The sequence below is a fragment of the Cyanistes caeruleus genome, chromosome 16, assembly GCF_971803275.1.
Source record: "Cyanistes caeruleus chromosome 16, bCyaCae1.hap1.1, whole genome shotgun sequence".
NCBI classification, from domain to species: Eukaryota; Metazoa; Chordata; class Aves; order Passeriformes; family Paridae; genus Cyanistes; species Cyanistes caeruleus.
The window spans coordinates 10,825,658-10,967,214 of record NC_141716.1 but is presented as its reverse complement, the minus strand read 5'-3'; the positions used below and the strand labels follow the sequence as shown (position 1 = coordinate 10,967,214).

At 48.8% G+C, this 141,557-nt stretch overlaps 4 protein-coding genes across 12 annotated transcripts; 1 reads left to right on the top strand and 3 right to left on the bottom strand.

Moving 5' to 3' along the window:
• Positions 1-90,844: 90,844 nt before the first annotated feature.
• Positions 90,845-108,096, bottom strand: MYBL2 (MYB proto-oncogene like 2). Of its 5 annotated transcripts, none has more exons than XM_086853159.1 (14): positions 107,873-108,096; positions 104,028-104,121; positions 102,902-102,973; positions 102,432-102,524; positions 100,644-100,864; positions 100,343-100,499; positions 99,336-99,602; positions 97,729-98,115; positions 96,139-96,278; positions 95,771-95,870; positions 95,071-95,184; positions 94,455-94,571; positions 94,155-94,301; positions 90,845-91,567 (listed from the first exon to the last, which is right to left on the bottom strand). In XM_086853159.1, exons 3-14 carry the CDS (start codon positions 102,956-102,958, stop codon positions 91,439-91,441), a joined length of 1,929 nt encoding a protein of 642 aa, XP_086709285.1. In that variant the 5' UTR covers positions 102,959-102,973; positions 104,028-104,121; positions 107,873-108,096; the 3' UTR covers positions 90,845-91,438. The 5 variants fall into 5 exon arrangements, with proteins under 5 accessions (XP_086709285.1, XP_086709284.1, XP_086709286.1 ...); XM_086853158.1 differs by lacking the exon at positions 107,873-108,096 and adding an exon at positions 105,799-105,877; XM_086853160.1 differs by lacking the exon at positions 107,873-108,096 and adding an exon at positions 105,799-105,850 and having other exon boundaries at positions 99,336-99,560.
• On the top strand, positions 105,880-107,719 carry LOC111922322 (uncharacterized). Of its 2 annotated transcripts, none has more exons than XM_023917868.2 (2): positions 105,880-105,984; positions 106,649-107,719. In XM_023917868.2, the coding sequence occupies exon 2, from the start codon at positions 106,688-106,690 to the stop codon at positions 107,438-107,440; it is 753 nt and encodes a 250-aa protein (XP_023773636.2). In that variant the 5' UTR covers positions 105,880-105,984; positions 106,649-106,687; the 3' UTR covers positions 107,441-107,719. The 2 variants fall into 2 exon arrangements, with proteins under 2 accessions (XP_023773636.2, XP_023773638.2); XM_023917870.2 differs by having other exon boundaries at positions 105,931-105,984; positions 106,671-107,719.
• Positions 108,097-110,097: 2,001 nt separating the features above from the next.
• Positions 110,098-119,149, bottom strand: IFT52 (intraflagellar transport 52). The gene is made up of 13 exons (XM_023939865.2): positions 118,814-119,149; positions 117,863-117,950; positions 117,468-117,597; positions 116,532-116,607; positions 116,375-116,446; positions 115,907-116,033; positions 115,241-115,327; positions 114,876-114,944; positions 113,999-114,153; positions 112,851-112,938; positions 111,602-111,710; positions 110,969-111,114; positions 110,098-110,411 (listed from the first exon to the last, which is right to left on the bottom strand). Exons 1-13 carry the CDS (start codon positions 118,930-118,932, stop codon positions 110,364-110,366), a joined length of 1,314 nt encoding a protein of 437 aa, XP_023795633.2. The 5' UTR covers positions 118,933-119,149; the 3' UTR covers positions 110,098-110,363.
• Positions 119,150-119,665: 516 nt separating this feature from the next.
• On the bottom strand, positions 119,666-138,405 carry SGK2 (serum/glucocorticoid regulated kinase 2). Of its 4 annotated transcripts, none has more exons than XM_023939933.2 (15): positions 137,992-138,405; positions 134,204-134,355; positions 129,094-129,163; positions 127,813-127,870; positions 127,323-127,372; positions 126,668-126,725; positions 126,009-126,092; positions 125,572-125,703; positions 124,649-124,761; positions 124,135-124,171; positions 123,470-123,556; positions 122,111-122,206; positions 121,684-121,839; positions 121,215-121,304; positions 119,666-121,012 (listed from the first exon to the last, which is right to left on the bottom strand). In XM_023939933.2, exons 2-15 carry the CDS (start codon positions 134,253-134,255, stop codon positions 120,857-120,859), a joined length of 1,239 nt encoding a protein of 412 aa, XP_023795701.2. In that variant the 5' UTR covers positions 134,256-134,355; positions 137,992-138,405; the 3' UTR covers positions 119,666-120,856. The 4 variants fall into 4 exon arrangements, with proteins under 4 accessions (XP_023795701.2, XP_023795698.2, XP_023795699.2 ...); XM_023939930.2 differs by having other exon boundaries at positions 136,597-138,079; XM_023939931.2 differs by lacking the exon at positions 137,992-138,405 and adding an exon at positions 134,476-134,585.
• Positions 138,406-141,557: the final 3,152 nt, after the last annotated feature.

The following is a 141,557-nucleotide window of genomic DNA, read 5'->3' as shown; positions in this document are numbered from 1 at the left end:
TGAAAATCCCTCAAGTTTTCTCGAGCTGCTGGTAATAAAAACAGTTTTGTAGTGCTAGATCTTAAATACAAGCAGATCACTTCCAGCTGCTCCTTATCTAATTTCTGTTGTCATCTGACACTGTTCATTTACAGTATATCAATCTAGCCTGGGAATATTTGAAATATTAATTAGGGAAAGGCTTCAGCTCGTTACCGGGGATGCATTTAGAAGGATGCACGCCTGCTTACAGGTATCCAAACTGCTGTGCAGCACAAATAATCACTGCTTCCTTCCTTGGGGAATGGCTCAGCAGAACCACTCAAACTGGCTGTAATTGAGCCAGCTCGGGTGCTGCCCTGGTTCTGTATTTCAGCCACGATAATGAGCTTTGGGGAGACATCAAATATATTGGGATCTTGTACAGCCCCACTTGGAGCTCTGCTGGTACAACCAGGCTGAACCACAGAGCAGCTTCCCTCGGTTTTATTCACAGCCTCATGGAATTATTTTGGCTGGAAAAGCCCTGTGAGACCATCAAATCCAACCAGTAACCCAGCAACACCGTGATCACCACTGAACCGTGTCCCCAAGTTGTTTGAACACTTCCAGGGATGGTGAATCCATCACCTCTCCGGGCAGCTGTTCTAGCATCAGACCACCAGTGAAGACATTTCTCCCAGTATCTAAACCAGTTTGAGTCCATCTGAGCCCCCTTGTGCTCAGCCCCCACATGGATAAGCTCAGAGATGTTTTTAAAACCCCCTTGAACCTGCTGTGGGGCAGAGGAGCATCTCCTGCCTGCCCCACCCCACTGGTGGGGTGCAGGAGGGTGCCAGGCCAGGCTGGGCTGCCTGGTGGGCTCTCCCCAGATTTCCAGCAGGTTTTCCAGCCAGTGCTGAGCTGCTCTGTGATTAGCAGAACATTAAATCCTGCTCACCACAGTCCCTGAGGGTGACCTTACCTTCTCTTTTGTCTCACTCCTTTTTGGCAAGGCTGGACCGTATAAAACAGAGGAGAAGAAGAGCACAAAGGACCATTCTCCACCTAAAAAAGGTGAGGCAGCAAGAACTGGACCTTTCTGGGAGCCTTCAAACACTTAATCAGACTTTACCCCAATGCCATTTCTTGCTGGAGCAGGGGGAAATAACAGCAGCCCCAGGCTGTTATCGATGCTAATTGATAATTATCAATATTATCACATAAATGGGAAAACAGGGGCTTGGCTTCTGCAAGGTACAGCTCATGTGGCTGTGCACAGAGCTACATCTCTCTCACACACCCTCCATGCCTCTTGGTTTGCAGTTTTGGGGAGGGATGTCATTTTCAGGGGGGGAAGAGGAGCCACAGAGACCAGTCTCACTCTGCTGCATCCCAGCTCTGCCCAAAATCACCCCAAAACCCAGTGAGACAAAGGATCCAGCCCCTCCTGCATCTTCCCTGGTGAGGCAGAATTGAGGAGCCAGTCAATGAACACACACAAAGATGAGCACAAGCACTAATACTGTCATTTCAATGCCTGGAAAACAGCCTAATTTCTGTGTACTCTGGCTGTCTGTTGCTGAGACGTGGAAGGAAGATGGGCCAGTGATTGACAAAGTGAGACATTAACGCCATCAAGCAGATGGAGAATGGCATAATTATGAAAATAATAACAGTGATTGGCCGAGTTACAACCAAAAAAAAATGTTGTAGGAATTATTTATGTTTAGAGTTGTTGAAGGCTAATTTATTCTAGTGTTGGGTAGCAAGAGGAAATGCAGAAATCACAACCCCTGAAATGCTCATAACAGGTGGTATGGCCCAGGAAAACAGCTCCCAGCTAAAGGGGTTTAATTGCATCTCCTGATGAATGAAATTAACCTTTATTTGGGGCTGATGTTGGGCACATCTCACCCAAAAGCATTTCTCAAAAGGCTCATGTTTCTGCCATCACAGTTAATGGTTTAAATGAGTTCACTGTGGTCTGGAGCAGCAGAGCTTGGAGCCACCAGGGTGTCAGATAAGAAGAATTAAGCTGTACCCACAGGACCAGCTCTGGAGCAATTAAAGTCCCTCATCAACAAACGATTTGCAGGGAGATGGGGAAAAACAGATAAAGGAGTTGGTTTTGAATAAAAAGAAAACACATGCTGCAATTCTGCTGCAAACACATGCTTCCATGCTTCAAGAGGGGCAAACCTGGCCATGTACCCGTGGTGGCCAGCCAGGAAACCTCTGACCTTCCTAAATAAAACATTCTCATCTAGGAAATTGAAATATGACTCTGAAGATTGCCGTGCTGCCAGGAACACTCACATTTTTCATACTTAACCCTAACTCTTTTCACCTCTCTGAAGTTTTTCATCAATTTCCCTGCCATGTTCACTATTTGTCAAAGCCAGTTGGCCCCAGCTCACCCACCCCACTCCTGGGAACAGTGGCATTACCTGTGCTGGTGGGATCACACCCAGGTGTGCACACCTGCCCTATCCACTCTTCCTGCTGGGGAGAGGGCATTTCCTCCTGTCCCTCTGGATGAAGGATATTTTGGGATTTAGCCACTCTTTTTCATCCACAGACCCCCTTCCCCTCTGGCAGCTCAGGCACTGCTTGGGGAACAGGAGAGTTACTGAGTGCTTAAATTCATTCTCATCCTGTGGGGAACCTCTGATTTATTTACTGCACCCCTCCAGCCCCCGTGCTGGATTATTCCTCACCTTTCCAGGGGTGTTCATCATTCTGCCTCGAGCATTAACCCCTTGCTCTCTGCAGAAAATTCTTCTTGCCCTTGTGGCCAGTGGGGAGCCCAGGGCAGAGGAGGAGAGCAGCTGGAAATCAAATCCACGAGGATGCTGCCCCAGCCTTGGCAGCCTCATTCCCCAGAGGGGAGATCACCACTTTGGCTACCAGAGAGGGGCACACAGCTTCCCCAGCAATGGACCAGCAGCACTTAACCTGTTTTTCTGTGCCCTGCCTCCCTGTTGATATAAACTGCTCACAAAGCAGCTCCTTTGCTGTTCAGTCTTTATTCCCTTCCTTGGCATCACCCTGCTCTTGCTGTGGGTGGTGTCATGGGAAGGAAGAGCGCAGAGTCAGGGACTACAGGATAAAATGAACAAGCTAAAATGGAGATTTTCTGTGTTTCCTGGGTTTGCCTCCTCCCAGCCTCAGCTGTCCCCACTCCCCTGCCAAGACAGGCTTCATTTCCCCCTAGGAACCAGAGTCCTGGACCAGAAACATGAAATCTGAGAAGACACTGAGTCACCCATGTGCTCCCAGCAGCCCCACATCTTTCTGCTCTCAGAACCTCTCAAATAATTGCCCCAGGCTCATCCTGCACCCCAGACATCGAGCCCTGCCTTCTCCCCCTGCCTCCAGCCCCGATCCCTCCCAGCAATGGGAGAGGGGAGCTGTTCTCCTCCAAGCTGAATTCAGTCACCAGAAGACACCTGAAATTCAGTATTTTGGGTCTTTGTGATGATTCAGATTCAGCCATGGTGGCAAAACTTTTTGAATCTGAGCAGATCCTGCTGTCAGCTGCCAGGGCAAGGGAAGCAGCAGCTCTGCTCACACAGCCACAGGGTGGGGAAGGGGAGAAGGGCAGGAAAAGTTAAGAGAAAAGTGGAAAACGCTGCTGTGAAATGTGCTTTTATAAGCACATTGATAAACCACCTTGATAAAGACTACCTGGAGCCTTGCTGAAGAAAAAACCTGCAGCACCTGACACAAAGCCAGGCCCAGGCTGCTGCACCTGAGCAGAACTGAGCAGTGACCACAGGATTTAGGCTCTGGTTGATTTAGGCTCTAGTTGAAGTCACACACAGTCACTTTATGTAGCAGCACTGGGGGTTATTTCAAATGCCAGATTCTGCCACCCAAAGGCTTTTGAGTCTGTTAAAAAAGAGGTGAGAAAGCCAAGCAAAATTCCTCTTTAGGGACACCCCACAGTGCCTGAAAAAATACAGAGCCTCTGTTAGTCCTGTACCTGCTCTGTGAGCAAGGAGGGAGCTGCAGCTATCCCTGGCTGTCCATCTGTGCCTTCCAGAAACATGGAATTCACCCAATACCCAATCACAGAGGAAACGTCCATTTTTTACTGATTTTTTCCTCAGTTAGGTTGTTGTGTTTTGTTCCGTTTTATTTAAGGCAGAAAAAAAAATATTAATTACATGCTGCCAAGATCTTTGGAGAAAAATTCAATATTATCTTTTACCACAAAAAAAAAAGAAATTAATCAAGGCTCCATTCCAAATCTAGCAGCAGTCCTGACTTTGACGTGCCGAGGAAAATAATAACTTTCAGCACATACTAATTGTCTTGTTAACATGGATTATGCAGCCAGCCAAATAAATGTCATTCACACTTTCATGTGGAAGAACATAAATCTAAAAATCAGAAATGCATAATATTTTTTAATCTTTTCCTTTCTTCCCATTCTGTGTTCATAGCCTAAATATATTTACAGTTTTAATCCGTGCAAACAAAGCAAGACTCTGCTGGAGACTTTTGAAACCTCCTGGGGTCCCAAGCTCAAGGTGATCAGGTTTGTAAAACAACAAGCTTGATTCCCATGTAGCCTTAAAACCAGTTTATACTTTCTTGGCACTGCAAATCGGTTTTGAAATGAGGGTAATTTACACTCAATTTAATTTACACTAAGTCCCCTTCTCATGCCAGCACAGCACAAACAGGACTGGGGCTGGCCTTTGTCGGGGAGGGAGTGAGCTGAATGCTTATTTTGTTTTCTTCAGGGGAGGGATGGCTCCAAAAAGAGGGAACAAGCCAAGCCCCTGGCCCTGGGCTGGCATGCTGGTGCTGCAGCAATGCTGTGCTTCTGTATTCTCCTGACTTTGCATGGCATATTCCTGATTTTCACCAGCCTTTTGTGGTGAAATGCCACCGCTACACTCAGGGATGAATGGTCCCAGCAAGGCTCCAAGTCTGGATTAATGACACCAAAACCAGTGCACCTCCTTCCCTCCCCACCCCTGCCACAGGCAGGAACACCTTCCACTGGGCCAGGCTGCTCAGGGCCCCATCCAGCCTGGCCCTGAGCACTGCCAGGGATAGATCCCTGTCTCTCTGCAGGAAACAGGCAGCTCTGAAGTCCTGCTGCACTTCCAGCAGTAAATCCAAGCCTGTTGTGAAAGGCACGATGCTGTAGCATCGCCCAGCTGAGGAGGCAGAGGGGAAGCAGCCTTGACAGAGCAATTCCAGCAAAGGCTTACGGACAGACACAATTAAAACAAGCACTATGGTTTCAATTAACTGCTCTCCCCAGCAGCACAGGCTTGGAAGGGACTTTTAATAGATCTCTTCCACCGCAGTGCACAAACTCTATTGCCATTGCTTCACCGATTATTGAAAGTTAGCAGAGTGCAGCAGCTCCCTCACAGCAGCTTCAATAGCGATTTGAGGATCTGTCTGTTATTAGCCAGCCCTGCCATGGACAGGGAGGCTGAGCAGGGAATGGAGTGTGACCATTTTTCAGGCAGTTTATCTACCCAGGCCCCGCTCTGCTGCCTTCGGGGGACGTGCTAGCCCTGCTCCTGCTGCCATTCCCTGCACGGGAGCAGCATCCCAGCATCATCCCAGCCTCATCCCAACCTCATCCCAGCATCATCCCAACCTCAATCCCAGCCTCATCCCAACCTCAATCCCAGCCTCAATCCCAGCCTCAATCCCAGCATCATCCCAGCCTCAATCCCAGCCTCAATCCCAGCCTCATCCCAACCTCAATCCCAGCCTCATCCCAGCCTCATCCCAACCTCAATCCCAGCCTCATCCCAACCTCAATCCCAGCCTCATCCCAACCTCAATCCCAGCCACAATCCCAGCCTCATCCCAACCTCAATCCCAGCCTCATCCCAACCTCAATCCCAGCCTCAATCCCAGCCTCAATCCCAGCATCATCCCAGCCTCAATCCCAACCTCAATCCCAGCCTCATCCCAACCTCAATCCCAGCCTCAATCCCAGCCTCAATCCCAACCTCAATCCCAGCCTCATCCCAACCTCAATCCCAGCCTCATCCCAGCCTCATCCCAACCTCAATACCAACCTCAATACCAACCTCAATCCGAGCCTCATCCAAGCCTTCATCCCAGCCTCATCCCAGCATCATCCCAGCCTCAATCCCAGCCTCAATCCCAGCCTCATCCCAGCTTCAATCCCAATCTTGTCCCAGCTTCATCCCAGCATCATCCCAGCCTCAACCCCAGCCTTCATCCCAGCATCATCCCAGCCTCAATCCCAGCCTTCATCCCAGCCTCATTCCAGCATCATCCCAGCCTCATCCCAGCATCATCCCAGCCTTCATCCCAGCCTCAATCCCAGCCTCCAAGGAATGTCTGGACCACGCTGTGTCTGTCTTGATGAAATCACAGGAGCGAACAATTCTCCCACCAGCTCAGGCTGATTGGGAGCGAGGCTCAGCATAATCTCTGATAGATTTCCTCCCCCACTCAGAGAGACATCCTGATGGGTTTAAATTTTCTTTTTTTAGCTTGCAAAACACTCCTCCAGGAGGGCAGGCTCCTGCCAGCCCCACCATGTGGCTTCTGCACGTGATCTGGCAGTGCAGGGAGGGCAGAGCAGATTTTTTTAGCCAGGTGTGAAGGTCAGCCACCTGCCTGCCTGGACATTTGGGAACAACATTAAATATAGCAGCCACTCTGGCAGCCTGCACCAGCCCCCAAAGAAATTCTGGCTGTAGCAGCCAGCAAAGCAAAGAGCATTAAGGAAAGCAGAGCTGCTCCTTCATTTCTTACCTTGAAACTCTCTGTAAGAAGCAAAAGTTGTTTTTAATAGAAATTATTAACCTTTAGACCAACTGACTTATAGGTGTCAGAGGTTCTCTAATTCTACAGTTTTAAAACCAATCCTGCCAGACTTTCTAAAATCCTATTATAAAAATAGACAGTACCACTCGAGTTTTCCATTGCAAATGGCAGCTACAGCTTTTTCATTTCCCTTCCCCCTGGCTGCTTATTGACTACAAGAAAATAAAGTAACCCATGTGTCATGGGGTAGCTTTACCTTTAAGACAGCTTGGAGGGAGAGGAAGTTGAAGCTGCTGGTGGCTGATAGGAGTTTTTCCCTCCTGACCAATTATCGGTCATTTTCAAGAATTGACAGCAGATCTGACCATTAAAAAGTGAATTCAACTTGTAAACACCCCCTTAAGAAGTACAGACAGAATTCTCTTGCTCTTTTTGGTTTCCGGCTTCGGACAAGGTAGCAGGCTCTGTCTTGGCCTCCTCCCCCCCTCTCCAGGCCTACAAGGCCGCGGGGTGGAGGGGGGGGGAGGGAGAAGAGAAGCAGCGCTGGCCAGCCGAGCTTGGTTTTCAGTTTTTGCTGCTAGACTGAAACTTAACACCATGAACTCTTGCAGTTTTCCTAAAGCTTTTAATTCTTTTACTACCTGGATAAACATACAGATTACTCCTTTTCTCAGAAAGACAGAGAGAGAGAGACAATCAACATAGAGGAGACATCACAGAACCACCAAAAACAGTGAAGAAAAGAGTTAAGTTTAAATAAGAAAGAGAGAATAAGGAGATGCTTTACAGCTGAAATATCTTTCTGTTAAAGCTATGGAGATGGACAATAATAGTATAAAAAGACTCCTTTAATTCATGATAAGAGTATTAGGAGGAGTGAGATATTCAAAGTGTAACTTTTGAGCAGAAGAGAGACAGAGAGAGTGCTTGTGATACTGTGAGTTGCTGGAATTGAGTTGAGTGAAGATTTTGAAGCTTTGAGGGCAAAGAGAAAACTGTTTTCCAGGAAGGCTCACAGAGACAAATGAAGAAGACTTCTGCCTTTGAATAACTTATCCTTAAAATAAGATTCCTAAACTCTGTGACCCATACACACCTTGGAGATGTGAAATGGGAGGAGAAGATCTAATGACAGATTTCCGGGCAGCTGGCATTAGAGAAATAGAAAACTATGATGAAAAATAGTTTTCTCGTGAGAAACTCCGTAAGCTAACAGAAAGAGACTTCTGTTTCTCTACAAAGACTGATGAAAGACTGTAGCAAGAATTAAGACTGTTTTTAACCACCAAAGTCCTAAAGTTATTTGTCTCTATGTTGTCATGTGTACAGAGAAATAGTTAAGATGTAGAAGATAAGGAGGTTTTCTGAAAGTTTATTCTGGTATTCTCATTCTTGTAGTTTGTTAATAAACTGTCTTTATTCCTTTAAGTCTTAAGCCTGTTTTGCTCTTGTTTTAATCCATATCTCACAACAAAAAAATAAGTAGTTTTTTAGTTACTGGTTTAAAACCACGACATTTAATTGGTGCATTGGCCGGGAAAACGAAAATTAGCAAATCTAAACTAGTATATTAATAGTGTTACTGTGAGATAAAAGATTAAGTAAGAGCAAAGCATGATTGTCTTAAGTTTATATAGCAGTGATAGTAAAATCTAGGAGTGGAAAGTAGTAAATATTTGTTTCTTCTTTTCTGTCAATTTATTAGTTTTTAAGTTGTATATTGAATATAATTGATAATTTTTGAGTAGGTGTTTACAAGTTGAAGGGGTGGAATGTCATGGGGTAGCTTTACCTTTAAGACAGCTTGGAGGGAGAGGAAGTTGAAGCTGCTGGTGGCTGATAGGAGTTTTTCCCTCCTGACCAATTATCGGTCATTTTCAAGAATTGACAGCAGATCTGACCATTAAAAAGTGAATTCAACTTGTAAACACCCCCTTAAGAAGTACAGACAGAATTCTCTTGCTCTTTTTGGTTTCCGGCTTCGGACAAGGTAGCAGGCTCTGTCTTGGCCTCCTCCCCCCCTCTCCAGGCCTACAAGGCCGCGGGGTGGAGGGGGGGGGAGGGAGAAGAGAAGCAGCGCTGGCCAGCCGAGCTTGGTTTTCAGTTTTTGCTGCTAGACTGAAACTTAACACCATGAACTCTTGCAGTTTTCCTAAAGCTTTTAATTCTTTTACTACCTGGATAAACATACAGATTACTCCTTTTCTCAGAAAGACAGAGAGAGAGAGACAATCAACATAGAGGAGACATCACAGAACCACCAAAAACAGTGAAGAAAAGAGTTAAGTTTAAATAAGAAAGAGAGAATAAGGAGATGCTTTACAGCTGAAATATCTTTCTGTTAAAGCTATGGAGATGGACAATAATAGTATAAAAAGACTCCTTTAATTCATGATAAGAGTATTAGGAGGAGTGAGATATTCAAAGTGTAACTTTTGAGCAGAAGAGAGACAGAGAGAGTGCTTGTGATACTGTGAGTTGCTGGAATTGAGTTGAGTGAAGATTTTGAAGCTTTGAGGGCAAAGAGAAAACTGTTTTCCAGGAAGGCTCACAGAGACAAATGAAGAAGACTTCTGCCTTTGAATAACTTATCCTTAAAATAAGATTCCTAAACTCTGTGACCCATACACACCTTGGAGATGTGAAATGGGAGGAGAAGATCTAATGACAGATTTCCGGGCAGCTGGCATTAGAGAAATAGAAAACTATGATGAAAAATAGTTTTCTCGTGAGAAACTCCGTAAGCTAACAGAAAGAGACTTCTGTTTCTCTACAAAGACTGATGAAAGACTGTAGCAAGAATTAAGACTGTTTTTAACCACCAAAGTCCTAAAGTTATTTGTCTCTATGTTGTCATGTGTACAGAGAAATAGTTAAGATGTAGAAGATAAGGAGGTTTTCTGAAAGTTTATTCTGGTATTCTCATTCTTGTAGTTTGTTAATAAACTGTCTTTATTCCTTTAAGTCTTAAGCCTGTTTTGCTCTTGTTTTAATCCATATCTCACAACAAAAAAATAAGTAGTTTTTTAGTTACTGGTTTAAAACCACGACACCATGACAGAGGCTGAGTTGTGAATCAGGATGCTCAGAGACCACAGACTTCCCATGCCCTTGTGTCTCTACTTCTGCACTTGTAAAAAAGGTGATGCAGATACCCACCAGCTTTCTACAAAGGTACCCTTGAATTACAGAACTTCAGTGCCCTTGAACTGTAGGACTGTGAGTAATTTTCTCCTAGAACTGGTTGCTCCCATTATTTCCTTAAAGTGGTCTTGTTCCTTCTCAATTCTTCTTCCTACAAATGTCCACTCCAATTCAGATTGCCTCCAGTGGTCTCCAAGGCCTTAAACATGGGGCACCAGGGACATCAAACCCTGCAGCTCCCCTCCTTTCTTTTACCTGGAAAACAGAGGCTCACACACCTAAGTTCCTGTGCAGCCAGGAGAATTTTCAGCTCCTGCTTTCTAATGGAGAACACGTGAGCAGATATTTTTACATGCCCAAAATGGAGTTCATGCTGTAGTTTTCCCTCTACTAGGCCCATGGAAGAGTCTCTCTTTTACCTGGCCAGCTATTTTTACAGAGCTTTTCAGTAACTTATTACCTTTTAAAGCTCTTGTCTGTTAAATTGAATTGAAATTGGCCAATTCTTCAAACTTTAACAAGAGCAGTCTGACAGGTGGGCTCCAGGCATTTGATATTCCCACAGCCCTTGTTCTCTCCAGAAAAGAAGCTCACAAAACCCAACAAAAAAACCTCCCTGCTGCCAGCCAGCCTGACAAGGATGGTGCCTGTGGGAGTCATAACCCCCAAGCCAGGATGCCCTGGACTGTGGGGAAATGTCCAGGGTTAGGGTTAGAAAAGTTTCTCTTTGGATAAAGGAAGGTGACACTAAGGCAAATCAAATGTCATTAAATCACACCTCCCCTCTCTTAAAACATCCCAGTGTAGGTTCACAAAGTCACTGAGAGATTTTTGATGAGTTTTGATTCCTTCCCTCCAAAATCTCCATTTGTGGTCAGGGGAAATTCCTACACAAATCCCATTTTGCCCTGCATAATTCAAGGTTCCTTTTCTGAGCAGGGTCAGCATGCCCCCAGGCTGTCAGCACCCCTTGGTTCCCCACCAACACCCTGCTCCTCTTGCTTCTCTTTTATCTCAAAAATGGTAAGGAGTTTTCTCCCCATCTTGGTCTGGATCAATCTCTCTCATTTTTCTCCAGGGGTTTTCAAATATTGGACAACACAAGACAAAAATTCTGTCTCCCTTTTTTTTTTCTTTCCAGCTTTGAAGACATAATTTCACCCAGATGGCTGCAGTGAGCATGCTGCAATAACCAGAAGCTTTTCTAGAAGGGCAAATCAGTGGTGGTACCAACGGGGAGCGATGCTGGTTTATAACATCAGATGAAAGGAGGAAAAGAGCTCACAGAAAAATGCTGTTTGTCATTGGCCTTGATGGTGGTACATCCAATTCCACTGTTCTCATTTCAGATCCAGGGGACACAGCTCAGAGGAGTCCCACAGCTGCCATAAACATGTGTGAGGCAGGGACCCAGCCAGCAGGAATTTGAGTTTGTCTGTGCCCTATTCCACAGGACAGGGCACAAAGTCTGGCCTGTCTCCCCCAGACCCTTTTGGGCTCCTCGGAGAAATCTCAAGGCTTTTGATAGTCCAGGGAGATGCACACAGAGCTGGCAGGTCAAGGGGAGGGAGAAGCATCATTTGCTCAGAAAACTGAGTCAGCACATCAAATCCTGTCTGGAGCCAAAGGAAATCTGACCTAAAGGCTCTAAGTCTGTTCTGAATCCTACTGAGTCACTGATCTATGAATTTATTTTTTTTTTTTTTTGCTATGTTAAACTCAGTCAGGGCCTGTCTGGCAAGGAGCTGGTGCAGCAGAGAGGCCAGGCATGCACTGGGGACCCTCCAGAGACCCACTGCCTCCATTCTGAACTCCCTCAGTGATTATTCCTCCTCTTCCTACTCCATTGCTCTCCCACCTGCCAATATTATCAATTATCATTTCTAACTGCCATTCCCATTGATTTTGCTGGCCTCTCCCCCCGTTCCAGCCTTGCTGTCAGCCTGTAAGAGCTGGGTTTGCCAGGGGGGTTCCCTTGTGTGCCCACAGAGCTCTTGGTCACAGGGGTGTCCAGGGCCACGCTCTGCACACCACTGACCTCACCCTGATTCTTTATCAGCACCTCTCCCCCACCACTCCCCTTCCTCACAGAGCTCCTGGGAAGCCCAAGACAGGGATTTGGATGCTGAATCCGGCCCTGCTTTGGGAAGCCCTTGCTGCTGTTGGCACATAACAGAGCGATTTGTGGGTTGCATAATATTGATTTATTTCTTTTTTGCCAATTACTGTGATACATTTGCAAAGCCTTCTTTCCAATTTTCAGCCAGCTGTACAGGTGAATGAAAATATACACCAACTACATCATTTGCAATATTTTCCTGCCAGTCATCATCCAACGTATTCAGAGATGAATTCTCTTTTTCCTAGGCCAGCTTTAAGTCAGATTTAGTGACTGAAAACAATATTAGCCTTGTTGACTTCTTTTATCAGAATCCTTGTTGCTGGTGGGGAGACACATGCCAGGCTTTCCTGAATAGTGAGACTGATTACACTTTAAAATCACAAGAATCCAGGGGAGAGCAGGGCAGGGGCAGTGGCAGCAATTTCTGTCGCTAGTTTGGGCAGCAGCAAGGTCCAAGCCCTTTCCCCTGCTCCTGAGTTTGAGTCTGAATTTGAAATTCACCACTAATAGAGAGAAGCCAGGTTCTGATAACAACTCTCCTCTCCCACCACAGCCTCCAACTACCCCGTTGTGCCTTCAGACCACGAAAGAAATCCCAGTTAAAATCCTTCTCCTGGCTACTGCACACTGTTTCCCAATTTGTGATTTTGCAGGGCTTTCCCTGCTTTTAAATTTATAAAAATCCTTTTAAAAGCCCACAAACCCCAGGAATTTACATTCCCAGACTGTCCTCAGCACCAGTGACTGATTTACCCCATCCCAGGGGGTGCAGCCACTCCATAAACACACTCAGGATGAGAATTTGGGTGTCCTCATTCATGACCACCAGCCCTAGACCATCCTCTTTTCCTCCTTGATAAGCAAGACCAGCTGGCTCTGCTCTCCCAAGGAAATTCTTTCCTGCCCAGCAGTCACAGCTGAGGTTCTGCTCCACAAGTCACAGCCACATCACATTTTTGTGTCTCCAGCACGTGCCAGTTCTGTTTTCTGTGCACTGCACCCTTCTGGGCAGTGCAGATGCAAATCAACACATATCCAGCTCTGAAGAAAAGAAACAAATTTACATTTGACTCCTAACCAGTAACTTTTCCATTTAATTTCCCAGCTCCTTATAATCACTCTCTACACCCATTTTACACTGCATTCAATCCCATCACATCTATCAATCTGCCAAGCCCAAAACATGACAGTAACACTTTCCTGTGTGCTCTCAGACGTGGTCTGTAATTGCAAACTGCAGCAGACATCACTCACCTGACCCATGCTCCCTCTTCCTTGAGAACCTCCCCATCCAGACATGCTTGCTGTGTGAATTTCCCCCTGGGAGAAGCTCCCCTTGGGCAGGTAAAGCTGTCACATGAATCCTCACATGAAGGTAAACTGGAAAAGGAGAGAATTCCCCACTTTTAAATACAGGGAGCTGCCAAGAGGAGAAGCCTTATCTCCAGCTGTACCCCTGATTCCCCAGTGCATACCTGGCCTGGTGCTGCCTCTTCACTCCTGAACCACAAACCTTTTGGTAGAACCGTGATTTGACAGGTGAGGCAGCAGATCCACATCCCTGTGAAGACCAAGGCAGCTCACTTTTACCCCAACCTGCTTCAGGTTGTTCCAGATGCCAACTAGGGGTTAGGAAAACCTCTGCTTTGTTTTCTCCAAGATCCTGCAGTGCCTCAGATATCTCAGGTCTTCTGTTTTGACCCAAACACAATTTTTTTTGCAGCAGGTGCACAGCCTGTGATCTCCCCAAGGAGGTACTTGGTGCTCTCAGTGCTCGTTCAGTGCTCAAGACAGTAAAGAACAATTGTCAGGGTTGTTGAGTCAGACCAGAAGTATTGTCTTGGACAATTCCCTGGGAGAAATAGGGAATCCAGACATGATTCATATCTGAATCTCAGCTTTATGGAAACCACCTTCAGCCAGCAAATGCCTGGAGTGCCCACCACACTGAGCTCTTGAGGCCAGGTTTAGATGGATATCAAGAATAAATTCTTCCCTATGAGGGTGGGCAGGCCCTGGCACAGGGTGCCCAGAGATGCTGTGGCTGCCCCTGGAAGTGCCCAAGGCCAGGTTGGATGGGGCTTGGAGCAGCCTGGGACAGTGGAAGGTGTCCTTGCCATGGCAGGAGATGGAATCAGATGAGCTTTAAGGTCTCTCCCAGCCCAAAGCAGTCTGGGGCTCTGTGATTCCTGAGGGATGGCTTTTCTTGGTGCTGTGCTGAACCTCCTGTCAGTTTTGCCCCCCTGAGAAGCACCTGCCACAGCCTGTTGGGGCAGGAGAGTCGTCTCTCATTGCCCTTCTAAAGCATTTGGAGAGAAATCACCCACTCTACAGCTCTGAGACTCTCAGGTCCTGCCCTGCCCTCCTGGCACCAGCGTGTTCAGCACTGACACAGAGCAGATCTGGCTCTGCAGAGCACAGCAGCCTGCTGCCAGCAACAGGGTGTTGTGCTGCACACCAGTAATGAGAAAACTGGGAATAGTGTGGAAGAGAAGAGATTATTAGATAATAAATTATCAATGCACCAAAAACTGCTCTGTACATATTTTTCCTCCCTTACAGCTTCCCTAATATCCTGGGAAAGTGACAATTACACAATTTAAGGAGGTTAACTTTATTAAATCCCGTTTTTTATTGCTTTGCTTTTAATAGATGGTTGAGATAAAGCATCTGATTAGAAGAAGGTCACAAAATAAAATATTTAATACTCATGGAAAGAACAATTCATCCTCCCCTCTGCATGCAGCAGCAGCACAGAGACAGAGGGTCCTGGTGGCAGCTCTCTGCAGAGGCTGCTCTGCAGAGACCACAAGTGAGGGACTAGAAAAGGCCAAAGATTTTCAAAACTAGGGTGGGAATGTGGGGTAAGACTCACTTTTGCCGATATCAAATAATGGATACCAAGAGGTGCACTTTCCACAGGTTACCCTCACTCCTGGGCTCTGACTTAAACATTACAGGCTGGAAAACATCCTCCTGTTCATCGGGAAAATCACATCCCTCCTGCTGGATGGGTGCTGCAGCCTGTGCCACTCCAGCCACGAGCACCACTCCAATCCTGCAGGGAGCACCACAGCAGCAAAACCGAAGCAGCCCCTCTGCAGCCCCCAGGAACCTGCTGCACGTGTAAAGCCCTGCCTAAAGTCTGATTTTCCACAGAGAAACTATCCCAAACTCAGCTCACTGCTCACCTCCTTTAAGCACTGATGGCAGACGAGGGGCTGAGGCTGGCTTGAGCCGCCAGGTGCTCAGGGCAGGACCCTGGAGGTCACTGGCCACACACCCCCTTGCTCCACACATCACCTGGAGCTGTGCTCAACATCCCTCTGTGGAACTGATTCTCCACTCACCTTGGCACCTACACACTCCCCTGGCTCTTCCAAGCCAGGATTTCCTTGGGCAGAGCAAGCCCAAGAAGCCTGAGAGTGAAGATGGATGGTGGCTGATGTGTGCTGCTATCAGACAGAGTGTTCTTGCATGTCCAGGGGTAAGAGGCCAGTGCCCTGCACGGTGCCACTGTCGAGCCACGAGGATTAATAATAATAATGGTTTCCCAGTGCTCCTGTGTGGCAGAGAGAAACTCTTTCCCATATACAACTTGCAGTGGGCTGTGAAGCAAGGAAAACAAAGTATATGGGTTGCTAACTACACTGCAGGTGAGAAATAATAGCTGCCAGCTCTCAAAGCCACTGTCTAATTACTCCTTATTAACAGCCCTACAAGCTCAGCACATACTTTTACTGTCCAAAGCCAAAAAAAAATGAAAATAAATTTTAAAATCTGCATGCCAGGGTTCATTAGAAGTTAGGTCAAGGCTTGGCCTAAAATCCAGGTAGGCACTTACCTTTCTCATGTGCAGCATCCAACCCCTTGGATGGCCAGGAGCACAGCCAGCATTCCCAACTGCCAGAGTGATGCACAGAGTGATTTTCTGAGGGTTTGAACTCAACATTTTCAAACCTTGCACTGCTGTTTCCTGTTCCTGGGGAAAGGGCTGTGGCTGCCCCTGTGTGTGTTACTGGGAGCACTGGGTGATCAACCAGTTAGAGCCAAAAGCTCTGCTGATTCACACAGCAAATGACTGAGAGGAAATAAAGTTTCTTTTTTAGCAATGGACTCTGCATGGCTCAGCTTGATAAAATCAGCAGGCTGGAGATGGATGATGCTGGGAATCACTTCTGAGCTACAAATGTACCACAATGACAGAAATTAATAGAGTCCTCAGACTAGAAACACCAGGGCATGTGTTTTAATTTAGAAGGACTGAAGGTAAAAAATCATCTCACTGTCACATTTCCAGGTCAGCATTTGACTTATTAACTTCAGCTTTGGGCACAGGTAAAGGAGCTAAGCCATGCTCCATGCAGCTGCCAGAGCTGCACAGGGGCTGTTTGGTTTTTAACATGTTCATTGCAACCCCACTGCTCATGTTTCTGGAAGGGGCATCACAAAAACTAACTTCACTTAAAAATCAGGCTTAATCTCTTTAAGTTTTGTTGAAGACACTTTCCCAGGGCCTTAGGCAAAAATCAGTCTTAAAAGCACTGAGAAGCTGTACTGTGGTAGTTAGATAATTTATTATTCCATAACTCTGGGTGCTAATCTAATTAGAGATTGTATCTAGGATTCGCTTCAACATCTATTTATTTTTCTATTTTTACTTGAAAACATTCACAAAGAAATTAGGTTGTAAGTGGGGAGATGGGGCATATGCTGCATCAATCCTGCTGGGCTCCCAGATTTAACCTGAACTCCACATTTCATGACCAAGAAACAACAGAAACAAGACCCAGATTAACAAATCACTGGGAGAACTTTGGAAATTTTAGCAAAAAACTTCCCACCTAGAGGAGAAAACCCAGAGAAAATATATCCAAACCCAAATTTGTCCTTCCCAGCCAATTCCAGCATCCCAGCCTTCTGTTCTCCTAGCCAGCAGGGGAGTGCATCAGGTTTGACAGGTCATTTGCCCTGGCTGGTGGCATGGGGACCCTGCTGTCCCCCAGGGCTGCAGGAATCCATCACTGCAGCTTTTGGAAATGGTGCCTTGCCTGCTCCTCACCCTGGGGTGATCCTACAGACAAGACATGATTTATTTCTTTAAAATAACTAGAGGCGCCTCTCAGAGCCTGTAATAAATACCTGAGGTGCAATAAAGTGCAAATAGAAAGGGAGAAAAATAAATAAATAAAAAAAGAAATAATCTCATGGCATATATTAATATAGAATTGTTAGGGCAGCGTGGGTATAAACCAAGCCCCCTCATTTGCTCCATGGAGAGACCATAAACATTTCTATTCTTTGTCTGCAAGCAGAAATAACAGCTTCTTTTGGAAAGATTTTGTACAAATTTTTTGGAGCATCGGCCTTTTCTATGAGAACGTCTGAGACTGAGCTGGAAGTTCTGATAAAATTATAATTCCAGCTTCTTCTGCCCTATATTTTCCAAGAGAAAAGTTCCAATGTAATGTAAAAATACTCAATGACTTCAGCATCAGCACATGTGAAGGAAAGCCAGACTCCTTTTGTGGCCATGCAGCCCTGAAAGCCTTCAAACCATTGCCACATTTTTAAGAAAAATAAGTTTAAAAAAGACTCTAAGAGGAGAACAGCTGTTTCACTGACCACCAGATCCCTCAGTGCATTCATTGCTTCCCCTCTTGGAAAGGAATTGCATGCTTAGCAAGCCTCCAGTGCATTTCTCCTGCAGGCCTTGGAAGGAGTTTTTGGGTTCTTGGGAGAAGGAGACAATAAACCTTTTCCTTCACCCACTTTCCTCTTCACTCTGCCAGGAGAGTCATTAAGGGTGGCAAAAAAATTCTGACTTTTACAGAGAGTCCAGAGGAGGTCCCAGGATGATCAGAGGGATGGAGCAGCTCTGCTGGGAGGAAAGGCTGGCAGAGCTGGGATTGCTCACCTGGACAAGAAAAGGCTTCAGGGTGACCTAAATGTGGCTTTCCTGTACCTGAAGGAGCAACAAGAAAGATGGAGAGAAACTATTTACAAGGGTCTGGAGTGACAGGACAAGGGGGAATGGCTTCAAATTGACAGAGGGAAGGGTGAGATTGGGTATTAGGAAGGAATTCTTCCCTGTAGGGTGGGCAGGCCCTGGCACAGGGTGCCCAGAGCAGCTGTGGCTGCCCCTGGATCCCTGGAAGTGTCCAAGGCCAGGCTGGACAGGGCTGGGAGCAGCCTGGGACAGTGGAAGGTGTCCCTGCCCATGGAATGAGATGAGCTTTAAAGTCCCTTCCAACCCAAACTATTTGTGATTTTGTGGTTCTAATTGCACGGCATGCTCCTCATGGGACAGTGGGAGCATGATGGTCATACACAAACCCCTGAAGCCTTGAATCCCTGGGTTTCCTCTCACTCAGCATCCTGAGCAAGGAAGAATCAGGCTCTGCAAGGAGGTGGTGGCAGCACTTTCCAGGAAGGAAACTTGCACCTCCTTGGATAGCCATTGCAAATTCTCCCTCGTGCCTTTGCTCCTCCTGCAGAGCACAGCCCGAGGAAGATCTGCTGCCTCCCAGAGTTTGCCTGTCTCTCCATGGACACCCCTTTCCCCATGCAGGACACATCCCATTCTCTGCATTAGCTGTCAGCACGGTGCTGTCTGCCTGAGTAACCATGAAAAATGGAGCAGAAACTCATTTGCTGTGTGCAAGGGCCTTTGGCCTCCCTCTCCCACTGCTGAATTTCAGATTCCTGGGACCTGCTGGAACATCTCTGGGGTTCCAGAGCCCAGGAGCTCTGGCTTATGGCAGCTATGAGCCCCCTGGATTGTGTAAAACTATACCCACAGTACTTACAAGCTGGCATAAATTAGAAACTGAGAGCAGAAATCTTTAAGAAAAGTCCCTGGCTGTTTTCCCACCATCTCTGACCACGTGCACTATTTACCTCTTGCTGGGCACGGCTATAAATGCACTCCTGGCCTCTTACATGTTTCTTTTTAAAGGAATAGCTAAATCTGCACTTTCACAGGCCAGAAGTGTCACTTTCCATGAGCACATTTAGGTGCATTTCATAACTATTGATGCACATCTGTGCACTTTAAATTAAACGTGGGTTTAACTGGGACTTTGCAACCAGATTTCTTCAGCAAAGCTTCAGCTATAGATAGGACAGACCCAGGCAAGAGTGGCAGCCTGGGCTGTTAACAGGACTGAAACAATAAGAAATTCTCTGAAAACCTGCTGTGAGAGTTCAGCTGACTTATAACTAATCACTGCATTTCACTTTGCCATGGGAGTCACATTAATTATCACAAAATCAGAAAGGGCTTTATGCACCTCTCCTCTGAGTCACCAGGAAAAAAAAAATTAAACTTATTATCTTCTATATTCTTCACTGGCTTTCTCCAAAATCTCATAACAGCCAGAAATCCAGATCAAAAAATATGACACTTTCCAATTTCCCTTGATTTAATTTCCTCCAGCTGACTAATTTAATCGCAATATTTGCCTGGTACCTTGAGTTCTGCTTTCTCACTCTCTTCCCATTGCTGAGAGCTGTTCTCCAGTCCTGCTCCCTAAGCTTAAATGTACACAGATGTTTCCCAATTTGTATTTGTTAGAGATTAATTACCATCATTCCCCAGTGCATCATTCCACGGGGATCAGATATGGCATTTGCCATCAGAGATGGAACACACACACACACACACACACATATCATGTGGTTATCTGAGAGCCTGTGCAATCAGGTATCCTAAAAAAGGATAAATTGGTTAAAGTCAGATTAAAAGTGAAGTCTGGATTATTTTATTTTTTTTCAGTCTTCCATGTGATATGAGCCTGGAAGATGGAGTTGGCAAGCAAAACTACTGGAGCATAATTAGAATTCAGCTTCAACACCAAGAACACAAACCACTTCAAGATGAGGCAGTATTTTAAATGTCCACAGATTAAAAAGCTTTGAATGGATTTCAGACATTAACTTTTCCCTTTTTTTATACTTTTGGGTTTAGAAATTATTTTCAAAAACTAGTTGCAGCAGTGAAACTATAACTCCAAATCAAGTCAAAGTAGGCAAGGGAGATATGTTTTATTTCTTGTATCCATTCCTCTCTCTGCTGTTGTTTGAGCTCCTCTCACCAAGCCAAAGGCCTCAGGATGGGAGCTGCCCTGGGAATCTCAGCAGCACATCACCCTGTGCCCTGCTGCAGCCCTCCACCTCCCTGCAGAGGCAACCCCAGCAAAGCCCTTTCCTTCCCTGAGCTTTATTTATAGCAAGTTTTTTGGGATGAAAGTTGCAGATCTTAGTAATTTTCAAGCTGGAGGTGAGTTCTCCTGTGTGCCAAGCTCTCTATACATGCATGTATTTCATATTCCAGGACTTTACAGCAGACTTTCAAAGGTAAGAATCACGGATCTTAAATATCTTTGGAGATTTATAGCAAAAAATAACAACCTTTAGATACAGGAAGCTCTCCTGACAAGCAGCAGTCACCAAAGATCCTGCAGTAATTTTCTCAAGGCAAAAGGATTTAATGTCTTTACTCACAGGAATGGCAATGGAGAAGGAAAGGGATAAAGTGCAAATCTGGGAAAGGGATAAAGTGCAAATCTGCCTCCCAGCATTTCAGTGTCCCCCAGCCACATCTCAAACGTGCCCAAGAACGCTTTGTTCAGCAAATTGCAGCCCTGCCCTGCAGCCATTCAGGCACAGAGAGCCCTGACTGGTGCTGCTGCAGGGCACTCAGGGCTTCTCCTGTGACCTGTCAGAGGAGATCCTACTCCAGCTGTGCAATAACATCTGTAAATTCTAACGGTGCTGCCACACAGGAGCCAGCTGAGAGCCCTCTGACGCCAGGATTTGCCCCAAGTGCAGACCACCCCTCTATTCCAGAGCCCCAGCCCCATCCAAAGCACAGTGCACTGAGGACTTGGCATTTTCTTGGGGGCAAAAACCTGGGCTGAAGGAACACCCGACCAGGATGAGGGTGGCATGGCTGAGGGTGACATCTCTCAGCGTGTCCTGTGTGCTGGCAGGGGAGGCCTCGTGCCACCAAGTCCATCAGTATTTAATAGAAGGGGTCTGTCCATCCAAGGTGAGAGCAGAGAGCAGGGGAGGAAATGTTTCATGGGGCAAATGAATGGAGAATTCCGTGCTATTCACCCAATTCCGGACAGGATACCCCTGTGCCAAGGAAATTAGGATTGTTCAGTTATCCCAATTGGCTTCTGAGTGCGGGCAAGTTGGAAATTACATATAATTACATTCATTATTATTTTGCTTACAGAGCCAGCCAATCTGTCAGCTTAGACTGAGCCCTGCAGAGACCTCGCAGTGCTCAGACCCAAACCTTTCCAAGGCTGCAGAGCCTGAGCAGGGCACACGTCTGGCAGCCTGATGCTGGCTTTAGCAGCGAGCTCATGCACCAGCCCTCGCTGTGTCTCTGTTCTCATGCAGCCCCTCCACGGCTCCCTACGTGCCCAGCTTCAAAAGCTGCAGATTTTTGGCCCTGGTTGTGCCCCCAGGAGCAGCACAGCAGCCCTGGCAGGATCCAGAGCCAGGGATCCTGAGCTCTCAGCTGCAGCCACAGGGTCAGCACAGCAGCTCTGACTCTGCCACGAGGGCTTTTCAGAATAAACAATCCCTGTGATGGAATCCAGGCAAGGGATGGAAGGTTTTAGGATGCAGAAATGAGCCTTTTCTTCCCAGCTGCAGCACTTTCACTCTTGGTAGACACTTGGAGATGGACTGGTCACAGAATCTTGGCCTTTTCTTTGCCCTGAATGGAAATGTAAAATTTTTTATTAGAATTTTTTTCCTTTGTTAAATTATTAAATATATTTCTAAAGAGAAGAAAAATTATCTCATCAACTGCTGTTTATCTCCAGTTTTGGTTTCTGATTTCTCCTCCCTCTGCCTTTTCTGTATTTTGAATTAAAACGTTATTTCAAACTAAAAATATCAAAACCTGTCATTTGAATCCCATCAATTTCCAAAATGCTGCCTTTTTTTCCTCCTGAAAACTTAAAGTGTCAGAACAATACCAGTTCTGTATGCTGCACCTGCAAAAACACAGTATCTTCAAATATCCATTTTCCAACATTAATCTTTAGGAAAGAAACCCTCGGATGAGATCCAGACACAGGGACCAGGCTGGGGCAGGGACAGGACAGGGTCCAGTGGGTTTCTACAAAAGAAAAGATCTGCAAGTGATGTAAAGGATTGGTTTGTGGCCCTTCTCTTTTTAGCCAGTTTTGTTGGAATACATGATAAGGTACTGATTGGTTATTTGATCATCATCCTTGGTCATGGAATGCTTTGGGTAGGAAGAAACCCTAAAACTCATCCAGTTCCAACTCCCTGCCATGGGCAGGGACACCTCCACTCGACCAGGCTGCTCAGAGTACCAGAAAAGCTCCTACATAAGGAAAACCCTTCCTGCAAGGAATGATTAACAGCAAGAGGTATTTTCCAACATGATCCAAGGTTTAGCAGCCGTGTAGGGGTCGATTATGCATCTCAGACAGGGGGCAAGAACATATTGTTTGTTTAGTTTTTATTTCCAAATGTCCTTCAGTTCAAACAATTCACTTGCTTTGACACTTGAAATTATTTGAAAAATGCTCCTTCCTGTCAATCACCAGTCAGAAATTCTGAAATGACATGCTCTTCTCTCAAACTTTCCATTAAGGAATTATTTTCAGAATTGAGAAATTTTAGTTTCAGTTCTGTTGTTCATCTTTGATGGTTTTGGGGTTTTTTTTCCAGTTTATGATAATTCTATTATAACTTATAACATATTACTGTGACTGACAAGTTCTACCATGATGGAATGCATGAATCAAAACACTCCTCATTTTTTATTTAAAAAATATCAGGGACAACAGACACCAAATACTTGTTCTGTAGAACTAAATATCTCCTGTTTGTTCCAATGAAGTGAGTTAAAGCAAGTCGACATACAGATCAAAGTGTTGCCTACCTGAAAACTGTCAAACCATTTCATTGTAAACTAGGTGGGAAGTACCTTGAAACACAGGAAAAAAAACAAAACTCTGATGTTCCATTCAGCAACCCAAATCCCAGCCATCCCTAATGCAGGCAAGAAAAACATCAGTGTGATTTGCTTCGCAGGTTGTCATAGTGCACCATCATCACTTAAATCTGTTCATCCCTGTGTGTCTGTGTCACAAAAAAATGGTAAAACGAGATGATAAAAGTAAATTTAAAGTGTCATTGTAACAAAGTGAAAATTCTCCTGGTCTATTTTAAAGGCAAGGAAATTTATGATAATTGAGAATGACATTTGCTGTCCTGGCTCTGTCCCCCAGGCACTGTGGATGGTGGGATAACCCAGGACACCCATCCCAGGTGCTGGAGCCTCTCAGGGCACAGCAGAGCTGTTGAGGCACACCAGGGAATTTCTACCCATTCCAGCATAAAATCTTCTCACCTTCAGACCTACCTGACTTTGAATATTCAAAAAAAAAAAAAAAAAACCCCTCATATATATTTCCATATACTAAATAAACTGTGGAAAATCATTTAGTGATGCTGGACCGCAGACAGGTCAGGAACTGATTCATAAGGCTAAGGACTGTGTGAATGAGAAGGAAATACATCTGGGAAATAAAATGAAAAATATATTAAGTTCTGTATTGCTGTAGAACTTGTAAGGAACCTAAGTTATAACACCGAAACACAAAAAATTAAGTCAAATTAATAATAATTTTATGACCAGGAGAAGAGCTCTTCCATCATTCAGCAGAGCTGTCACTGCAGAGGATAATGCTTCCCAGTAAAAATGATGGATTCATCTGGAGAGATATTTCAGTGGTTACTTCTTACAAAAAGAATTCAGATTGCAAGGGGAAAGCAATAGTCCAGAAGATATTTATATAAATTACATGTTTTCAAATCAGCTGGGGCTGCTGAGATTCACTGCCAGGTACTTGGAAGTGGTGGAGACAATCCGAGGGCTGTTAGCACTTACTTTTGAAAACTCAGGGACTGTGATGAGTCCCAGAAGAGCAGAGAACAGCAAACATAGCAGGGAATTACAGGCCAGGCAGCTTAACTTCAATTCCCAGGAAAAAATGCTGCAACAAATCATCAAACAAACACTTTCTAAGCACCAAAAAGATAACAAGGCAGTGAGGGACAGCCAACATGGATTTGTCAAGAACAAATATCAAGCCAATCTCATATTTTTCCCTGACAGGGCAGCAGGACTCGGGGAGAGGCAGTCACTGCTGTTTACAAGGGCCACGGCAAGGCCTTTGGCATCATTTTACATGGCACTGCTTTAAGCAAGGCACAGAATTGTGATTAGGTGACACTGTCAAGCTGTACGGGGTGGAAATCAGGCTCAGAGGCAGCTCTGCCCGGTGTGTGGTCACACTGCAGCAGGGGATCAGTGTGTGCTGTGTGAGGGCTCATCCCAGGCCGCAGGGAGCACCACCTGGCCCGGGGAAAATGCTGGGAAAAATAAGGATGGGCTGGGAAACTGTAAGGAAAGACAAAGGAGCTGGGATTCAGCTTAAAGAAGAGAAGTTGCAGAGGTAAATTGGGGTAAATCCTCATGCTGGGAGTGTTACAGCCACAAACAGGGAGATGGACAGATCATCCTCCACTCCTGCTAAGGGCAAAGCCAGGGTGAAGATGTTTAAATTGCAGCAATGCACACTGAGGGCCAGAGCAAAAGGAAACTTTTGAGTTTGAGGGGTATCAGAGCTCCAGAAGTGTCTGTCCAAGAAAGCACAACATCCATCACTGAGGTTCTGGGGAAAGGTCAGGCAAACAGACAAGGGGGGTGATACTGGGTAAAAGATTTCCTCAGCAGGGCAAGCAGAGGGGCAGGCACTGATCTCTGCACTCTGGTTACCAGGGATAGGAATACATGTCCCTGGATAGGAACAGGGTATGGAATACCATACCCTAGGAATGGCTGGAGCTGTGCAGGCCAGTCTGGATGTCAGGGCAAGGTTCTTCCCCAGAGGTGCTGGCACTGCCCAGGCTCCCCAGGGAATGGGCACGGCCCCGAGGCTGCCAGAGCTCCAGGAGCGTTTGGACAGCGCTGCCAGGGATGCCCAGGGTGGGGTTGTTGGGGGGTCTGGGCAGGGCCAGGGCTGGGCTGGGGGATCCTGGGGGTCCCTCCCAGCTCAGGATGTTCTAGGATCCTATAAAAATGCCTCCCCTCCTGAATTTGTCTCCTCTGCACCCAGCACTGCCTGCTCAGAAAAGTGTTCCCCACACACTGCACATCAGGAGGATGCTCCTTGTCCTATTTTTCTATTATTCTTTATCAGTTTTTATTTCTCTTCAAGGGAAAAGAACCATCTTGTGGAGAAGCCCCACACTCATCACCATTAGTGACCCTGTGAACAGGATGATTAATTCTTTGTTGTGTGCTCTGCTGTGTGGAGAGATCCATCCTGGTGTACAATGAAGATGGTACTAAACAGAAAGTAAAATACGCTCCCATAACAGCCACAACAATGAGTCCATTTACAGAAAAAACAGCACACTGGTGTTTTCCAGCAACAGCAACCTTCCTCCCAAAAAAATCTTTGGGCCAATAATGAGGCATTTGTCATTTCATGCAGAGTCCAAGCTGCCAGCTCTCCCTTCACATTGATTTCTCTAAAATATCAGCTGCAGCTCTTGCCTTCAGAGGAGCAGGAGGGGTGCTGATACAGCAGAGGAGCCAGGAGCACTCACACAGCTGGCTTAGACAGGGGACCAGGAGCCACCCCTGGTAGGAAATAAAAGGAGCAGAGAAAGGGAAGAAAATTGGGATCCCCCTGCTCATCTGGACAACAGCAGCATCAACCCAGACCCAAACAAAATTCTGCAGTTTCTTAAATGGCACAGCGCTGTAAATCTCAGGATCAGAGATACAAACCCAGCACCCACTTGTGCCAGGCCAGGAATAAATTCACCCCCTGAGAAAGTATTAATCAGCTGGCCAAGTACCCTGAGTGCTGGACTGAGACACAGCCTCTGAAAGCAGCACGTCCAGGAACAGCACACCAAACTAAAGTGAATTAATGCCCTGCTTTTTTTTCTTTCCTCCCTGCTCAGTCTGTTCATTTTTACAAACAAAGTGTAATTCCCAGCATGGAACATTTTCCTGCATTCTGGGACTTCATGATGCATCTCTTTCTCACTCCACATCAACTCCATTTCCTTAAAATAAGCTTTTCCCTCAGCCAGGACTCCTAGAGAGATGCCGGTAAGAAAGAGACAATGCTACCTATTCATTTCACTCCTTTTGTCCCAAAACAAAGACACGACGACAGCAGTAGGGCAAAGTATGGAACAAACAACAACAAAAAAATGGATCTATTTATTTCAGCCCTGTGTATGTGTGCAAAAAATGCTGGGGCTTTGTCAAGCCTTTACCTTCTGCTGATATATCCATCCCCCAGGGAGCTGCATTCCCTGAGAAATGTGGGCTATGCCTTTACACTGGCCAAGAACCCCCAATTTCTGATTTTTGATGATTCTGAACTCCCTCCATTCATGACCTTGGGACAGATATTGCCCTGAAAACGAAATTTCAGCAGAGCAACTGCTAATACAATTATATACCCCTGCAGCTGGGCAGGGGTTCGGGGATGCTGACAGGGTGGCTGATAGCAGATCCATGGTTTTAGCCCTTATCTCTTACCTTCTCCTATTTATTTTATACTTCTCTTCCCAACCTGTCCATCCACCAGAGCTCCCCCCAGCTTTGCACTCAGTGAATCACTAATTCCAGGCTCCTGCCGGTTGATTTCCTCCTCCCATCCTAAAACCACTCTGGTTTCTGTTCTCACCCTGTCAGCAACCCCAAACCCCTGCCCTGAGCTCCCTGCAGGGCTGCCCAGCATCCCCCTGCAGAGATAAGGCTGCAGTCTGGCTCTGGGAACTCAAACCAGGTGTAAGATGCCTGGAAATCAAAGCAGGGAGGAATTGAGATGGGCAGAGGTGTGAATGGCTCAGTCTGGAGCCAGGCAGAGGAGACCCGAGCCCAGAGGAAGGGATTACAGTGGATTTATCTCCGCTCCCCCACAGCCCACCGAGCTCCTCTTAGAGAGATTGCCTTACAGCTTATGCTGGGAAGAATTTAGACTCCTGTTGCTTGCATTGCATATTAATAATTTAAATAGATAGGACAGTATATCAGATATATTTAAAAATCTTGCCACACTTTTTACGGTATTTTAAAATTGATGGCCTCTGGTTTAAATGCAAGGACTCTGAAATAGAGTTAATACCTACAATGCTTTACCATTACATCCATTTTTAATTATCAGGAACACCAGGCAAAGTTTACAGTATATTTAACAGAGTTTTATGTTTTGTCACAGGTACCTAAATTATTGATGTGCCACACACTTTATTAAGCATAGCATTTCATGAGAATAATAGTTTAGGGATATAATTCTACTAGAGGTAAATTGTTAAGGCAGAGGGAGGAGCCTCCAGAAGCAATTTCTGAAGAGGGAGAGAGGAGGGTGAGAGCAAGATCAGTTCTGCAGTTCTCTTGGTGTTTTGGGGAGTGAAGACCAAAATATCCCAGCTCCTTTTCTGGGGGAAGTAAGGGAGATGGGAAGGCAGACATCATCCTGGTTTTCACCTTGCTACTGAAGAGATGCCTCCAAAAGGGCTGTCAGTGCTTCCCCTAATTGAGAAAGGGATTGAGGGAGGGATTTCCCAGCTTCAGGAGCTCCCCTGGAGCAGGCAGAGCTCCACACCCTGGGGACCATTGCCAAGACTGACACAGCCCCTCTCAGCCTCCAGCAGGACTGGTCACTGCAAATTTAGACTCAGGAAGCCTCAGATGGTGCCAAGAGCCAGAAACAGCAGAAGAATCAGTGAGAGTACCCCCAAAGGAGCTGCACAAATAGTGCTAGACCAGCTCTCAGCTCTGTACCTACACAGAAACTTCTGGCCAGACAGCACCTGAAGGTCACAGAGGACACAAGGAAGGGGAAAAACCAAAACCAGGCAGAGTTAATGAGGCTCAAACCCAGCTGGACAGCCCTGTCTCAGTGACTCAGGGTCATTTTGGTACAATATCCTTGACAAAAGCCACAAGAGGCACCAAGGCCACTCTTCCACACTGCCTTTCCCCCCTTGTTCTTTTTTATTACCAAATAGACTGGCTCTGCTGGCCACAGTTATTTTTCCTCCACAACTGAAGTTTGACGAAGCTGCCCTGGGGAGTTATTTTGGAAGCAGCTGCAATGTTTATGATCAGTGTGGGCAGGTTTTTATTCCTTTAACAGCCATCTATCACGGCCCATTTGATTAGTTGCTATTTCTCACTGTTTGTCCTCACAAAGGCTGGAAACTTCTCTGTCCTGGAATGGGAAAAAAGGTGTCAGTTCCATCTCTGGATAGCAGGGAGCACAGCAGCTCCATCCTGCACCAGGACTGCTGCAGTCAGTGTATTTGTACCAATATTGGGGAAATCTTTTCATTCCCTCCCCATCAGGGTTGGGTTGATTTACATCAAAGTGTTTCAAATCAGCAAAACTCACTGGTCTCAGTCGCATTTCTGTTTGTGGATGCTGAGCAGAAAGTTTCAAACCATTAAAACATGAACTGCAATTAAATTTAGCCTTTACTTTCAATTCACAAGCTCATCTGTATGCATTTAGGCAGCTACAGATACCTGCATTCATTCACAGCCTGGGTTTTCCAATTTTTTGCCATGTTTAACAATGTTAAGTGATCCCTTTACTATTTGCTAAATGATAGTTTATTTTCCACTTGTGTCAAACTGTACTTGGACAACTGGAACTGAATAAAAATGCACAAATCAGCATTTCAAACAGCTTTCTACCAATTACAAGCTCTTCATGTGTGCTAGGAAACAAAAATATTTTTTATTAAAACATGCTTTGCATTTCAATCTGATTTACAACACAAAAGAAGACCTACATGTGATCAATAAAATTGAATTGTTTATTTCCAGTATCTGGGGCCAAAACCTTGGAGATGTGAGAGGTGATTGAATGAAAATCATGTGCAAGAAGATAATATCTGAGACAGCAGAAAGAAAACCATTTTCCTAAACTGCTTTTGGGTTTTGTTCTCACCAAATCTGAATTAATTAATTTTTGAGCTTTATTACTGGATGAAATTGCTTTAAACAAAGTATTCTTTCTGCAATTCCTGAAAACACCAGCTTTTAAAGTGGAGGCAGCCCTTCATCAAGGTCAATGCAAATGCTTAGGCAGGTTCCATCCATCCCTTCAGTGGGTTGAAGAATCAGAAAACTTCAGCAGCAAGCGTCTTGCTTTAGCATTTTCATTTATTGTAAGTCTTTTATATACATTAAATTAAGATCTTAATATAGATGGTGAGAATTTCATACTTAATTTTCAAGTTTAAAATACCTAATTACTTTCAAGTCATCATTTTTTAGCAGCCACACCTCCAATAAAGAGTTCTTCGCAGGCAGAACATAAATCAGCTCCCAGGACAAGAAAATTAACTCCCACAGGTGGGCACAGGGAATGTTCATCCACCACATCAGCCAAAAGAGGTGCAAAAGCTCCTGAAGATTTAACATGTGAGAACTAAAGGTTAAACACTGCCCTGGTCTCTGCACACTTTTGTTTTTCTGCATCCCAGTGGATCCCTGGCAGTGCCCAAGGCCAGGCTGGATGGGGTTTGGAGCGCCCTGGGGCAGTGGAAGCTGTCCCTGAGCATGGCAGGGGTGGAACTAGATGAGCTTTAAGGTTCCTTTCCACCCAAACCATTCTGGATGGATACTGAGGAGCAGGCAGCCCCTAGCCCTCATCCAGCAGCCAGTTTGATCCAGCTTTTTGAACTTTAAAGGTGACAAAAACTCTCATCTCCTTCCGAGCTACAGGTGGATGTCAGAAAAACTTCACTGTGTTGTTTCTTTAAGCAAAAGTGTTGAATTCTGATTGCCTTTTTACCAGATCACTGTGATCTACCAGAACAATACTTTTCACCCACATAAAAGGTATTTGAACTGCTGCAAAAATTAGGAAACAAGTTCCATTGGAGGCAGAGCCTTCCTTCAGGCTGTGTTCCAGAAGTCACTGAAAGTCTGTGCACAGCACTGGAGATGTGAAGGGTGACTTCAGGAATCAATGCTGATATTGGCTCCAAAGAGAAGACGGAGCTGACGGGGCAGCAAATTGATTTGGACATGAGTAATTACTTAAGTTATTAGTGTCCTTGTCTGTACCACCACCTAAAGCAGAGATGACAGGGAGCTCAGGAGGAGCAGGACTGCCACAGCATCACATCCTGGCACCACCTGACCGCCAAAGGACCCTTCCAACTTCAATTTTGTGATGATCCTGCTTGTGCACATCCCTCCTTGCAAGTGAACCTGGTACCTGGGTTGTGTGGAGGAGCAACTCCTTGCAAAGGGAAAATGGGATATGGTGAGAAAAGCATGTGAGATATGAGACGCAGAATGGGGGGGACAGACTTTGAGAGCCACAGTATGAGCAGGGAGATGAAGGCAATGGGTACAAAATGCACAGGTGCAGCCTCCCCTGCTCTTTTTGTATGATTATAGGAAGCCCATGGACACCAAAACCCCACTATTCTGCAGTTTGGGCAGTCTCCTGTGGGGCTGCACCCCTGCTAATGCCACATAGCTTGGGAGCCAGAGTTGCCCAGGCATAGAATTAATTGGTGATGAGTTTAATGTCCCCTCCACACGTTTATCCAGCCCCTGTGGCAGCAAGAGGAATCCTTTGGGCTTTGTGCCCAAAGCTCCACCAGCACAGCCTGCACGCTGTGCTCTCACCAGAGCTCAGGAGTGCTCAGCTCCCTCCTGCAGACTGGGTTCCACTGGATTTGGGGACACTGAGGTGCTGCTGAGGTGGCCACACTCCAGACACATCACAGACAGCACAGAGCATCCATCCCCAGCTCCACCTCGAAGGAATATTACATGGTGCAGGGAGAATGAGATCATCCAAATGTATCCATGCAGACAGAAAAGAAACAACAGAAAACCAACCCAAAACACCGAGTATCTCTTCAAAACATTGGCCAGGAGGCATTTGGTGGGAAATGTAGGCCAGCTCCCACATGGGGGGCATGCATTTTTCATGACCATCCCCATCCTTAATATTTCTAACCTTCAAACATAAGTAAAGAGGGGTTTCCCCTCCTTCCTCCCACCAGCTGCAGCTTGGCCCTGCTGTAGACAGGAGCAGCTCACGGTGGGTGGAGAAGGAAAGGAGCCACCAAGGAGTCCCTCGCTCTCTTAAAAGCCCAGCTTGATCCTAGGAAAAAAAAGCAGGAAGAATCTGAGTCTTCCTTGAAGTGGAAAAACAGAAATAATACACCCCATGAAGTAATAAAACACTGTTTAGAAAGGAACAAGTGAGCAACAAGAGGACAAATTTATCTTAAAAGATGCTTTCTTATTTGAGCCCATCAAAAAGGGAACTCACCTCCTGCCCCAGCCTCAGAGCCCACCTGTCTTGGGTGGACAGTGCAGGAAGCATCAATAAGTGGGTGTTTCTGGCTGCTTGTTTCATCTCTATATTCACCACCCCCTTCTGTGCAGACTAGAAGGGAGATGTAATAAGCCTCAGGATAAAGAAATGCAAAAAAGGAACCCCCCAGTGCTGGTGGAAAACAGCAAAGTTTATTTTTTTACGAGGATTACACCAGAGGAGGAAACCAACCAGCAACAGCCTGTGAGCTAATCAGGGGAAGAGCCCCATCACACACACTCCTGTCTCTGCTGGCTGTGTTTCACAGCTGCTGACACCTCTCAGAGGTGCTGTTTCACACTCCTGTCACTTGCTCAGTCCCAGGGAGCATCGCTGGCACTGCTGCAGTCCCCTCCTGCAGCTGGAAGCCAGAGGTGCCCCTGCCAGCTGTGCCCAAGGGGTTTCCACGAGGGACTTCAGGCAGGTTCCCATCCTCAAAGCAAAAGAGCAGCTCATAAAAAACATGTGGGGTTTCTTCTCCCCTCCAAAGACTAAATAATGGATGGTGAAGCTCTTCCCATCTCTGAACTTGCCCACATCCACTGCCTTCAGAGCTTTGTGGGCTCTTCTGCACCAAAGTGAGAGCAATGATGGGTTTGTCTTTACAAACAAGCTGTGGGGCTGCTGGCAGATAAAACCAGCACTGAGAGATAAAAGAAGCAATGGGGTGGATTCCACTGATTGATGAATGGAAAAAAGATAGCTGCCTTTACAAACAAACTGTAGGTTTGCTGGTAAATGAGACTGGATATCAAAAGATGAAAGAAACAACGGGGAAAAACCATGAATTCCATAAGAATTAAAAATTAAGAGGGAGAGTTATACATTAGAGGGGAATGTTAAATATCAGGTGTTCCAGGAAGCCTGTACCTCTCAAGTACCTCAGCCAATGGGGAAAGAAAGGGACATGATGCTGGGGAATTGGGGTAAAAAGGAGGCTGCATCCTCCAAAACTTTGAGAGACCCCAGGAGAATGTCCCATGGCCTCTCCCTTTATTCAAATAAAGTAAAAAGACTCCTCTGTCTCCTTTTTGGACATAAACCTCTGGTGTTTGTGGATTAATCTTCCTGACCAAAGGATTCATCCTGGGGATGTGCAGTTAAGAGTCCCCCTGCAACCGAGGGCAATTTGAGTGCAAGAGAAAACATTTCTTTAAGGAAGCACTGATCTTTCTGAAGTTTGCAGGATAGCTCATCCCCATTTCTGGGGCAGGACAGGGAGGTCTCTGTGTCTGAGTGCCAAATGAAGGCTGTGATCACTGCCCTCCATAGAAACACCTCCCATTTACAAACCTTATTTTAACTGCATTTGAATTCCAGTCCAGCAGCCCCCAGGCACCTGAACACAAGGTTCTCCATGCAGAATCATTTCAGCATTCCTTCCCAGAGCTCGAACTCACAGATCTATTTCCCCACTCCCACACACTGCCCTGATGATGTGCAAGAGCAGCACACAACTCCCTTGGCACAAACAGGTATTTATGTTTGCCTCCTCCGTCTGGGCCACCTGCAAATACCCTGCACATGCCCAGGAGAGCTGCAGGAGTGTTTTGTTCTCTGCCCCTGGCCCTGTTCATGCAGCAAGGGGAATCACAGTGTAAAGCAGCCCTTCTGGGGTCTCTTAATAGAGGAAGGAATTTCCCCTCACATCAGCTTGATATCAAAGGTCAAAGGATAGCGCTGCCATGCCTGGGTTAAAGGGTTAAAGCCTCAAATCTGATGCTGAAGATCCTCTTGTGTGATGATCTGGGCTAAATTCTGACTCCATCACAGCCCATGGCTGGGGACAGCCCAGGCACAACTCATCCCAATCCCAGGGCAGGCACAGCTCCCCTCCCTCAGGGCTGGACACCAACAAAAGCTGCCAGGCAGGTGAGATTCCTGTTCTTCTGCAGGTGTTTTTCTTTTGTAAACCACAAAAACCAAGTGAGTGACAAGGAGTAGGTGATACAGAAAAGCTTAAAACAGTAACGCCAGCAAATGCTTTATATCAGCCAATATGCTGAGTGACAGCAGCCCTTTCACAGATCCTGATGTCTTAATTGCAGCTGCTCTGTGCCAGCAGCATTCAAACTTCCTCTCAGCCATGCCCAGGAGCCAGCATTGAGGCACCAAAGGAAATTTTCTGTGAAAAATCTACGAGAAACCACAGCAGGGTCAGGACAGACACAGGAACTGCAGCCCTGGAAGACAGAGCCAGAATTCCAAGTCCCTGAGCACTCTGCTCAGTGAAGCCTTCACCAGGCTACGGGGCATTATACAGGAAAAAATATGACTTTTATTTGCTGTATAAACAGGCTGCAGTTGTGTTCATTACCCGGGCTGGCATCTCTGTTCAGCCGTGGCACACTAAATGCAATAAAAGGGAAGGAGTTAAGCAGCATTTAGCCACACGTTGTTGGAAGCTTGTGCTGATGGGGGCTCACAGAGGCATTTCCCAGGATGGGAGCCAGAGCTCCCTGACAGCCCTCCCTGCAAATTGCTACTGCTTCTGCAAGGCTTTTCCTCCTTTCCCTTTGTTTCTGGAGCTGTGAACAAAAGCAGTGTGAATAACTACTCCCCACATCAGCAAACACGCCACAGAGCCAGTGCTGTCCACTGTTGTTTATGTTTTCTTATTTGCAGCTGGAAAATCATACAAGAATATCAGCTATTAGCAGTAGCCCTTTACAACATGCTGAACAAAGCTACAACATTTCAACATTTCCAGCAGCAGAGGAACGTGAGATTTTAAGAACCAACTGCCTAAATATCAGTAAAATAATGCCCAGAGGTGGGAGCTGTGGTGCAGCAGAGCTGGAGGGCCTGAGATATGGATGAATCTCAGCCACGATGGCAAAAAAGTATTTATAAAGTGGTGTTGGGGCATCCATGGTGAGTGACTGTGAACCCAGTGGGCCTCAGCACCTCTAACAGCAAGGCAAAAAATCTGGGCAGTGTGAGGCACTTCCAGCCTTTGCTGCTTTCCATCCCAGGTCGTATTAAGGCTGGGGAGCACTTTGGGCTGAGAGTGGTGGAGGTAGAAGCTGGACACTAACAGTGTGACAGCTATAGAGTGTTGCTGTGTCCTGCATTAATGACAGAGAGGGGGTTAGATGGGATTTTGGGAAGAAATTCTCCCCTGTGAGGGTGTGAGGCCCTGGCACAGGGTGCCCAGAGCAGCTGGGGCTGCCCCTGGATCCCTGGAAGTGTCCAAGGCCAGGGTGTCCAGCAGGACTTGAAAACAGAACAGAAAGACTTTCAAGTGCTTCTGCATCTTTCCTCTGTGGCCTGTGCTTGTTCTATCCTGCAGTTATTTTTAGTTATAATTTGGTCCAAAAATAATTCCCGAGACACTTCTCTGCTGCCCTCTGCCCCCATTGCCCAGCCTGAGCCTTGCTGGAGAGCAGCAGCAGCTGGTCCTGGAGCAGAGCTGCCTGGCTCTGCAGGGCCACACACCCATCACCCCCACTGGCCAGGCTCCTTTCAAACTCACTTATTCAAAGGAAATAATCCTCTGAGGCACAGAGACAGCGAGAGGATCCAGCAGCAAAAGGCTCAGGTTATTCCTCATTATTTCCTTTGTGGTTCAAGGATCTGCATATTTGTCAGAAGCTCTTTGATGTCCAGCCCACAGCCCAGAGCTGATCCCAGCTGGGATCCCCATGGCCAGCAGGGCTGGGGCAGTGTGCTGCTTCCAAGCCACCCTGGCAGATGGCTCCAGAGGAGAGCCCCTGTCAGGAAAATTAATCCACAAACACCAGAGGTTTATGTCCAAAAAGGAGACAGAGGAGTCCTTTTTACTTTATTTGAATAAAGGCAGAGGCCATGGGGCATTATCCTGGGGTCTCTCCAATTTTTGTAGGGCTCAGCCTCCCTTTTATCCCAATTTCCCGGCACTTGTCCCTTCTCTCTTTCCCCAGACTTCCTGGAACACCTGATACCTGGGACACCTCCTCCCAGTGCATAATCCCTTCTTAATTCTTAACTTTTGGGGAATTCATGTTGCTTCTTCAGTGCCTCTTTCATCCTTCAGTGGAATCCATCCCATTGTTTCTGTTATCCCTCAGTGATATTTTCATCTTATCAGCAGACCCACAGCTTGTTTGTAAAGACAAACCCATCATCCCTCCCACCACCAGGCAGTGGGGAAGGAGAACCTGCCATGCTTGGCTCAGCAGGGCAGCCAGCCCAGGAGGAACCTGCCCTGCCACGGGCATGGGGTGGCCAGGGCTCCTGCTGGCCTCTCACGGGCCCTGCCTGAGCCCAAAGAGAGAATTCACATTACAATTTGAAATATCCAGGTTTTTAGATTCAGGAGCACCCTCCACTGTTAGATTTAGGCTTCTCAGCTCTGAGGAAATAAGAATACTGTGGTGCTCCGTAATTTATCTTTTTTTTTAATATTAATTTCCCAGATTATTATGGAATCGGGGAGATTTGCTTTCAAATGCTAATTTTTTTTTCCTTTATTTTTCTGAAGGCACAATCCTCTGAGCTGGCTGGCTCTGACTGTTTGAAGGCTTTGTTTTAAAATTAAACTTCCCTTCACAGAAATTTCAACAGCCACAATATTTCCATGGCTTAGGTGAGCCAAAAGCAAAGACAACCTCAAAGACCTGTAGCAGCCCAGCTAAGCTGGACTTTGCTTTGTGCACCCAAAGAGGCAAGTAATAGCCTGGAACTAAAGTCAGAGAATGGAAAGCAGGATGTGTTGTGTCTGGCAGTGCTAAAAAATGCAAAGGCACCAGGAGGGCACCTCCTGCATAACTCATCTGCCTTCGAGCTGCAGCTCAGCAAGAGGAGCTGCACAGAGCTGGGGCCAGAAGTGAAGCCAGCTCACTGAAGCAGCCAAAAAAAAACAGCTTGGGCAAAAGAAAAAGAAAGTATTTGAGTAGACTCAAGTATCCCAGCATATTTTCCTATCTTATCCTGTAACTAAGGGATGATTTGGAAGGGTGACCAAGGTCCCTTCTACATGGCAGCTCTCCCAGCACACCATTCACACATCCAGCAATATTCTCAGGTTTCATTTTTCCCTCAGGCTGTTCAACCCCTTGCAGAGGCACCTGTAGGTTCTGGGATAACATCTGCTCTACCCAAAGGAAGATGGTGAAATTAAAATTGCAGCAGCTGCTCTAAAGAGGGGGTGGTCCATGGGTGGGAGCTGAGCCGTGGGGAGCTGGGCTTTGCCACAGGTTGTGTGTGTGTGTGTAACCTTCACCAAATCATTGCATTTTTCTTTATCCCATCCACTGTTTGTGAAGGGTAGATAATCACATTTACCTACCGTGGCTTTTGCGAGCTTGAAGACACAAAAGCAGTGAGGAAATCATGTTCAGGCATTCAGAGATAACCCAGAGACACAGATTCTACTAAACACTTTTTAAAAAGCCAAGCTGTGCTGAGACCTGTCATCAGCAAAAAGACTGGGCCCAGCAATGCCCAGCTCCCAGACAAACTCACAGGGACACTGCTTTGTGTTTAAGAGCATTTCTCAGGGAGCTTCCAAAAAACCCAGAGTGTTTGGAGTCGTTGTAGTGTTGATTATTCAAAGACACACAGACAACTTAAAGAACAAGGCCCATAAGCCACACTTCTGCCCTTTTCTTGCTACTCTTCATGAAATTAACTCCAAAATCCTCATCTCTGCTTGCCCTTGGCACAGTCCCTCTGGAAATATTTTACTGCCCAGCAAAGTGCAGCAAATCCCTTTTTCACTGGGTTTGCAGTCAGTGGGCACCCAGAATAAGCAAGCACCATTTTATTGATGTTTTAGATACTGGCCAGTAACTCCGAGGAGCTGGGTGGTACTGCAGGGAAATCCCACAGAACATCGATTTTTACTCCAGGGACTGATGGAATCCTTTCCTCTCAAGGCCCCCCTGCACCCCTGGCACAGAGCAGGCTGCAGCATGAACCTGGCCCAGAATATTGATAATTCCTGGCCCCATTTCCAGTAGGATGAGCCCCAGAAGGGAATTTAGGGGTTCCCACACCTTGTGCACCCCCTCCTGCTGCCGGGCAGAGGAAGGGGAAGGCATTTATTAGCTGTGCATGTCCCACAGATAATAAATAAGCAAGTAATAAATAAGCAAATGTGGATTCTAGCACTGACAACTTGGCAGCTTACACCAGCACACTGTGCCTGGCATGGGAAAGAATAATTTATATTTAAAAAGAAGTTCTTTGCTGCTGTCGGTTCAATAGAAATCCATTGTACAGAACCCATAATTACAAGTACAGGGCCATCATAAGTCAATTTATTTCCTTTTTTCCCCCTTCCCAGTGGAGCTTTAAGAGAGGGCACGTTTCTCTAAAGAACCCAGTGAACATTTCAGTGACATTTGCCCCATTACATGAAATAAAACACACCCCCTCACTTTCTACAGCCCTGCATGGAGCCCAAAGCCTGCACTACAGTCAATTCACAGATCAGGAATCACTCCTAATGGAGACAGCATGACAAAATTCATTTGATATTCTCCTTGGGTTCAAAATAATAATATTGTCAACTAAATAAAAGGCAAGCATTCATTTGTATGTAAAACAGTTGGTTATATCAGGCCTATTTATGTCTGCTCTGCCTTCCAGCTACAAAGATTTATGACTGAATACCCAGGGGACCTTTATATATCTATCCAAATTCATGCATTTTTTTCATTAACCTGTGTACTGGCATCTTGTACAACTTGGTGTGAAACAATAATATAGATTTTTTTTTTTCCTTTATATTTAGGCACAGGAAGCAAAAGTTCCTGCCAGTAACAGCAGTAATGAATAAACTCTCTCTGGGCTGGTTTGTCACATGTAAATGCAGATATGTATTTAAATGTACAGAGATATGGTGAGGAAATGTACACAGACATTATGGACACAGGTGTCTGTACACACACACAGGGGGCTTCTGCTCCTCCCTCTGCCTGTTCTTTTCCATGTCCCATTTCAATTCTACCCCAGCCTTCCCACCTTCTTGCAATGCCAGACTTGTTCCTTCAGTATCACCCTGGTGACAGGGCAGAAACAGCTGCAATAAATTACTCACTGGGCTTTTTTTCCCCCCATTAAATGTATTTCTAAAAGTGAAAGTTTGAAAGGCAGGAGTGTGTTTGTATAGAGGCAGAACAACCACCTTTATAACCCTTGGAAAATTACTGCCTGATGAAGGAGGTGCAGATCAGGAGGATATGGAACAAAACCCAGCTGCTGTTCAGACAATGATGCCAAAGTTTCTCAGCTTAACCATTTGGGGTTTTTTCCTAATTCTTTTGTTCAGGCTGGCTATAGCATTTCCTTTAAGTTTTGAGCCCACCAAAAAGAGACTTCACTGCCTGAGCCCTGAGGGAGAGAGCAGCCCCAGTCCCATTTTGTATTTTGGTGATGGGGAGGACAAGACTCAGGTGCAGGAAGGGCTGAGCTGGCTGCTGCAGGGCTGCTGGGGCCATTGGGAACCTCTGCAGGGAGTAGGAGTGGGACAGAATTCATCCTCTGCTCCCAGCACCATCAAGTCACTGCAATTCCACCTCTAGAAAATTCCACTCTTCTGGAAAAGCTTCTTTTTGAGGTGCCAGCAGAGCAGCCAGGATGACCACAGCAGCAAATGCCTCCTGCAGCCCCATGACTTCCCTGCTTCATCCTAAATCTGTCCATCACAGCCAGCCAGTGCCACTTGCCCCATCCCTGCTCCTTGCTGGCACCTCTCAGACACAGCTGAGCTGCTGCAGTGAAATTTCTACTCCATCTGGGATTTTTTTGTGGTGGAAACTGAGAATTCTGCCTTCTCTTGCAGGGGCTTGGGAGAACAGTCAACATTTTGAAGGCACTGAGGAACAGGAATGCAGGAGATGTCTATAACTCAGATCCTCATGTATACTGAATTCTAGTAAAGTCCAACTTTTCTACTTTTAAAAAAAAAGCAAACAAAATGTAAACCACAAAAAAAAAAAAATCATCCCCAGGAGAGTCTTATTCTTCTTTCCTTTCCACTAAAGAGTGCTAATGTTTGTTCTTTGAGGCTTGGCAGGGAAGCAGGCAGGAGAGGTTGAGGTTTTCCTGGAACAGCAGAGCATCCAAGGAGCATTTGTCTCCCAGCCATCCTTAGAGCTGGATTTCCACCTACCACAAATGCACTGAGGGCTGCTGCTGAGGTCAGTGTCCCCCAAAGCAGTCCCTCCCCTGGCCAGCAGCAGCCAGGAGGCATTACACCTGCCTGAAGCACTTGGCACTGAGGTGACAGGCTCCTTCCCCACCCTCTGCCTCCTCCAAGGCATAACTGAGTCCCTTAAGGAAGCAGTAGAACAAATACAGGAGCCAGGTGGAAAAGCTCAAGTGTAAATCTTTGGGGTTTTATACTCGAGTACTGTATTTTTTATGTTTAATAACACAGGCTGAGGCAGAGCACTCTATCTCAAGATCAGCCTTCCCAGGTGTAGCTCTGGGAAGCACTTGCTCTCAGGCCTGAAAATTTCAGAGTACCTTCAATTTGTTCTAAAAGCAGCTGTTTAGGACAGTTTTCAGCTGGGCTTCATCCCACACTCCTGTTCCATGGGTGCAGCCTATTCACAGCCTGCAGGGGGATAAAGATGGAAACAGCATCTGGATTGGAGAGCACAGCTGGGTCAGACAAGGGAGGGCCACTCAGTTGTCCAGGAAAATCTTCCCACCCCCACAGAGTTTCCTAGGACTCTTGCTCCAGGATTCAGGCCCTGACCTGCCATCTGTGCCTTTGAGAAGTGCTCCTGGGACCCCCACCAGGGGCTCAGTATGTTGGGTATTTTAATGGAGCCAAGCAGCTCCCAGAGGCTGTCCCAGGTTAAAGAGCAGCATGGAGGGACCTCACTTTTATTCTGCCATCAGCCCAACCCTCCTCTTCCTGTGGGGAAGGTTTTGGTCCAGACCTCATCCAATAAACACCTCAGCAATCAGCAGGACTGGCATTGACTTTTGAGAGGTGCCTGTGCACCCTCTGTTAATGAAGCTATTGCCCAGAAGGTTGGGAACCCATTTCAGTCCTGAAAATTTCACATTACTTCTTTTCTCAATAGAATTCCCAGCTCTGCAGGCTGTCAGGGCTCTATACCCCATCCATCACAGAATATGGCATTTTGTACACTAACTCTCAGAGACAAAATTTGGACCTTCAGGGGGAACTTCATCCTCAAATTTAAATATTCATTACACAGCAGACCTGCACCTGTGCTGCCCTGGGCTAGGCTGGTGCTGTGGCTGACTCACAGATTTCCTGCTCTGTGAGGAGAGCCCCTGCTTTGTCACCAGGACAGCTGTGAAAAAGTCAGGGTTAGAGTGCCTCCAGCAGCCAGCTCAGGGTGTCAGTGTGTGCAGGATGACAACATTCCAGCCCTGGAGGGAGCTTGGCTGTCCATCCCAGGGTGGCAGATCCTCGGTGCATCCCGCTCTCTCCTCAAGGGAAAAGCCAGGGCTGCAACTGGGGAGCTTCTGCTTTTGTCCCTGGCTCTGGTCCTGACACCACAGGCAAAAAATCCCCCACAACATCCCTGTGTCCTGCTCTTTGGCCAGTCACTCACTCGGATTCTGAGTGTGGGGAAAAAGACACAACTTCAGGGGTTCGAATAAACTAAGGTGTTTATTAAGGGAAAAAAACAAAGGGGAGGAAGGGATAATGGGTGAGGGAGTAAAGAAGGGAAAGAAAAAACTAAAAGGGTCCAGGTCTGAGGATTGAGGAATCCTCTGGTGGAACCAGCATTTGGTCCCAATGCAAGGACTCAGCAGCACTGCAGTGAATGCAGCTAATCTGCACTCAAATTTATATAAATATTCTTAAAGAGATGTAGACAGTACTCTCAAGTGTTGGGCCCTCTGCTGCAGCTGATCCACAGTTAAAAGGACAGTTCTTTGAATCTTGTAGCTCCTTTTATAATCCCTGTCCCCTCAGCTTGTTGCTGGCAGTCCCACCCCTATAGTTGTTGATTGGTGCTGGTAAAACCTCCTCCTCCTGCTGTCCTTGGGGTAACTGAGGATTTTGGTGGGAAGGTTCTCCATTAGCATGCACTGTTGCCGTGGTGTAAAGCTACAAGTCCTCTGGAACAGGTTAAAAATCCTTTGTACAATGCTGCATGCTGCTGGTGAGGGGATTTGCTTTGAGGCCTTTGAAAGTGATAAACTTAAAAGGGATTATTAAACTTACAAATAATGTATCAACAGCAACAAATAAATGAGCAAGGGATCATAAAAATAGGGACAATGTCCATCAAAACTGATAATCTTGGTGACAGAATCATTAAACAGTTAATTGGAACACACAAAAAAACCCGAAAACAGTACAATTCTATAATGACTAACTTCTAAACAGTAACTTCAAAGGATCTTATATGCAAAAGCCAGTCAAGGGGTTTTCTAAATGACACAAGAGGTGTTCCCTGTCCTTGCAGGCAGCCTGGCATGAGGGACCCATCTCGTTGTCACCTCAGGGCTCTGCCAGGACAGGCAGCTCCTCCGGGAGGACACTGAGCACAGGGAGCTCACTCCCATCAGGTTTGATGGGTTGGGAATTGTTATAAATGCATATCATATTATTGGCTTTTCACAAATATTATAATGAATATGTATAAGATTAGAAAATTTAGTTGTATTAATATAGTTTCCTTTATTTCTGTTATTGATGAAACTTATAAATAGTGGTATAATACATATATGTTAGGCTATGGCATAGTATTAAAACAAAAACTACTTTTGTTTGTATAACCCAAAGACTGAAAAAGATAGTCAGAAACACCCCCTTAATTCATAAACTGTCTTATCCAGATGAGGACAGCAGTGACCAGAGCTCTGGGGGAGGAATTTATTGCATTTCTGGTATCAGGGAATGTGAAACCAGGTGGAGCCAAGAAGGTTGATCTATTGGGAAGGGGGCAAGAGAAAACTAAACAGAAGAACACCAAAGATCCTAAGAAGAATATATGAATATGTATGAGAATTTATGGATCTGTAATAGAGTTCTGTTTTTAAGGGACAATCCTTTGTTAGTAAGGTGTGCTCTCTTGGCTGAATGCAGAGACACCCGGCCATATCTGTATACTTTATTTTTATCTCCTAATTGTCTTTCTATTAAACTTTTAAATTCTATAAAAAGATATGTGAACCTCGTTTTTCACAGGAATGCAGTTAGCAGCCAGTGCAGCACTGCTCAGCAGGCTTTCCTCTCAGAAACAGTGCCAAGGGCAGCACAATTCCCTGCTGCCTGGGAGAAGCCAGTCCTGCTGCCTCAGAGGCTCTCACCCAGCACAGGAGGCACACAAAGTGTCCTCAGCTGACAAAACACAAGGTTAATGTTCCACAAGTCACTTCTGCAGCTGTCCTGGCTGCTCCTTAGGTACAAAACACCTCTGAGGCTTGATGACAACTCTTGTTACCAAGAATGTGCCACGCTCTTCTCTGGTGCAGCTTTCCAGGTACACTGAGAACAGTGGGTTTCATGATTAAATGGGTGGAAGAGCTGCAGAACATGATGTCAGCTTGCTAAGAACCTCATCCCAGAGTTACACACACAATTATTCTCTCTACAAAAAGTTCAAAGGTGATCCATCAATTCCTGTCTCTTTACCCTACCTACTTTTCTATTATTTGGTACTTTTAAAGTGTAATATGTAATAACTAAACAGAATTTACAGCACACACATTGATTTTCCATTAATCTTGCTTTAGCTGAACCTGAAAAAAGTCAGACTATTTTTTCTGCCACAAGTCAAGCATATGCAATCATTTGCAGCACAGTGGAGCTCTTTGTAGCACACTTGCTGGCCACAAGTGGCTCCCAAACCTGTAGCAAAAGAGGTTTTTAATATCTGATATCCAGCAAGGCCAGGTTGGACGGGGCCCTGAGCAGCCTGGCCTGGTGAATGGATCCCTGCTCATGGCAAAGGGGTTGGAACAAGATGACACTGCAGGTCCCTTCAAACCCAAATCATTCTATGGCACGTGGCTGTATCCACAGAAAACACTGGAAATGCACATTACAAACCAGATTTCTCAAATGCAGACACTCTCATCTCTATGCACTCTTCCAAGGGAGAGGAATATTTTAGGTAGGGAGTAAAGGGAAGCATTCCAAGGCAGGGATTGCAAGGGGGCCTGGTTTTCTCTGGGGCAGTTCTTGCTGTCCCAGACACAGGGAAATGGTTTCATCCAGCCCTGTGGCCACCCCTGAGGTGTGGGACAGACATCCACAGCCCCACAGCGATGCTCTGTGCCTCCCACACCATCACAGCAGCCTCCTCCCCTCACCAAACACTTGGAGGTTTCCAGATAAAAGGCCATTAATGTAGTTTAATGCATAATTAAACTCATAATTTGCACCCACAAGCAGCTCGGCATGTGTGGCACTAACACCTACCTATTTTTAAATGGCCAGAGACAGATGTGACAGAGACAACACAAAAACCTGCTGCTCTTGAAGCTTCCCAAAGTCCCCTGCTCCCTCCTGAGAGCCATCAGGCAGCCTGGGACACGGCCAGGAGATGCTGTGACCTGGGGACAGTGCAGCTCCAGGGGCTGGGGTCAGGCTGAAGGTGCTCTCAGGTGCCAGCCAGGCAGCGTGCTGGGCTCCTCTGGGACAGGGGTTATTTAACTCACAGCAGCTGCTGTGGGCCTGGTTTGGGTGACACAGGGGTGTTTTATCACTGCTGGGCACAACTGGTACAGACCTTTCTGCCCCTCATCCCACCCCACCATCATCATGATGGGCATCAGGGTGCACAGGAAGCTGGAAGGGGATCCCTTGGGACCAAAGGGACACTCATATCATACGGCATCATGCTCAGCATGGGGAGAAGAAGGAAAGGGGAACACTTGGAATGATGGTATTTGTCTTGTTTAAATGTACATGTGGCAGAGCCTTGCTGCCCTGGGTGTGGCTGAGCACCTGCTGTTCATGGGAGGTGGGGAATTCATTCCTTGTTGGCTTTCTTTGTGTGCACAGCTTTTGCCCTCCCTGTTATTCTGCCTTTATCTCAGCTCACGAGGTTGTTTTTTTTCACTTTTTCCCTCTCAATTCTTCTCCCCCCATCCCACCAGAAAGAAGAGGGAAAAGAGCTGAGGGGGAGCTGAGCTTCTGACTAGGGTTTGATTTAATAGAGAGTGAGGCTGAAAAAGAATTGCATCAGCCACCAAACACTTATCCTTTTCCTTTTTTTTTAAGTTACAATTTTTCTGCCCATTGGTTTCCTGGTGTGCAATGTGCTGCCCCAGGTGAAGCTTGCACGGAGCCCTGTAATGGTCCCTTGGCAAGTCCCACCTGAGCAGGCCCAGCAGGGAGGGCACTGAGGGGCACCTGAGCTCCCTCAGTGCCCCAGCAGTGACATTCCAGCCTGGGGAAATCAGGGAGGCTGCAGGTGCCAACCATCCCTGCCCACACTGATGAGTCCCACAGCAGTCGGTGCAGTGATTAGGCTGCCCTGCAGAGAGCTGCAGGCACACCTTCAGAACGGCACAGGTGGATATTAAATGCTCTGTCTTGCACTCCTACTGTTCCACACCATCATTAGGACCAATGGGGGACTGGGAGAAAGTCAGGGAAGGTTGTGTCTTTTGGCTCCCCTGTGTGCTGAAGATTAATTTAGAACACATTAATTACATTTGGATGTGCCTGAAAGCCAGCAGAGCAGCGAGCAAGAGTCCTGCACGTAATTGAGTACTGCAACAAGAAAGTTATTTTGGCAGGATTTTCTTTGCAGAGTGGGGCAAAGCAGGAGATGGGGAAAGGGGCAGAACACAGGGCATCCCTCCTGGGCACTGCAGCACTGGCAGCTCATCACCTTGGGATTCCCAGCCAGCCCAGAGCAGTGATCTGGCCCCTGAAGGGCTGACAGGAGGGGGCTGAGGATACCCAAAGCACTCAGGTGTACGAGTGTCCTTCTTGGCGCTCAGATCTCTATCCAAACACGCATCCCTCATACAGCTGCTCTCCCTACCCCCTTATTCCTGCTTCCTCTTCTCCTTCAAAGGACTCTGACATCAAGAAATCCTGGTGAAAAACTTCCTCAAAGCCAGAAGAGGCTAAAACTGGGACTAGGTCAAGTCTGTGTCCCATTTCAAAGCACTTCACCTTCCCACTCACCTTTATCCATCTCCCCCATCCCTTCCCACATACATCCAGCTCTCAACACACTTGTTTAGGAGCAAAAACATTTGACAGGAGAATGAACTAGATTTTGTATCTGTGTCACCCAGGTGCTTTTCCCCCCACACACCTCCAGCAGTCATCACAGGTCTGGTGCATTTAAAAAAAAATAAATGAAATAATAAAAAGAGTCTGGTCTCACCACATCCAGAGAATCAACAAAACTGGAGTTTTAGACCTGAGGAAACACCCTTTGCATCACTGCACCAGCTCCAGAAGTGGGGTGGGAGCTTGAGGTTGAGGTATTTTGTGTAAAGGTTCCAAAACAGGGAATATTTTGGAGGAAATAAAAATTTCCTTCGCCAGACCCACCATGTGAGGAATCTGCTCCTCAGGAAGAAACACTTTGTGCTCAGCACCTACTTAGTCCCTTCCTGAGCTGCTCCAGTTTTCCCAAAATTCTCTTAAGTTCCTTACAAAAGAAAAAGTGTGAACTCTCTCCCCCATTTTTTGACCTAAATTCATTTATCAAATTGTGGCTAAAAATAGCTCAAACTATGCAGAAATGTTTTTAACTGTGTTTTTTGTTGGGTTTTTTTTTGCACTTTCTCTCTTTTACTATCTATTTTAAGGCTGCTCTAGCGCTTTTCAAAATACAACAAATGAGGGGGAAGCAGTGGGTGGAAGGGAACATTGCCATCCCATCAGTGGGGCCACAGATGCTCCTCCAGCTCGGAGACAGACCCCCAAAAAGAACTGGATCTGCAGAACCTCTGCTCATAGCCCTGAGACAGGTTTGTGGTGAACACCTGCAGTTTGGAAGGGCTCAGGTTTGGTTTTGGAGGTGGCCCTGCTTCACTCCAGGCTCAGCTTGGGCAGAACCAGCCCTACCCTGGGGCAGAACAAGCCCATGGCCAGCTTGGAGCTCGCTCATGGAGACCCAGGGCAAGCAGCAGCTCTCTCTTGCTGTCTTAGGGCACAGAGATCCTGTGGCCAGTGATGGGAGGCAGGAATGCCTCAGGTCACAGTGCAAAGCTTCCCTCAGCCCCAAAAACTTCCTAACACCTCCCCAGCCTGCCCACCTCCTGCGCTCTCCATGGTGAAACACCTTTCCCAGCCTGGAAAGGAATATAAACAGCTTTTCCCCCACACTTAGTGAACTTAAAGATGAAGCTGCAGTGAGCATTTGTGCAGATTTTAGATGAAGGAGGAACTTTTCTGGTTGCTGCCCAGCTGCTGGAGGCCAGCCCACAGCACGTTTGCAACCTGGGAATGACACAGCCTGCCAACCATTTTCTGACTGCAGAAACCTCTGGAATTTCCACGCAGGAAATTAGCATTCTAGGAAAGACAGAAGCAGGAGGATTGCCACCTGCCCTTGCCCAGGAAAGCAAAACCAGTGAGTATTTGGCCATAGACTGGAGAGAAACTATTGACAAAGTGGGTTAAAAAGAAGTACTTTGCATGGCAATAATTAGAGGCAGATGCACTTCTGAGCAGAGCAGCTGCTGAGCTGAGGCAGAGGAGCTGTGGTTAGGCCATTACTGATCTCCCAGCTCCTCTCACTCCTTACTTGTGCAGTTGTTTTTGCAGCTGGTGGCAGGGCACAGGAGGAGGATATCACCTGCAACAGGGCCTGGAGGAGCAATGAAGGCTGGAACAATCTCACACTTGTAGTGCAGCAAAGTGCTGAGTGTTCCTGTTATCACAGCTGTGCACAGGGCACTTTTAACCTTTCCCTTTTGTTTCAGTCTCCTGGCCACTGCTCCAGCTCTCCATCTTCCTCGAGAGCTGTGGGCTGGTCCAGAGGCACAGAGGGAACCTGCCAGCCTGAGGGGAGGAAGGAACTTGCCCTGGCAGGAAGCACAGCCCTGCAGGCAGCCTGGAGGCTGGTTACAAGCACTGGGCTGCACCTCCATGCAGCCAAAAAAACCCACGGCACTTTCACCACAAAGCAGCTCAGTGTCCCAGGCAGGAGCACCAGCATCTCCCCGAGGTCCCAAACCTGCATTACAGAGTGGTTTTAGTCTTGCTGCACTCTGGGTTTGGTCACAAACACCACAGCTCAGTCCTGCCCATCAAATCTTCATATCCCTCCTTCTCTCTGAGCCCAGACCTTCTCCAGGCTGGCCAGAGCAGCCTCCCAGGTCACTCAGGACAGCAGGAAGCCACAGGGGCCACAGATTTGGTAAGTGATCATCAGGCCAGCAAAGGAGAGGGGAAATTAAAGTGGACTTCAGTGTCAGCTTTAAACTGATAACAGCAGCTGTGGGTGCCCTTCAGAACAACCTGGGGCTGAGGCTGGGGGAGCAGAAGAGAGGGGCTGAGCTGCAGCAGCCCAAATGCCTGCCCAGGGACCATGCCCAGCCCTCCCTTCCCACTCAGCCTGACCAAGATCTGTCCAGGCAGCCTGTCTGAACCTCCTCCTTCAGATCCAGCTCACCCTCACAAGAGCTGGCAGGCCCAGAGCTCCCAGGACCACAGCCTGAGCCTCTTGCACTCACCCTGGAGTTCCAATAAAGTGCTGTCAGGTGCCAGGGGAGAGCTGGGGGGGACTGGAGCACCCTGCCAGAGCAGTCTCTTGCATATTATTATAATATTTATTTAAGGAAACCAACCCTTTCACTTCTCAGCAGGCAGCGTCTCATTAAATGTGTTGGGTTACTGGCTGCACCAAGCAGCTGCTGAAGTGTTAGAGCTTCTTGTCACTTTATTACAATCCACTGCCAGCTGCTTCCAGCACTCCTGCCCTCCCCTCCATTCAGCTTTATTTCTGCACTCCGTGTTTCCTCAGCTCCTGCTCTCCTCCCTCTGTGCCCCACCAGAGGCTGTGCAGCAGAACCTGCCACAGGGCCTCTCCTGCCTCACACCCTGCCAGCAGCTGGGAGCTCTGAAAATCAGCTCCTAAAGCTTGCAGCAGCCTGGCACAACCAACCCCTCAGCTTTCAGGGGCTGGGAACGAAGATATGGTGGGGGAAAACTGAGTGAAAGCATTTCTTTACTCTGGACAACTTCCAGCTCCCACAGAGCTTGGTAATGGCAAGTTTTGCTCACCTGGAAATGTTCCTGAGGGCGCTGGCACTTTGCAGAGTTGTGCCATTAACACATGGACCTTTCAACAAGCCTTTCCCCCCACACAAACCCCCAACACACTCTCCCTCCTCAGCTTCTGCACTGACATTTCACTGCTCACCTGTCCATGCTGCAAATAAGATAATTTCAGGGCGAAATGAGATCAGCCCTTCCGTTAATGAATAGCATTAAGTACAAATAAAATTATGACCTACCTGCAGATAAAGTGTCAAGAATCAGCGAGAGGAGGCTGCTGTGCTGAGGAAGATGAGCCAGGAGCTCAGCCCCAGAGCAGGGAGAGCCAGTTTTTGGGGGACAGCTCTGAAGTCAGAGCAAGGCCAGGTGAGGCACCCAAACAGCCCAAGCAAGAGAAAGGAGAAAATTGAGCTTAAAGACACTGTCTGACTAAGGGCTGAAGGTGGGTGGCTCAGCTGGTCCCAGGTGAGTCTGGACAGGGTGTCAGAGCTTGGAAAGGTGTGCAGACATCTAGGAAAGGTCTTCTTCACAGTCCTGGGGCTTGCCCAGGGTGCCAGAGCCACCACCACGGGAGGCTCCAGGACACCATTAAGCTCCTCCTACACTTTGAGATTTCCAGTGCTTGATCCCTGTGATTATTTGCACCCTGCTCTCACTAATTACACCACAAACCCCCAGACTGAGTGATTATCAGTGCATTCCCTGAGAGAGCAGTCCCAGAGCCCTGCCTGCATAGGAGCACATCACTCTGCTGCTCCTCAGCCACTGCTGTCAGCCCAGGGCCACCAGTGTGTGCCAGAGTGACCAGTGCTGCTGGCCCAGCATGGGGAGCAGAGTGAAGACCCCCATCCACCTTCACCACGGCCATAAATCCTGATTGAAACCTCTCTTTCAACTGGAACCACACACTGCTGAAACCTCTCTCCTCTGGACCCATCTCCTCCAGGGGGTTTGTCCTCGTGCTGATCATTTCCACTTGTGCCAAATTTCATTCCTCTGTATTTCTTCTCTCCTTCACTTTCTGGGTCCCATGAAACTAATCCATAATAAGCATGGATTAGTTGTTATTTTTCAGGCTGTACATTTGCAACGAAAACAATCCAAACTCTTCCTCCTCCTCTAGCAGAAAATTAATAAATAAAAAATTAATAAATAAAAAATTTAAATCTTCCCAGAATAAAACAGGGATGGGAATGGCAGGTTTCAGGTAGAGCCAGATAAACCACCCCAGTTTCTCTGGGCTGGGAAATGGGTCAGAAGGGGGATAGGGCTGGGGTTCCCATGCTTACACCAACCACCTCACGATGGTTCTGCAGCCCTTAACAACAGTATGAGAACGTGAGGATCTGTGCTCAGAGAATTGTTTCTGTTAAAACCCTTTGGGTGCTTTTAAGGGCTCTAATTCATTAACCTTTCTTTGGCTGAAGCCAGCTAATGGATATCCAGAAGTGCAAAAAGCAATTAGACAAATTCATGGGGAAAAATGTCCATCAACATTAATAACCACAGCCCCCTCAAGAAAGCAGCAGAGCTGCAGGCAGGGGGAGATGCTGTGGGCTGGGGAGGTGCAGCTGCTGGTTTCCCTGAATTCTACCCATTCCCTTGGCTGCTTTTGGAGATGATGGTGCTGGGGCAGGCAGACCTTTGCTGTGACAGGTAATCACTGTCCCCAAATTAAACTTTATTGATGAGAAAGCCCAAGGAGGGCTGACCTTTTAGAGCCCTCTCTCTGTACAGAAGATATTCAAGTTTTCATCTGGCCACAAGACAACTCCTGTGGGGAGTGAGACTTGTCAGAGAAGGTCATTTTTGGGGTGGCTGGTGCAGCTCCTGCAGCAGCTCAGCAAAGCACAGCCAGAGACAACTGGGACAAACACCTTCCCACTGGGCATCCTCCTTGATCCCAAAGAAATTCACCTCCACAAGGACACAGCAACGTGGGAGTGGGGTGGGCTGGAAGCTCTGGGGTGGTGCAGGCAGTGGTGACAGAGCTAATCCTGTCTGAGGGAGCCCTCTCTAAGGCACAGCCCCTCTCCTAAAAGCAGTTCAGCCGTGGAAATGGGAACAGGTGAGAGATGATGAATGTGAAAATGATCCATTCAACCCAGGGAATGAGGCAGGATGAATTCTGGTTTTCTGGGAAAGAGAAAACCACCTGCAAATGAACACCCTGCATAACCTGGGACCTGGGTATGCCAAGATGGAAAATTAGGAGGATTTCTAGGGTCCTCTCTGAGCCTTTTCTGAAGCTTTGCAGAGACCAGAGGTCTTGAAGAGGAAGAGGAGGGGGGCTGATTCCAGTCCAAAAACAAATTAGAGTGCACTGAAGGGCATTTTCTGAAAGTGCTCTTGTCATTATTTAGCAGATGCAGAAGAAAGAAATCAAAGAAACTGAAAGCTCAAATTAAAAAAGACTTTGATGTTGAAATGGATTTTTACAGTTGTAACAACAAGGCTCTTGGGAAAGGGAAAGGGCAACATGGCAGTGTCAGGCTCTGCTGGCCCTTCCCTGGTCAGGACCCCTGCCCCCAGCAGCAGTCCTGCTCTCATCCCTGCCCAGCGCAGGAAGGCAGGGGACAGGGTCACAGCTCTGCTGCTGCTGCAAAGGGCTCAGCTTTGCTCAGAGCTCAGTGCCAAAGCTCTTCACATGGAGGCTCAGCTCTGCTGCATCTTCATTTTTGTTTTCCCCTCTTCCTTCCCCCTTCCCCATCTTATATCTCCTCATATCACATCATCATATCATCATATCATATCATATCGTATCATATCGTATCATATCGTGTCATATCGTATCGTATCCTATCTTTTCTGTTTCTTATAAAAATGCATGAGTCTGATTTCCCTCAGACGCCCTCTTTGTATCACTCCAACATTTCCTATCAGGCATTCAGCACCATGGGTGCCTCAGGTCTGCTCTGGAGCTGACCTCCCTCGGCATTCCCAGCAGCTGCTCTGCCCAGATACCTGTCAGGGCTGGGCTGATGTCCTGGATGTTGTGTTGTTGGGCTTTTTTAACCACAGTTTATGAAACATCTGCTGTTTATAAATTATTTCTTTTGAATGTCATAATCCTTTCAGCTGTGTGAGCCAGCAGGCACCTCTGAGCAGCAGAACAGCACAGAAGTGCTGCCAGCTCTTGGAATTGGCCCCGATTCCAAACGCTGTGCTGGGATGAGGCGTGCACACCCCGACCCCGAGCACACACACGTGTGAGTCTCACAGCACTCACAGGCTGTGAGACCCCGGCTCAGGGGGCCCAGAGAAGCTGTGGATGCCCTGGAAATGCCCAAGGCCAGGTTGGACAGGGCTTGGAGCACCCTGGGATAGTGGTGGCATCACTGCTTATGACAGGGGGTAGAATGAGATGAATTTTGAAGTCCCTCCCCAAATCCAAACCATTCTCTGACTCTGTGTACACACCCAGCCCTTCTCTGTGCCACAGGGAACCCTTCAGAGTCACCTCCAGGCCACAAAAAACCTCAGAGACAACCACAACATGGGCACAACCTCAGCCTCCACCAACCCTGACACCCAAACCAGGCACAGACGCACACACAGAGCCAACACACACTCATGCATTTTGGGAACTCCTCAAAACACAGATAAGGCCTTATCAGACAAACCTTTCCCAGAGGAATGATCCCCAAAAGCCTCTGACACAACACCCAGGCAAGCAACAAACCCAGCTGTGCCCAGCCCAGCTCGTGCTCCCCTGTGCAGGGCTGCAAATGCTGAAGGACTGTGGAGGAGCAGTGCCTGGTACTGAAAATCTGCCTATGAAAAGTTAGGAAAGCACAGGAAAATTGTGAGGAGAAGAACCAAACCACGTAACTGATGCATTTGAACATCAAAGTGCTCTCAGCCAGCTCTACCCCATTATTTATGGTTTACTCATGGGTTTAAATTTTCTGCTTTGTTTTTTGTTCATTTGTTGTTATTTCCTCAAGAGAACATGAGAACCCTCTGGGCGATCAGAAGATTTTCTCATTCTGCTTAGAGAAAATTCTCTAATGATTGTAAAAACAAGGCAAAAAATCAATAGAGGATTATTATCTGCAGGGATTCAGCTGCTTTCTGCCTGAGTGACAGCAGAGCTTTGCCACACTGTCCCCCTGACACTGGCTCCTGCTCTAGTACTGAAGAGGAAAGGAAAGAGCAAACACCCCTTTTTTACCAAGAAAGGCATATTTTAACTTATTTTTACTTTGGACACATCCAAGGGTGTTTCAGCCCCAGTTGCAAACTTTAGTCTGGGTCCCTGCACATCTCTGCAGGATGGAAACACCACGTGGGGCTTGCACCAGCTGGTAAGATCTAACTGGAGCTGACTGGTTGGAGCTTACACCAGCTGGGAAGCCTCAGCAGAAGACTCAGCATTTGTCCCCTTCTTTAAAAAACCACCTAAGTCCTTCTGCAATGGCAGATGGAAAAGGGGAAGGAGAATCCATTTCTGTATTTGCACACTTCACAAAAAGCCACAAGAGACAGCTCTAGGGGTGATTTCTTTTCAGTTTAGTGCTTTTTTGGGGGTGACAAGTGTGTGCCCTGTGAACAAAGACCAAGGGGTTGACACCACCACTTCCCAGAGTCAGGAGCAGGTGGTTTTTTAGAGGCAAGGACAAACTCCAACAGCTAAATACCCATTGATGGAGAAAATCACATTTATACCCTGACCATAGAACTCCTCTGAAAGAGTTCTCTCATAGAGCAGCTTCTCTAGAGTCACAGCCTTGCTGTGGTGTGACATTGTCCCAGAAGGCAGGCAAGGTGAACACAGGGACAAAATTGGATTAGAGATCTTTCATGCAGGCTCAGGGGAGATGACCCACCAGAAGTGCCAAACCTGCCAGTCCTTTCTGGAAGGAAAGGTTTGGATCAGGAAGGGCTTTTCAGAAAAGAAATACCTTACAAAAATAAAACCACAAAGTAAATCTCTTGAATGCCTTCAAATTAGAGGTTAATGATATTTTACAAATAAAAGAACCAAACAATGAATGAGGAACAGGACGAGGGACTAAATATAATGAAGAATTAGACAATTAGGTTAATCCTGAGGAAATGAGCTAATTCCCAGGTAGATAACAGCAGGGACTGATTAATTGTTATGCCCTAGGAGGTACCATGCAAGGGACAAGTCCTGTTTTGGATCTTCAGCAAATGAGCAGGCAAAAGTTCATCCTGGGGGCTTCTCCTCTCCCTTCTGGGACTGGGTGGGCCCTGGGATCAGCCCTCCCACCACAGGGATGAAGCTGCAGGAGGTCATCACACACCTCCAACAGGAGCAGGACACAGGGCAGGAGAGGAGCAGGAACTCAGATTAAATGAATGCTCCCTGCAGCTGGGCTTTGCCTGAGCGCAGTGGAAGGACAGGAAGCACATGGCCAGCAGGGATGAGTCCCATGGACTGAGAGCCAGGAGAAACAGCAAGAGCACCATTGTGCCTACAGACATTATTTTTATCTCCTCAAGATTAAGATGAAATTTTATAATTATATTTATCTTGATTCAATGGAGATATATTAGAGATATAATAAAAGAGAAGTCTGACATTCAGATATGAATTCACCACGTCAGATCTGTGTTATGTTATCCTTTATCAGCTTCTTGTATGATATGATTAAATAACATTATTTTAGTCTTTTACCCTTATTTTAGTCTTTTACCCTGAGCATCCTTGCTGCCATGGATTCTTTGAGCTCTGGTGACTTTTTTCCAGCCAGTTTCTGAGTGTAAACACAGGCACACAAAGAATAGGCTGCCCATGTCACTGGGCAGCTGAGTCTTTTTCTCCATTTGTGCAATTATGAACTCACTGATTAAGGGCCCAGCCCACCCAGTTACTCTTTTTGGATAAGCAAAGGGGAGGGAAAGCATCTAAAGCAATTCCTGCTGGAGCTGGCAGGCATCCCTCCACTCCCAAATGGAAGTACCAAAGCACGTGAGGAAGCAGCAAAATGCATGAGGCAAGCACCAGGGTGAGGTTTTCTGTCCCTTCAGGCAACCAAGAGCTGCCAGCTGATGTGGTTCCTCATTAAACCATTCATTAACCCCCCAGATCTGGGCACCACTCACCCTGGGGCCGTGGCAGCCCCTGGTCCTGCTCCAGGAGCCCACCCATCTCTGCACACCTGGACAGCAGTTTGGAACTCTTTTTAACTTGCCCATCAACACTTTTCCCAGCAGATGGAGTTGCAAAGTGAAGCTCTTGTGGTAGCTCTGCTGCAGCTCTCAGCACAAAGAAGGAGCTCTCACTAGAGAAGGAGCTCTAAACCAGGGCTGTGCTGATGGTTTGCTGTGGCTGTGATGCTCGGTGTCACCACATCAGCACACACAGCCAGAAGCCTGGCCCAGGCAGCTGCAGCAAGAAATCCCCAGAGTGGTGAGACATCCTCATTGCAAAGCCATCCTCTGCAGCAGCTGCCAACAGCTCAGCCCCTTGTGGATGCACAGCAGAAAGGGATTATATTTCTTTGCCCCACTGCAAGGCTGAGGATTAATCCTAACACTGATATAAAAAACCTGCAAATTGGCATTTGGAGGAGAAGAAGGGGTGAGGCCAAGGATAGATTTTCTCACTGCACCTGCTTTGGGTGTCTGGCCATGGGCACAAGCACCCCAGAGCGAGCTGTTGTGTTTGATCCACTGGTTTGTGAGGTAATGAACACATCTCTGCCAGGACACAGTCTCCTACATATTTGAGAGTGATGCTGTAACATTGCTTATTCTCCATTTTTCCCTCTCTCCCATCTCAATAGCTTTCCCTTGCACAGCTGCAGAAAGAAACCCTGGAAATTTTTTGTGTCTTGGAAATCTCCAGACGTGTGTTGAGAGGCAGGATAGAAATGTGTTTGAGCTCACACCCAGCAAAGCCCCAACACCAGCATTGTGTCAATGGGGTGAGTCTCGTATTTACATTCATTTTCACAATGCTGGGCATGGGGTGGTGCTGTGGTTACCCCACAAACACAGCAGCAGCCAGCTGGAAGCCCCCAAAACCCAGGTGCTGCACTGGGGATGGGCTGGGAGGGGCATGAGCAAGGCCAAAACTCCTCCCTGTGCCTGCCCTGCGGGTCACACACACCCAGAAACCCTCCCTGGTGGCTGCTGAGGGTGCAGAGCCAAGGCAGGGAGAGTTTTCACAGACTCAGCCTTGTGAAGGAGCCAGGATGGAGGGATGCTGGAATTCTGACATGATCACTGGTGGCACTTACACTGCAGGCAGGTCTCCTACTTTGCATCCAAGTCCAGAAATAGTCCTTGCTGAGTCTTTTCTGCCTCAAATCAAATTACATCCAGGCTCATAACACAAGGAAAACCTTTCCCAGCCCTTCAGCTGGATCCAGGGACCCCCCAAACTCGCCTGTGTACGGTCTCAGCTTGACAAGAGCCAACACAGCTCTGGGAGGGGAACATGAGCTCGTTCTTCAGATGTGCAGAGACAGGGGCACGCTCTTCCCGCAGCACCAGCTGTACTACTCGGGGCCATCACAGATAATGGTTTGATTAAGAATTTATACATGTGTATTACCTTGTCTCTACTGCTGCTGGCAGCAGCAGCCCTCAGCTGAGAGCTGAAACCTCACAGCAGAGAGAATGCAGGGTTTAGCTGAAGGTAAACTCACTTTTCTTGGAAATGCCCCTGGGACAAAGTTTCTGGATTTCCAGGGGGACGTGAGGCCCTTGGTGTAGGAACAGCTTTGAACTCCTACATTCCTGTAGGGACAACAAAGCCACTGACTGGGGACTTGTCTGGGTGTGGAATGACAGTCTCCAAAGGTTATTTGGGATCCCAGAGACCAAAGCCTCCGTGTCTCATTCCCCAGATGGGAAAACCCAGCCCTAGCCTCTGCCTGGATGCAACAAGGATTCAACTGGACAATCAAGAAGCCAAACAGGAGGTTTGACAGTGTACAAAAACGAAAAACAAAAAATTCCCAACAAACCCAGACACATACGAAAGAAAATCCAATTTTATTATTTTTTTTCTAATGAATGCCGGTGGGGTTGCTCTTTTTGGTACTTTGGGCATTTACATATAAATTGCTCTGTAATGGCTCTGCCCTCCTTCTCTTCAGTGTGCTGTTAATGAGCTGTACAAAAGGTCAGGGGCTGAGCCTGCGCTGCTCAGTGGTGTGGCAGTGGTGTGGTCCTGTCCTCCTTCCCCTGCCACACTCCCCGCTGGCCATACAGGGTACCAGGCACCCAAAAAAGCAATCAGTCACCTCAACGATGCCAAAGGAGTCCTGTCCCAGCAGTGATGAGCTCTGCATCCCGTTCCCAGCGAGGTTTTGTCCATCATGCAGATGTGTTATAGGGGCACAGCTGGCAAAGGCTCCTGAGCTCTGCTGGTGCCAGTGACAGGAGGATTAATTGAATTCCTTCAGCCCAGTGTGCTCGTGGCTGCCAGCAGATGAACCCCAAACTGGCAGTGCTGCAGAGGCCAGCATCACCCTGAATGAGGACATCTGTCCTGAGACATCTTGGGGCACCCTGGGACAAAAAGGGACAGAACCACCAGCCAGGTCCATGCAGGGACAGCAGGGGGAGGCTGGAGAGCTGGGGACAGGCTGCTCAGCAGGCAGGAGGGCTGGGGAACTCCAGGTGCCTCCAACAACAGGGGAAAAAGAAATAAAAGGGAAAGAAATGAAAGAGCAGCTTCATACTGAAGCATAGGCAGGGGAGTGTTATATCTGCAGGATATAGCAAATTCACGAGCATCATCTCATGGGAGGTGAGCTGGTGCTCATAGCGCCTGTACACAGCTTTCCAGTTCCTCAGGGATGGTCACTGCCCCAGTTCCCTGGGCAGCCTGCTCCTGAGAACCCTTTTGGAGAAGGGATTTTCACTAATCTCCAGTCTAAATCACACCTGGCACAACTTGGGGCTGTTTCCTCTCATCCTACTGCTTGTTACCTGAGAGGAGAGACTGACCCCACCCAGCTCCACCCTCCTGGCAGGGAGTTGAAAAGAGCAATGAGGTTCCCCCCAGTCTCCTTTTCTCCAGGCTGAGCCCCCAGATTCCCTCAGTCACTCCTCATATGATGAGTGCTCTAGAACCTTCCCCACTTCTGTTACTTTTCATTGAACAAAATTTTAGCTGTCTTTAACCTTTTTTTCACCTCCTACCCAGCACATCCTTGAAATAAGTCAACCAGAGGAAAGTCTGGATGAAATCATTGCTGCAGCATTTAAACCAAGTGGCACCAGAACGATCTCAGAGCACTTCATGCAGTGCTTTGGCAACTCCATCACGGGCAGCTCAAGAGATTAGAAAAACAGGACAAGCAGGTAAGAAAAAGAGAAGCTGGCAGAGACACCTGCTCCTTCTTCCTGGCAAATAAACTGGAGGTGCCAGGAGCAGAAGTTCCCCCAGGGATCTAAAGGCACTGGGAGCAACAAGGGGAGTGTGGAGATCAGGTCCAGGAGCCACCTGGGGGCACAGAGCTGTGGCTCTGGGGTTACCCTGGTCCCTCCAGGACTGCTGAGGCACAGAGCTGAGCACCCCAAAAAGCAATGTCTGCAAAGAGCAACTTGCTATTGTGTGGAGCAAAAAAATGCTGCATAAATTACCACCAATTTAGTATAATTTAAAGGACAGCCTTGTCCAAGGAGACAATTAGGTATTTCTCAGAACAAAAAGGGAGGTAAACAGGCTGAACAATAGATTTCTAAAGCCAGAGAGAGTGTGAAATCCCTCTTTTTATTAGTGCTATCATAGTACTGCAATTAAAATTGTTGCCTGGAGGAAGGAAAGGGAAGCTTTAACCCAGCCTGCTGGATGATCCCACCTCAGCACTGGCAGGACATGGTTCCACTGCTAATACAGAGCTTCAGAAAGCCACTGAGGGACACGAGTGGTGGTGATTTCCACAGTGATCACAGCAAGCCCCAGGAAAAGCAGCCTGTGATGGCCAGGGGGACCTCAAGCCTTCAGGGCCAGCCAGGGACTATGAAAGTGAAACAGCATGAGCAAAGGGATGCTCTGGATTCCTGAGGACCTGCTAGCTGCAGCCTAGAGAAGTGTCCCACTCATTGCCATTCCCTGGAGCCCTCCCAGCTGAGATGATTAAAAGCTCCTTTAGATGATCAGGGCTTCTCCCTCCCTCTCCCTCTCCTGTCACTGTCCCAGGAAGCAACCCCTGTTTGCCATAATTGATGGACACAATTCCCTGCAATTAGTATTTCAGCAGCAGGTAGTTAACCCCCGGGGCAGAGCTGGATGTCTCTATTTGCCTTGCTGTGCCTGGCCATGAATTCAGAGCAAGCTCTTCAGATTCCTGTTTGTTTGCTGACCCATCAGAGCAGGCAGCCCTCTGCTCCCCTGTCCGAAAAAAAGCTCACTGCTCAGGGCAGCAACGTGCTCCCTCAATCCCCCTTGGATGCAGAATCCATCCCAAAAAAGCCCTGGACCATGACACCTTCCTGCCCCAGTAACAAGGCTGAGGTCCTTTCCCTGCCAGAGTGAATGCAGACACTAATGCAAAACACCCTAATGACCCCAGAACCCAGACTGATATTTAGACAAAAAGAGATTTGTTTATCCTCTAAGTTCCCAATAATCTGCATTTGTTTTAATTGGCACTCATGGCAAGAGCATTTACAGGCAGCAGCTGGGAAGGTGTAATTATGTTACTGTCTGAGGCACATGCACAATCTATGGGGACTCTGCTCACACACAAAAAAAAAGAGGGGAAAAAAACCCCCAAAACCAAAGAAAAGGGACAGCCATGAAGCCATGGAACAAGTTGTCCAGACAGGTTGTGGATTCCTCACCCCTGGAAATTGCTCAAGACCAGGCCCTGAGCAACTTGGTCTGGTGGAAGGTATCCCTGCCACAGCCGGAGCTGGAATGAGATTGTTTCTCACATTTTAAACCCTTTGAATCCAAACCATTCCATAATTGACTTCTCACGGTCTGGACCAGACCCAGGCCAGCTTGGAAGGATTTGAACATCACACAGACAGCACAGCCAGTGCTGGACAGAGGCTGGTGTCAGCTGGGACTGCGAGGGCACTGAGGGCAGTGCCATCCACAATGCTCTGCAAGGGAGGAGGAAATGTGGCAGAGAACCTTGCAGGGTTATGAAATGCAGGAGTTCCCTGGAGATATAAAATATCATATAATATAAAATAGCATGGGTTGGAAGGGACCTTAAAGACCACTTTGTTCCAACCCATGGCCATGGCAGGGACACCTTCCACTGTCCCAGGCTGCTCCCAGCCCCATCCAGCCTGGCCCTGGACACTTCCAGGGATCCAGGGGCAGCCACAGCTGCTCTGGGCACCCTGTGCCAGGGCCTCATCACCCTCACAGGGAAGAATTTCTTCCTAACCTCTCATCTAAGTCTATTCTCTGTCAAATCTTCAATCTTTCCAACCCATATTTTCTAGACCTCTTGCACTGGGTGTTGCCTGAAGGCATGGAAACACATTATAGCATTTCACTGAGCCACTCTTCATCAGCTGGGTTCTCTTGCTCCAAATAAAAGGTGAAATGTGTTGACTTTACACTTAAAGGCAATTTAAGCCAAGACCTTGTGTTTGCAGTTGGGCTGATCCATGCACAGACACCATGGCAGCTCAACACCACCACTGGCAGCTCATAGAGATGCTGCTCCCCAAACTACAGCTAATTGTGTTCATACTTCCCATCTTCTAATTAGAGCTTGGTTTTCTTTTTCCTCCTCACAAAATAAATGGCCAGTCTTTACCAGCTGAGCTCTGTCCTAGAAAACCTTTTGCTTGTGAATAATAATTTCTTTTCAGATAGTTTTTAACAATATCACAACATGCTTGAACCTCTGTCTTAAATCCTCTCTGTCCTGGACATAATAACAAAGCAGCCAGCCTGGTCAGAATATTTAAAACCCAAATGGAAAAAAAACACCTAGGTTAAACAGTAGCAAATAACAAACAATATACCACTATTTGCCCAAATAATCAAGGAAGAAATGCCAGAACACAAGTGGGGGACTTCACCTGCACAAATTTCCTCAGGCCCAGCATAAGTGGGCAGAGGCACCCCTGAGGCTTGGGGCTGTCATGGGGATTCATAAATACTGAAGGGTCAGAGACAATGCCCCCACTCCCAGGGACAATTCCCCCACTCCCATCTTTTCCCCATCCCCAGCACCTCTGTGTCACCCTCACACTGTCTGCCAGACTCAGAGGAGCCAACTCCTAAAGTGTAATTTGTTATTCTGTTACGGTCATTTTCTATATTAATTTTATGCGGCATCAAAAGCCCTTTCATATGTTAAACTCTAATTCATATGCTAATACCCAATTTATGGCAAGTTAATTATTTTTTGTCCAATTTATTAGTGGGTGCTCATTGAGGAAGGGAGAGGTGGCAGGGGGTGGATTTTGGCACAGGGCCGTGCAGGTGGGCAGGGCTGAGCCAGGTCCATCCCACTTCCCAATTTCCCGACTGTGATCCATAGGGCACATCCCTGAAACCTGCTCCTGGCTGACTCAGCATCCCAGGGCCCTCCAGTTATTTCCAGTCGTTTCCAGTCGTTTCCAGTCGTTTCCAGTCGTTTCCAGTCGTTTCCAGTCGTTTCCAGTCGTTTCCAGTCGTTTCCAGTCGTTTCCAGTTGTTCACTTGCTGGTGGCATGTCTGGCAGAGAAGCTGGGAAATCTGCTCCAAAGCTGTGAGCAGCATCTCTCAAACCACCAGAGCTGCTCCTCTCGGGTCTTGGGTTTGTCCCAGTGCTCCAGAGCACATGCCAGGAAAGCAGGGATAGGGGATGACTGAAAAAAAAAAGGGATTTTCAAGTGAGTAACTGAATGATCCAGGCAGAAATCAGAGAAAAATGGAACCAGCACTCACCTCTGCTCACAGCAGCCACGTTCTGTCATCCCGTTCCAAGGGTTTTGCCCCATCCTGCTCTGTACAGTGAGCGTGGGGCAGTGGCTGCAGTTTCCCAGACAGCTCTGGGCTGCTCAGGACAGGCAGGAGGGGATGGGGACAGTCAGGGGTGCCCCAGTCCCTGACCTGAGTGCCCAGCCCACGTTATTCCTCCCTCTCTCCCTCCAGCCCAGGAAGAGTTTTGCACGTCAGGAAGAGCACCCAGAGCTCTGCCACGAGCGTGTGATCAGAGCTGTGACCAGTGGGACACACAGGAGCTGAGAGCAGCCCCTTGGCCCCAAATCCCCACTCCCCATCCTGCCACCACCACAGCCTGCAGGGCTGGCATTGCTCATCCAGCACCACACCAGAGGCAAGCAGAAAAACACACGGAGGGGGCACACAGCAGGGATGGGGAGCATATGCTAAACATGAAAAAAACCACCATAGCAGTTTAGCCTTCACCAATTTTTTTTTATTTTTTTTTTTTAACAGTCTATTTTCTGCTTGAGGAAGCAGGTGCATTTCCCATCCTCACAGCATCAGCAGCCGACAGGCTGTCAGAGGTGTGATGGCTCCAGGACAGTTGCACTGCCTGGGATTTCACATTCCTGACACATCCCATAATTATGCCAAATGAGCTCACCTCATCTTCAGCCTTGTGAGCTGCACAGATTAAATTAAGTGAAAGCTGTTGGTGTCACAGAGGAGGGAGGCAGGAGGGGAGAGGCACCAGCTCCCCACCCTGCGGTGGGATGGGGCTCACGGGATCCAGCTGGAAGAGTGAGGGTCACCCCTCTGCCTGGGACAGACAGACACCGCCACTCTCCCCTTCCCCACAGCCAGCCATCGCTTCCCTGCTCCCCAGCTCTCTTTTCAATTAACCCTTTTCCTCAAATCCCACACCTAACACCCCAGCCCAGCCAGGGGATTTTGAGCACATATATTTTTTGATTCTCTGTCTTACATTTTTAGCATGGAAACCCCCATGATTTATTCCAATGATACGAAGGAGCTTCCACTAGGCAAAATGAAGCTGTAACTCCCTCAAGCTAAACTCCAAATTCATTTCATAATCCTTAGATAAAAGCTTAGAAGCCAGAATATTCATTACCAACCCGGGCTCCACGAGCAGCCAGGGTAGTAATGGAATGGAGCAGATTTGACACAGGGGATGTTGCTACAGAAATTAGCCTGTCGTAAGATTACAGGGACTAAGTGTTATTGGGTGATAAGGTGTGATGTGTTAATATTAAATTATCTCACCAATTAAAAAAAAAAAATTAAAAAAAAAGAAAAAAGGCACCGCTGAAACTCACATTTATTAAAAGCCCTGAGTGTGATATTAAAATATCTAAGACAAACCAGTTTGTTTTTGTGCTGGAGACCAAATTGAAAGAATTCTCCAGGAGGGATTCCTTTAAATGGAACATTACAACAATAAAACAACAACAACAACAAAAAAAAGCCTTTAATAAATGTTGGGACTAAAGCCTTAAATATTCCAGACTAATCTCTCTTGGGAGAATTCATTAACCCTTCATTCCCTTCCTTGTTGCATCAAAACAGGGATTAACTAGAGAGTGTTTCCATAGAGCTCTGTACATCCCAAACTCTCTGTCTATTGCAAGAGGAGAACAACAATCACACACACAATGCTGTGACACAAGGCTGGGACAGGATGCTAACAAAGGTTTCTGAAAAAAAAATAAATAATAATAAACCAAAGCACAAAGCTTAAGTGATTTGTCCAAGTCACTAGGACCAGCAAGAAAACAACAGGGCTGTTGAGTATCTGGAGTTTGCTTTAAAAATGGCTTTGTTGGCATCAGGCAGCAACAGATAACAGTGGGAACTGAGGTGCATCCGTTCAGAGCCATGTGCTGACACCCACCAGGCTCTCTCCGTGCTCCACTCACCAGCTAAAGCCAGCAGCTGAGAAGCCCAGGGTGAATTCATGGCTGAATTTGTGGGACATTGGGACAAGGAGGAATTTTTGAGGCAGGCACTGAGCAGCCAGGCCACAGCAAAGGGAGAAGGGCTCCAGGGAGCTCAGCCTTGACCCCCATAACCCCTGGAGAGCCCGGGGGTGGGAGCTGGGGCTCAGTGGGGTGACCCTGCCCTGCAGATCATGCACAGAGCTCCCGTGGGTTCTGTGGGGCTCCAGCCTGGCCTTGCCTGGGGGATTCACCTGCATTTACACCTGGGTCAGAAATTAGAAGAGGTTCTCTAATCTCTTGGAGCACTAGAGCAAGAAATATAATTAGCTTTAAAAGGCTGGTAGGTTCATTAAAATAAAACACGAGCCACTGCCTTCCAGTAGGACAGACAGGATCCACCAGCCCACACTCCCCACAGGCAGTTCCCTGTCTCTCTCACCCACAGCAAATTGTCACCCCAGGGCACTGAAGGATCTGTGGGAGGGATCTATAAATGTGGTCTACAGTCCTAAGACCACTGGATCCCTAAAGGAACCTCTAGGAAGTGGTCTGTAAACTCCTAAAATGTCACTTGAGGTGTTTTCTCAAATCCCAGCTATTTTTCCTTTTCCCCTTGGAAGGGCCCAGTGCTGTTTCCCCCTCGGCTGAGGAAGGTGATGGTGCCCAGCAGAGGAAGGTCACCCTGTGAGGGGTGCAGGGAGCAGCACCTTGCCTGGGGAGGGCAGGGGGGGCAGGCAGAGTGCAGCCTGTGTTTTGTCCTGCTGCCCCACCACCTCTCTCCATCCCATCATGTTTGCCTCTCCCTGTTTAATTCCTTGCTGTTGCACAAAGTCAGGCCTCTCCTGAGAGGTAAAACCACCTCTCCCCCTGCCCACACCCCCTGCAAGCTGGCAGTGAGCACCACACAGCTCCAGGAAAGCCGAGGACCCTCCCCACCCCCTGCCCTGGGATGAATGGCAGCTCTCAGGCTCCGGAGATGCCGCAATTGGCATGTTCTGACCATGACCCAGCCGACTGAATAATTCAAATCTTTCCAAATCTGGCTCTGTTGCCTCTCACTTCTCTTTGCTCTGGTGCGCTTGGCACAGCTCTGGCTTCACGTGAAGCAGAGGAGCTGCAGTGATGAACCTGCACCAACCCCACACCGACTTCTGACCCGCAGATTATTCCATCCCGGCAGCCCGAGAGCTGCCCTGAAATCAAACCGCGAGGAAAAAGAAGATAAATTTGTCTCCCCAGTTACAGCAAATTCCACAGTGGCTGGATGCTTCTGTTCTCTCCGCACAAAGGATTACATTTTCTAAAATATTCTTTCTTTGAAATCTTTTGTGACCCTTGAGCAGCATAAAAATGCAACCCGGGGACGCCGAGCAAGGCTGGAGATCCACTGGGGGGACTCGGAAGCGAGCACAGTGTCTGCACTTAACAAATAATAAATAACCAGCATTAATTATTGATCACAACCCCAGCTAATCAAGTTTCATCCCTGTGGTTACCACGCTCTGAAAGCCCCCTTTGATAGAGCCCGTGAGCGGCCTTGCCGCGTGTGCCCACCCGGCTGGCGGCTCCCCGGGAGCCCGGCGGATGCTGAGCGGGGATTCGGGAGGATGGCACCCCCACACACACAGCCTGCCCGCCTCCAGGCTCCCCGAGGATGTCTGCACATCCCGAGCATGCCAAGTTTCCAGGGAAGCAGGGCTGTGATCGCATCCCGGGTGGGCTGGAGCGGGTGGCACAGTCTGGAGTTGGGCAGAGCTCTGCCTTTGGCTGCACGGGGGGTTCAGTTGTACAGCCCGGGAATGGGTCTGAGAGGATCCCCAGGAGAGCATCCCCATGCAGGGATGCACAGCCCAGACACAGAGAGGTTCTGCCTCTTGGTCAGAGCCCTCCAGAGAGCCCCAGCCCCACTGGCCAGCACCTGTTTGTGGGTCAGGGCAATCCCCCTGGGGACTGGGCCACCCAAAGCCCTCCACAGTCACCTCTCACCCTCCATCCACCCCTGGCAGTGGTTCCTGCTCTGGCTGAGAAGAGGGAAGGGATAACACCTCTTTCTGCCGCTGCCTGCCCCAATTTCACAGGCAATTTGTGAAAGTGAGCAAGGGAACTCTGCCTCCTGGTCCTGACAGGAGCTGCCTGCTCCCTTCACAGGGATGTTAAATCCTGTTATTAAAGGCAGGCCATTATCAGGATGTCACTGTCGCCTCCTGATGAAGCTCTACACCTGTGCAGACAGCCAGCCCCCATTATTGTATTTACCCATTAGCATTATGAATGCTCCACATGGATTTGCCTCATCCCAATCTCTCTGTGGCTCCAGGATTTGTTTTCTCTCTCTCTGAGTACAAGGCACTGGACCTCACTCCCTCCTTCCCAGAGATGTGTAGGAATCCCCACTGCCATCCTACCCCAAAACCTGCACAATCTGAGGGTAAGAAAAAAAGAAAATATGAGGGTTTTGCTCATCATGTCCATGAGTTTTTCTTCAGGGAGGAGAAAAATCAGAGCTGGAAGTCAGGAGAGCAAACAGGATCCTACCAGGACCAGAAGAGGGACTTGAGTTCTATATTCCTTTCAACAGGAGATGCATCAAGCCCACCCTTCCCTCTGAGCTTCCCAAACAAGCCAACTACTTAGCAAATAAGAATAAAAGCCAAAAAGATTTGCTGAAGGAAGCACTAAATACACACTGCAAGTCCTAAAAGCAACATTTCTGGAAGCTTTGATAACTCTTCAAGCAGAGGATTGTGCAAATGTTTTACCCACATTCATATTTCCCAGTAGATGCACCCTTCCCCCAGACAATTTATGAGCCTTCATCCAAACCAAACATCCATCTTTCTTTCAAAGACTTTATGACCATTTCCAAAAGCTCCTTGAAAATGTACATTTCAGTGTTTCTTTCTTGCTGGAAGCAATAATTCCAATTCCAAGAGGTTAAAAAAAAAAACCAAAAAACCAAAGAAAAAACCCCAGACCTTCAAACCTTCTCAAAGTGCATGAGATGAGGTTAAAAATCAGGAGGTGTTAATGTAACTTGCACAGGACTTTCACTTCAGGACACCATGGGATTGGCAGCAGCCCGTTCCCAAGGGAGGATTTCCTTCCCAGGGCAATTCTGGCTGCAGATACAGCAGAGAGATGGGAGTGTGCTGGTCCCTTCCCTCCTGCAGGCATGGGAAAAGACATCTCACAAGCCACGTGTAGTTTTTAACCCTCCTCTACTGATATTTAAGCACCCACCACTGTTCCTCACTCTGGGGACTCCTCCTGACACACCAACCATGAGCGTGGCTGGAAGGTTGGATTTGCTTTCTGCCAGCTGTGTTGGGAAAGCTGCTGCAGGGGCAGATCCCAGCCAGGGACCCCGTGCCACAGACATCTCCCAGAAATCAGGGCAGCGAGTGTGGCAGTGCCTGGGAGAAGAGCTTTAGACAAGTTTCCTGACCCCATTGTATTCCTTTCTGCTCAGGCAATATGTGTTTGCTAATTTGTGCTGGAAAGCAGGAAATTCAGTATTCCCCTCCCTCATTGCGTGGGGAATAGTCCAAAATTTCCAGAAATCTCCCCTGACTTGTCCTTTAAATAAAGCTTAAATAATATCATACTGTCCTTTAGGCAGCTTATGCCAGATATATTAAGAAATACAAATATATATTAATATACAGAGAAATATATACACAATACTCTCTTCAAAGCTTCCCAACAAGTACAGCAGGAAAACACACCAATTTTCAAATATCTACAGATGAATATTGTGGGTCAGGCCCTTAACCCTTCTTTATCCCCACAGGATCCAGACAGACACTTTGGAGAGCTGCTCCATTGCAAGGCACTGGCCCTGAGCAGCCCCATCGCTGCTCTCCCTCTCTCATTATTACCCAAGGGGTCAGGCAAAGCACAATGGAAATTGTGATTATTTCCTGGGAGGGAGGAAAAGGAGCCTTTCTGCCGGGGTGATGCTGGGAGCTTTATCTTCCATCAGATAAGGAATCAATCCAGGCTGGAGCCATGGTCACCCCACAGGGAAGGGAGGCAGAGAGAGGCTGAGACCCTCCTGCTCCATGGGCAGACCCGAGCAAAAATACCCCCCGGTGGGTAATGCACATTCCCATCCCTGCAGGGGACACAGATGTCCCAGGAGGAGACAGGATGGGGCTGCTCAGCGGCCAAACACTGTTTGTGTTTGGGGTGCAATGCACCCCACTGCCACCCAAGCTGGAGCTTTTTATCCTCCACAGCAAGCCAAACGGGGCTGGGAATTTTCCCTCTCCTCTTGCCATGCCTTTGGTCCACGGAGCATCCTAGAGCTCCACAGATCTCGTGTTGCTCCGGGGTTTAAGGCAGATTCTCGCTGCCTGACTCAAGGGATGTGGAAATCAGCATAAAATGGGATTTAGAGAGCGAAGCTGTTACTGGGGATAACTGCGAGCAGAACGGGGGATGTCTGTCGGGGCCGGGGACCCTGCCCGGCTGCACGCTGCCCTGCTGCCTTCCCACACCCGTGTGACCGGCATCCAGGGGAGGAAGAGGCCTCCAGGGAAGAAATCCTCCTTTCCCGTGGGGCTGAGCACCCCTCCTGCCCCGGTGTCCCTGCTCAGCTCTGCCGGGGCAGCGGGGACCTGAGCCCTGCCCGAGGAGAGCAGGGAAGGACCTGGCACGGACAGGCTCTTTCCTCTCAATGGCATCGATTATTTCTGTAATCAGCGCCTCGCTGCCGAAACTGAACATCCATTATTACAGGATTCTAAAGCAAAAATAACCCAGGGGAGGGAAAAAGATGTAATTCAGACGCCGCTCCCGAATCGTGCGCGTTGGGTCAGTGCCATCTAGAGGCAGCAAACCAGTCCAAAACGCCCCAAAACAACCACATCCCAGGGTTCTCCCGGTGTTTGGAGACCTTGTGGCCCCGGAAGGTTGGGAAGGGAGCTCGGAGGGGATGCTCTGTCCCGTCCCGGTGATACAGAGCCTCAGGTCCCGGCTGCTGTCCTGTGAGCACCAAAGTGGGAGCGGCACCGCATCCCGGCAGCGCTGCATCCTACATCCTACATCCTGCATCCTGCATCCTGCATCCTGCATCCTGCATCCTACATCCCACATCCTACATCCCGCATCCTACATCCTACATCCTGCATCCTGCATCCTACATCCTGCATCCTGCATCCTACATCCTACATCCTACATGCTACATGCTACATCCTACATCCTGCATCCTACATCCTACATCCTACATCCTACATGCTGCATCCTACATCCTACATCCTACATCCCACATCCTACATCCTGCATCCTACATCCTACATCCTACATCCTGCATCCTACATCCTACATCCTGCATCCTACATCCTGCATCCTACATCCTGCATCCTACATCCTGCATCCTACATCCTACATCCTGCATCCTGCATCCTACATCCTACATCCTACATCCTGCATCCTGCATCCTGCATCCTACATCCTGCATCCTGCATCCTACATCCTGCATCCTACATCCTGCATCCTGCATCCTACATCCTACCTCCTACATCCTGCATCCTACATCCTATATCCTACATCCTACATCCTGCATCCTACATCCTGCATCCTACATCCTGCATCCTACATCCTGCATCCTGCATCCTACATCCTACCTCCTACATCCTGCATCCTACATCCTATATCCTACATCCTACATCCTGCATCCTACATCCTGCATCCTGCATCCTACATCCTACATCCTGCATCCTACATCCTGCATCCTACATCCTGCATCCTACATCCTGCATCCTACATCCTACATCCTGCATCCTGCATCCTACATCCTACATCCTACATCCTGCATCCTGCATCCTGCATCCTACATCCTGCATCCTGCATCCTACATCCTGCATCCTACATCCTGCATCCTGCATCCTACATCCTACCTCCTACATCCTGCATCCTACATCCTATATCCTACATCCTGCATCCTACATCCTGCATCCTACATCCTGCATCCTACATCCTGCATCCTGCATCCTACATCCTACCTCCTACATCCTGCATCCTACATCCTATATCCTACATCCTACATCCTGCATCCTACATCCTGCATCCTACATCCTGCATCCTACATCCTGCATCCTGCATCCTACATCCTACCTCCTACATCCTGCATCCTGCATCCTACATCCTACATCCTGCATCCTACATCCTACATCCTGCATCCTGCATCCTACATCCTGCATCCTGCATCCTACATCCTACATCCTACATCCTGCATCCTACATCCTACATCCTGCATCCTACATCCTACATCCTACATCCTGCATCCTACATCCTACATCCTACATCCTACATCCTGCATCCTGCATCCTGCATCCTACATCCTACATCCTACATCCTACATCCTGCATCCTACATCCTACATCCTACATCCTACATCCTGCATCCTACATCCTACATCCTGCATCCTACATCCTACATCCTACATCCTGCATCCTGCATCCTACATCCTACATCCTACATCCTGCATCCTACATCCTGCATCCTACATCCTACATCCTACATACATCCTACATCCTACATCCTATATCCCACATCCCAGCAGGACATCCCACATCCCACATCCCAGCAGGACATCCCACATTCCACATCCCACATCCCAGCAGGACATCCCACATCCCACATCCCAGCAGGACATCCCACAGCCCACATCCCACATCCCACACCCCAGCAGGACATCCCACATCCCACACCCCAGCAGGACATTCCCACACCCCAGCAGGACATTCCCACACCCCAGCAGGACATTCCCACATCCCGGAATGGCACCGGGACAGGCACACGCCCTCGGGATGGAGGCACAGCCGAACGTGCTCGCCGCTCGCAGGCAGCCGCTGTTAATGTGCGTGGAGCTGTATTAATAGAGCTGCTAAACACCGCCGCGGGCCACAGGAACGGTTCAGCGCTTCGTTTTCATCCCAAATTAGACTAGAACAGCCAAACAGGAACTTTTTTATTTTATTTTATTTTTTTTCACTGATGGAAAGTTCAGGAAAAAAATAAATTACCAAATGAGAAAAGGAGGGATGAGCAAGTGCCACATCATTGCTGTCGGTGGGATCCAGGCTGGGGGTGTATCTGCCTGTGCTGCCCGGCCTCGTGCTCACACACCTTATTTCAGTGTGACAAACCTGCCCACAGGACCCAGCTGGCACCCCCAGCCTGGCATCCCCGAAAATGGCATCACACACCCCCGGGGTTTATTGCTGGTCTGCAGATAAGGCCAGGATGAAGCTTGTACCAGCTCCCTAACTGGGGCTAAATCCTTGCCATCATCCAGCCCAGAGAAGCCTTTGGCACAACCCAGGTGGTCCCTGCCCCATCCCCCCAGGAGTAGCGAAGGTCTCCAAAAACATCTCCCCTGTACAAACATTCCCATTCACTCCTGTTCACTTTTTTATTTCCAAAAAAAAAATATAAAAAATTTCTCCTCAATATATCTAAGAGCAGGGAGCCTGCATAATGAACGAACAAAATTGCCTCCTGTCCCTGGAAACGCTGCCCTATTTTGCAATGATTAACTCTCTGTATTTGCATACTGCCCATTCCTGGCTAAAGACTCAGGGGGACAAGTTTCCAAACACTTTCTAATCTCTCACAGAGCCTGCACACAGTGTTGTCATTTCCTGACAACCCCCAGCGTGGCTGCATCTGGCAAGCTCCACTTTTACTCCCCTTTATTGATATTATTTCAAATTTCCGCTGCTGGTTTGCCCACAGCCAGGGCCCTGCCGTGCTGGGTGCTGCACTAATGAGAAGGATGATGCTTTCCTCACCATGGAACACTGCTGCATAAATCAAGTGGTGCTCACATGAGAAATGGGCTATTAAGACCCATCACGAGGGCATCATGGGTTTTTCTGAGTTTTCATTCCCACGCTCCATTTTGGGGTATCAGGAATTGCTGTTCCTTTTCTCCCCTGAGCTTTGCAGTGAAGGTTTCCTGGGACAGAATCTCCCCAAATCACCTAAACATCCCAAGATGGTACCTATCTACTGGTACCTATTGATGAAAAACAATGGGCCAGCCCATGCAACCCCAAATTGTGCATTATACACCCCGGTTCTCAGGGGAACTGTGGGAACACGAGTGTCTTTGGGGCTGGGAAAGCAATTGGAAATCAAAAAGGTTGGGCACTCTCTAATTGCTATAGCAGGGTTTTATTAAGCAAATTATTGGTGAGCAAGTAAATAAAGCAGCAGGAATCAAAGTGGTAATCAATAGGATGGTTTGATCCAGGGCAGCCTGGGCATGGCCTCGTGCAGACCCCACAGAGCTGCCAAAGCCCGTGCCACAGCCAGCACCCAGGGGGGCACCCCATGGCACAGTGCTTGAGGGGGAGCCAAGTGGGAATTAATAAAACAAACCCCAAAAAAAGAGCTAGGCACAGGCTGGGACAGGAGTGTCTCAGGGGCCTCTGCACCCTTTTACATCCCACTTGCACCCACTGCAGCCTTTCCCATGAGATATCCCCCATGGGAGGCAGCAGCACAGAGCAGCACATGCCTCCTTTATTACAATTTTTCTGCTCCCAGAAGTAGCAGCAGCCCCCATTAGCTGAGCTGTTGCAGCCCCTTCCAGCACAGGGCTGTCCCCTCCCAGCAGAGGGAAAGAGCCTCACTGGGAGCCCCTAAAATCTCCTGTGAAAGCTCCCACCTTGCACTTTGCCCTCTGTGCAGATGCAGGAGCCAGCAGGGAGCACTCCCAAGGCAAAGCTCTGCATCTCCTCACGGAGCCTGCCCTGTTTGCCGTGCCACAGAGGAGTGCAGCATCCTTCGTGGCCGGGCTGTGGGCTGGCCTCAGTGCTTTGCTGCCCTCCCTGAGTGGCTGCTCCAGCAGCACAGAGCACCCCACAATCCCAGCCCAACCCAGGGCTCAGCCAAACCCCTCTGCTGTGCACAGCCCCAGTGCAGCTCCCCTCAGTGTGTATTTGCGGGGCTGGAGGTGACCAAACCCTGGCTATTTGTTTAGAGAGCACACCAGAAGTGAGAGACACCCGGGTGCCCTGGCAGGGATAAATCCCAGAGGGAACAGTGATGAATGTGCTGGCTGTGCTCAGGCTGCATCACTCACCAGGGCCAGCACAGCAGCATGGCCAAGACTGAGGACATCGATTTATTGGCCTGGGAGTGTTGTTTGTGACTGACCCATGCCCACGGGGAGCAGCCCTGGGTGGGGATTTTGTCACAGCAAGGGAACGTGAGCTGGCTGTGGACGTGTTCACCCTCACAGCCACGTGCCCAGGGAGAGCAGTGCATTCGTGCTTTCCACCTCCCTTTGTTCATTCTTACCTCCCTTCTCCCCAGCCACATCTCAGAGGGAAAAGGCCACAGTTTGTCTCCCTCCATGCAAAGAGGGAGCAGAGCCTGCCCTCCCCAGCATGCACAGACAGCCCTGCTCTGCTTAATGCTCCTGGGAATTGTCAGTGTCCAATATGTCCCAAATTTCCTGCTGCACCAGCCCAGCTGTAATCAGCTTTGGATTACCATAGTCCCCTAAAGTACCAGACTCTGATAACATCCCTTCTGTTACTGACTCTCTAAATCTCCCCAGTCACGCAGATGGTTTCCCCCCCAGCAACCCAGCACCGATTACTAGGAAGGGAAAAGAACCCCAAAATAGAAAAAAATAAAAAGTTAATAATGAGTAGAAAGCCAGATGCTCTTGCAGTGAGCAACTGGGGGCTGGTTTTTTTGCAGCAGCACAAAGCCAAGAGGACATGAAGTGAAATCAGACAGCAGTGAATTTAAAACTGACCACTTCCCACAACATGCCATTAACCTCCAGAAGATGCTGCTGCAAATTATCCCTGAGGTCTCCGTGGTGCAGGGCCCAGGCTGATCAGAGACTCAGATTGATGGTGAGGGAGCAATGGCCACCTGAAGAACAAGAGAAAAAATGCCGTGTGGGTTACAGGGGTTTATCCTTCAGGACACAGTCTGAGAGTTGTCCGAGCACATAAAGAATTTCCCTTTACTCAACCATCACCATTTTCCCCCATCCTTTTCTTGAAGGAGCAGGAACATCCTGTGCAGGAGCTGGTCCTGTCCCAGTGCTTTGAGCAGCCTGGTGTGTACTTCTCATCTCTGACTTTCCAGCAAGCCCCCCGAGGCTCCTTGCCTGAGCTCCTTGTACCTCAGGATGCTCTTTGGTCTCCAGCTTCCCAGAAGGTGCTGTTTTCCAAGCAGGAGCTGCACCCACATGAGCACAGCCCCTGCACAGCAGGGACACAGCCCACCAGGGCCAGCTCCTCTCCCCATCACAGACTGGAAAGGGGAGATCCTGAAAATCAATGACTGCTGCTTCCCAGCACTTCTCCTCATTCCCCTTAATTCTGGCTTTAAACAACCTCGCAGAGGGGTTTTTATCAATCCAGTTGCCTCAGTGGTAAAGCTCAGGTCATGCAGGAAAGAGATGGGGCCCAGAAACAATTGCAGCAGCCAGAAAACAGATAGAGGTTATTAATCATTTTTTTTAAGTCTCTGTTCTTTGTAGCGTCTGGAGTACCTCCCACACCACAGCCATGGGCATGGGGCAGCTCTGTGAGGGACAAACAGCCCTGGCATGGATCAGCACAAAGAAAACTGTCTCCCACTGGCCTGGGACGCGGAGGGTGACACTGGCTGTTGTCACTAGGGACCACATTTTGCAGCATTAATGTATTTGAAACCCCTGTGCAAAGAGCTGGGAGAGCAGGAGCTCACGGTGCAGGTGCAGTCCCAGGGGACACTCAGCTGTCCATAAAAGCTTCACCCTGCACATCACACAGCCTGTGGAGCTCCCAGTGAGCACAGCAGCCCATGGGGGGACACATGGCAGGGCCACTGTGAGTCCCAAAACCCCTCCAGTCACCCTGCTCTGGCCACTCGCCACCCCGGCCACGCAGCGAGGGCACGGCAGAGCAGAGGCCTCACAGCCCAGCCAGGCACAAAGGACTTAAAGGAGGAAAAAAGAGCTGACAGAGAGCAGTGTGAGAAACTTTCCAGGCTCTGTTTTTATCCCTCTGCACAGCGAGAGGGGAAGGACAAAGGGAAAAGCCTGGCACCTCTGTGGGGACACAGCGCCGGCTCTCGCTGTGGCACGCAGGCCTCAGCATTGCCATGCACGGGATTTTCCTCCAGGTAAGGCAGCCAGGGGTTTGAAATTCTTTAACACTTTCAAAAGACTGATAAGGTAAATCCTCCAGGCCCCAAGCAAGGCTCCCACTGGACCCTGCGGTTTTGCCTGAATACCGCAGGGTTATTATAGCCAGAATATTTCTGTGGATTCAAAGCTGAGGCTTTTCGTACGCAGCCTGTAGCTGCAAGTTTTGTCAGTGAATAGTCCCGATAAAGCCTTCCTGATTTTCCCTCCGTTTTAATATAATTGCTCTTTCTCTCCCTGTAATCCAGGCAACTCCTTTTCTATGCCATTTCACACCAGCACTCAGGATTTAGTTCTTTCCTGACAAAAGTGAAAAATCAGTTTCTCCACTCTGTGCTCCAAATGTTCCTTTTCCACCTGAACAAGCCCCGGGTGGTCCCTCTGAGAGAGCCCCAGGAACCCCAAAGCTGAGTGGGAAGAGAACAGCAACCCGAGTCCTGTGGCATCACACCCAGCCCAGTGGGATGGGAAGCACAGAAAAATAGGAGGGGATTTTGTAGCCACCATCCAGGTGTAAAACTGCTGCCCAGCAGAGTCTGACCTGCTTGATGGAGGCGTGGGGCACACCTGGATGGGTGTGTGAGGCTGGGTCACAGCAGGAGCTGTGGCACAGGGGACAGTGACAGCACTGGGTGCTTGCTGCAGGCAGTGATCACACTCTGTCCCAGCTGCTGTGAGGTTTCCAGCCAGCAGAATTAAGTCTATCCGTTCAGCTTAGTGCCCTGAGCTGCTCAGCAGCTTTGCCAGCTCCTCCTGCGGGGCAAGGGGTCAGGGCTGGAGGGAATGCTGCCTGGAAAGAGATGCTGAAACTGAAGGAATTTCTTCATGGTGGTCTCTTTTGGGTCATCAGCATTCATGACACCTCCTCTTAGTGGTGTCCTGAGATGTGCCACCACCCAGCTAAAAGGTGAAGCTTAGAAGTTTATTTTAAAAATGCTGTGCCCGTGTACAACTCCAAGGTGATACTTCAGAGAGGTTTCAGAGGCTCTACCCTCTCTTTTATGGAGCAGCACAGAGGAAAATTTATCTTGAAAGGAGAAAAATAAATTTCCTTGCTGGGACAATGCTGTGCTGCCCAGAGATCCATAAAGGAGCTTTGTCCTGAAGGTCTGAGCTTCACCTGGGGGATCATCTGCAGCCCAGCTCCCCATTCCAGGCAAGGAGGGATCAGCACTGCCAGCAGAGCCCTGAAACAAATGGGAAGGAAGAGAAGAAAGCCTGCAAAGCCCAGGTAATGTGTAAATCGATAGCACAGCAGCTCAACAGCGTTTCCCTACAAATCCAGGCAGCCACGCTTACAAACACCTCCAGTTCAACAGCAGATTTCTCATCAGCTCAGCAAAGCATCACTCCTCAGGCACAGACCTGCTCTGAATGGCCTCTGCCTGCCTGGGCTGGGGGAGAAATAGCAGCTGCAGCCACGGAGATGGAGTTCAGGGGTCCCCAGAAATACCCAACACAGAGCTGGAGACAATCCTGATGTTCCTGCCCGTCTGTGTTTCAGTGCTTGGCCCTCCCGTCTCCCACATCACACAGGGACAACTAGAGACCATCTGCCTCAGCTCTAGGGGAGAAAAAATAGAGTAACCATAGAGGAAAGAGCAGTTTTGCTAGCTAGGTGTGTCAGCCAGGCTGTGGCTCACCAGGCTGTGTTATCCCAGACCAGGAGGCTGCCCAGTTTGGAACTGGATGAAAGATCACTGAGTGGCCCAGCACCCCAGGGAGGTGGATTAGCTCTGGGGCTGGCACACAAACCTGTGTGTGTGGCATGGTGGGCTGGGGTCAGTCCCTGCTTCCAGAGACTGCTTTTCACCTCCTGGGGCAACCCAGATCCCATCCCATCCCTCTCCTCCCACCAACCACTCTCCTTGCCAGCCCTTACCAGCTTGTTAAAACCAGATTAAGCTTCTGGGTTCAATTCACTTTCAGCCCCTCTGTGGCTAGTGGTAAAAAGTACAAGGTTCCCTTTCCATCTGTAAAAATCAGGCTCCAGCTATCCTTTGGATTCTTACATTCCTCCATATTTCAGAAACAATGAAATGCATCAGTGTGAGCCAATCCCCACAGCTGTGGGTGCCATGCCAGCATTCCTCTGCCCACAAGGAGCATTTCCTTCCACCCTACAGGGAGCCACAGCAATAACCAAAATCTCCTCAGGCACAGCAGCACCTTTCAGCCTTACACTTATTGCTCTCTGCTTTTACAGCAAAGAGATGCTATAGAAACAAAGTGCTGAGTGCTTCTGTCCTGCTCCTGTCCCCAGGTCCTAGCCCTGGTCTTCTTCCATGTCCCACAGGACAGTGTCCTTTCCACTGCCTGTCCCTGCACCTGTCAGGGCTCCCAAAGAGACAGGATTTGAGATTGAGTAGTGGGGAAAAACAATTTGGAAGATGGGAGATAACCAGCAATAAGTGTTTCAAGGCACTCCGGAGGCTGTGTTTGACCACAGAGTTCCTCTTCCACGGACAAGTTTTCAGTTTAGAGAGTTGAGCACATAACATCTGGAAAAGGTGTTCATTGGATGTAAAATTACCCCAGGACTTATACAAAGAATGAACACATACCTCTAATTTCCCTCAGCAGGACGGGGAAGCTGGCAGAATGACACTCTGCAACAAAATGCCCTTCTACTGCTTCATCCCAAACCTGCCAACTTATTCTCTCTGCTGAGGGATTGCACATGTGCCCAGAGGAAGGGACCAACAGGAGCAGCTGTGGAGTGCCAAAAAGCACTGGTTCCTTCCTGGCAGGTGGACAGATGCTGGTATTTTTTACACCTGCAAATGCACCTCATGGCCACGAGATCAGGGGCTGCACAGAGCCTGAGCAGCACAGCTCTGCTCTGAGGACATCACTGGCACATCATCAGTTGCCATCTCTGCTGAAGGGAATTCATTTTTTATTTGGTTTTATTAACCTTCACACATCTAGACCCGAGGCCTGTGCTTTGCAGCTCACACACAGGAAAATATGAAATCGCCACATCTCCCTGTTTAAGATATTGGCAATCACAATGTGCCATCTGCCCCGTTATTAAACAAAGGGCCCAAATCCACTCAGCCAGGGGAAGCAATTTCCTAGAAGGTGGGAGAGCCCAGCTAAGCCTCCACTCCTGCCTCCACCACCCCAGGCCTGCTGCCACCCCCTCCAGAGCTCATCCTGCCCCTGTCCCCTGCCTGGGACAGGGTCTCATTCCCAACACAGGAGGCCATCACACCTGATTTATTGCATCCAATAAGGAGAGGGAATTTAAAACAGAAGGTTTATCCAGAGGCAAGTTTTGGAATATTTCTGCACCTCTACCTTTGTTCCCAAAAGACTGGGACTTGTTTTGAGTGGAAGAGGCAATTTGGGACAGTTTGCAGCTATCCCTGGGGCACAGCAGAAGCTCAGAAGCTGAGCTGAAGTGCACCTTAATGATGTGGCCTCGTGCATCCTTTCAAATACCTGCATCTTAATTACTTCAGAGGACAAATTCCTGATGCTGGAAATGCAGCTAACCCAGCTGGAGTGTCTTTCATGCCTTCCCATCTCATTTTGCCACCGGTTCCTTCAAAGCAAACCATAAAGCCAAAAACATTTCCTTTAATGCACTTGATGGGGGTTTGATGTGAGTGGTGGGCTCTTTCATCTGCTGCTTCTTCAAAAAGGAATGTGGATAAAAGGATGGGAGGAGAGGAGATCCTCGTGCATGTACGTATTGCTCCTGGAGATTGGCTTGCTCGGCCCACGTGCTCCCACGTCACAGCTCCAGGCCTGTCCTGGTGCCTTTGCTGTGGGACTGGGATGCTCTGTCACAGCCACCTGGAGCAGCAATTGCACAGGAGAATGGGGACAGAGCCAGTTTGTTATTATGGGAGGGGGGTTTGGGGCACCAGGGTCCCACTCTGAGCCATGTTTCCACAGCCCTTCAGTATCTGAGCACAGCTGGCAGGGCAGGGACCCCAGACCCTCCTTCCCTCGACCTTCCCCCACAGCCTCTCCGGGATTCCCTCACAGTTTTTCCCCACTGCTGTCCTGAGGGCTGAAGGTTCATCCAGCCCAGCAGAAGAAGAGCTGGGAGTTGAAAGGAGGCTCTTCCACTCCTCTCCTGCTGAGGGGCTGAGTGACCAGGGAAAAAGAGCATCAGGAGATGAGCCAGGCTGGGGCAGGGCAGCTCCTCTACCCCAGTTTTGCCTCACGCTGTTGATGAAGGACTCTGAGCATCCCCTTGTCCCTCCCTGCATGCCTGGGGACAGCTCCCTCCCCTTGCCACCATGCCCAAGGAGGGATCCCAAACATCCCTCCTTGCCAGAGCTTTTGAACAGCTCCCTGGGATGTGCTCGTGCCACCATCCCTGTGTGGTCAGTGCCACAGGAGCCTCAGCCAGGGCCAGGAACACAGATCTCCTTCCTGGGGACCACGGGAACAGAGAGGGGAGCAGAGATAAGGGAGAGATAGGGTGAGAGCTGACAGCATCCATCACCTCAGGGCTGAGCCTTAGCACTCATTCAAGCCCTGAGTCTTCAAGGCATGAGATTAGAAATGATAAAAAAAAAAAAAAAAAAATCAAAACCGCCTTTAATGGAATGGTTTCTGGTAGAATAAAGAAACACCACCTCTGTTGAAAAGTGAAAAAAAAGTCTGTTTTGACTTAAAAATCTTTTGCTATTGCAAGTGAAACAGAGAGATAAATATATTATAAATATATTTCATTTAAGTTTTATCACTACAACTCTGACATTTACATTGTATTAAAGTTTTAATATTAATACTGTGCTGCTACATAATATTTAATACAAATATTAAATATATATATTTAAGTTAATACTTCATATGCCAAAGTCCAAATGGCAAAATCCTTTTTCTCCATCAAAGATAAAAGCACCCAGCACTAATTAAAAGTGATCTGATGCTACTGAGGCTCAGGACCAAGAGCAGCACCAAATAAATACCATAATAAAATAAATAAATAATTATTTATTTATTTATATTAAAATATATAAATATAAAATAAATAAATAATTAATTATTTATAAATACCATAATAAAATAAATAAATAAATGGAAATAAATTGCAATGATGTCAGTAGTGTTTGCAGGAGCAGCTCAGGGGCTCCTCACTGCCCTGCACTGATGTGGGGAGCAGGAAGAAAATGACCCCTGCTGCTCCCACACCTCTGTTCACCACACATCGTGAAAGCAGAGCAGGAGCAGCAAGGAACATGTGGAGAAGTGGGATGGGGAGGGATGGTTTTGGGCAGGTATTTGGCAAGAAAGGCATCAGCTGTGAGAAGGAGTCAATGCAGCAAGGCTCAGCAGGGCTGGGCTGGCACTGATGGGACCCCAGGGAAGGGAGGGCTGCCTCGGGGCAGTGGGTTTGGACTGGATGCCCTCTCTGTCCCCATCATCTCACAGCTGAGGTGTGTTTCTGGACCATTCCCATTCCACACAAGGAATCCAGAGGAACTGTGCAATCCTACAGGAAAACCTCCACTGAGTGCCCAGGCTGCCACCATGGCCAGCAGGGGAGGGGGGCTCGTGCTGAGAGCAGAGTGCTCAAGCACCCAAACCACAGCCCCCAGCCAAGGCATGCACAGCTCTTTTGGGCCCAGCAGACAGCTGAGTGTTCAAATTTCTGTGCAATCCACAGCTTGGTGAGCACCCAAACCCTTTGGGGCTACCCAGGGCTTGTCTCCCCATGCCCATAACACACCACCTATGGCACAGCCCTTGGTCCTCTCCAGGCACAAAGAGTTCAGGTGTTGCAGGCTGACATATCTCAAAATCAGAGAAAACTGAGGGGAGTGGTGCCTACAGTTTTAGCTTTCATATTTTTTGGATTCTGTACTACCTTAGTGTGTAACTCTGAACTTCAGATATAGTGTTGGCAAGTTCTCCTCACAGTTTAGTTTGACAAAACAATCCTTTTCAGCCCCAGAAACAAGGACACTGCTGCAGCCTCAGGCCCAAAAAGTGTGAACTGCAAGTTGAGCAGTCTCTGTGAGGATGAGACTCCATAACCTGAGGCTGAAATTGGACAATTAACCCCAATGTGGAAATGGACCAAAACTTATAAAAGTGTGAAACCTCCTGACCCAGAGTTAATCTTGGGTGCAGCCTTGGCCAGGCCCTTGCACTGCTCAAGGTGTATCCTGTGAAGGCCTTATAATAAATACCAACTTTACTCCTTTAACACTGTCCAGCCTCTGTTCCAGGCAGCCTCTTTAGGCATCAGGAGCACAGGGCACCTTTTTATTCCCCTGATTTCTCAAGCTCCCAATCCAGCCAGCAATATTCCCTGTTGTTCACCTCTGAAGCCTCAAGCCCCCATCTCCACCAGCCTGGCGACCACCCTGGCTCCCTTCCTGCTGGGAAATGCATTTTGGGGAATTCAGCATGGGCATGCAGGACCAAGAGCACCCTCCCCAGGGCTGGCCAGAGGCTCCTTCCCAGCAGGGAGGAGCTGCAGGCACAGGGAGCTGCTCCACAGGTCCCTCTCTCCCCTCAAGCTCCGGTTCCCCAACCGCCTCTGCTTAATTAGAGGCCAGCTTTGAACTGCCTTTGTATAACCAGACCTAATCTTCAAACTGAATATATTTAATGGGCCTGATCTCCATAATGGCTGTGTCTGAGGCCCTGGATTTCAAAGCAGCTCCACTTAACAGGACTTTGTCTGGAAGCTGCAACCATATAATAGGGCCTGGTTTTAAACCAGGACTGTTTAATAGGATCTGATGTTTAAAGTGCACATAACTAATTGGACCTAATCTTCACAATCCTCCTTTCCTCCCCCTCTCCTGATGTTTTCCCTCCTCCTTTGCTGCTCTCCCTGTCTCCAGCACAGGGATCCTCCATCCTTGCAGATCCCCACCTCTTCCAAGAGTCCTGCCAGGATCATGGGCTGATCTCACAAGGATCATACCAAAGTCTTTCAAAGCTCTCCAGGGTTTCTCAGACAAGCTCTTAATTCCTGCTGCAGCTCCTCTGCTCTCACCATCTCCTCCTTAGGAGTTCACCCAGGCCTGGCTTGTCCCAGGGATACAGGCACAAGCCCATTATTAAAGGCTTGTTTTAACAGGAAGGTGAATAGTGGCCAAAAAACCCCCAAACACCAGATCTGGGGAATGGAAAACACATGGAGACTTTCTGTCCTTCTCTGCAACAACCACCAGCCTTGGACCGTTTTATTTCAGTATTGCCCTCTCTGGTGCTGGGGTAAAAGTTGCACTCCTTGGAAAAAGATTTCTCTCCAGGTGTAGCCAAAATGTTCTGGTTTTGAGGATTTTAATTGTCTGAAACAACAAATTCCTTTGCTTCATCATTTATGAAATCAGAAAAAAATAAATATATAAAAGGTTTCCCTGTCATCCTTTCTTCCAAGCAAAGAAGTCACAACACACACAGTGTTTCTAGAGCAGCTCTCATCAGTCCCCTGCCCATCCGAGTCTCGGATGTGCCCACCTTGAAAGACAGCAAAACTGTGCCTCAGTTTCCCCTGCCCTCACTCTCTGCAATGCTGTGAGAGAACAAGAACAGGAGGAATTTGTACTTCAAGGCCCACCACTGTAGGACCTTTCAGCAATGCTCCTCAAACCCAGAAGAAAAATATTCTTGACCCCAACTGACCAGGAGAAATTAAAGTGGAGAGAAACCAGGGATTGCTCTCAGCAGAGAAGCTGGGGCTGCCCCATCCCTGCAAATGTTCAAGGTCAGGCTGGTGGGGCCCTGACCAACCTGGGCTAAGAGAAGTGTCCCTGCCCACAGCACTGGGGCTGGAACAAGAGGATCTTTAAGGCCCCTTCCAACCTAAACCATTCTATGCTTTGAAGGGCCAGGAAGGATGGAGTGTGCAGATCCCTGAGAGCAAGGACATCTCACATGTCCAGGCCATCAAATGATTGATGAACCCTTCCCTAGGAACACTCTCCTACCTCCCTGTGCCAGCTCCAGCAGCTCCCCAGGCAGGGCAGCCCAGCTGGGGCCATGGGGTTCCACACCCACACCTGCCCACATCTGCCCCTGCTGCACCCCCACCATCACTCACCACTGCCACGTGTTCCCATGGAATCAATCCACCCTGTTGTATTTGCCTTTGAATGCAGCTCTGGCACTGCCCTGGGATTTGTGCTCCACACAAGCAGTGACAGACAGCAGGGCTGGGAGGTTAAGGAAGCAATATTTCCAGAATTTGCATAAAACAAGGGCATTTCATAATTTAGCTGATGCAGATTTGGATAAGATGAAATTGTTGGCCATTTTATAATTAGATGGCTAATCATAAAATAACCTTTGCAAGTCATCAAAAACCATTATTATACAAATGAATTCCTGCTTGGTACTAAACTTACTTTACCCTCGTCCTTGAGGACCAGAGACAGTAAAAGACAACCTTTTTTTTGGTAGAATTCATTCTGCATCCATCCTCACGGTTTTACTATGTTTTATGGATCACAAATGCTTAATCAATAATGCAGTGCTTTCGGGAATGATGTTCTTGCTCATGTCTCTCTGTCTGGAATTGTTTGGCTGGCTGCTCACAAATCTTTTGACTGGATTCATTGTTCTGGAGATACCCTTCCCTGCATCTCAGGGCAGATTCATCAGCTGAGCTGGAAGGAGTGGGAAGGTTTATTGGGGTAAAAAGAGACGTCACAGTGAGCAGGTAGAATCATTGCTCTGGGTTTGCTGGTGGACTTGTCAGGTTAATGGATGGCCCTAGAAAGCCATTAAGTATGCAACTGCTGGAAGATCCCTTCTTCAGCAAATAAAAACAAAGCTGGAGCACCTCTTCCCACATGCCAGTGCTGCTTGTCTCAGAAAACAAGGATAAGATAGGCAATTGCTGCTCCCTTCACACCTTGTGCATCTCAGTGCCTGGGTGTGGAGATGATGTTTCCCAGAAAAGCAAGTTTGCCTCCCCAGGGGTTTCCCTGTCTTAATTTCTGTCCAGTTACAGAGGGATGGATGTGTTTCCCCATTAGAGCTCAAGAGGGGGGTCCAGCATCCCCAGCACAGACCCCCAAACTCATCTCCCCCTATTATTTCTCTGCCCTGTAGGGCTGTTGTGAGAACTGCACATAAACAGCCCTGCAGCAGCCCTGGGGACCAGCTCACCTCCAAAATTCACACCAAACTTCAGCAGCACCCTGGGCTCCTGTCACCACCCCATCCCAGCACCAACAACTTCTACAGCTCAGATTTTGCTTCAGGATCAAAGTTTGAGGGAAACAGGCACTCAGAACAGGTGCAACTGTCTGGAGATGGGAAAAAAAATAGGAAAAAACAGCTGGACATCTTAAAACCAGGAGTCAAAACAACAGCCATGGTCTGTAGGGCAGCCTCTGCCCAGAAAAGGTGGTGAGAAGCTTCCCTAGGAATAGTCTTTGGAAAATAAAGCCACCTCATTCCTGTCCTCTCTGTTGAACTTTCCATGCCCATTTTAAGAGGGATTTGCTGTTGTAGCTCAGCCCTGATTTGTGTGCAGTGTGTAGCAGGCACTGACCTTGTTGGACTCGGCCACCTGAGTAAATGTGGGACCTGCTCAGGCCCCATGGACGGGCAGGAGGGAGAGCAGGGTCTGTCAGGGTCTGGCCCACTGCACAAATCACCTGAGACTGCATTTCTCCTGATGATCCCAAAGCACTTTGGCAAACAGCAATTAACCCAAAGCCCCCCACACCTCCAGGTGCAGCTGGGGCTGAGCAAACCCTCAGCTCACAGCAGGGGCAGCAGGGAGGAGTCACTGAGGGGCACCAGAGTCTGCAGCTCCCTGGCCACCCCCTTGTCCCCACCAGGTCCCACCCCACTGCTGCTCCCCACAGCAGATGGATCCTACCAAACACACCAACACACACCTTCAGACATTGCTTCAGTATAAACCAAACCAAGACTTTACCCCTGGCTCTGCTGCAGCCACTGTGATGAAGCCAGGGAGAAGCAGGACACACAAGGACCACCAGGTCTGGGGAGCCTGCAGAAGTGGGGGGCCCTCAGGCTCCCATCCGTGTAGCACAGAGTAGCTGCAGGGCACTGAGTATCTCACCAGCTGAGCAAACAGAGCATTTCAAGGTCCATCACACAAGCCCCTTCTCACTGCAGTACACTCATATTTTAATTAGCAGCTTATGGGCTGATTACCCTGTTGTTATCTGGCACACTGTGAGCTGGGCTGGCGGGCTCCGGGCAGGTGGGTGGGCTCCAGGAGGGCAGGGGGGCTCCAGGGAGGCTCCAGGAGAGCAGGGGGGCTTCAGGAGTCCAGGGGGGCTCCAGGAGGGCTCCAGGGGAGCAGGCAGGGAGCCCTCACTGCCTGCCACTCCTCACAGGGTGCTGCTAAATGCACCCCTCATCATGCATCGCTCATTGCCCTGGGGCTGCTTGCTTGGGGGTGGGGGAACAGTGAGGTGGGAGAAGCAGGAAAGACCCCCTGTCAGTCTGGTGAGACAGGAGATGTCCCCAGCTCTCAGGTGTAATTCATCCCTGCAGCACAAAGGGCAGACAATTCACAAAATACCATGGGGCTTTGGGGGCTGGGCCATCTCACCCCAAAGCCATCAGTTACCTGATAACCCTAAAGTCTTATTTTTATCCTAAATAAGAGGGATTGAATAAACTAGGGCAGGTGGTGGAGGAAGAGGATTAAGTCCATAAACTTTTTTTTTTTTAAAGACAAAAAAAAGCTACTTTAATATGTGGGTCATACATCATTTAGCACCACACACCTGCCTACATCTGCACACTGCAGCTCAGACATGCACATGATCCTCCTCTAAACCTGGTGCTAATCCTAAAATCCTAAAAACTGTTGACCCATCATTATTAATTAGCTTGCTTACCAAAGCACACAAGAAAGATGATCATGTTATTAATTTCTGTGCTACCTGCTGTGATGCCAGCTTGGCCAGGGGGAGCCTGACAGAAAGGCTACAGAAGGATTTCCCTGCCATACCCCCCCAGCAACACCCCAGGCATCAACTGCACCCCCAGAGCAGAATTCCAGCTTGGATCTCCACAGTGCAGGATAGTGTGTCACCACAGCAAGTGTGTAATAAACATAATTATAGAAGAAACTTATGATTATTCAGAAGAGCGTGTGGGCAGCAGCAAGCAATACATGATAAAATACATACATAAAAGCATTTCAGTAACTGCAGCAGAGCTTTCCAGATCTCCCAGATCCATATTTTATGAGAAGAGCAGACTGAGGCATGATCAGAACATCCAACAGAGCTCCCTCTTTAACCTCAGTACTGCCACCAAAAGCTGAGCACAATCAGGGTTTGCTGACACCTCCTGCCATGTCTGGGTGTCACAGAGCTGATGGCACACAGCTGTTTGCTCCCAGGTTCCAGAATTTTACTTTTTCCTGAGAAAAGATGCACTGGTGCCTTCCCACTTCACTTTACATCTCCCAGCACCCCACAGAGACAGCCCAGTGGGGCACAGGGTGACCTCTGGCAACAGCAGCTGGGAGGACACAGCTTGTCTGGGAGGACACTCAGCTCATCTGAGGGGACACAGCTCTTCTAGGAGGACACTCAGCTCATCTGAGGGGACACCAGGCTCTGCTGCCACACAGTCCCAGCCTTGGCTGGGAGCCCACCTGGGCACACTGGATCACTTTTTGGCCTGTGGCCTGAGCTGCTTACAAGCCCAGGAAGGCTGGTGGTGTGTTGGATTCACTTTATTTATGGCTTGGGCAATGGGAAGCAGTGCCAGACACACACACTGCACCACCACGAGCTGATGTGAATGCCTGGGGCATGTTTCCTAACAGAGCTATTATGGATTTAAATGACAGCGTTTTCCAAGCACTTGCGGCAAGATGTTTTCAAAAGCCCCGTGTGCTAAGCCTTAGCTGAATAGCTGAGTGATCTCTTGCAGAGATGGGGACCCAGAAAGGAGGAATGTAGTTGATTTCTTATCAGCAATACCTAAAATGGCTTTTTTTTTCTTTCTTTTTTCCCCTAGGAGGAGGCATTATTCTTAGAAACAGCAGCTTTGCCTTCCTGTCCAATGGAGAGCTGAAGCCCTTTGTCCTTACTGCATCATCCCACTGTGGTCCCACCAGCTTCCCACCCTGACCTGGCTCCTTTTCCATCTCCCAAAGTCCATCTGATGTCCTGGAACTGTCCCTGGCCCAGTGCTGTGGCCACACAGAGGAGAGGAGGATAGCCAGGCCAGAGTCAGCTGGGCACCATTAAAACCCCCAACTGGAACCTTAAAAAAAAGATATGAGGGAGATGGGGAAGGTTTTGTATTTCAATGTGGCTTGTCCTGATAACAGAGGAAACTCAGCAGGTCTCCAGCCAGCCACAGAATGCTCAAAACACCCAAGACAGGCACAGCCTGGCCTTTTATCAAACTGAAAAAATGCTCACCTCCCTTCCCTTTATCTTAAAAGACACCTCTCGAGGTCACTTACCCAGAGAAGGCAACAGGAAGAACTACACAAACACGTTATGCTTCAGAGTGGCTTTTCTAACATAAACACCACATGTGAATCCCCTGCCTGACCCAAAACCAGGGCACAGCTGACAGAGAGCAGCTCCCAGGGATGCACAGCTCAGCCAGCCATCCCCCCTCAGGTCAGCCTGGGCACACAGAGCCAGCACAACACCACATCAGGCCTTGCTCCTCAGAATTTCACAGCTCTGGGTGCTCAAGTGTGGGGCCTGGCTGGCTTTGACCTGGGAAGTGGCTGCAATCCCAGTCTGGAGGAAAATGCTTTGTAAGAATATTGTTGATGTGATGGGAGGACAGAAGAGCCATAAACACCAGCCTGGACAGATGCTGGAGCTTGGGAGTGATCAGCCCCAGGTCTTTGGTCAGGAGGCTCCCAGGCACTGGGAGGTGGGAGGCAAGAGACAGACTTTCCTTTTACTCCAGCATCAAAAGCATCACATGCTGTGCCTGAAGGCAGCCAGGGGCTACAGCTCCTTCTCCCACTCCTTCTCCCCTTTCCTTCCCCAGGAGCTGGAGTTTCCTGCCAGTGCCACAGCTCTAAATCCAGAACTCACCTGTCCCTTTAGCCGGGGAGGAAGCAGCACAAAGGTTTTCTAGCAGGAGCTGGCAGGTTTTCCAGCCTGCTGTGTTTCCCTGCCTTTGGGCTGTGCTCCTATTTACCCACTCCTGAGGTGGATACAGCAGCTCCTCCCTGTGCAGGTCATCCAGCACGGTGGGAAGAGCTCTTGATTTCATGGACAAGTATTTATAAGAAGCTCGTGCTGGAGCCTGTGCTTCACCTCCCTGTTTTATTTTTAATCTTTGTTTCATAGAGCTCAGATGATTCTTTCAAGGTTCCCATGAATGATCTTTATCCCTTCTGCAGCTCATTCCAGTTCTGTGAATAAAATCCCTGGGTGGCCCTGAAAGAAGAGAAAAAGGATGACATTTGAAGTGAAGTAAGAAACTGAAAAGAGAAGATATTTTTAAAGAAAACTCACAGTCCTAACACCAGCAAGCCATAAACAAGCGTGTTTGGCATCTGCAGATCCCAAAACCTTGTACAGGGAGAGGTGAAAAAGAGATGAAAGCGGGGGGTGGTTGTCTGCAGCTCATAGGCAGAGGGACTGGGGTTCTAAGGAGGGAAAGTCTGAGCTGCACACAGCTTTTGTGTCTCTCACAGGGCAGAGGAGTGACCTTGAGGTCAGCTTGGGCACATCAGTGGTGCCACAAGCATCAGAGCACATGAAAGCTGCCAGAAGCAGAGCTCCTGAACTGCCCTACCCCAGTGAACCTCTAAGCCCCATTTTTAACTCTCTTCTCCAGACAGGGAGGGACCCTTTCCACAGGCTGTTCTGGGGCATTTCTCCTCTTCTTGATCCACTCCTTCCTGTAGCAGGAAAGCTCATTTCACCCCTGCCAAGGGCCTTCCCACCCACCTGAATCTTCATCATGCCCTCCCCACTCTTCAGCAGTTTCCATCCTCCTGGAACCCTCATGGATCAGCCAGGGCCCCAGCCCGGGTCAAAGCCATGTGGCTACAAAGGATGATGTTTGCACTTCCTGCTCAAGATGGGTCTGAAATTCGTGTCACTCCCCTTTGCCACCGAACAGGAGAGCGTTTGCCCTCCCCTGGGTGATGCTGTGGCCATCCCTGCTTCACTCCTGCCTTTCCCACCGCTCCGGGAGGGAAAAGCAGCTGTGAGGAGGGAGAGGATGCTCTGCTTCGGGCTCATCCAGCTGCTCCACGGCGTGGCAACACTCCCCCTTAGCGGCAGGAGCAGAGAACAATCCTTCAAACCAGAAATTAACTCTGAATAAGGGACAAAACCATCTCCTGGCTCAACGCGGGTCTGGCGTGTAGAGCTGGCTGTTAATCCAGCTGCAATTCCACAGCGTGAGAATTGGGGAGAAAAACAATGCCTGACATCCAGAGAGGGGGGAAAAGACATCATTCCTTGCAATGGAAGGATGCTGGGTTCACCCCTGAAGGCAGAGCAGGGTGGGTTTTGCAGGAGGGGTCAGGTCACACATCCCCTTGGGATGGTGGGCTGGGAGGGAGCCACGGGGCAGGACAGGAGCCATGGCAGGAGGGCTCCAGAGAGCTGCAGCTGCAGGGATTATTAGGCAGAAATTAATCTGTAAAGAAAACTCAGCAACAGTTAGAGCAAATATTGATTTTGTGTTTGCCTGCTTCTGCAGGGCCTGAGAAATGGTAGATTTAGACATTAACTGGGCTGGTTTTGGCTTAATTCAAACCTCAATTTACACTGACCCTGGGAATAGACCAGTACATCAGCAGAATTGAATCTAAAGCTATTATTTTTTTTCCTCTTATCTGGTCCTTTTCTGCAGATCTGACAGCAATTTTGGCACCTGTTACCTCCTGTACAATTACAGATAACTCACTTTACTTTCACAGCCAGGCACTGGGCTCTCCTGCCCCCAATGGACTGAATTAAGCACTTCCAGCAGCCCAGTACTCCTGGCTGAACTCAGAACTGGGCACAGCACATTGGCACCAAAAACCCCCAAAAAAAACCCCAAATCCCATCCTTAAATAACATCACTACTGTACAAGGCATCCCATTCCCTGGGCTGGCTGCTTTGAGTGAGCTTTCCAAAACTGAACAAATTTTGAAAAACTCTAAGGGGGATTAGGGTATGCTCCCTTTTCCAATTAAAAGCTAATTCTCTTTTTTACTCATCAATTATGCTAGACCTTGGTATTTTCCTGCCCCTGATCATTCTCCATGAACAATCTGCCATGCAGGACAGCCTGCACTGCCTGGCTTTACAGCCTCAGTTAATATTCTGTCTCATCCTCCTTTAATCTGGGGGCAGCTCTCAAACAGAGGTGCCAGGCTCACACCCTGAATTATCCCCCAGCAAACCCTGCCTGCTCAGAGCTCCCAGCTCGTGTCAGCTCCAGGAAGGAATTGCAATTCCAGGCTTGGGTTTGTACAGTCACCCAGAGCAGGAACAGCCGAGCCCACCAAAGCCAAGCAGGGAGGGATGGGTTTATGACTATTTCTCTTAAAATTATACCAGAATGGGAGCAGCTAAAGCCAGGCTTTCAGACAAGTGCTCCCATCTGTCTTTCCAAAGCAAACACTGCAACACCAAGAAACAGAAATAAAAATTACTTCATGGATTTGCTCTGGCCCCAAGCTTGTAAAAATGAAAAATGAGCTGGGTTTCTAAACCTCCCTCATTTCCCAGGATCCAAAGTTTTATTAACAAGTTTGTCAGTAAGGATTTTTTGACTGTATTTCCAGCATAAGACAGTACCTGAAATGAGATTTGTACAGCCCAGCTCTGGTTTTCCACCCTGGGGTGAACACATCTTTGCTGTGTGCACACCCCAGCCAGAGGCAGATCTGCCAGGATGGCTTTGGCCAAGGAAAGCCCAGCACAGCTCAGCCAAAAGGCTCTTCCTACTCTGCCGAGTTCCCTTCAGTTTTCCCAACACCTTGCCAATTGCAAAGTTAACATTGCTAAGATCACCACATTCCATCCTTGCTCCCTCAGCCCAGGGTGGTGTTACTGTTTCTGCACTGGAGGAGCTACAAGGGTACAACTTTAGGCTGTAAAGAAAGGGCAACAGAAAGGCTCTGCTGCATCACACACTCCTGCAGCCCTTCCTGCAGCCCCCATCCAGCCCTGCAGGGAGCCCAAGCACCCCAACTCAAACACAATGTGGCACCTGCCCATAAAGCAGCCAAAACTTCTCAACAGCAGATGAAACTAAGAGGGGGGGAGCATCCCTTCTCCTTCATGCTGAGGGGGTAACAGGAATTCAGCAGCTTGCCAGGAGAGCAAAGAGCCCATGCAAAAACCAGCACTTTTCCTCTGCCTCACAGCACTTGAGGAAGGCAGCAGAGTCCAAGGAATGTGAGCACCATCATTTATTGGAAGAGGGAGCACAGTTGTGGCGAGAGGCCCCCGCTGGAGCCATGGCAGGACAAAGCAGCCCCGTGGGGAGCAAGGGGCTCCAGGCACAGGTCACCCCACAGCAGCACGCCCTCCCTCATCCTCCAGCCCAGGGAGACACTCCATCCCCTGGGGAAAGCCAGGAAGGAAACTCAAGGTGTGCAGGAACCTTCACAAAGCCATTCCTGAGGTACCAGAGCAGCAGCAGGAATCCAGGGATGCTCTAAGGCCAGTCTCCAGCACCTGCTGCTCCAAGGTGGAAAACGGCTGCTGCTTCCACTTTTCCAGAACTCAGGTCTTGCAGAGAGAGGTCTTGCTGTCAGTTCTCCAAGCCTCCCTTGTCTGCCTTTCCATAATGATCCCAAAGCTTGCATTCCACACACTAGCCAGCAGTTAGCCAAATTTATTACAATGTAGATCTACCTGGGAACTGCAGGGAAAAAACAAATCCACTCCCGTATACTAAGGCCTGGCAGAAGATATTTTTTTCCTGTGGTTCCCCTTCCACTCATTAAAAAAGTTTAAAAAATAGAATTAGAAAGCAAAATAATCCTTCATGATAAGATTAAGGTCCTTGATGTGTGACTCTGTTTCAACGTGCCCAAAAACTGTCGAGCTTTCTCCTGCATGAAGAGTTGGTCTCTAGTTCCACCACAGGCCACTGCTTTCCAAGCCCTGGTCATCTGCAGAAGGAAAAGAAAGCATGTGTACACAACACAGTCAAGGGCAAGGAAAAACATCTCAGGGACATCCTGTTCTAAAAGACTGCAGAAACAAACAAAACTGACAAGGGAAACAAAGATTCAGAACCCATCTTGCAAGCAGGAGGAACTTGCCTGCCACCAGTTTGTCCTGACAGTTGAGGTGGCAATTTCTGGGGTTTAGGTTCAGCAGTTTCCCAGGTGAGTGCTCTATTTCAAGACAATTCACATGACCTTTCAGGGCTCTCCCTTACTTGCCTCAAGACAAAAATCCCAAAGCACAAACCTATTAAAACTCACTGCCCTGAAGAGATTCCAGAATGACAGAAGGAACTCAAGCACAGCTTTGGAGTTCATTGCCAACCAGTTCAATTCCTCCAGGAGCTGCTGGGCCTCAGGTCAATTTTGATCAAATGCCATCCTTAACAGCAATCTGGTGCCTTTGGTTTCAGCAGGGTGTCCCAGCACAAAGGAGGAGCCAAAACCCAGGAGTGCTTCAGTCTCTGCATGCAGAAAGGGCACCCATGAGGTGTTCTGCACTCCAGGAAAGCCCCTGAGAATCCTCTTGTAAATGCAGCCAGGAGACAAGGCAGTGCCCTGAACTGGAAATAGCTGTTCACATGTACTGCAGGGACCCAGGGCTCCAGTGCTGGCCACAGCAGGAGCATCCCACACAGCCACAGAGTGGCTTTGGGCCCACTGAGACTCAGCCCAGAGCTGGATGAGCTTCCTTAATAAAGGATTGCCTGCCAGCAGCACCAGAGCAGCACAATAAATCCCCAGAGCCCAGCAGCAGCACAGACAGCCCTGCTGGCTGTGGGCAATGGGATTTCACTGCACACCTGTACTCTGTCACCACACCAGCTGCCTCCCTGTCACCCCCGAGTCACTCCCAAAGTTTATTTATACAGAGCTATTAGCTCTTGGAGCAATATGACCCTGGTAAGGACAGGAGGAGAAATGGAAGTATTTAAGAAGGGTTTATTTTGGGAAGGGGAAGGAATTAATCTGCCTGAGGGGTATTTATTTGTCAGAAGAAAGAGGTTTCACAAAACAGCTCTAATGCAGGGACAGATCCCTATTCACTGCAGTTTCCTGAGGACAGCACTGTACCTTCCTGGGATGGGAAAACACTGTCACAGGAGCCTTCAGTTGCAGTTTAACCCCCCAACAAGAACAGCACGTTTCCATCCCTACTGAAGCTACCAGAGACCTCAAGTGACTCAAGCCAAGCAAACAGCTACAAAATTACTGTCCAAATCCCCATGCATAAGCTCCACTGCACAGCAAATAAGGGATACCCCTCCATGAATGCATCCTGCATGTGGTGAAGACTGTAGAGTTCTGTTTACGCCCCAGAGGGCATTTGTAGGCTGCTGTGACTCCAGCACAGCCCAGTTCCAACTGTGCAGAGCTGAGGAACAGAGCTGCTGTAACAGCAATCTCACCATGAGGTGCAAGGTGCCACACTGCCAGCTGGAGCTCTCCACTGCCATGGGGTCAGGATAAAGCCTAAGGCTCACAGCCTTCCCCACAGCCCAGAAACACCCCAAAAAAACACAGGGGTGTTCCTGATCAACCTTTATACAGCACTTCAGAGTTGCTCTGCCCTGAAAAGCAAGAAAGATGAGCTTGCTGATGTCCACTCAAGGAGTGCTCACTGGAAAAAGGAAGGTTCACTTTACTGCCAGAGCAGTCATCCAAATTCCTTGATGGGTGAAAATTCCCATGAGGAAATCCAGGCTCAAACATGCTGAGCAGGCCACAGCTGTGGCTTTGAGCAACATAAAATGACACCTCTGGCTCAGCATCTCCCAGCCTTGCTGTTGTCTTGGGTTGCAATGCAAGATGTAACAAAAGTATGTATTCTATTACCAGCTGTTAAAATCAGGTGGGGCAGTGTTCTTTATCTCTTCCACCACCCATCCTCCTTCCAGGGGGATATTTTCTGTTAATGGGCCATTGAGTCTCACGGCATGACTGATAAAAATTACATCATCCCATTCTGGGATGCTCCACCCAGGCAGAGGAGCCAAGCACTCCTACCTGGATATAATCAGAGCCTTAGAACACTAGACAGCCTTTCTCCACTGGATTCCCAGAGGAAAACAGGACCCATCTACACCACACCCTTCTATGGGATCACTGCTTCCACAGAACCACATCTGTCACTGCAAGGGGGCTGCAGCCACCATTTAATCAGACTGCTATCAGCACCCTGACCAACGGGGTGTCAGGTTGTATTCTGACTCCATCAATGGGTTGTTTTTTGTACTACTGCATTTTTATTTTAATTTTCCCAGTAAAGAATTGTTATTCCTATTCCCATATCTTTGCCTGAGAGCCCCTTGATTTCAAGATTATAATAATTCAGAAGGGGGGTTGGGGTTTGCATTTTCCCGTCTCAAAGGAGGCTCCTGCTTTCCTTAGCAGACACCTGCCTTTTCAAACCAAGACAGATGTAAAGGCAGCCCTGACAGTGTAGGGATGCCTGTGCAGCAGTTCAGAGCTCCATCAGGGGACAAGGTAAACTCCTGCCTGGGAGAGCAGTGGCTGCTGCAGGGCTTACCGGTGCTGGTGGCCTGAAATGGCTTGGCATTTTCCTGTAGGACATTTTCTCTGGCTGCACTTGCACGAAGGCTCTGTTGAGCAAACCACTGTCATTCTTCCTGCTCGAGGAGGAGAGGTTCAGGGACCTTGACAGGAAATTCACAGGCTGCACCAGGAGAAAAAGTGTAAGGAAAGAAGAAATCCAACCCTTCATCCACATGGACTGTTCAAAGGCAGCTCCAGGCTGCTACTGCTGCTTTGCAGAGTTTTTTCAGAGCAGAGCCAGCTCTGCCCCTGCTCTGAGCACACAACCCCTCACCTGGGCTCTTTTGAAACACACAGTCTTGGGGAGGGCAGGCAGGTTCTGTGTCATATCTTCATCCACAATATCCAGGGCCAGAGACTTCCGGACCTTCTTGATGGGACTCCTGCGCAACTGGGGAACGTAGGAACACCAGTGTCAGCATGAACCCACCCAGGAAAGTGCCTTCCTGAGGGCCCAGGTGCACATCACCCCCATTCTGCATGGCACCAGCACCTCAGGAAGAAAATGTGTGCAGCCTTCCCCACCACAGGGCACAGCAGCTTCCAGTGTCCCACTCCTGGCACCTCGAGCCACCAGTTTGGAGGAAGAGCTTTTAGTAGGAAGGGAAGGCCACCAGGAAACTGAGACTCTCTCCTGCAAGCCCACAGCCTTCTGGGAGCCCAACTTGCCCCAGGTATTCCAAGTATGCCAACAAGCCCTGAGCTCAGCATAAACCAGGACACTCCTGGCAGTATTTTAAGCAGGCTTTAACCTCTTGCTGATTAAAAGAGAGCAGCCACAATGCTAAAAACATTTTGGCACCAATAGCAAGATGAATAAAACCAGCCAAGACACTTCTTAAGGGCACAGGGCAGCTTAGCAGCTGGTACTGGATGCACAGCCAGCTCACCCCTTGTTTCCTCTTCTGTTTCTCAGGCTTCACATCATCCTCTATGATGAGTTCAATGCCAGCTTCACTTCGGAGCACCTCCTTCAAGTCTTCTTCCAGGTGAGGAGTCTGGGGCTGGGGTGAAATGGCAGAGAGGACAAGGCAGTCAAAATCTCTATGCTGGGCAGGCTCACAAGTGTTTCCCTCAAGGGACAATGGGGTCAGGAGAGCTCACAGTGGGAGGACAAACACAAGAACCTATTTGTTCCCCAGCTGGAAAAGATACAAGTTTTCTGCTAGCCTGATGGATTTACAGGATCTCCAGGCCTGAGGGACTTATCAGCTGAACCCCAGTGTGCCATCAGGAGACCAGTGTGCACACAATGCCTGGGAGATCCAGCTCCACAGGGAGGTCTAGGCAAATAATTTCCCTGCTCTTCCTCAAGGTCATCAGTAGCCAAGCACTGCAGCCTGATTCAAGGGCAGCTTTTGGCATTTTTAGCTAGTTTACAGAGGAGTTAAAAGGTCTGCAGCTCCTTACAATGAAATGATCACTATGACAATGTCCCCTTCACCCCTCCCCTCTCAGCCTGGCACTACCAAACTGCCCCTTGCTCTGACACAGGTAAGAGTTTGTTCACAGCCCTGCCCCAGCCTCCCCCCACCCCTCATCTCATTTGCATCCACCAGAGCCTCTGGCACAGCCCTCCACAGTAATTACCAGAGGTCTAATTGGTCCATATTTCTCCAGGGCATTTTTGAAAGGCGTGGGAGTGTGAGGCGTGTTGTCCACCACATATGTCTGATCTGGTGTGACAAACCTGGAAGCAGAGTGGGGAAGACAAGGGATCAGACAGGCTGTAAAAGGCCACAACCCACCCAGCAACTGAGCACAACAGAGGTCACTTAGCTGTGCCCCTAGTCAGACTGGACACTCACTCTCTGCAGCTCAAAGAGCTGTTTTGGGGGGGAAAATACTGATTTAAGGAAATGCCCAGTCTGTCTTGCCCCTCTCAGTAATATCATGAGAAGTACTGAGAGCTGTGCTGGAATGGGACCAGACCCCTGTGTGGAAAAGGGAGGACTTACGCTAAGTTCTTCTGGAGCAGAGGGGTCTTGTCCCTGTGCAGTGGGGTGGTGACAATCACCTTCTGGCTGCACACAGGCGTGGAGGTCAGGGAAGGGTTCTCCAGTTCTAGTGTATCCTGTTTGGTCCAAAAGTTCAAGAACTGCACAGCACAGGAAAGAAAAATTGAAGACACTGAGTCTCAAGCAGCCCAGCACTGCATCACAAGCTGTTACCTTTTCCTAAACATGAGGGAAGCCCTGAAGCACAAACAGCCCTCCCAAACCAGGGTTACAGACTCACAGACACACACAGGAAAGTTGCCAGAAGATGCCTCACACCCATAAGGATTATTGACTTCCCATAAGGGATGAGCTGATACAACTATCACAGCTACCAACTACAGAGTGGAAGAGAAGTCTCCTTGCACTGGTAATCCCAGCTCACACAGTCTATTCCAACCTTAGGGTGGCAAACATGAGGGAAGTCCATGTAACACAAAGTGTACAAGCTGAGATGTGAGCTGTTAACACTGAGCTGTCTTCAGTTTAAACAATGAGAAAACAAGCTGTGTTAGCTTTTCTAGGGTTTGACTTCCCAACAGCCAGTAAGTGACAGCTCTGCTCCCATAAAGAACAGTGTTTGTACCCAAGAGCCTCTTGGAAGAGCAAAACTGTGTGACATTCACTGATGGCTGAAGCTCAGCTTGAGGCAGGGCAAGCACTTTGCCTTCTCACTCACTCCAGACATTCCTGCCTTTCACACTCTGCAGAGCTGTACACTATGGGTCCTGCTCTGATTTCTTCTTTGTGCTGGCTTTTCATTCAAGGCCCACCTGAACCTGTATTTTGGATTCCCCTGTGGTGCCTCTCCCACCTTTCCTGCTGCAGAAACATCAGAAATAAAGGCCTGGAAGGCACAGCTAGGGAGGGTCTGGACAACAGAGCTGCAGTAAAACCATGCTGGAGAATGCATCAGCCTTTTATTCTGATTTATAGACACAACACCACCACCTCCACATGAGACACTTGTGGGTCTGACCACCCCAGTGCTCCAAGGTGATGTGTGTTGGAGAGGTGGACAGTGTGGGAGTCACAGCAAAGGCTGAAAGATCCTGAGTCCCTTTTGCAACAAAGGCCTGGAGTATTTTAATAGGCACAGCAAGACAGATCTGCGCATGGTGTTTGCTGCCCAGCCTGTGTGTGTGACTGAACTGCAAATAGACACAGGAAAACAGACAGGGAAAGCAAGTTTTCACTGGTGCCACTCTGCTGCCCACAGCTGGGGCAGCAATGCCCTGGGGACAGCAGCAGTGTGCTCTCCATCACACCCTGGTATGCAGATGGGGCTCCTTCCTCACACTGGGCACATGTCCTGCCCCTCACACAGGGTAGCTGGGCTTTCTTAAAACTGCAGTCACTCCCAGATGGAGACCCAGGCTGCTGCTCCCACAGGAAGGGCAGTGCTGAAGAAGAGCAATGCCAGAAACCAGCTCTGAGCCTTCTCTCAGCACAGGAACACACTCTGCACACTGGCACGGCCTCCTTCAAGGCAGGAGGAGCATAAAGCTGGCAGAGCTGATGGGAATACATGACATGAGGGCAAGAAGATACCTGAGATGGAGAGAAGGGCAGTGTCTTTACAGGGGTGCCCTTGGGTGTCATACTGTTGCAGGAGTCCAGGAAGGACATGCTGGTGCTGGTGACATTCTCTGAGACAGGCGAGAGGGAGATCTTCCTCTTCTTCTGCCTCTTCAGCACTGAGGGCGGGGTGCCAAAGCTGCCCTCAGCGTGTGGGGAGATGGGGATGAGCTCTCCCTTGCTGCTCCTGCTCAGGTCAGAGATGGTGTGGCCATCCAGGCGGTACTCAGTGACATTGGGCAGGGCTGGGGCCGCCTCACCGGGCGCTGCTCTGGCCGGGCTGGCGCTGCCACTGCTGCCGCCGGCCGAGGGCTCCTCAGGCAGGTCAAACTGGGTCAGGTCACACCACCCATCTGGGTCCTGAACAAGAGAGAAAGAATCAGCAGCAGCCCAGGCTGGCAGCTGAGCACACAGACTGGTGAACTGGGAGGTGAAATAAGTGGGGGTGTGAGATGGCACCAAGCTCTGGAAGGAGCCTGGCCAGGGACAGCTCAAGCCCTGCTCTCCTCTGCCACAGGCACAGCTGGAGCCAGAGCAGGGATCTGACCCAGCTGAAAGTTGCTGCTTGTGCACAGGGCAGGTTTCTCTAGTTTTGCAAGGCTGGTTTCCCTCTTTGGTTCACAGCACAGCTGCACAAACAGCTGCACCCCTCAGGGAGGGGACAAAACACACAGCTGGGCAGAGGGCTGGGGACAGGGACTGAACAAAGCAACTATCACACAAGAACAGCCCACAGTTTTGGGCACACCTGTAAAGCTGGGCATGGGGCTCTGGTGTAACTTGCACAGCTGAAAACAGATTAAAACTACCCAGCCCAGTTCAGAAATGAGCTGCTTCACAGCTCCACCCCAGCACCCAGCACTACACAGGCAGGCCCCCAAGGGCCCACAGATGTGTTGCTCAGCCTCAGGCACACTGTCTTCCTGTACAAAGTGACTCCTTCAGGAGTGTAAACGCCTCAGGCAGGCTGGGGGGCTGCAGAGGCAGCTTCCCTCTGATGGCAGCAAAGTGCCCTGTTGATTTTAGCCAGCCTCCCACCCTGACATGCCTCTGTCACCCAGGGGATCTCAGCGCTGCTTGACTGGCTGAAAATAACCAATTTCAGTGAAGCTACCTCCACTGAAAGCAAATGGTGGCAATTATGCCAGTGTGAAGGGGTCTGTCCTGCATAGTTCAATGGGCTTGGCTTACTCCCAGTCTGTCCTGTCCTATCCCACCCCACAACAGGACAGAAAGGACAGCCAATGAGCATGGGCCTGAACCATTACAAAAAGGAGAGCTGGGGACACTGGCTGACAAAGAAGGGCTTGAAATCAAGTCTGCCAGCACTTACAGCCTCCCACACAGGCAGAGCCTATGCACAAGGACAACCAGCTAGGAAAACCTACAAGCCCACAGCAATACTGACAGAGAGAGAAAGGTGTAATCCAGCCCTGGAAGAGAGACAGGGGGAAGCAGCAAGGCAATGACAGACCCAGTCCTCCTCAGGGTGATGATCAAGGGGATATGGTAAGTTCACTCAAACAAAAAGGGTGAGGACCAGTGTCCAGTAACTGGAAGAACAAGGGTCTATTACTTACAGATTCAATCATGTCCAGAGCTTCACTGAAGGCTGGGTTACAAGCTGGGTACAAATAGTTGGCAGCTTCAACAACCCATTTGTACGGTGACTCGGACAGTGAAGTGCCATCCTCAGGCACTGCATCATCTGGGGTGCCCTCCACGTTCTGCTCTGCCACTCCTGCAGCTGGCAGCTCCGAGGGCAACTCCTGCACACCCGTCACTTCCTCATCACTCTCTTCTTCCTTTATTTCAGAGATATCCACTGGCCAGTTTGGCAGGACGTTCTTGGCACATACAACAAAGAAAGCCCAGATATCAGCAGAAGGGAACAGTGTCAGGTCCTGGGGACAGAGAGTACCTGGACACATTCAGCTTTGCCAACTCTCTTACCTGCCACTGTTTGTTCCACATCCCCATTCTCCCTCACTGCTCTATCCCATACACTACCTAAGAAGGAGTCCTTGCAACATAATGAGCACAGGACTGTTTAATTCAAGATTTCACTTAACAGTGTCCCAGGAGAAAGTTGTACTTAGGCTGAGTATGTAGCACTAATTCTGTTTCCTATTTAACAGGAGCCTGCCTTCAAAAAATATATGTTTTTTTTCACAAAAACAATCACTGAGTGTAGTTCCCTGCTCCCTTTTTTAGAGGGAAGGAACACAGTATCTCTTCACCCTGCTCCCACACACACACACTGTCTGGAGCGGCCTCCTTCTCCCCCCAGCAATAACACAAAGAAGCCAAAAGAACATTCAGTGTCCAAGACAGACTTGATGCTGGGATTGGCAAGGTAACAGCTCTGGCAGACTGCTGTCCTCTGCCTGGATAACACACTCAGGCTCACATAACACCTCTGGCTACTGGAGGGAGAGATCTGGGAGGCTGGGGAAGGCACAGACTGGCTATGCAGACACCAGCCTGTGGAAAAGGCAGCAAGAGGCAGCAGAAGGGTGGATGAAGAGGTCCAGGATCCATTAGCAGGGCAGGGGACTGACCCAGCTGCCTGCTGCAAGTGCAGTACCTGGCTCTCAGCTGTCGCCTGACTTTGCCTCTCCTTGTTATCCACCTCCACGAGGACATAGAGAGACTTGGACTCCTTGGTTTCATTGAGGAAACCTCCCGTGTCCACTTTCCGCTTGATGGTGGAGTTCCAGTGATTCTTCACAGCATTGTCAGTCCTGCAGAGGAAGCAGAAAGGAACAAACCATCACTTAGAGCTGCTTTACAGCACAGCTACCAGCTCCAGCCCCATCCTGAGAGCCTTACACCGATCTCCACAAGCCACCCAGCAGGGAAGGCAGCTGTGAGTAAAGGGGTCCTACCTCCCAGGCAGCAGCTTGGCAATCTCTGCCCAGCGATTCCCCAGGACCTTGTGGGCCTCAAATATGATGCGATCCTCCTCCTCTGTCCACGAGGATTTCTTCACCTCAGGGTTCAGGTGGTTATGCCAGCGTTCCCGGCACTGCTTCCCTAACCGCCCCTTCAGGTGCTTGGCTATCAGGGTCCACTGCTTGGTGCCATATTTTTTAACCAGTTCAATGACCTTTGGAGACAGTGGGAGGGAAATAAGGAAATGGCATTAGGGAGGGGAAGGTCAGTACAGTCATCTTCAGGCTTTGCTCTTTGGCTCTCTTGGGACCAGGTGAGGCAGACAAAAGAAGGCCCCTTTGGAGGAACAGCTGGAGGGACCCAAAAGGGCTATCAGGTGTTCCAACCCTCATGAGCAACAATTCAGCCAAATTTCTGTTAGAGGCTGTTTCCATGCAGACCTTTTCCCACAGGACAGCTGTGAATGCAGATGAGCCCTCACAGAAGGTGGGGTGGAGACTGGCAGGTGCCCAGATATAGAAACACATTCCCATTTCTGAGCAAGGGCCAAGTTCTACCTACTCCAAGACTCCTCTGCCCTCCCTACTGCCAAGGACCTGGCTGTGTGACAAGTGTCCCCATCAGTTCTGCACTGGCCTGCTGCTCCCTTTAATGGTGTGGTACACCCAGGACAAACAGAACTGCAGCTCCACACTCTGACAGCACCAGGAACACACAGGGAGAGATCCAAATTCACTTCAGAAACATCCATTTTGCCTCTTACCCTCCACCCAGGGCTTTGTCACTTCTGCCAGAGCCCCAACACAAACACTTCTGGGCTCCTACAACATCTGGGGCACAGTCAGGATGAAGCAATCTCCTTCCTGCAACGTTCAGCACATCAAAATCCTGGCTGAGTTCTCAAAGAACATTTCTACCCTGGCCAGCTGTGCTGAGCTGAGAGGTGCAGGTAGAAGTGATGCTCACGTAACTAATGTCCCTGCTGCAGACTCTTGCCTTTCAAACACAGAAAAATGGACCAAGGATGTCAAACTGAGGCCAAGGAGCTGGGTCAAAGCAATGAGAGCTGGAGCCTAGCCTGGACAGAATGGGTAGACTGCCAATGCAAAGGGAAGGGGAAAGCAGGCAACAACTGCTTTGCTGTAAGAATGGCAGACGACATCAGGAGAAGCTTCCTTAGGGCTTGACAAAAACATTATGAGACCAAAAGGGAAAGAAGTCAGGAAGCAGGAGTGTTAAAGAGAATCTGCCAAACTAGGATGGTCTGTACCAGAAAACCTCAGTAAAATTGGTTTTCACTCCAATTTTTCTTAAAAACATCAAGATGATGAGTCTGTCTGAGCCACCCCCTCTCAGCTGATTCTGGAATCAGCAGAGAAACAGGCTCACAGAAGTCATGATTCACCCAGCCAACCTCAGACATCCACTCCAGCCTGCCTACAGTGGCACAGGAAATGCCAGTTTTATTTTCTCTTAGATCCAACCTGGACAGGCCAGGTGGAAGCCTGCCAGGAGGCAGATGAATTAATTCCCCTTTCAGCCCTCTCCCTTGGCAGCCTACTGTAGCAGCACTGTGTGAAAGGGAGAAGGTGTTTACCTGGAGAGGCCTAGATCACATCACATCCCAGCCATGGCTGCCTCAGGGCAGACAGAGCTGCTCTCACAGGTATCCACCATGGGGAACAATTACACACAGTGTACAACACCTGAGGATGGGCCTGACATCTCCACCCCCTGCAGACAGAGACAATCCAACACCGATCCTCTCAGCCCTGACTCACCTTTTGATCCTCTTCTTTGGTCCATGGACCCTTAACCAGGTCTGGATTCAACACTCTCAGCCACCGGTACTGACACTGCTGGTCACTGCGGTTCTGGGAACAGGAATGGGAACAGCCTTGTGTTAGACCACAGGCTCCAGAGGCCCAAAAAGCCCCAAAAGTGACAGCAGCCCCCATACACACAGGCTGTCCTACAGCAGAAGCACATAGAGAATAACCACAGAGGCCCTGGGCCCAGGGCACTGCACACAGGGACAGGAACCTCACAGTTTCTCATCCCAAATCCCACAGACTCGGCCTGGTAAGCCCTGTAGGCAAGAAGATCTCACTGCCCTGAGGCAGCCCCATTTCACTGCTTGAACCTAAGAAGTCAGAACAGAGTCTCACTCTGCGCAGAAACAGTAACCAGCGCAAGGAGAAGCAGCAACATAAGAACACAGGGATTCCCAGCTGAGCACAGGGTCACTTACAGGAAAGTGACTGGCCAGGAACTTCCAGTCATTCTGCCCATAATGGCTCACTAACATCTTCAGCTGTTCATCCTGCAAAGGACAAAAACATCCACTTTCAGACACACTGAGAGAATACACACACCACAGGGCTGATGACATTAAAAGAACAAGTTAGACATTTTGACCTGTCAAGGTTTTGTTGGCATTGTGTGCTCAGGGGAGGAAGGCAACTCACACCAGTGTTTAGCAGCCCTCCAGTACAGGGACCCCAACTGGAACAGACTGGTTCTGAGCTCACGCATTAAGTACAAAACAAGAGCTCAGCTCTGTTCCTCCACAGTCTGATTCAAACCCTGTAGCCAAGGGCCTGCTTATCCAGCCCCAGAGCACTCCTGACCAGACAAGTCTATCTCCCAGGTCAGCCACTGGCACTGTCTGGCCAGGAAAGCTGACTGATTGAAGTATATCACCCCCTGCCTGGTGCTCCTGTCTTTCAATGCTACAGGGCTCTGCAGCATCTCTTTTGTGATCCCTGCTATAGTCTGGATATGCAAACTCCTACAGCTCACAGAAAATCTGTAAGAGACATCCTGGTCTGCGGGCTCTGGGTAATCCAATAATGAAATTACTCCTGCCCAACATGAGCCCGAGGCTTTGATCCCTCCACCTTACTTGGTGCTCTGACCCCAGCTGTAGTTTTCATACAGCACAAAACTGATAGGAAGAAAATATCCCAGTTTATTTCAGGCTCTTAGCCAGGATGACTAAGCCATGATCCCAAGTGTCAATACTCCCTGCTTTTGCTCCAAAAAAAAAAGAGTACATTCCCAGTGGATATTTTATCTTGTTGGAGGCCTCAGCCATCATCTGGACCCCTCTGTACTCATAGGAGTGCTGCAGGCAGTGGTGTTTTACTCAGTACTCAGAGGCTTAAGTTTAAAATATTTGAGCTCTTGCTCAACAGGCTACACTTCAAACCCCCCTGAGCCTCAGTACAAAAAGACACATGCTCCCCAGTAGCAAGACAGGAGGTGAGCTTGTGGCTGGCAGGTGAGGACTGGGGTGGAGTCACCCAAGCCCAGGGTGCCATGTCAGAGGCACACCTCAAAGCACCTCTCTCAGCAAATTTCAGGCTCTCACTCACCTCTTCTGGCGTCCACTTGACTTTGCACCTGCCATCCCGCTGCTCTGGCACATCCAAATCGGCATCCTGGTAATGCAGCTCATCCTGGTCCTCACTAGGGGTGAATAAAGGAAGATTATCATTTCTTCCTGATAAAATTGCAGGAGACGGAGCAACCTCAACCATTTAGAGCAGAGCTCCAGATCTCGCCCTTACAGCATCGAGTCCCAGCCTCACCGACACCCACCCACACATCCCAGACTGAAAGGAAATCCTCGACTTTAGGCTCCAGCGCCTGCTGGCGAGTTTTATTCTGCCCAGAGCAGGGGAAAGAGCGTTTCTTTCCACTTCTGCCCCTTCTATCCCTCGGGGTGGACTTTGCATCTGGGCAGCGGCAGCATTGCCCCGGTACAGCTCAGCAGCTCCCGGATGGCCGGAGCGGTGGCAGGGCTCCCGCTCACCCCCCGCTCCCGAGCGGGCAGAGCCGGGCGCGGCCGGAGCCGGGGGGATGCCCCAGAGCGGGACGGCGGGGCCGCCGCCCTGCATCCCGCATCCCGCTGGCCGGCCGGCGAGCGGGAACGGGGCTGCCGGGTGGAGCCTCCCGCGGCAGGGAGCGGGCACGGGGAGCCCCGGCTCGGCGGGGCAGGCACTCACCCGCGGGCGCGGCGAGCCATGGCGGGCCGGGCCGGGCTCGGGCTGAGGGCCGGGCGCGGGTCCGGAGCGGCGGCGCTGGCGGCGCTTTCCTATCTCGCGCCAACGGCGCCCCCCCCGCGCGGGGCCGGCCCGCGCATGCGCGCTGCGCCTCCCGCCCGCACAAAGAGGCGCGCGCGGGAGGGCGCCCGCCCGCCCCGCCCCCGGCGCCCTCAGGGAGCCCGCAGCGATCCCGGGACACCCGCAGCCAGCCGGGATACCCCGCAGCCAGCCCGGACACCCCGCAGCCAGCCCCGCACCAACCCGGGACACCCCGCAGCCAGCCCCGCACCAACCCGGGACACCCCGCAGCCAGCCCCGCACCAACCCGGGACACCCCGCACCGACACCAGCACATCCTGCGGGATCCCCTCATCCAGTCCCGCACCAAACCGGGACAGCCGGCACTCCCCAAGTGCAACACAGCACTGTCTTCAGGACCCCCCACATCCATCCCCACACCGACCCCGCACTGATCCGAGACCCCACACTGATCCAAGCCCCTGGAGTGAATCTCCTCATCCACCCTCACACCGACCAGGGACCCCCACGACTCTCATCATCCAACCCTGCACTGACCCAGGGATCCCTCCACATCCACCCCTGTACCGACCCCAAACCACTAAGATCCCCCAAACTGACCCAGGACCCTCACTCACCCCAACACTAACCCATGACTACTCGTTACCATCCTCAGCACCTCTGCATCCATCTCCACACAGACACAGGACTCCCAGGACCCCCCCACTCCAACACTGGATGCCCTCCATTCACCCCTCCTGACCTAGGACCCCCCAGCAGCCCCAGGCACAGGGCAGGAGCATCACACGTGTTAAAGAATCACTGAATATTCCAGGCTAGAAGGGACTCCCAAAGATCAAACTGCAACTTCTGGCCCTGCCTAGGACAGCCACAAACCAACCCTGTTCCTGAGACTATTGCCCAAATATTCTAACATATATTGTCTATATCATCAATGCAAGGTCTGTACACGTGGGTATTCCTAACCAACAGCTCACAAAAAACAAGGCAGGACTTAAAGGAAAACATGACCTTACTAAAGACCCACTTTAAAACAGGACAAACACAACCCAGCCCTTACAGATCTCAGAGTTCCTCCATCAGTCAGCCATAGCCTCACTGCCCCTGTGCTTAAAAAGAGGCAAACAGAAGCCACTCCCTCTCCCAAACGAGCTTAATTGGGAAATCAGCCTGATAATTGATTAGCAGAACTATAAAACTGCTGTAAGTAAGGCTGGTAGAAAAGGGGCCTTTAGAGGAGCTAAAAGTAAGTTGTACTATTTAATCTGTTTTCTTATTCCTTCTTTTATTTCTTGTGTGCTAAGAGAAGAAGGTTTTAGTTTCTTTAAGACTTTTGTTCTAGATTGATCATACAGTCCCTTTACAGAAAATTCAGGAGCTATTTATTACTGTTTAACATGTATTCAGAGTAAAGATGGATTTAGAGTGTAGCCATCCCCTGGTCTAGCCTGCCCTAGTCCCTCAGGCAGGAGCTGGATGTCAGCTCCTGGTTGAGCTGGTGGTGAGGGTATCATGTGTGGGATTAAAAGTATGATGAGAGCTGCTTCTCCCATCCTAGCCAGAGTCTGGTTTTGGTGCCTCCTTGTCAAAGGGACTTAATTCTAGCAGAGGTTAGGGGCTCTTTGACTCCAGGAGTAAGGATAAAGTATCTCTATCCCCTGTACAGATCTGGGACTAGTAATGTAGAGGCTGAGGTCAAATAAATATAACTTCAGGGAGATTCCACAATGACCTCTGAGCAGCTAACAGGCTGTGTTAGAATTTTTACTTGAAAATACAGTGATAGGCTGGATGCCCTCCTGCATGTCCTGGATCCTGCTCAGTTCATTGCAAGACTGAGACAGGATTTTGCCAAGAGTAGTCCTGCTTCTGTAATCCATTGGTGAGCAGTAACAGGTTTATCCTGACAGGGTCATCCTGTCTGTCTGTAAGCTGTTGGATTCTGCACCATGCTGTCCACCCAGAGGCACAGTACCAGCATTCTGACCAGAAAGGAAATCCTAGAAAATGGGTTCTTGGCCAACTCCTCCAGCCACAGCCACTCTTCTCCTGTTCTGAGTTATTACATGGACTCTAGCAGTGCTTCAAAAGCTGACTTCTGTGAGCTCCCTGGGGACTTGGACAACACAGCAAATGGCAGTTCTCCGTGTGTTGTCAAGCAGGCAGAGTCTCTGAGCAGCTGTGTGAAGGCTGAACTGCACAGCCTGACCCAGGGCATCTCTGACCTCAGTCTTGTCTGCTTTTGCAAGGCCCACCATGGACAGGCCACCTTTGAGCTGTCTGGTTTGCTCTGTGAGCACCCCAGCAGAGATGGCTGCCTGATAAATGTGGTGTCACAGAACACCTCGACACCTTGCAAGAAAGACAAGCCCTCCAAACCGCTGGAGAGTCTGCTCTTCAAGAGCTCTGAGCTGGTTGGAGACATCTCAGCCCTTGGGAACGTGCCAGCACCCAGGTGGGACATCTCGGCAATAAAGTCCTTTATAGATACCAGTGCACCCCTCGACGTGAGCACTGAGGAGTTCCGGTTACTGGGATGCTCCAAACCAGACACATCATCCCTGGAGACCCCCGTGGTGATTCCTCTGGCTTGGCCTGGTGCCTTCAACAAGCACCCCGTGCTGCTCCACAGGTCTGCCACCCTGGAGACCCAGCCGAGCGACCCTGACGCTGTCCCTGTGTTTCTGCAGCAGGCTCTGTGATGCTGCTGCCCTGGCTCCAGCTGGAGCTGCTGGCTGCCTGTCCCCTGCTGCGAGGAGCGCCGATCCACATTGCAGCACAGAGGATGGAGCCAGCGGCTTGAGTGGTGATGGCAGCAGCTGGTGCCAAGCTAAATCTGCCCGCCTGGGGTGACCGAGTCGGCATTGGTGGTGGGGGATGTTTGGGCAGGTGATGGCATCCCCGAGAGCCGCAGCCTTGCTGGCTCCTCCTCCCCGATCCCTCTCTTTTGTATTAATTAGCACAATAAAGATGTAAATGTCTCTCTGGTGCTCTCTGACTCTCGCTGTCCTCCCCGCCTGAAGCTGAGCCCCCTGAACACCCAGGGCCGGCCTCCGCTACAACCTCGCAGGGCGCAGCGCCCGGGGCAGGATCCTCGGAGGCGGCCGGGCCCCCGCCCCGCCCGCCCCCGTTACCTGGCAGAGGGCTCGGGCCGGGTCCCGGCGGAGAAGGGGCAGCGGGACGGGGCCGCAGGCGCGGGGCCATGGCCGCGGGGCCGGCGCTGCCCGCCGGGAGCGCGGGCGGAGGCGCGCCCGGGGCTGCGGATCCCTCTCCTGGCGCAGAGGGAAAGCACAGCCTGGCAGCGGGGAGCGGCACCCCGGCCTGGCACCCGCCTGCCTCATGCGGGAATCCAGCACCCGGCACCGCGCAGGGAACGTTGCCTCTGTCGCATCCAACCCCCCTCCGAGCGAAGGAAAGGAGCCCAGACCATTGCACCCACACGTTAGAGATTTTCATGCTCTCCTTTTGGATCTCACCCCGCTCATACCATCCTGATCTTCCTCTCCTGCCTCTGCTTACAGCAAGGAAAGGGAGGAGAACTTGCTAAAACCACTTTTCAGGACGTTTATGGTTTGCTGAATAACCATTGTACTGTCCCCCTCTTCTTTTAGGAGCTGATAATGGGGTAATAAATCACATTGCATGAGAGGACAGACAAAAAAAGGGAAAGCAGCAAGAGTTGCTTGTATCCAACTTTTTGTGAATGACAGCAATAATTTTATTAATATATAAACTCCCTCACTAGCTATGTGCCTACCCTGGCCTTGCCTCACCTCTTAGAAGCACTCACCTACTTGTACTCCTTCAAAATTCTATCAGCCATAAATTTTACATGTATTACACTTCCATGACTAAAGTGTTTCTAGTTACAAAGTTTAAACACTTCCAGAGGGCCGAAGGGACAGCATTGAAAGTTAGATGTGAGCTACTAGTAAAAAAATATCCATGCAGTGGAAAAAATTGTTCTTCAGCTGTCAGAGAGGCCTTAGAGACAGCCAGAAAAACAGGGAGCTGCTTGTACCCCCTGGCTGCTCACATGGCTTTTTTCTAAACCATGTTACAATATCAGGAACAGGTGACAAAACAGCTCTGGAACAGGGCTGGGAAACAAAGTTATTTACAGTTAGGAGTACAAACACCCCAGGAGAGTACAAAGCAGAGCTATAATTAGCGAGAAGAGCACTCAGGGTTGGTTCAGCTGCAGTCTGTGCTGGCTGACTGATCAGCGTTGATACTACACGGGAGAAGAGATTAAGCTTGTTGTGTAAATCTGGAGCTGGAATGTACAAAGTGCTCTGGGTGAAAAACACAACCATGGCCTTAAAGGAAAACAGAGGAAGAAATGAAAAATTTCCAACATGGTGCTGTGAAAAGGGAATGGCTGCAGTGGAGGAAGGGATACAACCACTCCAGCTAATGTTATAGTAGCACATCTCAACTGGGCAGGACCTTGGAAGGGGCTTTGGGGCACCTCCTTTAGAAAAACCTGTGCCAAGATGCTGTATAAAGCAAGAAGAAATGTAAAACAAAAAGATATTTTGGGGGGATAAGAGGATGAACCGATTTTTTGCAAAAAGCAGCTCTGATTTTAAAAACCCTGGCAGAGCAAGGTAAAGCGGAGAAGTCATGGAAGGCCTGAGTGGGGGAGGAATTAAACAATTTGAGTGTCAGACTGACAGCCATAAAAGGCTTTATAATACAATTTCACCAAGTTAATATAAGAAAAATGTCCTTGCAATAGAGGTGTGGTGTTGATGTCAACAAATCTTTTCTTCTCACCACCGATCTCCTTGGTTCTATTTTTGCTGTGCATTGAGCTTCAACATATCACGGTCAATGAATTTAACCTGAATTTCCACTCTTGTGCATTATTTGACTCACTAACTCAGGGAGAGGGCTAAATATCAAATAACTGTAAGTAAAAATATTCCTGAATTTCTGTCCAGTATCAGTTTCTTAATAATGATCCATTAAATCTTAAGGTTTTCATCCGTGTGCTGTCCTCTTTTTAAAATTCTGGAGTTCCAGTCTGATATGTGTAGCAATCTGTAACAATGTCATTATTGCTTAATTTCAAATCCTTCCCTCCCTTGGAAGAAATATTTTCTTTCTATAGCAGCAAACTCACCTCTCAGTTCTTTGGCAGGGAGACAAAAGGAGGCTGCCTCAGGGTGATAAATGTATTTTCAGCAGCTCCTGTTAAAATTATGGCTCTATTTTTTTGTCCTCAGTTCACAAACTAAAATAACAACCCTTCTCAAAGTGCAATTAAGGATTTCATGTACACCAGGAGAACCAACAGTAGGACTTACCTACAAGAAAATAAATGCTGGAGCCAGAAAGAAGGAGCCAAAACACATTTTCTTGGTATACTTATTTTTTTAATATATTAAAAAATTACAGTTTCAATAAAGAAGTAGAAAAATAAGAAATTCTTTGGAAAGTGCTTGTGAAATACAAGCAGTTCCCCAGAAGGCATTAATTATCTGAACTACCACACATAAATGATCCAAGCATCCAGTGAACTACTGAGACAGTCCCAATCAATACACTGAAATAGAGGCTTTAAAAATGTAAAAATATACTTTCCTAAAAGGACTATCTCAAACTGGGGAAAGCCAGGTCTCAGGTACCGTTCTGGAATCCAGCTTCACTTGGGTCAGTATCATGTTCCTTCAGTGAGGGATGAGGAAGGAAAAAAAAGAGAAAAGTCTTTTAACAACGAGGTAGAACTGTAAGATTTTTGGCTTAAGAAGATTACATGTGAAATGAGCAATGTCTTGTTAGCACAAACTGCTGCTCTGCAAATATGCTCCAAACACACTTTGAAGCATTGAATCTGCTATGAAGAATTCTTTCAGCACAGCTGTATTTCAGTGCTGGTGTCACCTCTGCACTGCAGCACTGGCCAGAGCTGTGAACACTCCTGATGACTCCCTGCTCTCATTCAGGCACCAGTAATGAACTGGATTTAGCTGCAATTACAAACTACACTTGCATGTACTAATCCCCCAATTAAAATAAATGAGAGACTTAATAAATTGAGCACTACATGTTTTATGGAGATTAACAGCCATAAGTGCTCTGGATCACACTTCACTGGTCTCATTTATTGCACAGCTAATGTCTGACATCACCTCTTGCCTGTGACAAGTGTAGCTGCCACAATGACACACCACCCTCATTGCTGCTACTACCAACTACTCACTTTTAATTGCTATTAGAAATACCTGATTCAGTTTCTTAAACTCAACCACTTGGAAGAAGATGTGCTCCAGGATATATTTGGCATCTTGCTTGTCCTTTGGGAGTTCACTCGTCACTCCCAGGATGTCACTGCATTTCCGCACGTAAAACTCCAGGTCATCGTCAGTGCCTAAACGAGCGCCCAGGGAAGAAGGCAGGTGAGCATCACACACATCTGGAACAGCTGGCCAAAAAACCTGCTCTGAATCTCCATTTCCTCTTGGCATCCTGGGAGGTTCAGTCCCATCACCAAGCTTGGCAGACTAGCCATGATGTATTCCTGCAGCCAGTACCTGCTCATCTTCTTTAGGTGTTTGGAATAATCTTAATATTTTAACTTCAGAGCATAAAAAGGATGTGGAATTTATCAGCAAGAGTGCACAAAGCAATTTATGCACAATATAGGAAACAGCAGGCAGAAGCACAATAAAATGTCATGTAACAGACAAAATATAATGTCATGGTACATAAAGTCATGCTATTAATTTCAGTTTCTTAGATCAGGATAAAAGCAGATTTTCCCAAATGAGGTCCATGCTTTAAAATGAAATATAACAAATTTCCTCTAAAAATACTGGACTTTTGCTGCAGATGTGCAAACAATCTGCTCCACTTACATTTGTTTGTGATCTCTGCAAGACGTGCTTTCTCAGAGGAAAAAGTTTCATCCAAATCAAACAGTTCCAGAGCAGGAGGAGGCAATTCTCTGAAAGCAGGTGGAAAAACCTTGAAGAGAAAAAGCAGCATGGTTGATTGCCACATATTTTTCTTACACTTTACAAATCTCTAAAACAACAGTTTTAAACCTATATTGGACTTGAAGAAAACCTTTAAAAGGTCAAAACCAACTCCAAAGCCACTAAACAAAGGGGCACCATTTGAAAAATCCATTTTTATGTTGCAAAAATAATTGAATATTTAAAAAGAGTTTAGTCACACATATGCCAGAATTATCACCCAACATCAAAACTAGACATTTTTATTTGCAGTTTCAGCTTTGCTCCACAAGACCCAGATGATGGCTGAGAGCTGAGGAACTAAATTTGCCCTAACAGCTCACCCTGAAATCATATTGACATCAATTCTGGTCAGAGTATTTTCTGGTTCATTCAGGCACCGTGTATGTCTGAAATTTGACTTGGGTTTTTAAAAAGCAGTGAAGGAAATACCACTTCCAGTTGCACTCCTGCAGGATCCTGCAGGGTCCTCTAAAGGATCCCAGTAATGCTTTCTCAGTGGCCAGGATAAAGAAGGATGGAACAATGATGGCAAAATTCAGATACTCAGAGATTCCTGCCTTCTGAAATGAGTCTGACACCCCCATAGCTCGTGTTGTTGCTGTCAGCCCAAATATTGCTGGTAAAAGTTTGATCAGCTCCTGCTGTAACAGACCAGTGCTCCACTTTCTGCTTCCCCTGGGGATCTGGGAGATGGAGGCAGAGCAGGACAGACTGGCTCCTCCCTGGCAGCAGCTTACACCAGCACTGCTTTCTGAAATACCACATCCTGTTTTCACAAGGAAGGCTGAGCCAGCACACCACAGGACTGGGAGCAGCTACTCAATCAAAGGCCTATATTACAAGGATTTTGTTTTGGTACCACACACTTCATTTTGAAGCTCTTTTAATAAATTAGAAGTGTAAATAAGTGCTCTTTCCCAAAATATGGTCCCTGCAGTGTAGTCAACTCCCAAGTGATTAATTATTACTACAGCATTTCTCATTATTTCTTTTACAGAACTATGGAAATGACACAGAGTCTTTGCATGAAACAAATGACATAGAGGCTCATTAAAATTGGAAAAGATTATCAAGTCCAAGCTTCATGGAGAAGGGTTCTCCCTGTACAGGCAAGAAAATTACTCACAGCTGGCTGGAGGACAGGTAGTGGAGTCTCAAATTCAGGCTGAATGAGTTGGAGGGGTTCATGTTTCACATTCAGCTCTTCATAAGCTCTGTAGCACAGAAAAATTCAAAGTATGAGGGAAAAAAAATGATACCACATCTATTTCCACTAGCAAGCCATAGAGATGGATTTTTGTGAACACACCAGCATCGAAGTTTTGCACTGTAACAGCACAAAAAATGGAATGTTGTAGTTGGTTTAGTTTCACTGATTTGAGTTTCCCCATTTTATAAGGACCTCAGATAATTACAGATCAGTAATAAATAATTTCTACAGTGAGAAAATTAAAGTTGTGACAGAGGAAGATAATGATAGGTAGATATATAAGATGATGAAAAAAAAATAATCATAATTCAATTCTACAATCCACTTTTAGCAGAATGAACATGGATGCAAAAAAAGTGACCCAGAACAAAACAAGCAGATCTGGGATTTCAAAAACATTTGTAAGGAAGACAATAAACGAAAGTTATTTTTAAAAATAGCATTTGTTATGGTGTCAGAAGGGAGATCCTCCTGTGAATTCCCAATTAGTGAAAATACAAGAAATACAGAGTAAGAAGAAAGAGTGTTCCCAGCAGAGTGGAGTTTCATGGAATCTGTGTTAAGCTGCCATACTCAGTGTGTTCAGACATGATCTGGGTAACAAGGGAGTTATGGCAGACAGAGCTGATAGTGACACAAACTGGTAAAACTGAGCAGCTGATAAACCTCAAAACACAATTATTGGGAAATGCAAAGGTGACTGAAATGCAGCTTTCAGTAAATGTCAAGTAATTAAAAAGTGGAAAAACGAGCAGCTCTCAGGTATCACTCCATAAAGTGCCCAACTTCACTGCAGACAGTTTTCTAAATATCAGATCAATGAATCTCATGTAGTCAGGAAAAAAAAAAAGGAGAAAAGAAGGCCAGAAACTACAGCTAAGACAAGAAGCAAGAGGAAAACATCATTGCCACACTGTACAAATCTATCTTCTGGTATAACCGTATTCAAAATGCTGCCTACCGCTCAGTCCTTCCTGCTCTTAAGGAGACATAGTTAAGCACAAATAGAAAATGTAGAACGCTGAATGGAATAAATAAATGATAAGAAAATTACAGCTGCTGACTTGATAACTGAAGGGAGGGCAGTTGTGTCCAGCTGATAGAGGGATGTATCAAACAGCTTTGTGAAGTCTCTTGGGTTCTCCTCTCCTTCCTGCAGGCAGACCCGCAGCTGCTCGGAGAGCGCGGCTGTGTCTGGGAGCACGGTGTAATCTGAAATCTGGGCACACAGATACACATCCCTGTCATCTGAATTGGTCAACCCACACCCATCGTCTCTTTCTACCTTATACCTCACCTAAAATCTCACTTAGAAATAATTATTTCACTCTACCAGTTATGGCCCTTTGCAGTGCAGGCAGCTCACTAGATCAGTCATCTGCTAATTCTTCTCTCAGCTGTAAAGTCACCCAACACATGCATGCTTTATTTGGGTTTCTGATAATTCTTAAAAATTAAAACAGCCAGCTTACTAAGCAACTGTGCAAAACTGTTGTTTTTTTATGCACACAGAATATACAGCTTTGTCACATAAAGGTATTTCCAAATAAAAACTGCATTTGTATACAAATAAAACTGACACACAGGTCACACTCATACAGAAAATCTGCCTTTCCTTCCTGCATGTTCCTCTTGTCTGAGGGCTCAGAGTGAAGTGCAAACTCCCTACACTGGAGCACTCCATCTCATAAACATGGGCAAACTGGAAAGAGACTTTCACAAATTATATCAGATAATGAAAAGCAATCTAAGGCTGAAAGGTACCATTAATTTTTACACCTAAGCCATCTGTCTACTCAATCCTAGACCATGAAAGAAGGTTCTGCAACAACAGCAGCACACATCTTGCTGTTAACCACGCTGTGCTAAACACACGGTGTACCAAGACCAGTGCTGCCAGATCCTACTGTTCTTTACCTCCTCCTGATGGATCTCTCTTACCTCGGGGTCCTCCATATCCATCTGGTTTAAGTGGATATCTGATGTTGTGAGCCACTGGAAAAGCACATCCTGGGGAAGGGCAAAACTCAATTACTTTCAGGAGGACACAAGTAATCTCATACTATGCTTAAATATTCATTAAATATATTAACTAATATACTATGAAAAATACTAAAAATAAGATAATAAATCAAAGACTATTTGTTAGGATTGGCTTAGACTCCCCATACTGAATCCACTTCATAGCTGTCTTGCTCTAAAATGAAGCTGAGCCTGGAGAGCTTTGCAAATGTTGTGAAGATCCAACAGGGTGTTTTTAAAGGAAAAAAACCCCAAAAAACAACTCAAAAAAACCTCCAACTTACCATGATCTTACCATTTTCTTCTTTATCTAAATACTGGTCATTGAACATGTGGGAAGATCCCAGGGCTGCCATCTTTCCACCTTTATTCTACCAATAAAGAATACAATATAGCAAAAATTCCTTCCAAATCACAGTTTTAGAGGCAACTGTTATTGCAATGCATTACTTGTCTACATAGTAAAAAACTGTGTTAACTTGTTCACATTTATTAACAATATAAATCCTGTGCTTGTAACTCTTTACTACTAAATTTCTGAATTTATTTTTATAAAGTAACAGGGCTGGATGAGTAAAACAACATATGAAAAATCCACTGGTTCCAAGGTGAGAGGCCTCTTCTTTAAATCAATATGTGCTCACAAAGCTAAGGATAATCTTATTTAATAAATTAATACCGAAACAGTGGAAAAAAACCTGAAATTTTGAAGAATTGAAGCTATCCACCAGTCAACCAAAAAATATATAATCTTTGCTGTCCACATCATTAATTCTCCTCTGAAATCCATGCAAAGAAGTTTACCATAAAAAAAGTCAGGAGCCACTAGGCTCATCTGGAGTTTGCAGATGCATCAAAAACTGAGTGGGTTGGTAAGTATCCCCAAAAGATCCACTCACAATTTTTGTGTGGGGCAGGGGAATGCAGGGAGTGCCCCAGGCAACTCATACCTCATGCTGATAGAAAGCCAGGATAGGCCTGTTGAGGGGGAAGCACACAGACCCCGTGGACAGAATTGCCACTGCTGGCTTCATCACATTCAGTGTGGCTCCAAAAGGGTAAACAAAGCTGAGGGCTCTGCAGAAAATACAGAAATTCCATAAGCACCTGCATGCACCAGGCAGGCTGCACAGATTCACAGAACTCAAACTGAAACCCACAGACTAGAGGCAAAAAAAAGATCTGGTCATGAGAACAGTAATGCCTTTCCAAATTTATCCCTCCTGCTCCTTCAGAGGTTACCAAAACCTCTACTAAACAGATTCTCCTTTCCAAATATAACCTAAGAAGCATAAGAACATAAGAAATGCATTAGAAAATCTCACCATAAGCACAGTGCACTGCTGCTAATCACAAACCTGCCAATTCTGAGGTCTTCTACATATTTTCACATCAGTTTCCTCAGAGAAAACACTTACTGTGAGTCACGGCCCCTTCCGTCTTCATCTGTTGTATCAAGCACTGTTTTCTTTGCAGCTTCACTGATTCCCCTATGAGATATGGAAAAACAAACCTTACTGAAAACAATCCAGGTTACAAGACTAATCTGTGAAGATTCACATACCCCAAATATACCTGTTCAAAACTCCATCAGAGATTAGTGCTTCTTTTGGGTGGTAGTACTTGTAATACACATTTCGTACTACAGCATCTTAAAAAAAGAAAAAAATACAGAAATTTACATCAGCTGATCAGTGTGTTAGATTTAATAAACAAAAATCAGTTTAGCTCTTGGATTCCCCAGGTGTTTGCTTCTAACACCACAAAGGTGGCATTTGGCTACTAAAAGAATTGAAATCAGCCCTCACTACTGTTTCCTTTTGGACAGAATAGATTTAGGATAGGTATATGTTTGCAAATTCAAATAAAAATACAAAAAGTTAAGCACATCACCACCTTCTGCAAAGCAAAAGAGACAAAAAGATGATCCAGTTAAAAGTCTGTATCAACTTTTACAACTCTATTTTTTATACATCTTCCAAACACTTGATGAATTAAATCTTATTGACGCAAAAAAAGGGCAGTCTAGAAAAGCCACCAAAAAACCTCAAATATTTTATGTACACTGAGACACACTTGCCTTGGGTTGTTGGGGTTTTTTTCACAGACAGCACAAAACTAATGAATGACATTCTATTGGTCTGCTAAAGAAAAGTGCCACTTCTTATTCAGGGTGAGCATTAAGTGATTCAATCCTTTAAAATGTGTGGAAAATGTTTTAAATTAAGGGCTTTTTAACCAAGAAATTTCCCTAGATTATTTTTTTTAGTAAATTTAAACTAACAACTACAGCAAAGGAATGGATATGGCTAAGCTGTCCATGGACTCTGTCCATGGAAAGCTTTTGCTGTGCTCCAATATCACCTTACATTGTGCATGCAGATTTAAAGAAAAAAAATCTTTTAGATCAAAAGATACTTTGTGAGAAAGATCTTGTATCCACAAAGGCTGAACCTGCTCTTTTAATTTTGCTGCAAATTGATGACTAAAGGTAGCAGTGAGCCCCATTACCATTATTGAAAATGATTCCATATTCTTCTAACAAAAAGTTAATATTTGTGCCATTCCGGGACTCTCCACCTTCTCTCAGCATCACCAGGATAGCTCCACCATCCTCCAGGAATTTCTTCAGAACAGAAAACTAGAAATCAACAAAGATACAGATAAAAAAACAAAAGCAAACATGAGAAGCTACACACAAAACTGCACACAGTTACACTGAGATGAGGGGAGGGAAAAAATTTTGACTACTTGCATTTAACTTGATCCTATAAGAAAAACATTCAAATTCCAATTTATATGAATTAATTTAAAGCAGCATTACAGCAAAGTCCTCTGTCTTGTTCTTTTCTACTTAAGCAAATTTTAAAGCATAATTAACTTGAAAACAATTATTGACTTCTTACCTCATCAGCACTGAATTTCTCTCTTGGTCCTGCTGTAATCCACAATTTCACCCCGAACAGTCTCTCAGATGTGATCTCATCTTTTAAGCTATGAATAAATTAATAAATACATGCTTTATTCTTGGATATAGTCCTGAACCACAACTTTTTCCTTTTGTTTTTTTCTTTTTATATAGGACTGGCAAATGAACACAAAGCAAATCACTTCAGTCACTTTGCATCCTTTTATCTAGGTTTAAAGTTGACAGCTTGAGCAAAAATAATCCTTAGAAATGTCAACCAGCTAAATAGAAACGCTCCTCTGACAAGGCACTGTGGCAGATCCAGCCAGAACTGCTGCAAACTGTCACAGCTGCTATTAAACTTTACACCTGAGGAGCTTCCAAATATTTTTCTTTCTTTTCTTTTTGGTCTGGCCACATTTCATAGAACGAGTTGGAAGGGATGCACTGGGATCATGTAGCCCAGCCCTGGCCCTGCCCAACAACCCCACCCTGGGCATCCCTGGCAGCGCTGTCCAAACGCTCCTGGAGCTCTGGCAGCCTCGGGGCCGTGCCCATTCCCTGGGGAGCCTGGGCAGTGCCAGCACCTCTGGGGAAGAACCTTGCCCTGACATCCTCTCCCGAACAGCTCCATGCCGTGACATTTTTGCAGCGGTCACCTCAACAGTACCATCTACATGAGCCCTGCTTTCTTTTTGTCCCAAACTCCAAACCGAGCCAGATTCACAAATCTGCATGAGGAGCTTCATCCTTACAACTTGCACTCCATCTCCACAGGTGAGCTGGAGCTCCGAAGAACCACGCACAGCATCCCGCAGCGGCAGAAGATGCAACAGGGCGCAATCAAGGCGACAGAGCGACCTCAGCTCACAAGAGACATCCCCAAAGGCCACTCGGGTACCACACACCCCCGCCGGGGCCTCTCCGCGCCCCGAGCGCCGCCCCTCACCTCAGCACCTTCCAGCTGCCGCGCAGCCTCTTCCGCAGGGCCTTGTAGCCGCCGGCCGGCGTGAAGCTCTCGCCCTTGGAGGCGTTGAACACTATGGCATTGCGCGGGCCGCTCTCCATAGGCTCCCCCGGGGCTGCCGGAGGGCTCTGGGGAGCAGCGGGCAAGCGCCAGCGCTCCGGCCGCCCGCGGGTCCCCACCGCGTCCCCGCCGTGCCGCCGTCACCACGCGCGCCCTAGCAACGCTCCGGCCGGACGCATGCGCGGGTGGAACTCCCACCTCCCCCCCGAGTGCAGAGGTCGCCGCAGTGGTTCGCTCCACTCCCCGCCAGGGAAAGGGGCGGGGAGCTACCACTGAAGAGGGCGGGGGGTGTGACGGGGCGGGGACAGGGCTGCGCGCTCCCGGCCGCTCTCAGGCGGGCCCTTGTCCCCAGCCCACGCCTGGCATGGCCGGGAGCAGTCCCGCTGTCCTCAAGCCGCTCCTGACGTTCCTGGGCCTTCGAGTTTGCTCGTGACTAAAATCCCAATCCTGACAACTGCACGTTCGTCCCCGTGAGGGGGGCAGGCCGTGACTCAGAGTGCCCACAGAAGCTGTGGCGGCCCCTGGATCCATGGACGGGTCCAAGGCCAGGATGGATGGGGCTTGGAGCAAAGTGGGAGAGTAGAAGGGATCCTCACCCATAGCCTTAAAGATCCTCAAGCCTTCCATGATTCTGTGATCATATTAAATGAGGGAATTCCTCTTTAATTTAAACCCTTCAGTGTTAGTGACTCTGCATGCAGTATCATGCTCTCAGGCCCAGCACAGAGCAAACCCCCTCCTTCCCCTCTTATCCAGGACAAGCAGAGAACAACATCAGTGTTTATAACTTTAATATAAACCATGTCATACTTCCAATGACTTCAGCATATACAAGATAGAGCCTGATTAAAAAAAAAAAACCAATACACCGTTGTACCAGCACAAGGTTCCCCACAGCATGAGCATCACACAACTTTTAGACAGCCCCTTGTTTATCCCCGTGTTGCTCTGAGCCCCCTGTCCTCCCCACAGCCACAGCACACAACAGCTTAAAAAAATATGTGGGAAGTGACATTCAATGAATACACCAGCACTTAAATTAAGGCAGAATAAATAACTGTTCCACATCAGTGATGGGCATTTTCAGGTGAGTGCTGGAGCCTGGTCAGCACTCACTGTTCACTGCCCTGTGCTCATCACAGTAAGTGCTGGTGTGCCTGAGGCAAGTCAAGCACACACTGTGAAAGCACCCCCCAACCCCAAGCAGAGGTCAGCTATAAAGTTATTTCCATTTTTTCCAATCAACTCAGCCCCCTTCCCCAGCCCCTTTTTGGTCTGGGATTTTCCTCATACACATTGGTTCCTCTGTCACAGCCTCAGTGTGGCTTCAGTAGCATCCCAATCCTGGACCAGACAGATGATCCTCTCACTTTGAGAGAGATCAGGCTGGCATGAAAGAACACAGTGCAGTTCAGGATTTACAGATCTGCAGATGTCTTTGGAGCAACGATGAACAGTTTTTCACTCAGCCCAGGATAAGCAGCTTGAGTTGACAGAGTTCACCTAAAGGAAGGAAGCCACTGTTCATGGTGATATGAAGAGTTTTCCATTCCTGATGAGGGCTTTGGAAAGACATTGGACATAGCTGACCATAGTTTCACAAAAAAAAAAATTAAAAAAATATGTCCAGTTACAGGGACATGGCTGTTGATGTGAATAATGGCACATGCCTCAACCATAGATACAGCCACAGGGTGAATACAATTCTGCCAAGCAGCACAAGACACTCAGGGAAAATCATAGTCAGTGTCCCACTTCCCCTGGCAGGGAAATATTCATTTAGGGAGAAAATCCACCAAACAGCAAAAATTAAGATCTGTGTTCCATCCCAGCCAGTTAGTGTGTTAGTGCCAATTTCCTTAAACCATGAGCAAAGGATAGTACCAATCCTCTCAAAAGGAAAAACAAAACAAAAATATAAAACCCATTCATTTAAAATATGGCTTCACAAAGCCGTTGTAAAACTTAAATGTCCTCTTCAGTTGGTGCATATGAAAATCCTAAAAATGCATCTGAGGCACTGGAGCTGCTGGCTGCTAGCTCAGGTGTGCGGGTGATGGAGGCAGAGATGGCTTCTTGGGTGAACTCAGGATCAAAGTGTCGCAGATCAGCTGGGCCAGCCTAACCAAGGAGCAGAGACACAATCATTGGGGGAACAGACCCAAACCAGACCCTTGTGTTCAGGCAGTCCAACACAGCTGCTCTTCCAAAAGAGCCACCACCTGCATCTGCAGGTCCCACCCCACCCCTCAGAATCCTCAGTGTCACCATGAGGCATCTGGAAAGAATCCCATGTGTAAAACAGACAGAATTACCCACTTACCACATTGGGGTTGAATGGAGGAGTAATCCTCTTGTGATATAAATCATCCCAGTTTATTGGGCTGAAGAATACGTGGTTCTTTATTTCAAGCTGTACAGAAAGCAGGAAGGAAAAGTCAGTCTTCTGCCAACCCTCCTTTTCCAGCACCTGATCTGACAGCTCTAAGTGGCTGAAGAAAGGCTTGAAGTTACCACAAACCCATATCCACAAATCCTTAATACATTGGGGTCCTAGTCCAGGAATGCCCTGAAGGGAAATGACCCATCACACACTGGTGTCCTTAGCTGGCCCCCACCCCTCTCCCTTTGGAAATCCAAGTCAACCCCATGTATCCCTTGTAGGAGGCTGAAGGGACAGACTGTGTGGGAAGGTTTTTTCCAAGGCAGTGCTGTTATGAAAGAAATGCTTAGAATAGAAATTTTCCTCTCCATCCTCCCTCCCTCCTGCTCATATAGTGAAGGCCACCTACAAAGTCTGTTTTGGCACCCAGCCTCCTCTTCTGGTCCTTGTGGAGAAGTCCCTGAAGGATGTCACAAGCTGCCACAGTTTTGGTTCCTTGGATCTGTAGTGGCTTGTGCAGAATGTTGTCATACATCTGAGACACATCCCGGCTGTAAAAAGGAGGCTAATTTGAAAGAGAGGAGAAGCAACCAGATAAAACATGAGCTACCCAAAGGAGTGACACATTGCAGGTCAAAACGGGTCCTGCAGTGAGTAAATGAGGGAGACCTGCCACACCTCTCATCAAAAGGGCAGTGGTAGGGTTGAACCAGATCATTAATTCAGGATTTAGTTGTTTATCAAGTACCTTGTGAGCACCAGATCAACCTCACACCACAGCTTTTGCAAATAAAATTTCCACAATGTAAAGGAAACCGGCCCATTTCCAAACTTACCAGTCCAAAGAGCATTTCATAGAGGACAGCTCCTAGGCACCACCAGTCTACTGTCCTGTCATAGGGCTGCTTCTTTAGCACCTCAGGAGCCAGGTACTGAGAAGTCAGAAGGAAATATTGGAGTCAAATTATAAAGGAAGGGCTTTGTCCTTCTTAGTCCCAAACCGGGCTGCAGCTCAACTTGAGCAACTGCATTAAGAAAACACAGATGCTTTTCCTAGTATTATCTAATAATTTCTCCACTTGCTTTGGAGCAATGGGGTCGAGAGACACCTACCAGAGCCCTCAAAGTGTCCTTCCAGGCTACAGGAGGTTCTCTTCCTCAAGAGGACTTCTACAAGCATTTGCTGCCTGCCACAATTCAGCCAGCAATCCTGTCCCACTATGACATATCACACCTCTAAAAGCTCCTGTGCAGTTTTCAGCCCCAGTAAGTCTGTCCAAAACAGCAAAGCTACCAAGAGCCACCATCAAGGAGCAACAGGCAAAAATTTGAGCAGGCTGCAGAACAGTTTCCCACAGAATTACCTCTGTGTACTATCAGGCTGTATCTAGAATGGGAAAACACCAACACACACCAAAACTAGACAACAAAGCTCAAACACTCCTGCTTGCTTCATGCTGTGCTATTGCATAAGTGACACCTCACTGAAAAAGGAGGGGAATTCCTGCCAAATTCTGCTGAGCTTGAATGCTGAAAGATGTTGTATTTACAGACCATTTGTCAGGCTGCCTGGGGAAAGCAGTGGGACAGGGATATTACCTAGGCTGAAGTGCTACCAAAATCCCCAGGCTCAGTAAGAAGCCAGCAAAAAAGCCTCCAAGAAGCCAGACTGGAAATAGGTTTTCCCAAAACCCAGCTGGAGTACATTGGAGGAAAGGCATTTCCTCCCCTCTGAGTGGTGTTCACATTCCAGAGGAGAGCCTGGTCCCCTCCTCTGTGCAGGGCATTCTGCAGCTCCTGTATGCACCAAGGACTCACAGGAGAGCACAGCAAGGTCCTGTGCATGCCAGTACCAGCAGGTTCCTTGTTCTGCATCTCTGGGGTCTCAGAGCAGGCAAACATCCTGCTCCCAGGGACAAGGTTGTCTCCACCTCCACAGCTATTTTCACAAGCTTGGCCATTTCCAAGTGCAGGAGCCCCTGCATCAAGGTCATTAATACTCCAAAATTACTGTGTTGTTACAGGTAAAGCTGTCTGCTGGATAGAGAAGGCCTTATTTGAACTCCAGCTTCAGGCTGACAACCTCAGAGAGCCTATAACTTTTTGAGGTGTCACATAAGCCCAAGACCCAGAGCACCATGTATCTGAAGATTTCCAGCCCTCAGGTCAGAGCAAATCCCCAGCACATGCAGTACCTCAGGAGTGCCACAAAAGGTAGAAGTTGTCTCTTCTTGCTCCATTCCTTCTTTGCAGAGTCCAAAGTCTGTCAATACTATGTGTCCCTAAAGAAAAGACAAATTTAACTTGACCCACTCTTTCTGGAGACGAGACAAGATCTCCAAAGATTTTCCTAAGCATTAATTCTCATCTGGGTTTTAGTTCCCCATTGCTCATCTGCCTCCCCCCTCCCTCTCTTTATGTTCATTCTATAGTACAGGTACTGGAGCCTGTAGAAAAAATAAAGTCTAGATTTCTTATTTTTTTTCATTTGTCTGCAGCTAGACAGCCATGAATGAGATCCAGTAGTCCTGTGATTTTCTGCTGCTTTATCCCAGAGCCAATTTATAAAACAGTCACCACCAGAGTTGTAGCAGTGACTTTCTCTTCATCCCTCTGATTCCTGCCCACAGGTCAGGTCCCAGCTTCTGGGTATGAGCCAAGGGCCCCAAAACCATGGAGTTCTCCAGAGGGCAAACCCACTCATCCCTCCAGGATCTGCACACAAGTGCAGTGGGGCAGACAGACAAAATCCATGCCATGGTGTCAGCTGTAGTCCAGCTTGCAGAGCCACAGCCCTCTGCTGATGGCCCTTTTTTTTTTTTTAAAGCCATCAGAAAGACAGCTCAAGCCATGAATATACCTGGCAATCCAGGAGGATGTTCTCAGGCTTTAAGTCCCTGCAAGACAAAGTGCTGTTTGAGCAGATTTGGCCAGATACTTAGAAAACATGTATATGAAACAGCATCAGCTAAGAACAGGGGCTTACAAGGCCTCCCAATCCAGATCACCAAGATCTTCCCAAATTGCAGACTCCCACCAGTATACATACAGGCAAACATAAATAGGCTGCTTTCACACAGGATCAGGTGTTAGCCTGCATTTCCATGCATAAATTGTTACTTGAGAGAGGATTTCTTACTTATTGAGCCAGGTTTATTTTATGTCTTTAACTCTCAGACAGATACTGGGAAGGGGGAAGAATGGTTCATTGCCCATCAGGTCCTCTCTTGCAGGGTAAAGTTTGCCAGCAGCAGCCTTGTCTGGGCTAGGACATTCCTCAGCTACTCCAGTCCTGCATTTCACTTCCCTGGTGAATCCCTTTCCCTCCCAACTCTGCACCCCCTGTCTGGGCAGGCTTGCTGCCCCTGCCTAACCTGTAGATGATGTTTAGGGAATGCAGATATCCAATGGCACTGGCAACTTCTGCAGCGTAGAATCGGGCCCGGGGCTCACGGAAACAGCGCTCCCTTTGCAGGTGGAAGAAGAGCTATGGGAAGGTGAGAGAGTTGTTCATGCCTTTAAATAAATGAAGGCTAATCTGGAGCAAGGCTGAAAGCCAGCTATATAAGTGAAAAGTGATTTGTAGCAGGTAGCAGATGAATGGCATGAAATAAGCCCAAACCAAGTGAATTTACACAATCCAAACACCTTTCTAGAAACTGCTTAACTTCTCCTCCTCATCATTCACAAATATTAATTAATTCACAAATGCTCCCATCATCTGCTGACCTGATTAAGCTCCTATTTTACTACAACCCACAGGCAGATTACAGCAGTAGTACAGCCATGAGAAGTGGTACATGCAGAAAGCTGAACATGCAAAGGTCCCCAACATGAACTTGATTTGGGCAAAATATCCTCCTTAACAATATCTCCCAGCCAGTTTCAGCTAGCACAGAAAGACAGCTGAGAAAGGTAAACTTCCACTGGACAGAAAAAGTCTAGGAAGTTGCAATGGCATCACCCCTAAGCACTAGACATGGATCCAGAGCGGTTTCACTAAAGCTCACCTACACAAATATTTCCCATATTCTCCATAGCATTTTGAGATGACTCAATATTCCTTTTCTCAGAATTTTTACTTTAGGAGTCTTCTGGCTCAGGTCATAGCCAGCAAGATCTTGACTCAATTTACAGGTGAGGTATCCTGCCAGGTATTCCTGGTTGCTTCTTGCCAGCAGTCAGAACAACATTATCCCTCAACATCATCGTCTTCTGACAAGAAATAGCTTTAAATAAAGTAGCAAATTTGTGAAGGACTAAAAAGGATTAAACCAAAGCCTGTAAGTGCACTCACCTCTCCTCCATTTACATAGTCAAGCACAAAGTAAAGCTTCTCTGAGGTCTGGAAGGAGTAGTGGAGTCCCACAAGGAAGGGGTGCTTGACATTTTTCAGGAGCACATTGCGTTCTGCCATGATGTGGTTTTGCTATCAAAAAGCAGGCAAGGCATTAAGGTTTCAGGTAAGGATCCAGCCCAGCCTGCCCTAAGGGCTCACTGCTGCTTTCAAAACAGGTGGAAGCTGGGAGCCCACAAGGGTCATTTCCAGCCCCAAAAAGAGAATCTCTCCCTCCTAGCTGACCTAATTAATCTCTTCTTTTGTTCTCATGGCACAGGCAAATCCATGTTTAACATATGAACTGCCTACCTGAATGCCAGGTACCCCCATTGCACTACCCAGAGAGCCCATACACTGACCACAGTTTCCAGAATAGCCCAGGAGAGCACACATACCTCCTTTTTCTTGAGGATAGTTTTCTTATGCAGGACTTTCACCGCATAAAAAGTCCCGTCACACTTGCGCTTGGCCAGGAGAACCTGCAACAGAAGGTCCTGCTCACAGCTGTCTGTCTCACCTTGGTGTTTCCACATTAGTTCAACACTCCTGTGAGTGATTATTCACAGAAAACTACTTCAGAGGGACAAGTACAGGGTTTTAAAAACCAAGCTCCAGCCCTCTCAATTCCCAGCACTTCTTCATTGCCACAAGAAAAGCACTCTATCTCCACATATATTTCCTAGACATCCAATAGAAAATCATTTTGGAGCATTTCAGGTCAGTCCCATTTAAAGTGAATCCTGGCTGTCTCCAAGCTTTCTCTGGAGATCTTTTGCTGGAAAAGTTCAAAACTTACTTCAAATCAAGCTCTTACCAGCAACACCCTGAGCATAAAACACCTCACTCCTCAGTCCTTCGAGAGGTTGAATGACCTTAAAATTAGAATGTACTACTTATAACAGTATCTCAGGATTTATTTAGTCTCAGTCCCACTCAGGCCAAACACCTCAGGAGAGGGGCAAGCAAAGGACACAGCCAGAAGCTCCTTCAGCAACACATTTTCATTCCAAGTTGCCTCCAAACAGTTATAGCCCACCTGCACAAGCCCACTTACTTTTCCAAAGCTTCCTTTGCCAATAACCTTCAGGAAGTCAAAGTCTGTTGGCTTGGCACTGTTGGGCAAGAATAAAACAAGTTAATGTTTCAGGGAGAGAAACATGCAACAGTAACACCACCATCAAAGCAAAGTTCCTGCTTGGAAAAACGAGTGCTTGTGAAAGGGATTAAAGGGCGCTGGCAGGTGACCCTCGCTCCCAGGCAGCTCAGGATTCACACTGTGTGTGCTGGTGCGCCCTGCAGAGCATGAGCAGCCCCTCAGCACCCCAAGGGCTGGAGGCAGAAGCAGGGACAGCACCTGGAAGGACAAGGAGACGCCTTTACAGGGGACACAGCTTGTCCCTGTTTCTAGAGGAGGATAGTCAGGAAGCCAGCAGTGATGAGGAAGACCTTCCCTTACACATCTCAAAAGAAAAGGGACAAGGGGCTACAGACATGGACAGGAGAGGATGATTGTAACAAGTACCAGCTGCAGCTTAGTCTTGGAAGAATCTTAGTCTTGATGCATTGCTGACACATGTGGTGTTAAAGGGCGAGAAATGTAATTGTCCAGACTCCTGCAGACACCACCCTGTGACACACAGGCACCATCTGCATCCCCTGCCAGTGCTCTTCACACTCCACGCCCTACCTGGCTTTGCTGGCAAACTTACTTGGGGTTAGCAGAAGGTCCGAGGTTGATGTTGTCAGTTGGTGTTGAAGGCTAGAGAAGATAACAAGAATTTTAGTCATAAGGACTATGCTATTATCTTTCTCAACACAGCATCCCTCACACAGAGCCATTGATAAAACACCCATCAGATACTTCAGCAAACATTTAAGGTCACTTTATATGGCCTTGTGCACACCCAGCACCACAGAGCTGCAGCCTCCCTCTTTCCAAAGGCAAGGGGCTACATACACACGTGCTCTTCCTCCTCTTCCCATTCCCTAGGAATCTTACTCTCCCCAGACTCTGGGAACACCATGCCTTGTCCAAAAGGGCCTCTCTGTTTTTCTCCACCCAGCATCACTCACAGGACAGGGCAGCAGTAAGACTCCCAGCAGGCTAACACAGGCTCTCTCTCCTTGTTTCTCACCTAAAGGCACCAGCCCCCTTTGTCCCAAAGGTGAGGATTTGCTTGTTCAGAGCCATGCTCTCACCTGGCTGCTTTTGTCTGGGCTCCGGGAACGATCCATTAAAAACACAACTCGCTCAGCACTTGGAAAAGAAGAGGAAGGCAGTGTTGAATACAAAATCTGAGAGAGAAACAGCTTCACAGGTTGGCAGGAAGAAGTGCAAACTCCAGTGTGTGTACCCCTTCCATCACAGGAGAGCTCAGCTGAGCTCCCCAGCACTGCTATCCCCAAAGGATGGGATGCCCACACCCTGGGGGAGGCAGGGAGCAGCATGTGCTGACAGCAGGTCAGGGAAACAGGAGTTCTGGGTGAACAAGTATATGCAATATCTAATGTTGGCCCCTGACTTGCAATAGCACAGGCTGCACAAGCACGTGAGGAACAGCACAACCCCAGCAGCAACACAGCACCAGGCCAGGTGAAGTCACAGCTCTCCTGGGCATGGCCAGACCCCTCTCAAGGCAGATGCAGCCCCCTCCCCACTGCACAGGGATGCTGCAGCCCAATGAGTATCCTCACAAGGCAGCCAGGAGAGTCCAGCTAGGTTCAACCACCATGGTCCATGGGGCTGGCAGCAGCCAGAGCCTGCTCCCTAGGCCAGGTCAGACAAGGGCAGCTTGGGGCTGTTGGCATTGCAGGGAAGAGGAGCTGCCACAGCAGGCTCGGTGAGCAGAGGCATTAAAGACCTCTTGCCTGCCCAGTGCAGCTTTTTCTGGGGCTAGAGGAGCCAGACTTGAACACTTGTTGTTTCAGATCCATCCTGCCTCAGCATCACTGGGGGTGGGTGACCCTTGCCTCAGGGATTCCTCCCTTTGGTTTTAAGGGTTCCCCTATGCTCTTTGCAAAAGCCAGAATTAAGAAGATTACACGAACAAAACATCTCTGCTCCCTTCTCCCCTACCCCAGAGAGCTGAGACTCCCCCTCAGCCCCACCACACTCTCATACACACACTTCACAAGGCTCTGAAGGCTCTCATCCCCACAGCCACCCTCTGCCCTACCCCTCCCAAAAAGGGAGCCCAAAGACCCCACCAGCCTCCCCACATCTCACCTGTGGGTGCTGCCACTGTCTGCCCCCACACACCACCAGGCACAGACCCCCAGCCATCCCAAAGAAACCCCCCCTGCACAGCCAGGCTGAGCACGGCAGGAGCTGCAGGGCAGCAGCAGATACTGGCGGCTGTGTCAGGGACTGCCCACATCTGCCCGGTGCCAGCCAGCTCCATCCACCACCCAGCCAGCACAGGGCCTACCGGGCTGAGCTGTTAAAGGGCTCCCATCCCACTGGGAGGGTTTCATACTCACTATGAGCAGAGCCTGGAGCCAGAGGCCTTGATGGTTTGTTCTATCCTCTCCCGGCCGTGCTTGATGAGTTCTGTGAGGAAAGTTGGAGCACCGAAGCCGATTAGCTGGCAGCGTGATCACAAGTGCACAGAGGCACATTTGTTCTTCACTGACCTTGCTCTTCTCTCCACAGCCGCCCTCCTCCCCCTTCCACTCACATACCAAAATAACCAGGAAATTATAGGAACCAGGACATCTTCCCTCCCAGCCTCACCAGGAGCCCTCAATAGCTCACAGGACAGGGATGAGTGCCTCAAAACAGACACCCTTTCTGGTGGCCGAGGGGACTCAGGCTAAAGCACCACTGTCAAACCTTCCCAAGGCACCCCTGTGCCTCCAGGGGGGACAAGGAGAGTGTTTACAAGGATGAGGTTGTACTGGGATATGTCACACACTTGGCACATCCACTGTCCCTTTCATTCAGGACTCTGTGAGTAATTAGGGACGTGAATGAAACCTTTCAGGCCCTGCAGGAGGTAAGCCAGCACACACACATCACAGGAGTGACTTGCCCAAGGACACACAGCCAGCGCCAGAAGCTGGGATTCCCGCCATGGAGCATCCCTGCTGCTCAGCTGTGCAGGCAGTTGCCACCGCTCATCATCATCACCACCTCTCCCTTCACAGAGAGGAAGCCCTGGGCCTGCTCCCTGCTGCACAGGATGAGCCAGAGGGAAGCCCAAGGAGCGCAGCCTGTACAGAGGAGTTCCTTGCTTTGCTTAGGAGTAGACACCAAAATCACTTCAAGAGTCAGCTTCACTCCTCAGTTCTGCCACCAAAGGGAAAGCAAGAATCAAAACATTCACAGAAACATGTGTTTCCCTCTCCATCAAAACAGAAGGGGCTTTACAGACACAAGCAAGCTGTCACCCTGGAACAGCTCTTCTCCAGACCAAGGAATGGACAACACCAACTGCCAGAGCCCATCTCCCTGGACAAGGATTTTGTAGGACAATGAATTTTGAGGCAAACAAGCCCATAACAGAGTCCTTCCTGCATGGTTCTCTGGATCTGCCAGGCAGAGGGTCCTGAGAGCCCCTGAGAGCTCCTGAACTGGCCCCACCAGCAGATCTGGGATTTGGGGGCAGCTCTGATGAACAGCCAAAAAACTAAGCTGTTTAGAGTTTCTGAATGGATGAGAAAGGCAGAGCAGGAATTTAAAGCAAAGCCCACAACACATGCAGGGGGAGAACTTACGACATCAGGCTGGTCTGGGCCCCTGACCTTGTCCATACTTTACCCTGCAGCAAGTCCAAGATCCTGTCCCAGCTGGCACCCACCAGCAGGGACAGCACACAGGCAGCACCCAGACAGATCAAGCCCCATCTCCTCCCACTGGGCATAGTCCTTTCCTTGACAGCCTGGCTCTCCCTGGCTCGCTGAGGTCTGCTGAAGGTCATCCCACACCTGCCTCAGGGTTGCTGGACAGGCTGGGCAGATACCATGGCCACAGCAGAAGGACATTGCTGCTGCTGTCTCTGAGCAGACAGCACTCACTGAAGGACCCAGGCCTGGGAGGAGGTTGGCACAGGACTCACAGGTGTGTGTGGACAAGCCCCGAGCTGCAGAAGGCAGCAGTAGGGAGAGGAGTGAAGGTTCCCACCCCTGCTCAGGAGCCTCTTGCCAGAGGACCCCAGCCTAACACCTCAGTCCTGCTCGCTGCCTGCAGCTCCATCAGCTGATACAGCCCATTTCCTCCAAATCTGAAACCCCAGAAGCTTGGGTTTGGCCTCAGTTTGCCAGCCCCTGATCTGATCCCTGGTTTGGGGGAAATAATGACTCAGGCACAGATGGAAATACCACAGCTTGGGCATCTTGGAGAGCACACGAGCAAGCCATGGAAACACATCCACATGCCTTGGAGGTATATACCAGCAGCACGAGATACAGGGCAAGTTCCCAACATGCTCCAAGGGGCTTAAATAAGCCTGTTTTAGCAACCTGCTGCTGGGCAGGAGCCCCTTCCAGCCTGGCAGCCCATTCTTGCCTCCCTCCACCAGCCCTGTTCTGCTCCACTGCCTCTTTGCTGGAAGTGAAGCTGCTCAACAAGTCCCTGTTGACCAAGGGCAGCCTTTTCCAGCACAGCTTTTTCATTAGAAGGACTTGCTCTGAGGTTAAAGTCTCTGGCACTGAAACACCATACCCATTTTTAGGATGTGTAACGCCCCACCCCAAATCACATTCTGTTCAAGTTCAGAGCCACCTTCCCCAGCCCAACTCTTCCTTCCAAACCAGGTTGTTTAGTGGTTTAAATCTCACAGGCAGTCAAGCAGGCTTTTCCTTATCACTAACAAACCCTACTCCCCCTAAAGCACCAAGATTTCCTGAGCTCAGACACTGAACAACAGAACCAGAACTAGGTCACGAAGATACGCTGGAATCCTTGGTTATCCATGCCCGGCTGCATCCCTCCTTGTGCCTGCTGGTGCAGCATGGATGCTCCAGGCACAGCTAGGGCCACAGAGAGCATCGGCAAGCAAGTCTAGGAGTTCCCCAATATAACATGACTATTACACATCAGGAACACAAACCCCTGAACCCCACTGCCCCCTCCTGAAAGACCATCTCACCCCAACTCCTGGCCACAGGCATCCCCAGGCAGGAAGTACCCGCTCACACAACAGAAAGCTGCTACTTACAAGTTGGAGCAGTTCCTGCAGCTAAATCTCCCCCCACCACACATCCCTCAGTAACATACGTTTGCAGCACAGCACGAGCAGCTCCCCGTTCCTCTCACAGTTCTGGCAGTGGTGACCCACATTCCCATGCTAGCCCAGCGTTATTTGCTACAAACACATTACTAATGCAACGCGTACCTTGCACGGAGACACAACCTCATAGACTCGTCATCTGCGGGCTGCTCCCACCCTCCTCCCTGATGTCACCGCTCTCGGCAGCCCTCCCTGCCTAACCTACATTGCAAACCCCTCTGAGCCAGTCCCTCATCCCCTCCTGCTCCGGGAAGGGCTGGCTGCCAGCATGGACAGGCCTGGCAGGGCTGGCACTGGGACAGCAGGCGATGCTCTGGAGGAAGAGTTTGGAGGGGCACTTTGGGCAGCCCACAGCTCTCACCCAGCACAGGGGCAGCTCACAGCCTAAGGGGGAGATGCCCCAGTTTCAGCTCAGAGAGGAGCAGGGAGGGAGGTGGGAAGGAGGATTCCTCCAAACACGTGCTTTTACTGGAGAGAGAAAAAAAGGCTCAAGTTTTCCCCTGCTACAGATCTAAGAGATAGCTGCAAGCTAGTACTGAACTCCACTTTTGTTCCCATTGAGACACTACAGCAAGTCCAGGAAGAGGTCAGGAAAGACTTTAAAGCCCTTCTGCATTTCAGGAAGCTTTTTTATCCACCCTCTGGAGAGCTTCTGGCTTGTCCAATTTTCTCCTGCAGACCCTGTTCTCTACAGCCTAGGGACAGTACAAAACAGAGCAGGAACCCAGCAAAACAGCCCTGGTTCAGGGCAAGCTGGAGACAACCAGTCCTGAAAATTTTAGAGAAAAAGCTACATGCAGAACTTAAAGGAAACAGCAGGTGGCTAAAGCTTGAAGCACTTTGCAAAAAAATCATTCCATGAAAACAAGTCATCAAACATACCTGGGAGCACATCTCCCAGAGGCTGAGTCCTGAAGCACGGAAAGCAGTCCACAACTGCCAAGCACAGAGACCTCTCATTCCCCATCCTTCCACCAGCCCACCCTGCCAGGCCAGGAGCCCAACGCTCCTTCCTAAAACCCAGAGGGGAAGAGCTTTGTTTCCTGCAGCACCTCATTTAGCCCCTAAGCACACCACCCTCAGCTCCTCAGAACAAGCCTACCACCTCTGGTGTCTCACTGCAGCACTTTAAAGAGAGCAGGAAAAGCTGACCAGCTGCAAAAGATGAAGAAACACCTGCTAGCTGTATTTTAGAATTTAGGTGGGAGGGGTAGCTTTGGGTGGGAAGGAAGGGGTGCAGGTGGTGGGTAGGAACAAATCACAGCCTGGCAGGCAGCTCAGGTGTTCTGATTTTTTTACAAGTCAGCTGGAAATTTGTCCTCTGTCCAGAGGTTTGGAGGGAGGTCAAAACTGGGACCCTGGAGGGCTGCAGCCAGGGCAGCCAGGCTGGTGCTTTGCAGCACATGGAGAGCCTGGTGATTTGAGAGACCAGAGACTGAGCTCTGAGCAAAAGGAGACCCGGGAGAAGGGCTGATATCTTCTCTCTCTTCATTAAAAATAAAGCAGTCACTTTTTGCTTCCACTGTAGTTTCCTATATAATCTCCCTGCCTGAAGCTGCAGCACCATGAAAGAAGCTTCTAGAGCAATTTCAGTGCTGGGTGCAAGGAGGTAAAAGCAGAGCTGTGGGAAGCAGAAGGGCTGGCCACCCTCATGAGGGATGGGTCCTCAGCCTGGACTAGAGCTACCAGAGGGAGATCATCAGGAACATCTCCTTGGTGTCATGTGTAACAAGGGAGGGGAGCTGCATTTTGTTTGTAATATTACCTGCTTTCAGGTCAAAATCTGGTTTTTTGCTCAGCCAATATTCTCAAGCTATCAGCATTGACGTCTTTTAGAAATAGCTCTTGTTTTTTTTTCTCCAGCTTTGCCTCCACTTGCATTGAAATAGTCAAATTTCAGAATAATTTCATTAGTTAACTTACATTTTCTAGTCAGTTCCTTCTGCTTTTGTTTCTTTAATGAAAATCTCGGTGTTGTTAACAAAATATACTTGATTTTAATTTCCATGGAAAAAGGTATTTTTACTTAAAAACCTACTTTCTGTCTAAAGAGAAAGCAGGAGGATCCTGTAAGGAAAATTTTAACAGCTAAAGTGCATAAAACACTTAATCTGACAGCAGGTAGCGATGGACCAAGTGATGTTGGGTCAGTTTTGTCCATCCTACCCCCTCTGTGAGGATCACTGACCCTCCAGGGCTGGGTGTGCAAGGCAAAGCTGCCACATCCCCTCCCAGCCCAGTCCCCCGTGTGTGTCCCACGGGAACCAGGCTCTGCAGCCCAACACTGGCAGGAGACTGCCAGGGAAGCCTTCTCCATGGCCTCAGCATCCCCAGGGCTCAGTGCCACCCAGCAGCATTACCCTTTGTCTTGCCCAGGGCAGTGGAGGAGAGCTCCATCCAGGCCACGAACATAAGCCAGCAGAAATAATCTCCTCTCCTTGCAGCTGGGGCAGGAACTCAGCGGCCGGCTCCGGCTGTCCTCGGGGAGCAGCGCACACAGATGTTCCTCTGTCTGCAAAGGTGAAGGGCACAGGAGTAAGAGCAGGAACGAGTCCTTGGGTGCAGCACTGGCTGCCAGGCACAGCTCTGGGACATGAGGCCAGCTCCTGGCCCTCATCTGGGCAGCACCCACCCAGCATCCAGCCTGGTGGAGGTTACTGAGGGCTCTGCCATCACCCCAGTGACAAAGCACTTTGGGACTGCTGGACAGAAGGAATGGAAGAGAGCTGAGAGGTTTAGCTCCTGTAACACAGAAGAAATTTACTCAAACCCTCTTAAATTCATGTAATTCTGCTGTCAGGAAAGGATCTGCAGTTTAGATGCTTTTGAGGAGCTGAAACCAAATTTACCCTGGCTGTACCCAGGGTGACATCCCTGACACCAGTGGCTCCCTGGCACAGGAGAAAACATCCTCTGGAAGCACAGGGACACATGGCCCACCAGTAAATCCCCAGCTTAGGGCAGGTCCTCACTGGAAATTCAACATCAGACTCCACCAGACACCTGGGGCAGCTGCAAAGGGCTTTGCCTGTGGAGCCCTGTGGCTCTCCCAGGAGAGGTGACCGGGGTGAGCAGTCATCATCACGATGACGTGAGTGGGACAGGCAGGTGTGAGCAGGGTTAGCCTCCTGCCCTCCCCATGTGTAAGAGGTGAGGCTGTGCCCTTGTCCTGTGCTGTGTGCCCACAGTCTCCCCCTGCAGCAGCTCTTGTTCCTCCCCCATCACTGCCCGTGCCCATGGCAGGACACTTTAGTGCCACGCTGAAGGGACTTCTGAGTGTCACACACATCACACAGGCACGTGTCCCTGCAGGTGCCACCAGGTAACCGTGGCCCCTTACACCAGCACTGGCCTTGGCCCATTCCCCTGCCCAGAACTCACACACTCCTAAACAAAATTAAACAATTCTGCTGAAGCTGGAGAGCTGCTGATGTCAGCGCTGGGTTTTGCCAGCATTGCTGCTCTTCTGTGTCCTCCAGAGAGCACATCTGTGCCAGGAAAACCTCTGGCTGGACCCGAGTTCAAAGGTGAGGAGCAGCTCTCGGGCAATTTAACCCCTTCTGTGCACACCTCCTGCCTGGACCTAGCCAAGCCATGGTGGGAACAAGCTCTGGCCACAGAGAGGGGTTTTTTCAGCTGCACTGGCACAGCTCAGAGCCTCCAGACATTGCCTATACTTGGAAACATCATTTTCCTCACGGGAGTGAAGCTGCCTTTCTCTTCCCCAAGCCCTATAAGGGGTCAAGGGCTGTGTGGTCCTTCTGTGACTGAATTGGATCCCTCCAGGAAGGACCATCCCAGCAAAGCCACATTTGCAGCTTTACCAGGACAGGACACACCCAGTGGGGACAACAGATCCAGCCCATTTTCTCTATACACAGAGAAATAACCTCCCTCTCTTTCTGACAACATTTTATGTTCTATTTTACAGGGAAAGATAATCCCAATCTCCCTGTCTAGCAATATCCATAACCATAATCATAAAAGTATCACTGAAGTGGAACCACACAGTCCTGAGCAAGTGGAATTGCAGGGAAGGTCCTGATAAGGCTAAAACAAATACTTCTCTAGAAAGCACAAGGCAAATCCAATCCATGGATCTGCAGAGAAAGGTGACCTAAAATGTTTGGCTACTCAGTTATCTCTGCTGGGTAGGAGCTAAGATAGGGTGGAATAGGATAGGATATAGGATAGGATATAGGATAGGATATAGGATAGGATAGGACAGGACAGGACAGAACAGGACAGGACAGGACAGGACAGGATGTTCTTTAAAATCTCAAAGGCTATTTGTTCCTTTTAGGAGGATTCATGAAAGATTAAATAGATTATTGATGATCATTGCAGCTCTTTAGAAGATTTTTTTTTTTCCCCTCTCCATTTTTCTTTCAGCTTCAAAAAACCAGGGCTCTGCCTGAAGTCTTGCCTTTGATTTTGCCAAGGAATCACACATAAGTGCTGGGATGTTTCCCCATGTTTTGGAAAAAGGAGACAAGAGGAGACCACTGGGGATCAGGTTTTTATTCCAAAGGATGGCTAAGGAGGGTTTGAGCAACTCTTGCCGCATTTTGTGCCTCTGTTTCTGTAAATGTGAATGTGGCAGAATATTACTGATCTCTTGTAGAGCCTTTACATCTTCTGAGGAACAAATTCCTGAGGTTATTATTGTCATTAAATTAAGTGCCTGGGGCTTTGTTTTTGCTCCCAAGTGCTTTTCAAGTGTAGGCACAGTCTTAGTGAATAAATACCACACCGTTGGAAGCAGCCTGACTGTAAGTGGCCCCTCCTGGCCAGCCTTGTCCTTGTGGAAGGCTCAATTGTCCTGCTTGCTGTCCCCTCTTCTCTTTCCCAGCAGCACTTCAGGACACTTTACAGCCTGGGCATGAGGGCCTTCAAGAAAAAACAAAAAACAACCACAAACCCAAAAAACACAAACCCCAAAACCTGTTTTTTTGGGGTGAATACCTCTTTTCCCCTGCAGCACAGGTCATTGTGACACAGGACCACCACCCCTAGCCCCAGTGTGCCTAGCCTGGTGGGACAAGGGCAGAGAGGCAGTTTCCTGGCTGGATTGAGCAGGGTTTAGCAGCTCACAGGTGGCTCTGGGAGCTGCACTGCCCAAACCCAGGCCCCTCGCTGCTGGCACAGCACTGGCTCCGTCAGGAGGAGCTGGGGGTGCAGTGTCTGTGGGAATGCCTCCCCTCTGCCTGCTCCATCCCTGAGAGCTGCCAGCTCCACCTCTGCTGCATGGGATCCATGTTCTCAACCCTTTGTATCCACGGGAATCAGATGGTGCTGGCACAGCCAGAGGTTGTCTCCAGAAGCGTGGAGACAGTGCAGCCGCACTGGATGCAGCGAGCAGCCCTGTCCAAGCTGGCTCAAGGCATTGCCAGGACCTGTGAGCCCCTGTGCAAGAGCAGCAGAGCTGTCCTGAAACCTGCCAAGCCCAGCTCTGTCCCCTGCTCTGGAACTGAGCAGGAACAGCCCTCTCTGTCCTGCCAGAGAGGGGTTTGGGAATGTTCTGTCTGGTTTCTGAGCTTCACCAGGCCTGGCCTCAGAGACTCTCACAGCCCAGGAGACCACAGCCAACACAACCTGAAATTTCTGGTGTAAACATCACCTTTCTGCTGCTGGCTGCAAATCCCAGTGGAGCCCCAGGCTCCTTTCCACGTGTGGGTGGCCCAGGAACATGGGGACACACATGGGGACACAGCTGGCCTCTGCTGATCTGCCAGCCTCTGAAATTACCCAGATCAGGAGCACTCACATGTGCTCCTCACAGGAGCTCACCCGGGTGAGCTGATGAGGGGCTACAAGGACAAGCAGAGTGATGGAAGTTCCTTTGGTGGAAGTTTCCTGGGAGAGGCAGAGCTAATGCCAGAAATTTTCCCAGCTAGATTACAGGGGCAGCAAGGAGGCTGCTCATCTCCTCTCTGGACTTCTCCAGAGCTGGGAAACAACCCCACTGCTGGAACTCAACCCCTCTCCACCTCAGCTGCTGGCCCTGGGGAGCAGCTCTTCCACAGGCCAGCCAGGCTCCTGGCAGCAAAGTCCTTCACAAAACCCTCTGCTGCTCCCAAGGAGCTTCAGGAACTCATTAAAAGAGGGGAAAGTCACAATCATCCCAGAGAAAGCAAATGGCCATTACCTGAGACAGGGCTCCTGGGATCCGGCAGCAGGGCTGGAGGCACTGCCACACTCTCGCTGTGGGAAGCAGCTCGTACCGCTCTCCCTCCTGTTGTTTTTATTTTGGCAATGCAGTCTGAAGGTCGAAGAAAAAATCCGAAGGAGTGGCTTGTGGCAGGCAGTAAATTATTACCGTGGAGCGCTCTCTGAGGGGACCAAGGCACAGGGAGCTGGGGTGGGAGAGGAAATCCCTCCCTGGGGGATTAGAGGGCAGCTCGCTGGCTGGGAAGTGCAAAGGGTCAGAACAAAGTGCTCTGTTTGCCGGAGGCTGTGCCGGGTCACATGCCGGGTCCCAGCAGAGGTAATGAGGCGTGGGTCACCTCCCAAACTCCAGCAAGACCTCCTGACTGTGGACATGACCTTCTGCCAGTCCCCCAGCAGCCCACAGGCCTTGCCAGACAGGAAGGAGCTGGGTGAGAGGGAGCCTTGCCCTCTGGTAGCACTGAGGCACAAGAAATCCAGGGGCTTTCACATATTTGATCTGGGCAGGTGCGACAGTCCTACAAGCTCCCCTCTGCCTCCTGTGTGCCCCCTGCTCTGTGGATCCTGGGCCACTCATACAGGGGAAGAACCACCTGAGGATCCAAGGAAGATCCAGATGGGCACATCAGAACTGAACCCAGAGGAGCACTCTCAGAGCCAAAATCTACTTCCCTCCCCAGTTTGCTCCATTCCTCTCCCTTCCCCTCTGCTGGAGCCCAGCACCAGTGGTCACACATCCCTGTGTGGGGGCCCAAACAGGAGCCTGATGGATGAGAATGCTGGTGGAACCTCCAGCTCCTCACCTGAAACACAAACTCCAAAGATGTACAGAATTAGTTGATGGAGAACATTGCTGCCACTGTCAAAACAAGCATTTTCTGAAATAGCCTGGAATATGTGATATGGAGTATCCAAACTTCACGAGGACAAGACACCCAGCTGCCACCACAGAAAAGGTCTCTGGCTCCGTGTGTGAGGAGGAGGCAGAGCCATACCTGCCCTCTGCACACAGGGAGGAGTGGGCTCAGCCCTCACCTCATCCAGCTCCCAGCCATGGTCCCGCTGGGTGGCAAAACTGTGTGGATGCAGAGATTTGGTATTACCCTCATGTCTCAGGAAGCGACCCCAAATAGAGGTCCCTATTGTGTTTGAGGAACTGTAAAGACACAGAGAGAAATAAATCCGTTCCCTGGTAGTGCAGAGAAGGCCTTTGTTTGTCTGGTTTCCAGAGTGAGAAGGTTTAGAGGATTGTTGCAGCACATGACCAGAAGCTACGAAGCACAGACAAAAGCCATTTGGAACACAGATCAGACTTTGCCATTCCCTGGCTTTTCAGAAGATTTCTGTTTTGTTCAAGTTAAACCTGCTGCTATTTTGGGGGATTATTTTCCTCCCTCCAGAGCATCCCTCGCTGTCAGGGCTGCCCATTTCCCACAGCACGAAGGCTTCCACTGGCACCAGCACGGCATCAAAACGTCTGCAGTGAAGGGCTGCGGGGGCTGCCCGTGTTCCAAGCCCAGGGCACAAGTGTTGCACCAACAGCCACGGAAAAGTTTAGAGGACAAAACCTCTGCCTGTGGTTTAGAGGACAAAACCTCTGCCTGTGGTTTAGAGGACAAAACCTCTGCTCGTTTCACAAGCCGCTCTCAGGTCAGCCGGCAGGAGCACAGAGGGAAGGTCTGAGCAGAGCTGACAGCGAGACAAAGCCCTTTGGGGCTGGCTGGGAAATCGCTGGCCCTGGGCAGAAGCTGCGGTGCCCGGTCGTGCCCGGGAGCTGTGGGGCACCAGCGCCTCCGGGAGCTCCTCCAGCCATGACCATCTCCGTTTGGGGAGCTCAGGGATTTGAGGACACTCTCTGGTCAAGCCTCCCTGTTCTTCACCCTGGGGGATAGGAGAGGGGATCCCTGACCCCACAAAAAGGGCACAAATCCCCTTACAGCCCCAAGTACAGCAGGGGCCGCTTCTGCTTGCAAGGGAAAGGGGGAAAAAAATGCTAAATTAAGTTTAAAACTCTGCAAAATTAAAGCTTTATAAAACGGTTTCTGTCATCATGCACCTTGAACCAGAGAACTTTTGGCCCCAATAAAGCACAAAGACAAATCTGTGAGCATTCTGTGTCCAGACTCAAGCAGCGAGAGAGACGGGAGCCAGCTGCCATGCTGCTGCAGCATGGCTCAGGATGGCACGGCATGGCATGGCATGGCATGGCATGGCATGGCATGGCATGGCATGGCACAGCATGGCACAGCATGGCATGGCATGGCACAGCATGGCTCAGTATGGCACGGCATGGCATGGCACAGCATGGCACAGCATGGCATGGCATGGCATGGCATGGCATGGCATGGCATGGCATGGCATGGCATGGCATGGCATGGCATGGCATGGCATGGCATGGCATGGCACGGCATGGCATGGCATGGCATGGCACGGCACGGCATGGCACGGCATGGCACGGCATGGCACAGCATGGCACGGCATGGCACAGCATGGCATGGCATGGCATGGCACAGCATGGCTCAGTATGGCACGGCATGGCATGGCATGGCACAGCATGGCTCAGCATGGCACGGCATGGCACAGCATGGCACGGCACGGCACGGCACAGCACAGCACAGCACGGCACAGCATGGCATGGCATGGCACAGCACGGCATGGCACGGCACGGCATGGCATGGCACAGCACGGCATGGCATGGCACAGCATGGCTCAGCATGGCACAGCACGGCCTGGCATGGCACAGCACGGCACGGCACGGCACGGCATGGCATGGCATGGCATGGCATGGCATGGCATGGCATGGCATGGCATGGCATGGCATGGCATGGCATGGCACGGCACAGCACGGCACGGCACGGCACGGCACGGCATGGCACAGCACAGCACGAGTGCCTTTGCTTCCCTGGAGGGGAACACAGAGACCGAAACTCCCTGAAAGCGCCGTGCTCGAAGCCGATGCAAACCAGAGATGTGCAGTGTGTTAACCTGCCCGGCAACCTCAGCTCTCCCCTTGTTCCCGGGATCCGAGGGGTTATCTCAGCCCTGCTCAGGGCAGGCACACGGGCTGCATCTCCCCGCACGCTGGCCCCTTATCATGGCCCTGGGGAGAAAGCAGAGCTGGAACAGCGAGCTCAGGGCAGAAACGGGAGCAGCGAGCACCCCTGAAGAGAAGCTCCCTATCCGGGCCGGCTCTCCTCATCGCGGGCGGGTGGATGTGATGGCTCTGGGCCGGGCACATCCCATCTCTCGGCTCGGGATGGATGTGATGGCTCGGGCCGGGCACATCCCATCTCTCGGCTCGGGATGGATGTGATGGCTCGGTCCGGGCACATCCCCTCTCCCGGCTCGGGATGGATGTGATGGCTCCGGGCCGGGCACATCCCATCTCCCGGCTCGGGATGGATGTGATGGCTCGGGCCGGGCACATCCCATCTCCCGGCTGAGGATGGATGTGATGGCTCGGGCCGGGCACATCCCATCTCCCGGCTCGCGATGGATGCGGTGGCTCCGGGCCGGGCTCGCCGTCGGGCGAGGGCGCTGCTCCGC

What these genes read in the sequence shown, in the direction of transcription:
- LOC111922322 (XM_023917868.2), top strand. Translation starts at nt 106,688, where the DNA reads ATGCTGTCCACCCAGAGGCACAGTACCAGCATTCTGACCAGAAAGGAA.
- IFT52 (XM_023939865.2), bottom strand. Translation starts at nt 118,932, where the DNA reads ATGGAGAGCGGCCCGCGCAATGCCATAGTGTTCAACGCCTCCAAGGGC. An exon ending in GGCAGCTGGAAGGTGCTGAG is followed by an intron (nt 117,951 to 118,813) that starts GTGAGGGGCGGC and finishes ATTTATTCATAG; the next exon opens with CTTAAAAGATGAGATCACAT. An exon ending in AGTTTAAGAAACTGAATCAG is followed by an intron (nt 110,412 to 110,968) that starts GTATTTCTAATA and finishes CCCTCACTGAAG; the next exon opens with GAACATGATACTGACCCAAG.
- SGK2 (XM_023939929.2), bottom strand. Translation starts at nt 132,900, where the DNA reads ATGAGGTGCTGCAGGAAACAAAGCTCTTCCCCTCTGGGTTTTAGGAAG. An exon ending in GGACCTTCTGCTAACCCCAA is followed by an intron (nt 126,726 to 127,322) that starts GTAAGTTTGCCA and finishes CTTGCCCAACAG; the next exon opens with TGCCAAGCCAACAGACTTTG. An exon ending in TCCCTAAACATCATCTACAG is followed by an intron (nt 124,172 to 124,648) that starts GTTAGGCAGGGG and finishes TTTGTCTTGCAG; the next exon opens with GGACTTAAAGCCTGAGAACA.
- MYBL2 (XM_086853156.1), bottom strand. Translation starts at nt 104,680, where the DNA reads ATGGCTCGCCGCGCCCGCGG. An exon ending in TCCTGGCCAGTCACTTTCCT is followed by an intron (nt 102,525 to 102,901) that starts GTAAGTGACCCT and finishes TCCTGTTCCCAG; the next exon opens with AACCGCAGTGACCAGCAGTG. An exon ending in CCAAAGAAGAGGATCAAAAG is followed by an intron (nt 100,865 to 102,431) that starts GTGAGTCAGGGC and finishes CTGTCTCCAAAG; the next exon opens with GTCATTGAACTGGTTAAAAA.